The 110,353-nt window shown below is 42.8% G+C and overlaps 10 protein-coding genes across 11 annotated transcripts; 5 read left to right on the top strand and 5 right to left on the bottom strand.

Annotated features, from left to right (window-relative positions):
- Positions 1 to 6,139: 6,139 nt before the first annotated feature.
- slc22a17 (solute carrier family 22 member 17) lies at positions 6,140 to 21,117 on the bottom strand. Its single transcript, XM_053412973.1, has 10 exons — positions 20,695 to 21,117; positions 18,305 to 18,853; positions 13,811 to 13,914; positions 12,282 to 12,436; positions 11,353 to 11,518; positions 10,795 to 10,919; positions 9,408 to 9,513; positions 9,104 to 9,327; positions 8,303 to 8,414; positions 6,140 to 7,762 (listed from the first exon to the last, which is right to left on the bottom strand). Exons 2-10 carry the CDS (start codon positions 18,779 to 18,781, stop codon positions 7,486 to 7,488), a joined length of 1,746 nt encoding a protein of 581 aa, XP_053268948.1. The 5' UTR covers positions 18,782 to 18,853; positions 20,695 to 21,117; the 3' UTR covers positions 6,140 to 7,485.
- Positions 21,118 to 26,460: 5,343 nt separating this feature from the next.
- On the bottom strand, positions 26,461 to 30,709 carry cebp1 (CCAAT/enhancer binding protein (C/EBP) 1). The gene is made up of 3 exons (XM_053412486.1): positions 30,600 to 30,709; positions 28,636 to 28,926; positions 26,461 to 27,983 (listed from the first exon to the last, which is right to left on the bottom strand). Exons 1-3 carry the CDS (start codon positions 30,600 to 30,602, stop codon positions 27,678 to 27,680), a joined length of 600 nt encoding a protein of 199 aa, XP_053268461.1. The 5' UTR covers positions 30,603 to 30,709; the 3' UTR covers positions 26,461 to 27,677.
- Positions 30,710 to 31,214: 505 nt separating this feature from the next.
- ngdn (neuroguidin, EIF4E binding protein) lies at positions 31,215 to 36,485 on the top strand. The gene is made up of 11 exons (XM_053412469.1): positions 31,215 to 31,244; positions 31,459 to 31,518; positions 33,479 to 33,550; positions 33,789 to 33,926; positions 34,030 to 34,114; positions 34,518 to 34,570; positions 34,767 to 34,884; positions 35,336 to 35,510; positions 35,597 to 35,750; positions 35,979 to 36,042; positions 36,323 to 36,485. Exons 1-11 carry the CDS (start codon positions 31,224 to 31,226, stop codon positions 36,340 to 36,342), a joined length of 960 nt encoding a protein of 319 aa, XP_053268444.1. The 5' UTR covers positions 31,215 to 31,223; the 3' UTR covers positions 36,343 to 36,485.
- A 1,459-nt stretch (positions 36,486 to 37,944) lies between these two features.
- Positions 37,945 to 50,150, bottom strand: pabpn1 (poly(A) binding protein, nuclear 1). Of its 2 annotated transcripts, none has more exons than XM_053412900.1 (7): positions 49,701 to 50,150; positions 47,588 to 47,696; positions 47,034 to 47,101; positions 46,238 to 46,344; positions 45,583 to 45,670; positions 44,500 to 44,651; positions 37,945 to 38,632 (listed from the first exon to the last, which is right to left on the bottom strand). In XM_053412900.1, exons 1-7 carry the CDS (start codon positions 49,833 to 49,835, stop codon positions 38,443 to 38,445), a joined length of 849 nt encoding a protein of 282 aa, XP_053268875.1. In that variant the 5' UTR covers positions 49,836 to 50,150; the 3' UTR covers positions 37,945 to 38,442. The 2 variants fall into 2 exon arrangements, with proteins under 2 accessions (XP_053268875.1, XP_053268876.1); XM_053412901.1 differs by lacking the exon at positions 37,945 to 38,632 and adding an exon at positions 39,560 to 39,769.
- A 1,419-nt stretch (positions 50,151 to 51,569) lies between these two features.
- zfhx2 (zinc finger homeobox 2) lies at positions 51,570 to 63,335 on the bottom strand. Its single transcript, XM_053412899.1, has 5 exons — positions 63,000 to 63,335; positions 60,875 to 61,033; positions 59,542 to 59,602; positions 55,136 to 59,289; positions 51,570 to 54,657 (listed from the first exon to the last, which is right to left on the bottom strand). The coding sequence occupies exons 1-5, from the start codon at positions 63,003 to 63,005 to the stop codon at positions 54,220 to 54,222; spliced, it is 4,818 nt and encodes a 1,605-aa protein (XP_053268874.1). The 5' UTR covers positions 63,006 to 63,335; the 3' UTR covers positions 51,570 to 54,219.
- A 113-nt stretch (positions 63,336 to 63,448) lies between these two features.
- On the top strand, positions 63,449 to 66,710 carry thtpa (thiamine triphosphatase). Its single transcript, XM_053412898.1, has 4 exons — positions 63,449 to 63,754; positions 65,250 to 65,319; positions 65,548 to 66,027; positions 66,119 to 66,710. Exons 2-4 carry the CDS (start codon positions 65,250 to 65,252, stop codon positions 66,217 to 66,219), a joined length of 651 nt encoding a protein of 216 aa, XP_053268873.1. The 5' UTR covers positions 63,449 to 63,754; the 3' UTR covers positions 66,220 to 66,710.
- Positions 66,711 to 69,309: 2,599 nt separating this feature from the next.
- On the top strand, positions 69,310 to 77,647 carry dcaf11 (ddb1 and cul4 associated factor 11). Its single transcript, XM_053412280.1, has 15 exons — positions 69,310 to 69,490; positions 69,716 to 69,959; positions 70,721 to 70,848; positions 71,507 to 71,625; positions 71,725 to 71,789; positions 71,952 to 72,052; positions 72,429 to 72,575; positions 72,968 to 73,022; positions 73,337 to 73,405; positions 74,104 to 74,161; positions 75,313 to 75,498; positions 75,644 to 75,797; positions 75,936 to 76,088; positions 76,199 to 76,305; positions 76,538 to 77,647. Exons 2-15 carry the CDS (start codon positions 69,730 to 69,732, stop codon positions 76,607 to 76,609), a joined length of 1,644 nt encoding a protein of 547 aa, XP_053268255.1. The 5' UTR covers positions 69,310 to 69,490; positions 69,716 to 69,729; the 3' UTR covers positions 76,610 to 77,647.
- Positions 77,648 to 77,793: 146 nt separating this feature from the next.
- Positions 77,794 to 82,415, top strand: LOC128425593 (fat storage-inducing transmembrane protein 1). Its single transcript, XM_053412281.1, has 2 exons — positions 77,794 to 79,468; positions 79,943 to 82,415. The coding sequence occupies exons 1-2, from the start codon at positions 79,200 to 79,202 to the stop codon at positions 80,610 to 80,612; spliced, it is 939 nt and encodes a 312-aa protein (XP_053268256.1). The 5' UTR covers positions 77,794 to 79,199; the 3' UTR covers positions 80,613 to 82,415.
- psme1 (proteasome activator subunit 1) lies at positions 80,779 to 86,749 on the bottom strand. The gene is made up of 11 exons (XM_053412282.1): positions 86,547 to 86,749; positions 85,674 to 85,706; positions 85,524 to 85,586; positions 85,166 to 85,270; positions 84,595 to 84,652; positions 84,037 to 84,134; positions 83,789 to 83,857; positions 83,574 to 83,641; positions 82,039 to 82,093; positions 81,536 to 81,622; positions 80,779 to 81,024 (listed from the first exon to the last, which is right to left on the bottom strand). The coding sequence occupies exons 1-11, from the start codon at positions 86,583 to 86,585 to the stop codon at positions 80,944 to 80,946; spliced, it is 756 nt and encodes a 251-aa protein (XP_053268257.1). The 5' UTR covers positions 86,586 to 86,749; the 3' UTR covers positions 80,779 to 80,943.
- Positions 86,750 to 91,821: 5,072 nt separating this feature from the next.
- pck2 (phosphoenolpyruvate carboxykinase 2 (mitochondrial)) lies at positions 91,822 to 101,520 on the top strand. Its single transcript, XM_053412632.1, has 11 exons — positions 91,822 to 92,163; positions 96,038 to 96,250; positions 96,378 to 96,562; positions 97,695 to 97,765; positions 97,908 to 98,043; positions 98,136 to 98,323; positions 98,440 to 98,602; positions 98,695 to 98,910; positions 99,216 to 99,353; positions 99,752 to 99,847; positions 100,074 to 101,520. Exons 1-11 carry the CDS (start codon positions 92,132 to 92,134, stop codon positions 100,538 to 100,540), a joined length of 1,905 nt encoding a protein of 634 aa, XP_053268607.1. The 5' UTR covers positions 91,822 to 92,131; the 3' UTR covers positions 100,541 to 101,520.
- The last annotated feature ends 8,833 nt before the right edge of the window (positions 101,521 to 110,353 follow it).

The following is a 110,353-nucleotide window of genomic DNA, read 5'->3' as shown; positions in this document are numbered from 1 at the left end:
TTGCCTCAGGCTGTTTGTCATAAAGAGGGACAGTGAAACTCACCTAGACAAGTTCCGGTGTGCAGCAAGAGTCTGCCTGAAAGAAACGTACAATACAGCTGTATAATAATAGTGGGCATTTGGAGTACAAGGAAAATGTTTCTTTATATCTACTAATAATACACTGAGGACATTGCTTCACTTCATGTTCATAAATACTCAATTTGTGTGAATGAAAAAAACGCCACATGCTGCCTAACACAATGACTTGAAGCACAGAGGACAGAGAGGTGGGTGTGGAGCATTGTTCCCTCGCTTCTGTCCTTGAGCTGTGACCACATGACGTCCATGGAGCCTCCACAAGTGTCTTTGGCACAGAGAGGCAGATCTCAAAGGCACAGTGACGCATGATATCAAACATACTGACACCGAACATGAAACCACACCCTCGCTATGGATCCCTCTGAACATCCGATTCACACGTTGACCTTGTTCCTAACTCATCGTCAGTAACCAAGGAGAGTGTTGTATTGGAAATCAATATATTCTTTACAATCTTTGCCCTTTGACCTGCACGTCCAAGGACAGGACAAGATAAGATGACCTGAACTGCTTGCCAACACAAAAAAGTCAATAATGTGTGAACCAACTAACGGGTATAAATCACTGATGTTCTTCACTTTGACCATTTTCACATATTATGTACATGACTTGTTGTGAGTCCATCTGCTGAATTAAAACTCAGACATCTCAGTGCTCTTTATTCAACAGAAATAGCCACCACAAACTTTGTGTTGTTGTCAGGATCACTCGTGTGAGAGGACAAACGGGGTGTGCCTTTTTTAGACCATGTTTTTATCAAATTGAATACTTATTCCCTGACAGATGTTTGTAAGTGAAAAATATTTTTCCAGGCTATTGTTAGGACAGATCATTGAAAATTACAACCTTTTATCCTTGATCAAATTTAATTAATTCTTAATAGTTTCATGCGTTTCTTTCTTTGCCAGCATGTGTCGTTGAATTGAATAACACAGTTGAGTGATAAGATCACACTCACAACTGTTGTTGACCAAGGCCACCCCATCACTCTTTGTACATGACCCTGCTAATGCATGTCTGTAACTCCACACTGCATCTTTCCTTCTCTTCACCCTGAGCACAAGATAAAGCTGTGAAATAGTTTCAGGATTCCTTTGGCCGAGTTTAAGTGAGAGGCGGCTCTCACCAGTGTGTCATGTGTTGCACTATAACACTATATCACTGTGACTCTGTGTGTGTCAGTGTGTGTGTGCGTGTGTCTGTGTGTGTGTGTATAAATTTAAAGCAGAAAAATAGTGGTACTTGTGCTGAGTAGTTGATTATTATTATTAGTATTAATTGGAAGAGAACATAAACTGGAGGTTCAATAAAATTAGATATGATAATAATACTAATGACAGCAACTATAATAATAAAATGTTATTGTTATATTAACAATACAACCACTAAGATCTCTTAAAAATAAAAATAAAATACAATAACAATTTTGGAGGGAAAATATTAAAGAAAAGAGAAAAGACAGAGAAAATAAGTTTAATACTTATCCTTATCTTGTAGCTTTTTGTAATATATATATATGTACATATATATATATATATATATATATATATATATATTTGTTTGTATGTGTATTTACTTTTATCATTTTACTTGAGTCAAGAGGTTGAATCAGTACTTAAGTTGTTTTTGACAAAAGTACTGAGTAAGAGTGTTTACTTCCGTGAACGTGCGCCTCTGCAAACAACTAAAGATTTATCAGCTGACTCGCTGAACACTATTTCCTCCTCCTTAAGTGAAGTGAGGAAATTGAAGGCGTCTGCAGTCAACACCGGGATCATTGCAGCTATTTCTGCGCCGTGCTAAGTGTAAGGCCGTCTGGAATGTGATAAGTGCTCTCAGACATTCAGCAGGAGGAGACAGAATCTGCTCCTCCAAGACCTCTTGCCCCTTTCGCCCTCACTAACACATACAGGAGATTATCAGCTGTTATATGGAGAACTGCTCACCTAATTTTCCTGTCTGCTAGATGTGAGCAGCCTGTTGTCACTCATCCTCTACTGACAACAGTCTGACGAGCACATCCATCAGACTGTGTGTAGGACATGACAGCTCTGAAAAAGTGAAGCCTAATACCCTTGATTCCCCCGGTGGCTGGCTGCAGTCATTTTAGAACAAAGGACACAATAGTGAATATCACTTTTGCACTAGTTTGATGATGAATTGCTAACCACCAGCAGATGTTATCCACCACCAGTTGACGTTAGGGACATGTCATCAGTTGTGTACCTTAGCGCCATTGGGTGATTCGGCCTTTATGAGACAGCCTCTGCTAAGGAAGCTCCACCACAGGCTGGTCAGACCTGGGTGCGTGTCCCTCACATCTTGGGGCCCACTTGGGATCCTTCCTCCCGACCTAGAGCTGGTAGCTGCAGCGTTCTGCAGTCCGTCATGTCTTCGGTTTCTTTTATGGTCTGGCGCAGGGCTTTTCCATGGATACCGAGCTTTATGAGCAACTTGATGGTGGTCTCCGCTTACTGCAGCCTCTTCCTGTCATTCACTTCTTCAACACTATCCTCCCACAGTTCTGTGAATTCTAGAAGACATGCAGGGTGTTTGACCAGAGTAGCAGGTCTGGTCTTTATACATAGTCTATGGTCCGGACCAAAGGGAGTTGTGCCAGTGACAGCAGCTGGAATTATAGCCATAGTGTTGTGTTATCGCTTCTACACTATTATTTGAGAAGACTGTAGACGAGCAAGGCATGTAAGATATTTCAAGCTGGCTCCCGAAAGATGACAAACAGTTGCTATGTAAATAACAAGGTGCTGAGCTCAGCTCCACTGTAGTAAAACTCAGCAGAGCGATGTGCCTCAGGGAAAGTGCGACGTCCCACCGCCCAGTAAACACATGACCCGGTGACTGGAGGAAGTATACGACCTGTTTACCGTCTCATATCTCAGCTTCGACAGCTCCACACCTCTTTACCACAGTCATAAAGAGCGACTGGAGCAGGTGGACATGAGGAATGTGAAAGGTGCTTAGATGTATATGTGAGGAGTTGTAAAGATGATTTTACACCCCGCTTTCTGTATGTTTGATAAGAATAACACTTAACTAAGACAACTTGTAATATTCTTAAAACGTGTGCAGTTCTAAACCTGCCTGTTTGTAGTTTGCTGTGTTGATGCTCTGGAGCTACTTCACAATGTTTCCTTGTCTTTAGTGAGTTCTCCTCAAACAGTTCTGCAATATACTGTCACTTTTTATTGTTTCTGCGCAGAGGTTTTTTTATAAACTTTTTATAAAGTCGATGTTGCAGAGCAAAGTTAGAAAACTCTGTGTTTTATCCTACCTGGATTTTCTGTAGTGAAGATTTTAAAGACAATGTTTTTTATCAAATGAAACCGACTTTGCTTAATAACTGTTTGTGGCTTATTGAATCATTTGCTGAACCGCTGTATTTTTTTCAGAGGAAGTTCGCCACTTTTCAAAGTAAAAGCTCTGTTATTCAGCTCAAAGATTAAGTATCACAGCAGCGATTTTGACTCGTGGTTTGAAACTAGTTTGGATTTTTTGGGGTATTCCCCTGTTGTTCCCCTTTGCTCGCCATATCTCTTGATAGTTTTCCTTTACACCAAGTGACCATGTTAAAAAACTAGTTGCTTTCCCTCAAGTGTTAACAGAGGAACCTACGAATAAATGGACACACTCCCTTCTTGCTTTCTACAACCTATACCTCTGGCGCTCTGTGTTTTAAATGAAGGGCTCACATTTTTCTGAACGTGTTTTACATGTTTTTCTGTCTAAGGTGAGTGAAATGTTACAAGCTGTTAATGGTGAACCCTGAGGAGGAATTCTCTTTGGGATCTTGACAACCTCACAAATTCACACCCCGTGTAGAGCTTTGACCTAGGCTGTGTGATGGACTGCTCTCGATAGTGGGTTCTTTAAAGGCTTGGCTATTTCGTGTAGTTCTATTTAATTTAATTTCACCTTGAATGTGCTGAAGCTCAGAGCCCTGAAGAAAGAAAACCTTTTGTCCCTGTGTAAATACTCCTGGAGGAACTGTATGGGTCTTAATACTGTAAGTTCAAGAACTGTCTCACCTCAAAGCAGAGTTACATACTGAGTTTAACATGTGATGCTGGTGTTTCCATTCTTCACTGTGACAGTGAGACATTAGCGGCACCCCTGTCTCTGCTGCTGGGGGCTGTCTCCTTCCTGTCGTCCTTGAGGACAAAGATAACTCACTAACACTGAGCGTCGGTCTTTGATTTAGCTGGTGGAGAGCACGACAGGTATATTTTGATCTGTAGGTTGAATAGAAACACATGATTAGAGATTGTTTATCTGATCACTGCCATGATTCTTTACAGCACAAACATGGAGCATTTATAGTTCTTAATGTAATTTTGGTCTAGAGCAAATTTTTTTAGCCTTATTCATTCCCCTCACATTTGTAAGGTGTCAAACATGTTTTCTATATTTGTATAATTTTATCAGTTTTGCGAATAAAAAACTTTGGAATTATAAATGACAAAACTGTCAAATCAAACTGTTGCATTCACAGCGTGCACATGTCAATGATATTACCATAAACTTGTGAATTATTCACATAACTGTGCAATACTCCTGTTTACATTCTATGTATTATTTGATTTTGCATGTTCTTATTTATAAATTTTACTGCAACACAGCAAATTTCCCCATTATGGGAATAGCAAAGGATTATTTATTTTTTTCTAATAAAAATTAAATATAATTGTTAGCATACTCTTCTGGTGCAGCTGTAGCCTGGCTGCCTTATCCTCAGCTGGTCAATCATCGCCATCTACTGGTTCTTGTCGGCACATTTCCCTCTCCACCTCGCTCCACTTCTCCCCTCCTGTAAAACCACCAGGACCAGGCTGAAAACCACCTCTCTCTATTTGAAGGGAGCAGGTGCAGTTTACTGCAGTTTCTGCTTTGATATGAAAACATATGTAAATATGTAGTTACATTTTATCGGTGTTTATGCAAATGTTTTTCACTTTATGTGGTTTGTGGTCAGCCTCATGGGGATAATCTCCCAGTGATTTCAAGTTACATCCATCCATTCATCCATCCACCCATTATCTTTACCGTTTATCCTTTGAGGGCCGTGAGGAGGAACTGGAGCCATCCCAGCTGACGTTGTGTGAGAGGTGGGGAACCATCTGAACCGGTCGCCAGACCATCACATACACAGACAAACAACCAGTCACACTCACATTCAGTCCGAGTCTCCAGCGAACCTGATCACAATCTACATGTCTTTGGACAGGGAGGCAGCTGGAGTGGATAGAGAAAACCTACGTTAGACATGGAGAGAACAGGCAAACTCCACAGAGAAAGACAAACCGGGATTCAAAAACCCTCCTGCTGCGAGGCCACAGTGCTAACCACCATGCCGCCCTATTGTCAGGTGCTTAGTATCTCAAATGAAGAGCAGAAACATTCATACTCACAGAAACATCTGCATGTATCTGGAATGATATGTGAAATATAGCCAGTGTAAAGTTGGTGATACTGTACATTGCAGTTTGTGATGCCTGAGATATTAAACACATTTGTATCCTCATGGGGACTTTACAAAAGATTCTTACCTCAACATTAAAGTCAGTGTATGCAACACTACAGACAGGCTTCATTAGTGTTTAAGACTGTCTCTCCGATCTGTGACATTCAACCTACAAATACAAATTTTAACTCATCATTTACCATTAGCTTCTATTTTTATCTAAAATGACCCAGTTACACAGAAAAACTGTCAAAGTTTAATTTTTAGATTTGTATGCACTTGCAGCTTTTTCTGACTCATCCCATAACACCACTTCAAAAAAGTCCATGTGTCTTTTATGTAACAAGTTTAATTTGACATGAAATCAGGCTACAGAGTTAACAACATCACACTCGTCGTTGAACAGATCAACAGTGTTGTCACGTATAATAATATTACTCGAGCCAAGTTAACGACAATCAGTGGATAAGTGTTTGGACTCGCTGAGTGCAACATACGGGACATTAAGAAATACTACCAAAGGCTGACAGACGAGGGCGCCAGCTGAGGTTCAGTGTCCTTCAATAGCTCCCCCCCCCCCCCCACCACCACCACCACCCACCTTGTCCTCTTAATGCCAATCCTCCAACCTCAGAAACGTAATTACCCGAGCACATCATCATAAAGACGCTGTCAAGATTTCACACTCAAAACAAAGAACAGCCATCTTTGCCCTATGGCCAAGGAGGAGTAGAGGGGTGGGTCCACTCGGAGCTGCAGGGGCCCTCAGCCGCTCCCACTTAGACCTCACAGAGCGTCTTCATCGGGCCCTTTCTCCAGCATTGATAAAACATTCAGTTCAAACAACAAACAACCTCCATGTCCTGACAAAGAAATGTATGTCTGGTTACACACGAGACACTCTATTCTATTGTAGTTTGTTTGTACCCGTCTATTCTCTTACAGCTGAGACTGGCCATCTAGAGAATTACTGAAGTAAAACAGAGGAAAGAAAACAAGCCCTTCAAGTTCCTCCCAACATGCAGACAGGAATGTTGTGACAGTCACTGGACCGGAGAAAATGTCCTCCATGCCACGTCATCTCAAACCAATTTAACAGTATTTAGCTTAGAACCAAAAGCCTCCAGCTTCTGGATAATTTATTGATTATGCTTATTAACAACATAAGTTATAAATATCGCTGGCTCCAGGCCAGATTCGGCGGTTCGAACATGATGTTATGATTAAAGGCCTTTTTGTTCTGCTTATTTGACTCTGATCTCAATATTGATAAAAGCTAATTTGTGTTCACAAACTCCTCTGCACTGTTTCTCCACTGCATAGCATACAGTTTCCTGAACTCAAGCTTAAGTTAAAGAAACTAAGTCTAGAGTATTTACACGGCATGTATCACCCACAGCCCCTAAAGTGTTACAACAGACGTCAGAGAACAGAGTCCTACTCTGTTTGGAGTGTCAGTTAAAAAGAAGTAGACAAAATCCATCTATGTGTTATTTTCGTACACTTCTGAGCAGATTTTGTCTCGTCATACACAGCAGACATAATAATAATAACACAGTCTACGCAGGTTTAGACAAAGAATAATTTCAGTTCCTTGATGTGTCCTGATGGTCAGTAATAAGCAGCCAACATCTTGCTGTGTGGGGTCTGTCATGAGGCGATGTAGAAAGGATGGTGTGTGTGGGAGTGTATTCAAACACGTTCAAACACGTCTAAATGACAGGAAACAGAAAGATGAAGATGTAGAATATTGTCAGCTGAACCATCAGCCTGTGCCGGGAAGACAGGAAGCCTCGACCTCATTCTGTCTCCATCCATCTTAAGTCTCTGCACCGCTCCATCCTTATTCTCCTCTGCAGGAACATGACATTTGTAAATGTCCTGGCTGCAACGCTACCAGCCTACGCCTCTTGTCTCTGGATCGTTTAGGTCTCTGGGTTGGGCGTCGCCAGCAGCGGCACGTGGTCCCTCCTCCTCCTGCCCAGCGGGGGGCGTCTGTACAGCTCCCCGTCGGCCAGCGTCTGCGGCAGCGGCTTCCTCTTGCTCTCGGGCAGCAGCAGGATGGACAGCACGGCCAGCAGCGCCAGAGACGAGTAGACTACGTGGTGCAGGAAGTAGCCGTAGTGGTTCCTCAGGTCCATGAGCGGGGAGCTGAGGCGGCCCAGGCAGCCCAGAGCGAGAATGATGCCCACGCCAAGGCCCCTGCAGAGATACGCCAATCAGATCTGACATTCATCACACTTTCCAGATTCAGTTTTAAGAGTAAGTATTGTTAATTTGTGAACACACTGTTTGTCAGATTTTCTGGATTTAATAACAGTTATATTAAAGATGCTGTCTTCGTGTGAACAATAGGGTCCAAAGGTCTCAGAGGAGAACATTGAGTTGTAGTTTAGTTTAACATTAAGGTTGGAAACAATCGACCAACCACCAGCACCTCAACAGCTCACCGATTTATTATTCAAATTAGACTGATCCAGGTTAATTGGGAGACGTTTCCAGATGTCAGAAGATGTCTCGTCATTACTGAGAGCCACTGATGGAGATTCCTGCTCTCCTCAGTCATGATTGACTGTATGTTTCATGTAGGCAGCCTGAGCAGGCTCCACAAGCCTTCTACACCTTAGGAGGTTTTTCTGCAGAACTATATGAGTCCACTTTTTTTTTTTAAGTACAGAGAGTTTGTGTGTGTGTTTGTGTCACTGTGTGTCACTGAGTGTGTGTGTATGTGTGCTGTCCTACCTTATAACGGTGGGCATGATTTCTGCAGTAAAGAGGATGCAGAGTGAGGCGGTGGCCTGAGAGGAGAACAGACCCAGCACTGAGAAAACGGTGATGGCCGTCTCACTGAGGTCTGAAAGAAAAAAGGAAGAAGGGGGGGGGGGGGGGGGGGGACACTCCCATTAGTGATGATGTATTACATTGATCAAGTACAGCATTTCTAAGTTTCAGTTGGAGATAATACATCCTGATGCCTGTTGACTTGAACTGAATCAACCTCCCTCAGCTTTTCTTAAACCTCCTTCACTGACTGAGCGTTAAGTAGAAGAGTAACTCACCTAAAACCTCCTCACAGTGACGCCCTCTGCACCCCCCCTCAGCCCACAATAAGTGATTAAAGCACAACCTGACCCAGCTTTGACTTTGCTGCCACTGCAGTGTCCTACATAAACTCAATGTCGTGCTCAGTAATGGCCACATGGGGGAGACAGCATGTTTCTCTATAGAGAGAACGAAGGCACTAAAGATGACAGGTGTGATTTTAATCGTGAAACTCAAGGTCAACATCATGCACAAAGAGTTATGTTAAGAGCAAGGGTCTGAGACCTAACCAACATTTACATTCTTTCCAGTCCCCACTAAGGGGACAAGGATGTGTATCTTCGTTCCCTCAGTCCTAACTGGAATGAAGGTAAAAGCCGAGGGGGGTTCATTAGAGGGGGGGGTCCACCTTGTCGGTTAAGACTATTAATAGCTCCATTCATTTAACTCTAGATGTCCTTGGAGAAAACAACGTCCTGCTGCCGACCAAAGCAAACTCACACTCCATGAGCCCGAGGAGGATCAAAGAGGCCAGCCCCGTCATCGTCATGGAGAGGAGCAGGATGCCGCGGCGACCACACCTGTTCACGGTTGCCCAGAGCAGGAGCCAGGCGGCGCCGCCGGCGCACACCGGCAACAGGTACATCCAATAGAAACCGGGGGCAGTGCCTCTGACGTCACCTCGGAACGAGCTGTAGCAGTGACTAATGCCATGAGAGATGAACCTGAGGGAGGAAGGACACGGAGTGAGCAGCCATGTTTTTCCAGAGGCGTAAATAAATGACAACGGTGCAGGAGGACTTACGAGGTGAAGCCGAGCACACACATGTTCTTCCAGATGTTCCTGCTGTGGAAGAGCTCGGGGAAAGACAGGTGGGGGCGGGAGGAGGAGGACGGCTCTGATTCCATCTCTGCAGAAAACAAACAGGACAACTACAGCATTTCTCTTTTTATTAACAGTCCAGTAACACAGAGAATAATGACGTGAGCCGCTTCCTCATTGAATCAATAGCTCAATGTCAAGAGCACACAAGGTCAATCGATTCACACACAGCCCATGAACAGGTCACTTCATTTGAACACAGTAGAGGAAGAACCAATATTCGCTTTTATAACACACTATCTATAGTAACTCAGAGGAAATGACATTTTATGCGTTTATGGTGCATTGGTCAACAACTGCAACTCCTACGACTGAACTGGAATCATATACAATGTCTAATTACGTTTATTTTCATTTCATTTATTTTTTAATATGCACATTCGTTTAAGAAGTGGTACATAGGTTATTACAGTCAAGTAGGTTCTTGGTTCGAAGGGGGTTAGGGTTGGGATCTGGATCGTTCCCGTCCACTTAAGCCTTTACGTCTTGGCGGTTGAGGTGTCATGTTGTTTGTGGAACGTCAAGACTTTTTTTGTTATGGAAAATTGGTGGTTTATGAATTCTAGTGTAGATTTACCAAATAGAATGTACAATTCAAGTACTGTACGGGTCCTTATAACGTTGAGTGTAGGTGTTTAGTGTCCAAGTGAACAGTGAGCGTAGTTCAGTGGGAAAGTGGAGAGGAAGGACACTCAGGCAGGATACTCAGTACAGTGCAACCAACCTTTGCTTCTGCCCTAGCCCTGGAGCAGCGGCAGCAATCATTTTTAAGTGTTGAGCTGCGTGTAGCAGAAACCCTGGGTCAACCACAATGCATGTCCGTCTGCTTAGTGTCTGTGATTGTATTGACAGCAAATCACTTCCCCTCCCAAATCCCAGGTTACTGGAGCCTTCCAGCAGTCTGATCCCAAATGTGAGTAACATCGCAGAGTAAAGTAAAGTAGTGTCAAGGGAAGAACACAGTGGAAGATTTGTTTGACGCTTTTAGCTACTGTTTAGTTAGGTCGACTCACAACATTTATATGTAAACTGTTGAGTGAAAGTCCAGCTGAGATGGCTATGCAGCGGCTGGTCGGTCATTGTGCTCCAATAAAAGTCCAATGTTATTGAGGAGCCTTAAATAAATAATGGGTTAGAACTGATCATCATTAGGGGCTCTTGGTTGTGATGTGGCCTGTGATAGATACTCGAACATATAAATAATGCACACTAGATAAATTGAACCCGTATTCAGGCCGGCACTGACGAGTCGCTCTCATTTTACGAAGGAGAATGAGGAAGTCGTCGCTGCACACGCACACAAACGCACCTGTGAAGCTCTCGTCATCCCTCGCGTCTCTGTTGGAGTTTCTTCTGTCGCTGAACGAGTTCATGTCTGAAGATCGCTCTGACAGAAGGAGCCAGCGAGGGGACTCTGGAAACACTCCAGGAATGCTGCAGGGGAGCAGAGACAAAATAAAAGCCTCACATACTTTTCGATCTATGCTGACCTTTACCCAGCATCAACAGCATATACACATTTTGTGCCATGACCCAGATTTGCTGCTTCGATGTGGAAAATAACCAGCGTGGGTCTTTAGCTCTTAATCCAGCTTTCTTCCATTATTTTTAATACCTGAAATTCATTGCCAGTAATCTTTCTGTAATCTCTGTTAATTTGATTATTAAACTGAAATGGAAGCTTATCTTGAAACAGAGGCCTTACAGGGAGTGGAGACCTCAAACAAACTGGCCCTGATGCGTTTCGACATGAGCTGAAGGGCTCAGGGTGATGAGGGGACCTGGATCAATACAACCCAGGGAAGCTTCCAACACATCAGTCAAAAGAAAATGCTTCTGATGTAAATCAAAGACTCCAAACTCATACCCGTAGCTGAGGAACAGTGTCAGCGGTGCGGCCCCGGCTCCCAGCAGGCCTCTCCAGGACTGGCAGCCCAGTGCCACGGCCAGCAGCAGCAGCTCTCCAGCTACAGTCATCAGCCCGGCCAGCATCGTCACCACCAGCCTCAGAGAGGGCTCACACAGCTCTAGACCTGACAGACAAACACCTTATATTGGAGGGGGGGGGGGGGGGGAACTCTGAAAGCAAACTGAAGCATACTATATCTGCCATGTGCACAGGCAAAGAGCATGTGGATGGATCGAAAATACACATACCTTATTATTATGCTACAGAAGTTAGATGATATGTGTTTTTGTGCTGCAAAACAATTCTAACCCTTATGAATCCATAATGATTACAGGAGTAAGCGAATCAAAAACGACCTTTGAGTGAACCCACATTGACTTATTTATATTCCAAACAATGGTCTGCTAGTGCTAGTGCTTCAATTACTGTGATGTCATTGCGTCATCTTCAAATGCTTAATACAACTAAACTCTGTACAAGCTAGGTTATTTAAGTCAATAAATCATAATAAATTATTAAAGTCTTGAAATTGATTCCATTTTTATTAATACAATATAAACATGTTTATTACTTTTTGCTCAATAAACATTAAAACATACTTCAGATTCTGAATATCTCTAGATACATAGATTTAAATAGGATCATGCAAACAACTATGTTCTGCAGCTGGTTAAGGTTGGCCAGCAGGATGTTTCCGAAAGAGGTTAAACTGTCCTCTACTTGGAATTAATCACTGTGTCTGGTTGTTAAAGCTCAAAGCTACAACATTTAAGTAAACGGTTATATCCAGATGTATTTATTTCAGTCCCTCTGCGATTTAATAGTTGAAGGTCAAAGATAGTTCCTGAACCAGTGTGTATCAGAGGTGCCTCCTTCAAAATACTCACGGGTGATGTACAGAGTGAGGTAGACTCCCGCACTAGCAGCCGCCAGACAGAAACGCATAACGATGAAGATGGAGGGGTACGGAGAGACACACACCAGCACCCCGAACACCACCGACAGGGTCAGGGAGGTCAGCAGAGTCTTGGACCGGCCCAGCCTGCAGAGACACAAACATGCACACTGAAAAGCCACATGACCCATACACACTTGTGTTATTATACAACAACACGGTGAGTACTGCAGCTTCCTAACGGATATAACCGAGTGATGATTTGCCAGTTTCCAGCTTCGTGCAGGTACAGCAGTTTTGTTTCCAACCTGCAGATTAACACAGTTCCCTTTTCTTCTCTGTGCATCCCAGGAGGCAGCGTTAATTCACCAGTCTTAACAAACAGATGCTATGCTCCGTTGGTCAGCAAATTAATGAAGGCTGTTAGCTGATTAAACTGGCACCATCTCCCTCACAATGCCCCCAGAAATACAGCTTCCCCTGTGTGGCTTTCAATCAACACACACACACACACACAAGATCCATTATATCAATTATCTAAAATACTTGGGGTGATCCAAGGGCGGCTCCCGAGCATGACGTATTAAAATCCAGTATAATGACGCTTAGAAATGTTTTTTTTATCATTTACTTCTATATCATTCATTGCTTATGTGCAGTAAATTGGTTGGTAATATATTCCACAGTGTGTATGTAGCAAACTGTCTGTGATGGAAACCCCAGTGAGATGCCCTGAGGGGCGCATGTTACTAAATCTGTCTTCCTGTCGACTGGGGGCCACCGGCTGCTGACTCACAGTGGAACCACTGGCAGTCACAGTAAATCTACAGCAATTTTATTTGAACATTAACATTAATCAAGAGTAAAAAGAAATCGAATGGCTCAATAAAATAAAATAAATGAATAAAATTGAAAATAATTATTATGCTGAATCACACAATTATATTCAATTTTGAGTTCAAGAACAAATCTGACACGAGGACCTGCAGAATCTGAAATGTCACACTACACCTACTAACATCTGACATTTGTCTGCAATGGGAATTGATATAATAAGCTTTTACTCCCAGATCAAATAACTCTGCAGTAGACACAGGTTCTAATTGACAGCTATGAAAACCAGGTGAATGTGCAAATTTGGCAGGAGAGCTCTATTCGGTCGCTTTTTTTAGCAGGTTTACCCACTTTTTAAAATCTGCGTATACCTGCCAATTGTGGTGTTAAAGAGGTATTACAAAGGATTTCCTGATTTGTTGAACATGAAAATACTGCTGAGTCACTACTAAAGTGGTTGCTGGGAAAACATCCTATTATCTGAGCTGCTCATCCTCATGGGGAAAGTTTGCACCAGTACGTTGGTACAACAGGGGAACTGTCCCAAGTCTCCTAGTCAACATCCAAAGATAACAAGTTGTCTTCCTCTGAAGGCAAAGATGATCTGCCTCTTCTTTACCTGTCTGTGAACACTTATGACTAAATGTCAAATTTTACTGTCTGCATGTGTGTGTTTAGAATTTATACCTGTCTGCAGCATAGCCCAGACCCAGACAGCCAGTGAGGACGCCCAGGATGAAACACACCTCCTCCACAGGGACCAGCCAGTACTGACCACACACCAGATCCCACTGTAGAGCACACACAAGAAAAGGGGGGGGGAGTGAACATTTAAACATCAGGTAGAATCAGGAGCAGCAGGAGAATCATTTTGATTTTTTTAATCAAGTTTTTTTAAAGATAAATCGATGAACCTGTTGAATATCACTCAATTTTTATACGGTACAGAAAGTGGTTAGATTAGATTAAGCAAAACCACCGAATTTACCCAGGTTTTGTGATAATCCATTCAGCCGTGTTTACATAATCCTGCTAGCAAACAAAGCAAACAGACGCTGCTGATGAAACCGGAACAAATGTATGTTTCTGTATAGGGCTTTTCCATGTGGGTTATTTCGGATCACTGGTAAATAATACTGAACATTCATGGAGTCAACAGGCCTGGATTAGATCAGATAAGATCCCAGGCTGAGACAAAGACACGGTTTTAAATCTTCTTTAGACTCATGATACAGGGAAATGTGAGCAAGTGATGTAACGGAGTGTGTGGTCATATTAGTCCAAGTACAGAAGTGTATTACTGTTATTATTAATAGTACAAGCAGCCACAGAGGCAGTAATGGTAGTAACAGTAGTATTAGAGACAGTCTGGTCACATGTATCCTAAAGCAGTGCACACACATGGAAAGTCAGCACATCTGTTAAACAGAACAAACACAGATCTGCTCTCAGATGTGAGTTTTAATCACATTAAGTTGACCCACTGATTTTGCACTAACAGCTGAGCTCTGCTGATGTCGCTGTCTGCTGAAAGCAAAATGATTTTAATGATGTGAAGGGAAAGAGAGAGGGAGAGCAGAGGACCGCTGATTAAAAAAATGAAAAAAAAACTTGTATGGTCGGAGCCCGTGCACAGAAACATAAAATCCTGCCACATGATATCAGGCGTCAGGTCGCTGAGGCACTGAGTCACAGCAGAGCTTCACATGAGTGGCAGCACAACAACCCTTAGCGCTTATGTGGGTGGAATGCTTTGGACAACAGGAGGGAAAATGAACACAAACCAGTCTTGGAAACCCCTCAGACTGGTTTTGAGCCTGAGCACCAATCAGCAGCAACTTCCTCCTTTCACATTTCTGAGTACAGGTCATCTCAAAGGAGTGCTGCCTCGCTGCCACTTGAGAGCAACAGGAGAGATGACGACTAGACACGGACGACATGAATAAAATCTTTGGTATTTTAAGAGGATGGAATGTATGGTTCCTTTGTCCCAATAATTCTGTACATGGTCTTGTACCTTTGCCATTCTTTATCCAAATCAAATGTTTTATGGTCACGACTCCTCTTGTAGCTGGTCAGCCTGCGTCCAGGTTTAAAATACTTATTTTTAAAGGTTTTCTGAACGTCAATGAAGAAATTAATGGAAAATTTACTTCTGGAATCAGAGCAGCTCTAAAAGCGGCAAGGCACTGTTACAGTCTATTAAGAAAATGTAAAACAAATTGTGTTTAGCTGATCTCAAATTAAATTTCAAGCTAATCACTGCACAGTACAATTTATTGATGGAGACCTCGTTTAAAAACAGAGCAGTGTCATCAAATGTTGCCCCTTATGGGGTTGATACCCACAAACACACCAGAGAGATACAACTACCATTGTACAATGCTACCAAAACATATTTGTTGGATGACAAATATCTATCCTGATAATCTGCTGCAAATCCTATTAAATATGAAGAACTAGTAAGAATTATGTTGAGAGTATTAGCTAAGAGATGTTCAGTGGAGTATTTATTGATCAGCAGGAGTGGTGAAACTGATCAGAGAGCTTCCCCGCTTCCTGCTCAGCTCAGCAGTGAGGAGCCAAGCAGGAAGGGAGGAAAAGACAATCAGAACAGTAACAAACGCATGTCTGATGCATGTCAGCATCCTTGTGCTTGTCTGCCTGAGCGATGAAGAAGATGATCATTTTCTTCTTCTTTGTCAGCACAGATGCATTTCCTCCAGATAGATCCTAGGGCTTAATGCTTCCCATGGCAGCGTTTCTGTGTCTTCAGCTGCAGTGGCGTGGGTGGGTTAACAGCAAACTGACCTAATACAGCAGAATTCAGGACTGGGTGTGGTTCCTACGTCAGCATTCGCAGGAAATAAAAACAGACACACTAACCACGGAGCCCCTGCCTTTAGAAGAAAACTGGGAGCAGCTGCCCAGGCTCTGCTGAAGACAGTAATCAGACCAATCCAGTGGTCTCAATTTGAAATCCAGCTCTAAAAAGAAATGAGTGAGCTTCTCTACAATGACCATGCAAGTCAAAATGTCAAGCCCAACACAAGAAGTCTACGAACTGATAATGCTAATCACTAGAAAAGACATGCGAGTCAGACGGAATCGTTAATGTCTTATATAAACAAGAGCTCCATTGTCGGCCTTATTATTATTAATATTATTATTATTATTATACTTCACTCTCTTTACCTCATCCTCTCATAACAGGGATTGTGTATTTATGAGCAAAAACTATATAAGGAGAAACAACAACTATTTACTTACAAAGTAATACTCAACACAAGCTACAGTTAAGAGATGCAAAGTTGGCAGTCAGGTGGCCATGTTAACTAATCCCTTGTTTATAAACAGCTACTGTGGTGCCCTTGAGCAAGGAATTCAAAGCCTCTGCTCCTGTGTTTGTTCCATCCCCATTAAGCACAAACTGTTGTTGATCCAATTCCATAGAATGACTCCTCACTCGATCCTGTACCTCGGAGTCCATTCCTTTTAATGGCTGGACTAGTTTTCCTCAGTGACGTGTTGCAGAAGTGTCGCAGATTACAGTCTCTTTGTGTCAGGTGGACACAGTGACGTCGGCGAAACTGTGAATGAGTCACTGAGCATTATTCAACCTGCTTCACTGGCTTCTTGTCATTGTTTTGCTCTGCACGTGTTTAGCACTATTACACACAGGATGAGTTTTTATCCTCTTCCTTGTTGAAACCTGGTGCCTACATTACCAACAATGCAACTGGACCTCTGACAGTCGGGTGGTGTGTTGTGCTAGTCGGTCCTAATACACCCTGGAGCCTGCAGCAGAGATGGCAACAGGTATTTTACTTTGCCGTCTTCACACACAATCTGGAGACACTAAAACATTTTACTACTGTTAAAACCTATTCAGTTGCACTCCCCAGCAGCTGAAGAGTAAAATCAGCACAGTGTCCCTTCACTGAGCTTTGATATTTCAGACCTGTGTCAGATATCAGTGAAATCTCTCGATCATATCTCTTCACGACCTCACTGACGTAGGTTAGACTCACATTTCTGAATGAGTTGTGCTGCCATCAAAACTCTGACTGCGCCTGTCACTGTTGTGGAGGCATCAACATATCCACTAGTGTGGGGAAGACAATTCAATAATTTTAAAGGCTACAACTACAACCTACCTGACATGTGAAACCGAAATGCAGACAGAGCGTTGGGATGCTTATGTGAGTGGATACTGATAAACTAATCGGAAGCCTGTTTGTTTTATTATATATAATTAAAGCCTGGATACTACACCAATGAGCCTGCTTGTGCGTGTTTCTCCAACTCGCAGATTGGACATCTCACCATTCACAAACGCAAAAAGCTAGTCTGGCAATGCCAAGCCAAGGCCCCTTTTCCACTGATCATAAAAACCCTTCCCACACTAACATAGGGCTTTTATCTGCAATGGGAATGGATACAATCGCCATTCACACCAAGCTAAATCAGTTCTGGCTCTGATTGGCGAGGGAAGAGTTTTTGTTTAGCATGTCACTTTACGGCGACATTGATCGCGATGCACGAGGGGGGGAAACTGAAAAACAAACTCCTCTAAGGGGCAATGGGAAAATAGTCTAAAACCTGTTTAGCGGGTTTAGTCCGATTTAAAAACCAGTGTATACCTACTAATTTAGGTTTGACAGCAGTATAACATAATCATCTGTGATTATTGGTAATTCTGTAATTTAGCAGTGGTGTGTATGGGAAAACAGCAGCAGATTTTACTGGATCACTGTTTGACCACAACAGGAGACAAGTGTAGGGAAATGGGAAAAGGGATATCACACACCTCTTACGAAAAGGAGGAGTTTTCACAACGATCCATGTGCTCAAACAACCACAACAACGCTTTACTCATAAGGCGCTTAATGCAAGATTCAAGATCCAAGGCTGTTACTCTTTACAAAATGGTCAGCACTTATTTAACAGGGAAAGCCAATTAGTAACTTAAAAAACTGCTTTGGTCCTTTACAAGCTGATGAGGAGCCGCTCTGGATCCAGACCTATGTGCAGCCAAATTTAAGTTTAGCAGAGCATCGCAAAAAGAGAGACTGCCCGCTCAGCAGGACAATTAAAAGAGGAACAAACTTAAGTCCAGAAAAACAAAAAGCTGAGACAGCGAACAAGGTCAGGACTGTAATCAAAGAGCTGGAGCTTTACCTCTGTGACAATGTTGTTCCTCAGCCCCTCTGTAACATTGTAGTCCCAGCCAGCCACACAGTCCTCCACTGCTGACTGGCTGCCGTTGACGTACTGCTTACACTGGGATGGGCCCCTTCTGTCCCGAAGCCTGTCCGACTTCTCCCAGGGCAGCGAGGCATTCAGCACCTCCAGCGACGGCAGGGGCCCCGGCAGGTGGCAGTGGTGGGGCGGGGAGAGTGTGATGAGTGGGTCAGAGGAGAGCAGGAAGGCCAGGAAGAGGTTGGGGAGGATGGTGAGAGCAATCAGCACCCTCTGCTTCTTCCTGCCCAGCGCCATCACCATCACCTCCCCCGTGGGAGGCAGCGAGGGTGGGGCAGGCAGGGAGGAGGAAGACGGGGCTGGGGAGGAGGGCACAGGAGATGAGGGGACAGACGGAGGTGGAGCAGGGCATGGAGAAGGGGAAACGAGCGGGGGAGAGTCCGGGGACGTCATCATTGGTCGGAGGGATGAGGTCGGTGTGTCTTAGTGGTTTGTTCCCTCGTAGAATGGGAGAGAGGTAGGAGAGGTCTGTGGAAGAAAGGGAATATTTAATGATCCCATAGAGGAATGATGTGTGTCCCAGGACATATTACCAACCTTCACAGAGGGAAATAATATCGATGGCTGAACTCGACGCCTGAACTGAGCAGCGCCACCTGTTTCCTACTGTTACAAGTCCAAATGTAAAGTTTGGTTTGACGCTATATAATTGGGGTGAAACATCATGATTGGCAGCTAAGACTGACCTCCCATTGGTCAAGCATATTTACTGGCGGTACCTTGATTCTGCAGCCCCATCACTTAACCACTACTGCACAGACCTTGGCTCCAAATAACGTCTTTGGCTCAAGATGGCTGCATTTGCATCTGTGATATTTTGGCTTAATTTCTGGATAGTGGGAGGACATGGAGATTCATTGTCCATCTTTATATAAAGTCTATGAAAAGGACAGACTCCCTTCTTGACGGTTTCACACATACAGCAGCCTCCAAGGATCCAGCATCACATGCTTACAAGTTGTAAAAATCACAATGTCAACTAAAACCAATTGTTCTGTTCATCTACCCGTTTTAGGACAATTAAACATTATAGCATTACACATTTTTCTGCCATATTTATTACATTTACAGCGTCTTATATATCAATACATTTTCTGACAGAATGATGTAACCCGATAGATATAATTCACTGGAAAAAAATCTGAACACTGTATCATACAGCAAGAGCTTGTTTTTGTAATATAATTCTGTCCAAACAGAGTAACTTAAGTACAAGAATTTTATGATCACACCCTAAGTGTCTGTGTGTGAAGACCTGATGTTTTTCTTTGCCTTGTGTGATACTGAAGATTAATATCTTTTGTAATGTTTTTCAGCCGAAAACATGACATCATACTATGTCTGTTAAAATCATGTGGCCAAACTCACCATAAGTTCAGAGCCTCACTGACTGATATGATTGAGTGTCCACGAACAAAGGCAGTGAGGCTTTTTTAATTTATATACAACTTTTTTATATTGAACAGCACGGGATAAAACCTCTCCCACAGATGTTGAACCCTAACATCTGGAGTCTGAAACCTGAAGTCAAACAGTTTCTTGTTGGCAGCTGACTGTGCACAGAAAATTCAGTATTGCCCTTGTGCGGCCCCAGTCTGCCCTAACCCCACCCTAAGAGGTCTAACCCAGTCCTAACCCCACCCTAAGAAGTCTAACCTTATCATTACACTACTTTAAGCAGTGTAACCCTTTTGAGACCCTTTCCTCTGCAGACAAACCTCTCCTGACTGTATCCACAACAACTGCAACTTGCTGCACAGGTTGAACCACATGTCAGGTCAGTGCACATATGATGCAGAGTTCAAGAATGTCTTCCCCTTACCTAAGCAGCTAACGTTTATCAATGCATGCAACCCTGTCCTGTGCAGTCTAACCTGGTTCTGACTCTGTCCTAAGCAGGCTAAACCTGGTCCTCACCCTGTCCTTAGCGGTCTAAATCTGTCCTCAGCAGTCTAACCTGGTCCTCACCCTGTCCCCAGCCGTCTAACTTGGCCCTACCCCGGTCCTCAGGAGCCTCCTATGGACCGGGACACATGGACAAATCCCAGCCAGTGTTTGTGCGTCTCCTCCTCAGGAAGCCTGACAGAAAGGAATCCCATAGGGTTACATAAGAGCTTTGACAAGGGGGTGTGGGAATGTAGCCCACCGGGGCTGGCAGCTCTCTGTGGCGGTACAGACTCTCCAAGCCACCGAATGAAACGGTGATGTAACTCGCAGCTGGGCCAGAACGAGCTGTACCGGGGCGGCGGACCCCCTGGTCCAGACCCACAGCTGCCCTCACAGCTCTGGGGGACACGGACGGTACTCACCGGCTCAAACGTCGTTAAATGTGTGAGGAGATGCCGCCGTTATCCCAACATTGCGGGCGCGGGTACAGCGGAGACTCGAGGGTACTTTCTCCGCAGTCACCGTATCTCCTCCGTCCCTTACACGAAAACACATTTCTGTCCCGCGGACATGTCGTCGTGTCCTCGGACCAACGCCAGCTGCTGCCGACGCAACAAAGGACACCGGGCTGCTGCTGCTGCTGTCGGAGCCGAGACCAGCGAACCCTCCGCCGCCTGGAGATGTGGGGATGCTACGTCGCTCTGCTACAGCCGCTGCGTGAGTCGGAGTCCTGCTGTCCGTCTGCCGACATTACACACGTCCGTGCGACAGCTGGCAGAGTGCGTGTGACTTCAGCCCCGGGAAACGCAGCGTTCCACCCCCCCACCAGTCGAAGAGCCGCTGTGCCACGGTGAGGAGCCCGATCAAAGGTGCGAGGTGCTCCGGCTCACTTCGGCAATGTTCGGCCGAACCCGTCAGAGCGACGTCCCCTCGTGTCACAGCGAAGATCGTCTACGCGCAATGATGAATCACTCATAACAAATGCAAGATAACACTGAATTATTTGTAAATTACATGATTAGTTGTTAGAAAAATAATCAGCTACTACATAAAAACCAGTCTGAGCTGCTGTTTCATTTTCTGAAGTTAATCTAATTTGTTAAATGTTGTTTAAAAAATACTTTTATTAGAGCTCAACATTAGGTTTGCAGACAGTTACAACATAACAGAAAAAGATTGTCCTTCCATGTTTTCATATGTTTTTTTTATTTGCATTGACAGGTGTGGCTGATGCAGAGGTCTGTCAACTCATCATAGCTTGTATTGGTCAACTGTAAGTCAACAGAAGCCAAAACGCTCAACGAGCCACTGGGAAATGTTGCGCTGCTCCCATCAGGCCCGTCTGCCACTTCCGCAGACCCTCATGAAAACCATGACATTTGCACACAGTGGCTGAAAGGAAAAACAAGCCAATAACCTGTGACCACCACCCTTCAGGCGTTCTACAAAGCTTGCAAGGATGTATGTGTATGTGTGTGTGTGTGTGTGTGTGTGTGTGTGTGTGTGTGTGTGTGTGTGTGTGTGTGTGTGTGTGTGTGTGTGTGTGTGTGTGTGTGTGTGTGTGTGTGTGTGTGTGTGTGTGTGTGTGTGTGTGTGTGTGTGTGTACAGCAATATAGAAGACAACGGATGATGTGTGGCAAACTGAATCTCAGTGGACACATATGCCAGCATTGGTGAATCATTTCAGGCAAAGCAGCTGTCTGCCAGTAAATCTGCAATAATGGAAAAATAACAAAAGTCAATCATATCAACTGGCGACCAAATGCATTAGAGGAAATAACCCTCCTACTTTCGTATTCAGGTTTAGGTTGCCCTTCATCCCTACATAAAAGTAAGACAGGTAAGCATATATGGTTCTGTATCGTGGCTCAAACAGAGAATAGGTGACAGTTGGATCTTTTCCTGAACCGAAATGTTATTGTCACATGAGGGATATGTTGAAACAAAAAAACTGAAAAAAACGATCCCTCTTTGTAATGGGACTACAGGGAATACATCAATCTGGACCAGGACAGAGCTACATCGCAACTAGATATACAAGAAACGTTATTATATTTCCCAGAGGACAACAAAAGCCATCTTTCTCTCCAAATCTGCATTGCCTGGAGAAAAACAGCAGTCACACATCTCAGACAATTAAGAAGCTCTACTTGTCCACATCAGTCCTAATAAAGACAGGGAGCTCTCTAATCCCCACTAGCATGGCATCACTCTATACCCAGATGCCAGCCCTTACACAGTTACATTAAACTAAACCTGTGAGATAAATTGATGCACGTGGTATATTGGGAGCAGTACTGGTTTTTACTTTTAATCTATAAAAGGAGCAGTGCAAGTCATACAATGATTAGTGTATCACCCTCTCAAAGATCACTAAGATGGCACTATTTTTTACTGCAGCAGTCGTACAAGTGCCGTTGTAACAATAGTTTTTTACACAGCAGGTTGGTAGTGATGGTAGAGGTGGTTCACAGACTAAGCGACAGAGTGAGACCTCTGTTCTCTGTGAGCTTTCTGCTCCAGAGGGCCTACATGTTATGTAGTCCTCAGCCTCATGGAGAAGCCATAAATCATAGATCACCACCGGGACATGTGGAATACACTGCATCTCCATACATAGGAAGGTACACAATGTTTTTCACATGATTATCAAACAGTTCAAATTGTATCTCTATTTCTCCACTGCACATGCAGTAGCTAAATGTAACTGTTAGATTCACTCCATTTTACATGAACAGCAGTCTGGATTAAAGCAACACCATGTAACTTTTACTGAGCAACAGCGCCCTCTGCAGTCACACGTGGTTATTCATTCTGTTGAGCTCATGCGATTTTATGTAGAGAAAAATCAAAGCTTATCAATTATCACTGAGTTGACAGGAGCTCTGACTGCCTATAGTCCCTGTAAGATCCCTTCATGCATTTGTTTATCCACATTTGTGTTATCTGTTGCTGCGCAAAGTTTTTCCACTGGGTGGCACTACCCTACAAAAGGAACTACATTTAAAATAGGAAGCCAGTTAAGCCGGTAATGTTGCATGTTGCCAAGAAAGTTTATGGTTTTGACCGTGTGGATGGCTTCTTTGGATAAGGGGCAGTGATTAAAACAAGCAAAGTTTACCTCTAGGTTTCTGGACTGTATGCAGGATGTGTTTTATGTCCAGGACAAACAAATCAAGGATTATAGGCTAATGTAACATGTGGAAGTCAGTCAGGGAAGGGAGCGCAGTGAGAAAATCGATACAATAACCTCATACAAATGCAGCGCTGCAAAAATATAAAAAAAATTCTTATTATCTTCAACAGCCAACAACACCATATAGCATATATATGGTATCTACAATTTTACCTGTTTCAGATATGACCGTTTTTTTTATTGATTTAGTTTGTTTTTATTTGCCTTGCTGTTACAGCCTCTTGCCAATAGGAGGTGCTGCAGCCCCTTTAGAACCCCGACTTCCAGAATCCTTGGCTGCAACCTCTTTATATACAGTCACTGGCTGTGAGTGTCTGTCAGATCCACACACACTCTTCACAAGAGATCGAACCCACTCACCAAAGTAACATAAAACAGATGTTCAGAGTGAGGAGTGGGAATGAAAGAGGAATATTCTCCCTCGTTCAAGTCGATGAACCATCAAACACATTTTGAAGCTCCTGTGTAAAAAAGTTGCACAGTGCTGCTTTAATGTTTATTTACCTGATTCTCTATAAGTTTCTTGTTGCTTTTGAAATACACCCATGTTCTCCTGAAGATTGGAGGCCTCTGAAATATTGGCATATGTGTGACCGGGCCCTTAGACCTCAAACAGCCCTTTGAAATTAGGTCAGAAAGTGAAGAATACAAATTATAAAACTTTTCCCAGAAAGTCCTCACTTTGTAGGTTGCAGGCTCAAAACACTCACCATCTCAAAGTACACAAACACACACACACACACACACACACACTGGTACAAGGATAACACACAATTTTGACACATCATCATCATTTAAATCACTTTACCTGTAATAAACAGAAAGAAGTGTGAAGTGAAGAGTGCTCAACAACCTCTGAACAGCACCTCACATCACATCGTTGTTCCTTCTCATTCATTTCTCCTTTACATGAGAGAATTTTATTTGTGCGATGGGAAACTGAAGCTGTGAGAGCTGGTATCTGAGTGATGCTGTTTCTCGTTATGAGGCTTTCAGTGAACGAGTGTTGAAACGAAGGTAAAAGGTTCATATAAAGTTGTTTCTGTTATTTGGACTCTTGATTGATCATAAGATATAATTGATCTTGATCTATTCGATCAGTCTCTGGTCTGCAAACAAAAACAGCTTCACACGGCAGCTGCAAGAGCGGAGCCGCTTCACTGGGGCTGTGGTGGGGTTCGCATGGGTCTGCTGCTGTTGAGTAACCTGGAAGGGATTAGGTGAAACACAGTCTTTCTTCACACTGTGGAGATGTTGCAGTCCCGGGACCACAAATTGCCCCACACGGCGCTGCCGGACATTTCAACAGACACGGTCACACAACAAGTCATTATGTGCCTGTGTGAGTGAGTGCAAGCAGGCCAGACTCACACTTTCACTCTCCCGAGTAAATGAAGAGTTGATCACTGAAGCGACACAAAGTTATAGCTGATTTGTGGGATCATGTATTTGCAGCTCATCACCTCATTACCATGGAAACAGGCTTGAGGATTTGTGTTAACTCTCTTTGAACTTTACAGGTTTAAGTAAAGTGTTGTTTTGTTTTCTGTTCCCTATAAACTCAATATTCTACCCACTGATTCCACAAACATCTCATTTTCTCTCTGTCTGTATGTGAGACGCATAAGTTGTTAACCTTTCATAATTTTGGCTTCACACTTGGTCTGGCTATTGTATATTGCCAGATGAAGTGCATTACCGAGTTTGGTGCAGTTTTCGACACACGAAATTCAATATTCTGATCTCCATCATGGCAGCAACATTAACGGAATCACTTTAAAAGCACAGCGTTTGTTGCTGTAATTCTTCTTATTTGGCTGAATTATTGAGCTTTTATGTTGAAAATCTGCAAACTTGGATCTCAACAAACCTCTGAAATAGTCAACATGCAAATGTATATAAAAATAACAAAAGTTAAGTTCATCTTTGAAAGTTTTATGTAATAAATAAACATGCACAAGTATTAACAAATTCAGAAAAGCTTTGACTTTAAAATCTTCACTGCAGACGAGCCAGGTTGGATGAACACAAAGTTTTCAAAACTCACTCTACGCCATAGACTGTTAATAAAAAGCTCAGCACACAAACGTGTGTTGTAGAACAGTTTGAGGGGGACTCACTAATGAGAAGGAATAATTCTGATGTATACGGATCATTAACACAGGACAAAGTGAACATGCTAGTGCCCGTCAGGTTTAGAGTAGACACTCTAATGAAATGTGAGATGAGGTTTAGCTGCTCTTGGATTGATCAAACCGTCGACTGGGTGAGCTGCTGGGATGTCGTTATTGTCAGTTCAGCTCAGTTTGCATCGGGCGAAAAAAGTACATTTGTATAAAACAGAAGTGAACATCTGTATCCGCGTGCCTTCACTCGGTCTTTGTTGCCCAACAGGCACTAAAACTCAACTTGGATTAAAGGTCAAAAAGCAACAATTCAATTCTAAATTTGACAAAGAACTGTTTGTGAGTCAGTCAATTCCTCCACATCATGAAAATGTTTTACCGAATGTCAAAAACTTGAGTGAAACTTGTTAAAATAACTAAATGTGTCAGTGTGCCCCCCCCCCCCCCCCCCCCCCCCACCACCACTCCAGCCCACCACCCCCTATCTCTCTGTCCCTTCAGTAGCATCACAGCCACAGGAAGGCCCTGGCAGCCCCAAGCACTGATACTATCTCTTTCTCCCCTCTCGTCCTCCCGTCCTCCGCTGTTTCGAAATCTTGCCCATCCCACAAAGGGAAACCGCTGGTGCACAACGGTCCACGGCGTGACGTCCGTTTCTGTGGGTAGACAACTTTTGGTAAATGACGTGACAGGTGCTTGTTCACCCCCCAATGAAGGATGTAGGGGAGAGTTGGCGAGGGGCATTGAAGCATAATCACGCCCTCTTTGAATCAAAGCCACATGGTTGTGAAGGCTGTGAGCTGCATTCTATGTTAAATTAGGATAATCTGTCCAAACATAGAAAAAAACTATGGTTTCATTCAAGCACAAGCAATTATTTATTTATTATTTAAAAACATTCATGGCAAAATATTGCTTTAACAGTGTATTATCATACATTTATAAAACACATTCATGAACATGACAGGGACACCTTTACAGATACAAAAATCATTTCAAGTAACCCTGCACCTACTTAGAGTATTACATATATATATATATATATATATATATATATATATATATATACAGAGAAAGATTTCATTAAATCCTTGACAAACCGCATATCATTGTGAAACTCCTGTTGGGCAACTACACGCAGAATACAGCTGAAGTATCAGGTAGATGGTGATGAGGCAATGTTTGTTAGATTGAACCAAATCTCAGAAGAGTCCGTCCACGGCAAAGTCTCAGTAATCATATAGTCCCGTTTCTCAGGGTGACTGCGTTTACAGTGAATTTAGTTACAGCATCTATATTCAGATCCTCTATATTCAGAATCTCTCTTCATCCAGAAAAAGGGTCAAATGTTCAGGTTTTTTTTTAGACTGTTTTATTGTAATTAAAAAAGATATATAATGCCATCTTTGTTCTCAAACAGCTTCTGTCCAATCACTGTTGAGCATCTGTAATTAGGCAGAGCTGAAACTGTTAATACAATACTCTGGATCTATGGTGTCTTCGTTGTGTCCTGAGTGGTTCTTTTATCAACTTGAAAAAATTACTGTAATTTGTTACAGCTTAAAAAAAAACTGTTCTTCTCAAATAGTATTTACGATTAGTTTGTTGAAACCTTCAATAATGATTTAGTATCTAATGGAATTTATATCTGGATAAAGAAGAAAAAAATCATTGACACAAGCTGAAAGAAGTTGTCATGAAGACCATACAATTTCTTTTTTTGACTTGTTACAACTTTACTTTTTAATTTTGAAAAACCTAATATTAACAATTACATTTAACTCTGAATAAAGTAATTACATTAAAGCAGTTTTAAACTTTCCTCAAAATAAAGTTCTGATTCAGTCCAAACCATAATTTTTATTTATACCTTAATCAATGCATTTTCTTTAGTCTCAAACAAAAAACGTGTTTACTTTTCTTTATGGCTTTTTTTATTTGTTTTTACAGCTACCATGAACATGGGCTACATTTGCCAACAGGAGAAAAACTTAAATATTCTGTTATAGTCCAAGTATATTTACTGTACTGCCAGAGTTATGTGCATTTTCTCGTCTCTAGATGTCGATGAGAAGGAGATGTTCAGATACCAGACCCCCCTGCAGCGCCCTCCTCGGCCCCCTGCGGGTGTCGCTGGGACAGGATGTGTTTGAAAGTGTCCAGCTCCTGCGTCAGCTGCCCTATCCTCAGCTGCAGCTTCTGGTTCTCCTCCTGCAGCTGCATGGCCCTCTGCTGGGTCAGCAGGATCCTCCTGCGGGCCTTGTCCCGGCTCTTTCTCACGGCAATGTTGTTTCTCTCGCGCCTCTGCCGGTACTCAGCGCTGTCCTTGCTGATGCTTCTCTTGTTCTGCGGGGCCCTCAGGGTCGGCAGGAGGAAGGGAGAGAAGTCCTGGGGGTCACAAACACACTTTACGACGCCTGTGGCTGGTGGGTTTCCCTCTCTGAGCATTTATTTTTAACTAAATGTTTCATCATCCTCATTTGCAATTGTGCAGTCAATTAAATTTAATCACATTATCAAAATGATCTGATGCCAAATTGGACCCATAGTTTGACCCAGTTATTGACCACTCCTCTTGGTTATCAGAGGACTTAGAAGAAGTCATGTTAAACTTCAGACAAACTGCCTCAGCCCCAATGACTGCTACAGAGCCACCTGTATATTTAAAGTTCATTTATATTGAATGTATCTCTTGTCCAAATCACACCAAATTCAACACTGCGAGATATGCATTGTATTAACAGACAGGCTGACTGAGGTTTGTAGACTTGGAAGGTAAGTACTACCTGTTCAGTATACATCCCAACATATTATACAGTGGATTCAAAGATAAATAAAAAATGTTAAATAGCTCTTATCTCTTAATTAAAAATTTGGCAATTTTGGACAATCCCCCAAAATGTGGGTATGATCCAAAATCATTCTGCAGCCTCTCAGCAGAATGGCGAAGACCCTAAGGAGCCCTGACAACACTCTTTCCACATGTGATCTCAGAAGTTAGACATTTCTATCAGATGTGCACCAAAAGCCTCTGGGTCACCTGCTGAGTGCTGGCGTGGCTCTGGTGGTGGTTGTTGCTCGCCGCATTTGAGGAGTGGCCCAGGCAGGACGTGGAGTATGGCAGGTAGGACATTCCCATCATCTGCTCGGCCACGCTGTCCTCCCCGCCCTCCCTCAGCATTCCCTGAGCCTGGCCGTACGGCATCATCTCCATGTGAGACAGCTGAGCGGAGGCCTCGGTTTGCCCGGAGGAGGCGACAGCTGGGTTCACCTGACCCGAGTAGGAGCTCGCCCACTCCTGGATGACGGAGGAAACCCTGGCATCAGACATCTGGAGGGGATCAGAAGCAGAGTGAGACAAGAGAATCATCAAAATGATGCTGCTCTGCATGATTTCTGGAAATCAATCGTTGAGATGCTCTCTAGAATATGTGGAGAAACATCAGATCCAGCTCCATTGTGGTATTGCTTTGTGTGGCTCCAGTGGAACCTATTTTCAATAAGGGGCATTTTAATATAATGGCCTTTAACTCTCTGCTGGCCTGAGGGCTTATTTTGATCAAATGGAAAGATGCTCCCCCTCCAACACATTTCATCTGATCATGTGTCATATCCACCTCTGAAAAATTAGATATACCATCAAGGGGTCCACCGGTAAATGTTATACCACTTCATGACAACCATTTATTTCCTTTGTAGAACGTATGGCCCATGTAACTCACTTTTTTTATGACTGTTTTTTCGCTTCATTGTTATTATTGTTTGTATCTGCTGTATGTTTTCGGTTCAACATTTTCATAAATGTATTTTGTTTTATGGATGACTGGCTATAAGAAAATGTTATCACAGCCAAGTTCTTGGGGAAATGGGGGTGGGGGGCATTCTGGAGGGACACACAGGAACTTAACTTAACTGTCTTGAGTTCAACTTGTAGTTCGTATGGTGGATGTTTGAAAAATTCTAAAGAATTTGGTCAAAACACGTCTAAAGGAGTCCTCGCTAACACCTAGAATAGTGAATCATGTCGTTGGAGCTCTCACATCTTTACAGGATCCCTGTCTGTTAAAGACTTAACTTCAAAATCCTGCCGTTGCTTTATAAAGCTCTGAATAGTTTACCGTTAAAATACAGCCATCCTCAGGTCTGCTGTCTGTCCCCAGAGACCAAACTAAACTTGGAAAGGCAGCGTTTAGTTTTCATGCTGAACATATGAGAACTGCCGGTCTGCTGAAACTCGTAGTTATTTTAAATCGATGCTAAAGACTTTCCACAGCCTTCCTCTATATAAAATATAACCCATTTCCTACACTTTACTGTTACTTTTACTCTTTCATATTTTGTGAAAACACTTTAAATTGCCTTTTTTAAAATAAATGTGCTATACTATACATACTATACTTACTTGTTGTCGTTTAAGATAAAAGCAGATTATGAAGTTCAAAAGGATGGAGAAAGAATATCATCAAGAATACCATTTAATTTAATTAACCAATTAAACAGTAACAGTAATAAATCTTAGATCAGATATAAGATTATTTAAGTGCAACAGTAAAGTTGATATAATTGGACCATTAAAGTTTTCAGTCAATTAATGAGCAAACTTTTTTATAATTACTGATAAATTTAAGTTACTTTAGGAGCTGCTTCTAGAATGTAAATTTATCTCGGTTGCCTGTGACAGTAAACCTTTGGATATTCAAATATATAAAACTGGTTTCCATGAAACTTACTCAACATATAAAAATAAAAATATTTTTTTACATACAGCCCTACATTAAACAAAAAAGATACAATGCAAAGAAAAGAAAAAGATATATTGCTATGACTTCTTTGAGCTTTCTCTTTTCAATGTGACTCTATGATCACCTACTGTCATCGTCTCTTTAGTCTACAGCGTTTCTTTTAAATCATGGCAGAAGTTATATTTGCAGGTAGGGATAACTTTGTGAAAAACTAGATTTAGAACCAGTTAGCTTTTAACATGTAAGCTGTGATGGGACTCACCATGACTCTTCCTCAGGCTCCTAAGACTGGAGATTGTCTGAGAGTCAGAGGCAGGTTCTCCTCCACTGATGGTGATGATGATGAGGATGAGGATGTTCACTCCATCACTTCCTCTGTCGCTCTTCCTCTCTGTCACTCACACATGTAAAGGACGGGGGGAAATACAAAAACAACAGGAAAATGTACAAAATAGGTGAAAAAAAGTCTTCAAACAAACAAGTATTATTAATCAGACTATCTTATGACTGGTGACCCTTCAAATTTCTTTCATAAATTCTGCTCAGTTTTAACTCCGTTATGCAAATAGCGAATAATACAGCAATATAGCTGCTGAGCTTTATTGACGCCTTACAGTTATTAGAAGCACTGTAGCCACTGTTATTGTTTTATTTGTCTTATTTAAGTTTTCAATCTAATTTCATTTATCTTCTCGTCTGTATTTAAGCTTTATATATGTATCTACACGGTGCTCTGTTATCTGCGTAGCCTATTAATGAAGCTATTTTATTAACTGTCATATATTGTTGTAAAATGTATTATTTATGCACATTTAAAAGAACGCGATAAACTACACGAACGCCTAACGTCCTCCGCTGCGGCTTCCGTAGAGTAGGGACAGGCAAAATGGCGGCGCCTGTTGACAACGTGAGTAGAGCTGCTGATTCTTAAACACATTAATGTGATTTGTTTATACGTTCTACTGAAGTCTAAAGTCTTAAACGTTTTTACTGAAACCGACCGTCAGTTGTTGGTCCGAGTAGTTTTTAAATGAAGCTAACAGTTAGCCACGAGCTAACTGAGTTTTCCTGCCTCACTTTCCTGTCTCTGTGTTTCTGACTGTGGTTTGACTTCATCACAGGATCTCATTGAAGGTGATTTGCCCAAAGCTGTCGAGCTGCTGCACAGCCTCACGGAACAGGTACGACCTCAACACGCCGTTCTCACGTTTTTTACCACGAGCATTACTGACGGATTACAAGACACCATTAAAACAAGTCATGAATATACTAATACCCGGTTAGTAACAGAGTACTACCGCAGTGGTACTGGATATATCAGTGTAGTACTAGTACATCTGTCAGGGTACTCCTGATAGAGGAGCTGTAGATATGATCATATGAAGCTGATTGAGGAGATGTAGATCTGAGTCTTTGTCGCTGATAGAGGAGCTGTAGATCTGAGTCTTTGTTGCTGATAGAGGAGCTGTAGATGTTAGTCTTTGTCGCTGATAGAGGAGCTGTGGATGTGAGTCTTTGTCGCTGATAGAGGAGCTGTAGATGTTAGTCTTTGTCGCTGATAGAGGAGCTGTAGATGTGAGTCTTTGTTGCTGATAAAGGAGCTGTAGATCTGAGTCTTTGTCGCTGATAGAGGAGCTGTAGATGTTAGTCTTTGTCGCTGATAGAGGAGCTGTAGATGTGAGTCTTTGTTGCTGATAAAGGAGCTGTAGATCTGAGTCTTTGTCGCTGATAGAGGAGCTGTAGATCTGAGTCTTTGTCGCTGATAGAGGAGCTGTAGATGTGAGTCTTTGTTGCTGATAAAGGAGCTGTAGATCTGAGTCTTTGTCGCTGATAGAGGAGCTGTAGATGTTAGTCTTTGTCGCTGATAGAGGAGCTGTAGATGTGAGTCTTTGTTGCTGATAAAGGAGCTGTAGATCTGAGTCTTTGTCGCTGATAGAGGAGCTGTAGATCTGAGTCTTTGTCGCTGATAAAGGAGCTGTAGATGTGAGTCTTTGTCGCTGATAAAGGAGCTGTAGATCTGAGTCTTTGTCGCTGATAGAGGAGCTGTAGATGTGAGTCTTTGTTGCTGATAGAGGAGCTGTAGATGTGAGTCTCTGTTGCTGATAGAGGAGCTGTAGATGTGAGTCTTTGTCGCTGATAGAGGAGCTGTAGATGTGAGTCTTTGTCGCTGATAGAGGAGCTGTAGATGTGAGTCTTTGTTGCTGATAAAGGAGCTGTAGATCTGAGTCTTTGTCGCTGATAGAGGAGCTGTAGATGTCAGTCTTTGTTGCTGATAGAAGAGCTGTAGATGTGAGTCTTTGTCGCTGATAGAGGAGCTGTAGATGTTAGTCTTTGTCACTGTAAGAGGAGCTGTAGATGTGAGTCTTTGTCGCTGATAGAGGAGCTATAGATCTGAGTCTTTGTCGCTGATAGAGGAGCTGTAGATGTGAGTCTTTGTTGCTGATAAAGGAGCTGTAGATCTGAGTCTTTGTCGCTGATAGAGGAGCTGTAGATGTGAGTCTTTGTTGCTGATAGAAGAGCTGTAGATGTGAGTCTTTGTCACTGATAGAAGAGCTGTAGATGTGAGTCTTTGTCGCTGATAGAGGAGCTGTAGATGTGAGTCTTTGTCGCTGATAGAGGAGCTGTAGATGTTAGTCTTTGTTGCTGATAAAGGAGCTGTAGATCTGAGTCTTTGTCGCTGATAGAGGAGCTGTGGATCTGAGTCTTTGTCGCTGATGGAGGAGCTGTGGATCTGAGTCTTTGTCGCTGATGGAGGAGCTGTGGATCTGAGTCTTTGTCGCTGATGGAGGAGCTGTGGATCTGAGTCTTTGTCGCTGATAGAGGAGCTATAGATCTGAGTCTTTGTCGCTGATAGAGGAGCTGTGGATCTGAGTCTTTGTCCCTGATGGAGGAGCTGTGGATCTGAGTCTTTGTCGCTGATGGAGGAGCTGTGGATCTGAGTCTTTGTCGCTGATAGAGGAGCTATAGATCTGAGTCTTTGTCGCTGATAGAGGAGCTGTGGATCTGAGTCTTTGTCCCTGATGGAGGAGCTGTGGATCTGAGTCTTTGTCGCTGATGGAGGAGCTGTAGATCTGAGTCTTTGTCCCTGATGGAGGAGCTGTGGGGTTGGAGCGGCTCTAACTCTCTCTCTTTTCTCTTCAGTTGGCCTCAGTCACAAGTCACGTCCGCGAGCTGCTAACCACAGTCAAAGATGGGAAATGTAATACATCAAAGGTGAGCAGAGACTTCATCACGTCTGTTATTGATCGATGGATGAAAACATCTGCAGGTTCATACAGATGTGCTTCTTTGCTAAGTTAGATTAATATAAGAGTGTGTTAAAGTCTTTTCTTCACCCAGGTATCATCAAAGGTCTGTCTCTCTGTCTACTTTGTTTTAACATGTGTGGATACAGTACTATGTCTTCTGTCCCTGTGAATGTGTCCTCCCTGACTCTGTCCTCTCGCTGCAGGGTTTGTCTTTCCTGGACCTTCGCTATCACCTGATGATGTTCTACCTCCAGGACCTCACTCACCTGATCAGCATCAAGAGCGAAGGAGGCAGAATAAAAGACAGCGAAGCCTTGAACAGAGTGGTCACCATCAGAACGGTGAGATGTCATTATGAAAGTGACAATAACAAGATAATAATAATGATAACCGCTCATTCTCATCTGGTGCAGGTTGTTCCTCATGTTCCCTCTTCTTTTTTAGGTTCTGGAGAAGATGCGACCCCTAGACAACAAACTCAAGTACCAGATTGACAAACTGATTCGAACAGCTAATACTGGAAGTTTAGGTAAGACCTGATGAATGCAGCCATCTGCATTGTCATGTTTTGGGCACAACATAGCCTTCTCTGATTGGTCAGGCTCCCATGGCAATTATAATTAACTCTAATGTAAGAACATTACAAATTCAGTTAGCTACACTAAGACTCCCATTACCCTTGGTCACTACAACATCAGAAACACAGATGTGATTCACTTGAAAGCAGAAAAAAATGGAAGGACAAACTATAAACTATTAAATCTTAAGTCTCCACAACTCTGTCAGATTCTCACACTCACCATAAATAAATTGAAATGCCCAGTTACTGTCTGCTGAGCAGTATGTTGTCGTCTAGTTACACATATGAAACCTGTGAACACTGTGGCGTACGGCTTGCTAACAGCAGCGTCTCGTGTTTTTATTGACTTCAGCTGAAAACGACCCGCTGCAGCTGCGTCCCAATCCGGAGAACTTCACCAGCAAAGTAAGTCCTCAACATTATAACACGTCTGTATTCACCGAATGTCACGTTGTTTCCTCTAGGTGATTAACGCTCATTAAATCCTCAGTCTACCACTACTTAAATAACAACACACACACAGTCTATAAATAGTGAGAGATGTGTATTTGCCTAATGTTTTTTTTTTTTTTTTCCTCTTTGTGCTTGATCCATCCATCAGCTGAATGAATCTGAGGAGTCTGAAGGAGAAGGCGATTCAACAAAAGTCTCCGAGAAGACAGCAGCGGACTCTGGTGGCAGGAAATATATACCACCGAAGATTGCCCCCGTGCACTATGGTAATGTTGTCTGTCTTTTTAAACCGCTTTGTCCTCTTTGCTTCCTTATTCTGTGGAAGTTGGAAATGATTGATGTGAATATTTATCCTCAAATGGATCCTGGCGACATCCTGGTCGTCATGTATCCTCCCTACCCACCCTCCCGCGCTCACTTTGCATGTGAACAAGAAACACTAAACAGAAGTTAGACCTGTACAGTACTTGAAGGAAATACTTTGTGTTATGGTCTAGCATTGGAAATCTCGTCGCTTGCATAACGTCTTTGAAAAACAGTTCGTCTCGGGGAAATGAAGGCTCCAACGGGTTGATCCTTAACTTCTCGGAGATGAAAGGACACATTTAGAGGAGACTGCTGAGTGGGACCGTCTAGTCGCGCCGCTGTGACACAATCGGCCTTTTAATGCAGCCTTTTGAAGGATGCAGCTGTGAATTGGCTGTTTTTTTTCTGCAGACGGTGATTTGACCGAGGCCGACAGGAAGAAGGTTCAGGTGGAGCGACAGAAGCAAGCGGCTCTGAGAAGCTCTGTGATCCAAGAGCTGAGACAGCAGTACAGTGACGCGCCCGAGGAGATCAAGGACCGACGGGACTTCCAAACCGATCGGGAGAGCCGCGATGAGACACACCGGTCAGTCACTTCCTTCAGTGTTTCACAACTTGAATTCCTAAATAATTCAAACAAATTCTGAAACAGGCGTCTTTTCCTCTTTGCAGGAAAAACTATGAGGAGTCGATGATGGTGCGTCTCAACGTATCAAAACAAGAGAAGGGCAACAGGAAGAGAGGCACGATGGGCATGTCCGGTCAGCTGAAGAGTATAACACACTTCAGGGACATCTCTGCGCTGACGGGCGGCGAGGGCAGACAGGTGAGTTCTGACAGGAACTGAGGAGGAGACGTTTAGTCCACACATTGCTCTGATGGTGTAAACTCCATTCATCATGAGCAGCTGACCTACATTTACTCAGGACCTTGTTCCAACCTGAACAGAACAGGACGTTTTAAATTATTCACGCTGACTATTCGCACACGCTTGATGTTTGACACGACGGCTGTGGGTTTGTCTGAGATGGCTGTTTTGTCTTTCTTGATGCAGGGTGAGGAGGGCGCTCGTCCCCAGAAGAAGAAGAAGCTCATGAAGAAGAAAACCAAGAGAAAGGGTAAGGATTCGATATTAGATAAACCAGTTCGTATAAATTCTTCTAAAGACACAGAAATAAACAAACAGCTCTTATTTGGAACTCCATAGCTGGTTCTGCTCCAGCACCAGTGTAGTATCCACTATTTATGTGGTATATAAAAAAAATGTATTATCTCGTCTTCAACATGTTTTAAAAATAAAAGCAGTGACCTCATTGCTTTAAATATTTCATAAGCAAAGATTCTGTTCTTTTATTTGCATTCTATTTCATCATTCTAATCACCCTTTTCTCATTGCAGCGTTCAAGAAGCACAGATAGATTGAAACGTGGCTTCCAGCAGCTCCAGCAGATCTCTCATCATTTTCGTTCACTGTTTGACTGTATCATGTAAAAATGAATTCCCCGACATTTGCGTACATTCAGTGTTATTGACATTGTGAAATAAAATTTACTGCAAGTCATTTTTCTCCATTAGAGGGCAGTCATTTCACCTCCTTATCAGAGGCAACACACAGATCATCGTTGAGACAACAATGCAGGTTTGAGGTCATTTAAGGATTCACACACTTATTTTAAAAACTCTGCTGCTCCAAGAGCTGTGACGATGAGGAAATAAACAGCAGACGACGTTTAGACACTGGAACTGTTCAGTCCAGTTTGATCCTCAATGTCTTCAAGCTGCCAGATGTTGATGTAAAAGGCCTTAATCACAACCTGCTGCTACAGGCACACCAGCCAGCTGACCACAAGGCAAACATGCGGCAAATGCTGTAAATAAAACTGATGGCTGAGTTTCATTTTGCTGTTTGGGTCTCATGGTCCTGGAAACGTGCACGGCTGTCCCGACTTACAGGGACACTCGGAACAGAGCAGCCGTTCTGGTTCATAATGTCAGCTGTCAGCCTTTTCAGTACGTCCTTATGTTTAAATGATTAATATTTTATATATGTTTATATAGTTTTTCTAGTCTTGAACACAGTTTTGCCATTAGCACAGATTCATGCAGTGCGTCTGTGCTTGACTTTTTCTATCAGACATCAATCATACATTTCAAGCAATTTGCAGTATGGGTGGACAGTGATGTGGACAACCCGCTTTCCCTCCCTAACCACAGCCCCTCATCTCAGCCATGACAGAAACCATTCACTGAGCACGGATGAGTATTATTGATTCAAATGGCTCTAGTAATTATTGGCCCTCTGGAATAACAGACCTGCTTCACATTGATTAAATGACCTGTCCAGTCTCCCCCACCTCTCAACTCAATATCAAGTGGGATTGGCTCCAGTCTTCCTTACGTACGCCAATGGTAAACTAAGGGACCAAATCACATTAGTGGAACCAGTGGTCCTCAATTGAGGATCCAATGATAATTTCAAGATTTAGCCAATTTAATGATCAAACATGTCTTACATGTCTTTCACATAATGAAATATTTATCCAGTATTTTACAAATTGTTATTGTAAATGTAAAGGCTGTGGAATTATACAGTGTAAAAAAAAAAAAATTGTGAACCATTGGGTTTTACCATTTAATAGTTCATCATTTTCACAACATACACGGTACACGATGGTCCAATGTCACATGACCACCCCAGCTCTCCTGTGGGATATTTATGTGCAGCCGTGACGACAGTAAATAAGACCATTATTGTTTGGGTCCAGAGGGAAAGTTTAACCAAAGAGGGCAAATGTGCTGTTGTTCAGGCAACTTTTTTACACGTCACATTAATCTTAGTGGCTCCACTGAATTAAAATAGAGGCTCTGCCCTTTATTCACTCATTACCATGGAGAGTCTCAGTATTGGAGGCCATTGATGACAGTTTTCATTCATCAGACACTTTACTGCATTAACTTAGACCAGCACATAGGAGTTCAGGATCAACTCAGCTGCCACAGAGAAACTCACAGACACACACTCATTTTTACACAATTTCTTTATTTTTTTTTATCCTACTTACAGACTCATGGGTTAAAAATAAAAATTAAAAAAAGCAAAACGTTTTTTGAAACCCACTCCCCTTTTTCAAAAAGAAAAAAACGTCGCCACACAAACCCCCACCCCTGACCTTCCCCAGCCTAAAACATCAGCTCCGGCCCACTCAGTTTATTTTTTTATTAAATTAATGATCAATGCCGTTAGCTCATCAGCCTTCCTCGGACAAGCCGTGACTGCACTGCGCCAAGTCAGAGAAAGGGGGCGCTATAAGGTCTGCACTGTACACCCTGGTCTCTGGTCCTGCCCTCCTCACTTTCTCTGCCACTCAGCTGCTGTTGGCTTCAGCTCTCTGGATAGAAATCATGTGTAGGGTTGGCTGCCGGTTACAGGCCGTCTGTACTGCAGTGTGTGGGTGCTTGTGTGTGCAAATGTGTGTGTGTGCGTGTGTGTATTAGTGTGAAAAGCACTAAAAGCATCATCAGCGTTTGCTGTTGTAGTAAATGCCCCCTGCCGCGGGCCTGTGGTCGCTCTGCCCCCCGCCCCCCCACACGGACAGGATGGGGTGAGTGTGCATAGCGGGGGCGGAGAGAGAGAGGGACGCCGCGGAGACAGTGGGTGGGGGTGGCGCCACCTGGTGAGGGGTCGTCAGCCGCCACTGGTCCTGAAACCTGAAACGACAAGAAGTGGTCTAATATACAGAGAGAGGAGGGAGGGTGAGGAGGAGGGGAGGGAGAAGGATCACAGAGGGAAAAGGGATGGTGCATGGAGGGGGTAGGGGGGTTGCACGAAATAATGGAAAAAAAAAAAACACTGATGCCTGTCGAAAGGATAAAATTAGCTGTAGCCATGCCTGAGCTGGAAGGAGGGGACCCCCACCCACAGGAAAGAAAAAAAAAAAACTATGCAAGAAGGACCCCTCTGAACATCGAGGGTCCGACGCTGTGCAGAGAAACACGTAATGAGACAGAGGGTTGAGGAGGAAGGGGGTGGGAGAGTATGAGAAATAAGGTAGGGGTGAGAACGGCGGGCACAGAAGGGGTTGAAGGGGGGAGGGAGGGAAGGGGGGAGTAATAATCATAATACTCCAAACCACAATCTGAAAAAACACAGCAACAACAAATCTGGCTGGTGGAAGGTTCACATATGTACGGTACATTAAAAAAAAAAAAATGAACACACGTTAACCTCGTTATTGATGCCCCCCCCGAAAAAAACCTCACCCGCCCCACCCGCTCCCTCCCACTTTTCTGGTGGTGGTGGAGGGTGAGTGGGTGGGTGGGCTGTGTCAGTGATGGAGGAGTGAAAGCGGGAGGTCACAGCCAGACCGAAGGAGACACATCTGCAGCCTGAGATACCATCACAGCCCCCTCCCCAGAAAAAAAAAAAAAAAGTACAAAAAAAAACACAAAGAATTCAGCCACCATGTTTTTCATCCCAGCGGCCAAACAGCTGATACCTTACCAGGGCTGACCGCATCAACCTCGGCACACGCACGCTCACACACAATCGCACACTGCGGCAGTCAGTCAGTCTCTGTCCACCACAGGGTTTCCTCTTTTTTTTTTCTTTTCTTTTTTTTCTCTCTCTTCTGGGAGTTCTTCTTTTTTTTTTTTTTTTTACTGTTTGGGAGGAGGAGGAGGGGGGAGGATATGGGGGGAATTTTTTTCACTGTGTGTGTTTGTGTATGTGTGTGTGTTTTTTAATGGGAACAGAGAGGGGAGAGGGGCGATAGTAAGGGAGTGTAGGGGAAGGGAGGGGAGGGTGTTTAGTAAGGGGAATACCACGATGATGTTCGCCCTCGGCCCCTGGAAAAGAGAGAGAAAAAGAGGGTGAGTTTTTTTTGTTGGCGACGACACCAATTTCCTGGTGTGATATAATAGGATTGTTATAATATCAAGGTGTGTGTGTGTGTGTCTGTGTGCAGAGAAGGTGAACAGAAGATACTCAGAAATAAAGACATACCATCTTAAAGGTATTGTGTCTTTGTTACATATAATCAATATGCATTATAGTACAGAGCTGAGAGCAGCTGTGTGAGGAGAGGAAAAGTGTTTGGTTTCCAGATACAAGGAGAAAACCATCAAGAGTGTGTTTGTGTGTGAGTGTGTATGTGTGCTGGGGGGCGAGGGGACAGCAAAGCCCCTCTCTCTCCCTCTCTTTCTCTCTCTCTCTCTCTCTAAGTCTCTCTGTGCGAGAGCCTCCTCTGGGGGTCACTGTGGGGAAACACTGTGAGGACAAACAGCACCACACATAAACCCCAGCAGGATGCCATGTACACACGTACACACGTACACACATACACACAACTGGCAAGGTGGGTGACGGGACTCACAATTGTGCAACTTTTCTTTGTCCACAACACCTGACATACACAAACAAGACGATCAGTAGCAGACCCTCAATACATCCTGAGAGAAACGCACACACACACACATCTCTTAAGTGGTAAACATGTCACACTGGGACTTAAACCAGTGGTCAGTAGCTTGATGCTGAGGTCAGGCTGCAGTAATGAACCCTCGTTTCTGGGTGTGAACGTTGTAAGGGTGAATCTGAGTAGGCGTGTGTGTGTGTGTGTGTGTAGGATTGTGTACATGCAAAAGACACACACTCCACATAAGCACAGGCAGAACAAAAAAGCTTCTTCCACATCACAAATCTACGAGTCTTCTGGGTCACATTAAAATCTTTCCTTTTCACTGTGCCAACTTGGGAAGATCATTGACGAGGTTGAAGAATGTGAAAGCAGAGAAACATACTTTAATACGTAAAGTGCTAAACAAGTGCCACCCAGAGGCTCTCCATCAGCCTGCGTAGAAAACACTGTTAAATATTACAAAACAAAGCCAATCAACACGTTGATACCTTTATCAATATCACTGAAATCCTCCCAAGCTCACAACAGGTCAAAACAAAGATTGTGAACACTAGTTTTGTTCCCACAACAAGACAAGGCACCAGTGAAGTGTCATTAAGTTTCACACCAGTCTGCCGCTCAGTCTTGGACTGGTGATGAATTCCTGATGTAACAACCAACAAAGGAATCAAGGCCAGTTCCAGTGGAAGGCTGCGCTTTCCTACACACTCTTATCCGTGGCTGATGATTACCAAGTAACCAGTGTTGTTACATTCACAATGTAACGGACCTGCCAACCTTGAAAAAACATCTTTGACTACGAGTTAATGCCAAGAATTACTCATGTAGGTCTGTTTGCGGGGGGTAGAGGTGTTCATTATATCTATATTAATACTATTTTCATATTAACACATATTAAAATATATATTAAGTCTATCTTGTTTTAGTAAAAATATGAACTCCATTGGCTAAAAACATGTTTGTGAGATCACAGTGACCTTTACTTTTGACAACTATTTTCAGTTAGTTAGTTCTTATCATACTGATGTTTGTCAAAATGTTCATGTTTCTGATAAGTGGGTTCTTAATTATCAATTATCATAATCCATCTCAAATCATCACACATTTGGGCCACACTGTCATAGATATTAATGAACTTGAATTAGTAAGCCAAAGCTTTTTGACTGGACATCTCTTTTAGTTAAGAAATGACCGTGATCTTTGTCTAATTTAATAGTTAGTTTATCATTGAATTAATGTAAATCTTTGAACCAAATTTGAAAAAATCCCCTCACAGTGTTCCTGAGATAAGTTATGAGTGGGATAGACGGAAAAATTTAAAACTTGATGCCTCAGACTGCAGCTGTAATGCAAAATCATTCGATCTTCCCTTATCTGCTAATCCTTGATGACTCTAAATCAATATCAGTATTGAGGATTGTGAAAAATTAACTTTCGTTGGCTGGGCAGTCTGTCAATGGCCATCTCTCCTGTTAACTATAAGAACCCAACTCAACCTTTCACCCATCAAACTCTTCTTTTGCGCTCGTTGGTGTATCACTAAAAACTGCAAAATTATTCAAAACAAAACAGTTTAAGTTCAAATTCTACTGACAAATTGTATCTGTGTATTTTGATGTCCTGTGTATGGGTTGGCAGGTCTACTATGCATTTTTAAACAATATCCTACGCAAGGAGCATGATCATAACAGTCACCTGGTTTAGTTTGATATCACTGTTTAAAGAGCCCGAGCCTTCAACCTTCAACTGAAATTTTAGAATATCCTTTTTAAACGAATGCCCTTTTTTATGCTGTTCTGCGGTGTCGGATGCCAACTGGTATATTTATTATCACAATGAAATTTTAAGTTCAACAAGCACAATAAGTCTTAGTTAAGCCTATAAACTAACACTATTAAGAGCTTTTAAAGTCGAGACAGTAAGTTAACTACTCATTAACAGTAGCACTTCCTGGTTCCTGGAGACGCGGGTTAATAACAAATCAACTGAGTGCCTTGTCTTGCACCTCAGCCAAATGCCAGTGAGTGAAGCGGCAGGGTTAGGGTCTGTTGGTATGTGTGGGAGTACACTGAGTGATTAGAGAGATTCTGACCTTGGCCTTCAGACTCGTTCTCACAAAGAAATGAACAGACATGTAACCTTTCCGGGCAGCTACTTAGGGCAGTTTTGCAGAATGGGAATTCCTTGCAAATACGCCAGTCAAGAGTAAGGTCACAAGATAAAACAGGCTAAATAGGGGCTTATCAGAACAACTTGACAAACTGGTCATCATTATAATAGCAACCTCGGCACAATTAACCGCTAAAATGTTTTTCTAATCATTTAAACATCACCCTATTCTCTATTTAATCTCACAAGAAGAACCAAGGCCAAAATGACCGAGGTGACATTCAAATCAGAACCTCTCTGTTTCTCAGCTCAGTGCATGTGTGAGGGAGCTGGCATGCTGATCAACATGACGGACACCACACTGCCTCTCAGTCTCAACAGAAAAAAATATATAAACAAGATGGCTCCACAGACAGAGCTCCACCATTGGGCCTATATGGAGTGAGATTATTAGTAGCCTTGATTACTCACTGCCTACATCCGTTTACATAAAAGGGGCAGTGGGTTAGCTTGTTCGTTCCACCCACACATTCTCAAATTACTTTTTACATCATCTCACCAACAGAAACTGCAGCTCCAGTTTGAAGTCAACTCCTGTGATTTAATCACATGCTGTAAACACCAGATTTGCAGTGACAAACCCCACATGGCCCTCTAATAGAAACAGGGCCCCACAGCAGAGCTCTGAAGCAGAGCCCTTTAAAACAAAGTAATCCCGGTGTCTTCTCAAACGCTGTGTGTAGAACCCCTCCAGGAACCCAGTGCACAACACTCTGATCGAAGTTCAGGCCCGCTTTGTGTTTCACTATGGATCACAGTACTGGAAGACCATACTGCAGCTTTAACAGGTAAATATAAATAAAACACCAGCTGTAGCATTGTGTTTTCTACCTGCATGAGGTTCTGAGAAACCTGGAGCATCGGTGCTGTAGCTGAGCGAGTTAATGTCATCAGGTCAGACAGCTCAAACCCCAGTAATGTGAAATGTTTTGCACTCGACCATTAATAGTCCAATTATAAATGGAACCACAGTCTTTCCAATAGACACAAAACCAACAAGCCCAGCTTGGTACCAGTACCTTTCAGGAGACTGAGGGGGTACTGGCACAAAAAAAAACTTAGACTTGGGCTACGTCCACATCTGCTACGTTTACGCCCACTGTCCACGCAACTCCAGAGGTTTCCAGCCCATAAAACAGAGCCATTTGGAAAACCAGTTGCATTTTAATTTCAGGAAGCATTTTAGTGCGGACGGGCAGAAAAGACTTTTAGAAATGATAAAAGTCAACGGTACACTACACCATTGCTTTTTCCTCATTTTCAGTATTTTCTGCGACCAATCAACCAAAGCAGAGAAGACAATATTTCTGATACAGAGCTGAAATGCTCATCTCGGATGGCCATCATGTGGACGTAGCCTTATTGAGTGCATTAGAGCCTGGGAAGAACAAAGTGATGTGCACTGTGTAAGTTTGCCTCCAATGAAATGGTTTCATGTGATGTGGCATGCAATGACCCCCTTAAACCCACAACTAATGTGATACTGTTTCTAACCAAAGTTCTAATGCAATCTGTCTGCCAGAAAAATAGTCCCTCAAGTTAAACAATGATAAAAATATTTTGGATCATGAAGAATCCATAAATTATTAACAATAAAATAAATAGGCACCATCAGTAAATTTGACTTAATTCTAACAAATCTCAGACTCATTATACGAAAACGTAATATTAATTGTATATTTAGACTTTAAATGTGTAGAAATGTTTACTTCTTTGAAAGTGCTTAGATTGTACTTACCTCCTCTATGATACCTTATCAGGAAGTACTTTTTTCTCCTTGTCTCAATTAAAATTGCAATTGCCTATCCAGTCCTTCATATGTGAACATATTTTGCAAGCCCAAACTGTTCAATTCCTTCCTTTCTCCATATCTGCATCCCTATTCTAGAATTAACTTTTGTACCCTGTCCTCCCTTTCTGTAAGTGCCAACATGCAGGTGCAGGTTTGTCCCAGGTGTGAAAGTGGAGGAGCCTCAGCTTCGGGCTCACCTGAAGGCCCGTCCTCTGCCTCTGGGTGGTGTGTAACCACTGTAGTAGCGTGCGCGCGATGAGAAGCTCCCTCCCCGTGATCGAAAGCGAGCCCGAGGAAAACCACGGTCTGTGGTGCTGATACCTGGTCTGTTTGTTCTTTTAGCGCCCACCTGAGGAGAGAGGAGGTTACAGAAACATAATACATATAAGGCATAAACTAAAACAGTCACTAAAATTCTCAGAATTAGGGGGGTAGTCAAAAGGGGACATTATGCTCATATCCAGCTTCATGATTATAATTTGTGTCATTACTTTAAAAATGTTGACATCCTGAAATATTCAGAAAACATCACTTTTCCCAGACTGTCCATTGCCACATCTCCTCTTTTCAGCCTCTGTCTGAAACGTCCTTAAAGGCCCTCTTCTAAATAAAGCCCAGTCTGCTCTGATTGGTCAGCTGAAACTGTTGTAATGGGCCAGCCGCTTCCAATGTGTGTAGGAATGTTAGCCTCAGCGTCACCTGGCTTTGTTAGGGGGTGTAGCAGACTAACCACTAGGCTCGGTCATGCAAATGTGGGTCATATGACATCACAATACCACAGAGTGATTCAGGAGCTTCAGAAGATCACTTTACTGCGCATGTTGTTGTTTTTTACTTTGCAGAACTCTTACAAACAGAATTATGGAAATAATAGCTTGAGGGGCATAACATGCCGCCTTAGAAAGACAAAGCAAAGACAAATGAAATTAAGAAACACTCTCCGATAAGACTTATTAACTAGGGAAATTACTGAGTCAGAAGGTAAGACCTTTAAAAACACAGTATAACTCCCACCAACCTGACACAGAATCGGCAGGGTGATCTAATTTGTTTATGTGCCGTTGCTCCAAACATGTAACCAACAGTGTTTACTACTTTACATTCAGTTCATTGTGTGAACACACAAGCATTCACACTTTGACAAGTCCTACTGATTTAAGTTTTTCTCATCATTTAAACTTCACATCCCCCTATTTGCCATTTGATCTCACAACGGCGTCACTTCTCTTTGCCTTCTGAACCTGTCAGTTGTTTTGATTTAACACTTTAAAATCTCTTACCTTTATCTGCCTTCCTCTGAAAAGGGACTCATCCAAAGCCATGGCTGTCCTAACAGACTCCTTGTCTGAAAACTCGATGTAGGCAAACCTGCAGAATGAAAATAGAGTTACTCCACTGCAGCATCACTCACAGGTAAACAAGAAGCAACATGCAGATAATATCATGGTTTATAATAGGCATAACAATGCTATATTTTGATACCCAATCCACGTTTCTTTTGGGAGCTACTGTGACTTTTCAGCCCAGCCACTAAACCGAGGATTCTACACAGACAGCCAGGGCCTGTTCCTGAAAGTAGGTTAAACATAATCTGACTCGAAATGAACTCTGACTTAATGATGGAAAGTGTTTGGTTCTTGATCGGCTGCTCTAAGTTAGTTCAGAGACAGAGACAAACTAAGTTTGTTGTAGAAAAGCTGCCGGCGAGCACGTTGGAGTCACAGAGACAGAAACCATGGTAATTGAAAACTCAGTCTTTTCCTCATCTACTAATCAAACCTTCTGGAATACACCCTGGTGATGTTTTTGTTTTTTTTAATTTTCAAAATTGTGGAACAATAGTCTAAAGACAATTCATTCAAACATCCAGCAGTGAGCGTTGTCATCCACACATAATCCGCCACAAAGTGAAAAGGTTAGAATGGTAGTTTTTACCCCTTGGGATGCCCTGTGTATTTGTCACACAGGATGGTGACTCTGTTTACTGAACCGCAGCCATGAAAATGAGCCTCGAGCTCTTCTGCAGTGGCACCATAGTCCACCTGTAGAAACAAAGGGTAGAGGTCAGACATCAGGATTAAGTCTTTAGCATTTGCCTTTAAGAAACAACTATACAGACAGCGGAGTAATTACAACTCAAGTAGAGCGGCTATAAAGAGTCAATAGCTTTCTTGAAGTTGTAAGATTCACATTAAATCTTTTAAAAATGCGACACTGAACCAACAAAATTGTCTAAAATTGAAAAATAATTCTTTAAAAAAAAAGAGAAGAAAAAGTCCAATAGAAATTACATTTATACGGTGCAACAATGTCAATTGTCAGTTCCCAAACAAACACTTCAATGTGAAGACAAAGTTACATCTAGAAATTAAAATGTCAGTGACAGCGTGTTATTGTTCCACCGGGAGGCTACAAAACCACTCTGAAGAAAAATCAGGTCTCTGTGGCTGAGACTGGAAACAAAACCTGTTGGTCGTGTTTGATTACCACTTCACTACCTAATAGGATTGTTTGCCAGAAGAAAAACAGGAAATTTGCATTGCCTCAAAAGCAAAGGGGTTTGTCAAGATAAGTGTCTTTAAAATAGAAATAATAAAGTCCTGGTATACAGGGGTTGATAACTGTTCTTTCACAGTGTTACTTCAAATAGAGAGTGATGTGGTGTCATCTTAAAAAAAGACAAATGTGGCCCAAAATAACATCTGTATGAGACAAAGAGACAGTTACTCACATTTCCTACATAAATAGATCTGCCATCTGCTTCCATCTTCTCTTCGATGGACATGATGACAGGGCCGACTGCAGGGGTGTGCACAAGAGACAAAATATTTCAATTAAACAAGGACATTTAAGTGTTGTTCCTGACTTAATGTTATAAAAACAAGCATCTACAATGTGTCTTGCTTTAGTACAAGATGAACTGGTTTTGGGGTATTTGGGTATTCTCTCCATCTTGTATCTGAGCTTAATAAAACACCAGTACTTAAAATGTTGCTGTATATTAAAGTCTAAATTTAATGTAAATTTCCTATGATGTAAACCGTGATGTATAGGTGGAGCATTAAGTAATAGACCTATATTTTTCATGTAGCAAACTGCCTTTTAATAGGACAGTGCAGTTACAGTTCACAGCCATTTCTCTGTTACTACATCAAGTATGCAGCTATAAACCATCTATGTTTAACAGATCAGACTTGTGTGCCAGTCACAGATTGACTGAGGGCAGAGAAGGACACATAGATGTTTAACTAACAGCAGTGATCTACCTCTAAAGCACATACACACCTGGTGGGGGGCTCAGGTTCATCTGTTTCTCCACCTCGTTCTGCAGCTCCTTTAGCTTCTCTGCCTCTTCCTCCATCTCTCGGACCCGAGCTTTGATTGCCTCCAGCTCCTGCAAAGCAGACACCGTTTTGTTTAGAGCTCATACACAGAAACATTTTAGTTTCACAGTGATACAATTGCTGCACTAACAAGTTCTGGCCAAGTACAACCATGAAAATGCTGCCATGAGCAAAGGGCACAATAACTACGCATCATAACACAGCAGTGAGGATTCTGCATCAAGATGTTGTGCTTGTGAGTGTTGGCGCTGTTATAACATACCTTAAATCTAACACTGTAAGCATTTCACACAATGATCCACTCTGTTTTTACAGTGGTTGCACAGTTTCATACAGTTGTTTTCACTATCCAGCCTAAATTTGGAAGTCGCTGCCTCTGGCAACTTGACCTTAAGGCAATGAAGTAAAAGTGCCTCATCCGGCCATAACATTGTCCTGCTGCATCCAAAACATAATGGATACTGATGAATACATGAGCGTCACAGTTTTATGTTTACAGGCACTTTATAATGAGCTGTAAGCTAACGCTCAGGAAAAACATTTATGACACAACACAGGACCCATATGAGGAGGACACATTGCTTTGGGCTCATGCACCTGACCATGGGCATTTGCTACTCATCTCTAGATATCAATCAGTAAATCTACCATGTGGCAGTGGAAACCCAATTAAACCCGGTTTTGGAAACACAATCAGAAAAGTATTTCGGGGGGTAATGGGGTCAGAGGACAAGCGTGAATGCAACAAAACGCCGACTGGCACCACATTAAATATTCCTGTAGTGAGCACAGAGATGGGAGACGACCCTCCTTGTCTGACAGTGCTGCACTGCAGCACAGAGGAGTCACTCTAGCTGCATCCACAGCTGCTGCATGTGCTGGCGGTTTATAATGTAAAGCTGTGGGGGACACAGACGGACCATGACTTGATAAAATGAGTCAATCTGCACGATGGTTTCGTGGTATCATGATGTGCACGATATAACCTGACACATCACATGTCAACATCGCGGAGAGAAAAGGAATCCACACACGCATTCTGAGCAGGGCTGCTGGAATGATACACTCGACCACGATGTTAGTCGCGTTTTTGTCGCATATTCCGTTACCCCATGTCCTACCTCCATCAAAACAGTGTAGGATGCAATAACCCAGCCCATGAAATACCGCAGACCGCTGCATCCTCCCTGCAGCCAACCTGCACAAGACCACGACTTAAATTAAATCCAGCATCCCCGACTGTGCCTCCCTCCACCATCTCCACACAGTTCTCAAATCCAGCTGATGCCTGACACCAGATGTGGTCCAACATGACCGACGGAGATGTTCAGGTGCATGGGAGCCATCTCCACCCCAGCTTTGTTAGAGGCGTCTGGCATGTTAGCTAGCCGGAGCCCCGGTTATCCGGTGGTAAGGGCTGTAGCGACCCTTCTTACAGCAGCTCCATATTCAAATGTTGCATTCTATCTTGTGGCTGGAGAGAATGGCAAACGGTTCGCTGATCATTTCAATTGCAGGACATGATACCTCGGTGGGCTAATGATAGCCCACCCCGGCGCTGGGTCATTAGCACGAGCCCACCCCGGCGCTTGAGACGCAGCCCCGGGCTGAAGAAAGGTGTCGGGGAGCTGGATAAAAGCATTCCATTACCGTAAGCAGGTCGCTTTCCCGAGGAGATGGACTCGCACCGCGGCGTCTGTCCTACCTTCGCCCCGGACGCTCTCCTGCTTCTCCGTCTCGCATGTTTCTCGCGACGAGGATTTTTTTTCTCCCCCAACTGCTCCCTGGCGCAGAGAAACTGGTGCCGCTGTTGCGCCAAGATGGCTGCCAGCACCACGCATGTCACCACCCATTTTTACTGCACTGCGTGAACCACAATGGCGCTTAATGTCGACCAAGCAACTGCTAGTAACCCACACGGCATGTGACCCTCGATTAGTGAAAGAAAGAAAAAGCAACCGTCCACCTGTTTCCACAAACTGATCGGACCCGACCACAGCGTGCCCCGGTCCTCCATGTGGGCTCACGGGGCTCAGACAATGCCCTTCACTTACCGGGTCCTCGATCGCGGCCTCTCCCTCTTCTAACCCCGGTTCTTCATCTCCGACACTCGGGTCTTCCAACTCGTGATGTCCGGGGTCCGAATCTAGTAGGGATTCCTCCGTCAGTCCGTTACCGAACTCCGCCATCGCCCTGTTCCAGCTGTTCCGACGCTCCTCGTGGCCAAACCGACGCTGCAGGCCCCGACTCTCACGCGGCGGTAACGTTTGAGTGAGCGGGGCGACGAGGAGAAAAAAAACGGCGGAAAACGCCGCTCGGTAAAGTTAAAATGCGGAATAAACTGCGGGCGAGAGTTGCAGCCACTTCTTGAACAGCACACTACGAAGGCCGGGGGCTACCGTCTGACCCGCTGCCTCCAGGTTCTGGTCCGGGTTCCCGGTTTATTTACTAAAAGTGTGAACGCGGAAAGACGAGGACGCGGTACCGTCCCTCTACTCCAGACATGGAAGCTGGGGGCGGTGCTACACGGCACTGCGGCCGTAAAAACTTTCAATCCCATTGGTCCGCGCACGATTCGTCAAATAAATCTCTGGCGTCTGCTGCGTTCCCATTGGCTGGCCCAGCAGGACGTTCCGGTTCCCCTACGTATCATGCGTGGCTTTGATTGGACTAGATGGCTGTCGATCAAACCCTGACAGCTGTAAATCATTTGGTCGAGCCAATTGTTGATTCGATCGATGGCGAGTTTATAATATTTGTTCTGAGAGAAAGAAGCCGGGAAATCTAATCTGAAGAACTCTGTTTTCAAAGGATCTACAGGTATAAGGGAGTAAAAAAAATATATATAAGAAAAATGGAAACAGCAACATTGTAATCAGTAAAAAAAACTTCTCAGAACACAATATACAGAGATTTGGTTAACAGATTTTAGAAATGAATTTGGAATTACTTTACAGTGGGTCAGATTAATGCAAGTTGATAGACACTCCTATCTTTGTTGAATACACTGACAATTTTGCTTCATGCTCGATTATTCTTCATTTTTAATTGCTCTTTTTCTTTCCTTTTGTTTTGTACATTAAATGGCTGACTTAGTTTTTGGTCCTTTGTAAGGTACCTGGTACATTTGCTTTTTTAATGCTTTTTCATGTCATGACAGTTAAGGTAAACTGCACATAACTGGCGCTTGTCTACAAATATAGTGAAATGGGGAAACCCTGAGATTCCTACAATCATCTTAAAGCTGAGAGGGCTGTTTGTCAGTGTGACACAGCTGCTTATATTCTGATATAGTCCATCAACTAGATTCCTACATTTTACTTCAGAATGTTCTATGTACCAGAAATAACCCTGCAGACGCCCTACACAGTCAAAGGTTTTATAGTAAAACAATTACATTTCTGTATTCAGCAATGTCCATTACCAGGCTTATATTATTGTGGCTTTATCCACTAATCTGGGCTCTTTGTTCGGCTTTAAGGAAAGTGATCCCTTTTTCATTGTGGGTGGAGGTATACAGGTTTCAAATATTTCTATACAAACTTGATACAGTGGTTTTTTATTTCTTTCCAGACATGCTTGTAAAGATCTCCTGAGACCCGTCTGTTCCAGAGCCTTTATCAGGGGAGAGGAAACCAATTACAGCACAGAGTTCTATTGACAAATTTTCTAGAACTGTATAGAATTTGGAGATTCAGGCTTTAAATTACATCTTTAATCAGGGATTCCTTTTGACTGCAATCAAGGATCTGATGTTCTCCTTTTCAAAACCACAAATATCAAGCCCCTATTTCATGTTGTCATAGAAACCATGTGACCAGGTGATCACACACTGCTTACATGATGAATTTAAACCTGCGGTGAACCCAAAATCAAGAGCAAATAATACATTTCCCTGCGGCACTGCAATTACACAGGTATACTTTGTTGTTCAACTGATTTTATTTCTTTTTCTGTATATCAAAGAAAGCATAATGGAGACCAAACACAAAAAGGCAGGTACAAGTGAGGAGGAAAAAATAAGCTTAATCAAAAATCTAACAATTCATAACAACACTGCCACTATTATTGTTCAATATTCAAAGGAATACCATGCTCTTGATGAGCAAAGGTGGCATTTAAACCATTATGGATCAATAATAATCAAAAAACAGTGATGAGTAGTAATGATAAATCGTATAAGTAGTAGTACAGTTATAACAATAGTGATAATCAAAGTGACAAAACATAAGATAATAAAAAGCAGATCTCCATAAAAACCTATCTAGTTTGGACAGTGCAACACCGTGTGTTTGAGTGTGTGTGTTTGTGTGTGAGATCCCAGTCTTGAGGTCCAAGCACTGCAGTCCTTGCTTTACAGACAAGATACAGTTTGCAACAGGAGTACAGGTTATTATTTTAAAAGCGCATTGTTACCCTCCTCCTCATTTCGAAAAACCACACCGAGTGACTCTTAACTGTTGTGTTAATGGCTGTGTTCTTTTTAAAATGTCTGTAGCTTGTGCAAAAAAATTGTGGACTAGTGCAAGTGTCAAGCCGTGGGATGTCCTTTACAGTTTGCATTTATGAACACCTCTCCCGCTCTCTGTCGACCTCAAGATAGCTTTTTGGTTTTTGAATGACAGAAAAGCAAAGGGGAGGATTACTTTGGAATATCAGTTATTTTTTTAATATATTTCTTTACAAAAGTTCACGTTTTCATTTTGCATTTTTTGTTAAAACTATCAATAGTAACATTAATATACAACTTAAATTGAAGGAAAACATCTCTAGTATGTTATGTGTCCTTCAACACAGCACCATCTTATTAGCTCTCAGTCAACACATTTAATTTTTCCCAATTTGCTTCCAAGACTGAAGTATCCATTAGTCCCTTAAGGACACTGGTAAAAACCCAAATTTCTACCGCGTCACTCACTGTTTCAGGTCTCTTCACAGCACGTGCTTTACCAGGATTAGCAAAGTCCGAAAAACGGGGACAGAAAAAAATGTGGTAAGCAGCCCATTTCAAGCCCCATTCTTTTAACAATAGAGGTTTGGGTTTGACCTAAATAAAAATCGGTTAAACTGATTTTTTAATTGCTTGTATTGTCATTTGTATAAATACTGAATTGAATAGAACGGAGACCATAACTTTGTCTTATGCACAGAACTCATGGAAAACAACTGTAAAACTTTGTGGAATCAATCCGACCCTTCCAGATGTGGATGAAATTCACTAACATTACACAATGATCACCTGGGCTTAGGCTGATGTACCTGGTGGTGTTTCCTCTTAAGGCCGTCATATTTCTACATCCACACTAGGTGAAGACAACATCTTCCAACAGGTTTGAAGAGCTGTATTCCAACATAACATCTAAACATTTGGGTGAAAAGTAAAAAATCCACAGGATCAAACCAATTTGTTGTAAAAGCAATAGAGTTGGTAGTTCTAGTCCTTGGCCACAAGGATAATGAGAACTTTACAGGCAGGATTCCTTATGTCCCAGATAAAGAATACGACATTCAGAGACTTTCCCCCAGAAATGCATTTGAAGACATTTTGGAACAGAGCTCTTCACCATCTTTCCCCAGGTTTTTTTATCTTCCACATATCATTCTCACACCTAAAGCATGTTTCGTTACACTAGAAAAACAAATTTATTTCACGTGATTTATATTAAAATCATCCAAAATGCGTTAGTGTCTTTCTATAAAAAGACACTTGCATTAGAATGCTTAAAAACATTTTCAAACTATGTAAAATGTGTCAAAGTGCCGTATGCCAGGATTCTAGGTTCCTCAGCCTCTTTTTGCCCTGTCTATTTGGATTGTCGTGAAAACTGCAAACAGGTAAAAGGGGACAATTAAACAGCCCTATTCTCTCTTAAGTACCTCTTTTTTATATATCCCAAGTCAGTAGACACAACACTTGTCTGATCACACTGCCATAGCAAATTAAAAGGTGACAGTCAATACCAGTTAATCCTCTTTCAATGGTTCAGTCCAGTCCCGTTTTCTCCAAAAAAATCTTTGCTCTAGAGGTGAAAGGAGGTGTAAGAAAAGCAATTCCACAGGAGCAAACTGGGAGTTACTGATGTGACTATCTCGAGTTATTATCCCAAAAAGTGTTTCTGGGCCCACCATTAAATGGCCACTTCCAAAGAGGAAATACTTTTGCATCAGTCTTTAGAGTAGGACAGTTCAAGCATGGCAAGTTGAGTGCCTTTACAAATTATGGGAAGGTCACCGAAGGAAAGTTTTATATAACCACAGGGTTAGGACCAAAAAAGTTTGGATAAAGTGTGCGTTAGGATCAAGGGGAAACTTGAGACGCATTCATCACTAATCAGACAATAGCTGATTAGGTGGGAAGCAGCATGGAAATAGTCTGCTGTTGTGTTGAATTTCCAGGTGTAGATTATGTTGAGACAGTGAAGGTTGAGCAAATGATAACGGGTGCAGCGGAGCCAACTTCAAAAACTAAACAATATTAGCTTTTGATTAGTGCTCAATTTTGTTTATTAAAATCTGAGGAGCCCAAATGGGTCCGAGAAAGTCAGTGTGCAGACCAATTGTGATCTGAGTCTTTTAACTGTTGCTGGTGGCCGGTGGTGGAGGCGACTCAATAACCATCTCCCCTCCAGAACCAGTGCCCGAACTGGTAACCGGAGTGGAATGAGAGACCTGCGAACCCGGCGCAGCACTTCCGGGTCCGCCATTACCGGTGCCGTTCTTGTTGACGGTTGTCGCTGGTTGGCCAAAGTTAGTGGTTCTCAGGGTTGCCAGATGCCGTGGGGAGAAGACGTGGGCCCTTGCTGCAGCTCGGGATTCAAAGCAGACGTTGCAGGCATCGCAGCGGCCTGTCAGGGTTTCCTTTGGCACCGGCTGGCCGGCCACTGGAGAAGCTTCGGGTTCGGTTATTGTGAGATGAACGGGCTTGGGAAGGATGGGACGATTAGCTTTGAGAGCGTTGTACTGCAAGTAGGTTCCTGAGCTCATGTCCACCTTTCCACCTGACAGAGGAGACTGGGAATTGGAGGGTGGGGTGGAAAGACAAGAACAGAGGGAGCAAGTTTAATGCCATGACTGTTTAAAGCCAAATAGGTTGCAGTTTTGATTGAATGAGAAAAAATTCTCCATTGTCTACAGTATATATTTTTCTCTTTATGGATAACAAAGTGTGACTACTTGAAAATTTGTGATAATTAGGTCTCTGTATAATTATATGACACCAAGGCTACATTAATACCAAATATTATGATTTAAATAAGATTATATTTTCAGAAGTCAAACATTTTTCTGTCAAAGAAAATTAGACATAAAATTAAAATTAGGGATGGGCAGTATATGATAAATGGTTTGTTTGAAATGAAAGCAGGTGGAAAATATAGCAAATTAAATGAAAATCAATATCCAATGTGAAATAATTGCATAGTAATGGTAATAGGCATAAAGGCCTGTAGTTTGTGTGTACTAAACTTAATTAAGCTTCAATTCCACTTACCAATTTTTCCTGCTGTAACCGCCATCGCTTCTCCTTGGCTCTTGTGTTTTGGAACCAGATCTGCACCACTTTGAGCGGCAGACTGAGCTCAGAGCCAATCGCCTCACACTCCATGGCATTAGGATGAGCACAGGTCTCGTAACAGGACTGCAGGATGGACAGCTGTAGGCAGGACAAGTGTGTTCGTGGCCTACGGCTGGATGAGTGAGACAGAAAGCCGCTCTCTGTTGGACTCGATTTAGCCACGACTGGGGTGGAGGGGCTGGCTACTTTGGCAGAGCTGGGGGTGTTCGGGCTAACTGGTGCAATGCTGGGGGTGGGGGGCGGGGGGATGGTGCGAGGAGGCGTATGTGTGGGAAGAGCCAGCTGTTCTCTTGATAGAGTGTTGATCTTTATGGGGACCTTGGGGGTCCAGTAGTTCAGCCCATTCTGTTTCTGCGGCACAACCGTCGAGGAAGGAAGCCTGTTGTTGATGGGAGTCAACTTGGGCACCATGCGGTTAATGCTCCCTGGCCCCGGACCAATCTCATCCTCATTGTCTCTATCTTCATCAGTCTTTTCCTCGTCACTCTCCTCTAGTTTTCGTTTCTGGGCTGGTCGTGGGGCAATGGGGATTGGATCCTTGGGTGGGGCTAAAGGGCCAGGAGTGTTGACTTTGGGTGCAACTTTGACCATAGTAACATTGCTGGTGGTTTCAAGCTTGATCTTTGGCACTGCAGATATGCTGCTGCTGCTCAAAGGAGAGACCACAGTAGAAGAAACAACCTCTTTAGGCTTTATGGGAACTGGGATGAATTTTTTCACCACAGTTGGTTTGCCGAGCTCTTTTACAGGGTCCCGCTCAGTCTTGATAAGCGTGCGCACAATGGGAGAAGTTCCTAATGACACAGTATTGTTTAAAGCAGGCTTGTTGGAGAAAATGGGTTTGGAGAGAGGCCAGGTAAACTTGATGAGAGGCTTGCCAACCGCAGCCAGAGTGCCATCACTGATAAACCTGACCTCCCCCTTCCGTTCCCTTGCCCTCATGTTCTGGAACCAAATCTGAACCACCTTCTTTGGAAGGTGGACCCACTCTGAAATCTGTTCAAACTCGTGCTTCCCAGGATTTGGGTCTTTGAAATAGCAGCCATAGAGAATGTCAAGTTGTTCAGCTTGAATGATGGTTCTTGAACGACGCATGTCCCGATACCTTTTTCCTTTAGCCTTTCTTTGCTGCTGGTCTTGGTCCCTCTCCTTGTCCTTCACGTGTTCCCTTTCCAATAATGTTGCATTCATTTTCTCTGATGCCCTCATGTAAATACTAGACTTTGTCATGTTATTGCAGTTGACCAGACTCATGCTGCTGTTGGAGGAGGGCATGGCACTAACAGATTCAGGCTTAACTTGGACGACTACCAGACCTTTGGATGTGGGCCTCAGGCCAAGCCCATCCAACAGCTGTCCCTTCTGTGCTGCAATTTTATCAGCCAGGGAGGAAGAAGCCGATTTTGAACTGTTTTTCCCCATGCTGAGATCCAGGGCAGACTCACAGTCCCCGCCGTTTGACAGATAATGAGAGTTTTGGTTGTGGGAGGAGAGGGACTGCGAGAGAATGGAGCTTGAGAAGCGTGTGATGGTTGGTGGATTAGTAAAGACTGGTACTTTGTTCCCATCTCCAATCATTGAGGGAGCAAGAGAGAGGACATATGGGCTGAGGAACTGAGTAGAAAAGTGAGCGAGGGACAAGGGAAGTGAATGCAGAGCACTGGTGGCAATCCCAGGATGATCCAATGAGTGGGACTGTGAACTTGGAGGATCCCCTTGGGCCTCCAGCTCGAGATCCACATCTGAGTCCAGTCTCTCCTTCTTGACCTTCACCTCATTGCGCTCAAACTCCCCCTTTCGTTTTTTCCTTCGGGCCCTCTGACCTCCTCCACCCTCCTCATCTTCATACTCCTCCTCGGCATCAGAGAGAAACACAGTTGTGGAGCGCAAGACCTTTCCTCCAACTGATCCTTTATCACCATGGACCTCCCGCTGTGCTTCACCTTTAGCAGGGCTCTCAGTATCCTCTCTCACAGACCCACTCTGACTTTCCTCATCAGACACAATGACAGAGGTGTAGACCTCATTTTCCGAATCAGAAGTGAGACAGGAATCTCTCCGACCCTCCATTGTCATATCCCTCTGTCTGCGTTTCCCTCTTGTACGAGACAAATCTATTGCCTGACTCCCTGAAGCTTCAGCATCCTCGCCTTCCGCTATAATCAGTGAGTTTTCCTCCTCATCATAATCATTGTCAGAACTCTGGGAGTGCCTTGTAAATCCTGCCAAATCTTGCAGGTGGTCAGCCTCTGTTGCCCTTTGCCTCTGTCTGGCATGTCGCGCTTGTCTCATCCACCTACGTACTTCATCCTCGGAGAGCCCAACCTCTCTGCCCAGCGCCTCACAGTCTTCATGGGGAGGACTTGCAGCATCAGCCTCGCTACGTGACTCAAAGAACGCCATGAGAACCTCAGACTGGAACTCTGACAGCACTGGAAGGTCTTTATAAATTGATCCTATTATATTACAATGGGATCGAATTTGGTTGTTAGTTAAGGCATTTGTACTTGGACTGGATTTTGGGGTGCCAAGGGAACAACAAGGGCTAGTCCCAGATTGTGATTTTTGAGGGGTAGAATCAGGACTAAGCGTAAGGTTTAAATTAACAGGACTGAGGGTTGCGTTGCTGGGCACAGATGCAGAAGGCGAGAAGCTGTTATTGCGGAGGCTTTTCTCTGTGCCCGCTGGGGAGAGATTCAGGCTAGTTGCTTTATCACCTTCCAGGTCCAACTGATTAGTAGAGCGGTCTCCATCTGTTGTGCTATCTCTATGTGCCTTCCCACTGTCTTCACTATTCTCAGCGGCCACTTTTCTTTCTATATCAGGACACTGTACTTCTTTGGTGTCCTTTTCCTTAACTTTCTCTGTTTCCAAGTCATCTGTCATCCTGCTATCCCTGTCCTTAATCTGAGCTGAGACCTTCTCCTCACTCTCTTGTTCTCTCTCACACTTTATTGTCTGTTTTTGCTCTTCTGGGCAGAGCATTATGTTTGTTGGAAGTCCTGCAGAGGGCCATTGGCTCTGTAAGCTGTTAAGTCTTTGGGTTAGGAGGGCTTGCTGGGCTGTGCTGAGACCTACAAATGGCACACACTGGGTTAAGAGCTGGCCTTGCTGGTTCTCTTGGTGCTGCTGAGTTTGGGCTTGCAGCCCGTTCAAGATCAAGGGCATGACCATTTGTGGCTGAGGCACGAGCTGATGTGCGGCTGCACCAGGAGCAGCACCGGCAGCAAACAGGGAGGGGAGGAGGGAGTGAGAGAGGGCGAGGAAGGCTGAGACTGCCTGAGCTGAGGCCACAGGGGAGGTGAGGAGGGAGGGAGATACTTGTGCAGTCTGAATTTGCTCTCCGTCTTTTGTAGTAGTCACCATCACTGTTCCAGGAGCCGTACAGTTTGTGGTGGTCACTAGCTGAGTGGACGCACTTCCAGATGTGCTCAGTCCAGCATTTGGAGCAGCTGAGGTGCTGCCTCCTAAACCAGCAGTGGCCACTGCGTTATTTGCAGCTTGTGCAACAATTCCAGCATTCCGGCTGCGAGTCTGGTGCAAGACAGATTTCATATGGCTCTCAAGGGTGATGGCATGATTGTAAGAGACTCTACATACAGCACACTGGTAGGGTTTGTTTGATAAAAATGGCCGAGACAGAACAGGAACTGCGGGAGGTTGGGGATCGCTTTCCCCACTTTGTTTTGCAGGGCCTGTTGTCATCCTCTGAATGTGGGATGTAGAGTTGTAATGAACGCTCAAAGCAGTTTTGCTAGGAAAACTTTCCAAACAGGCATTGCATTTGAACGACCGAGTGTTATTTTCAGCTGGCACACCATTTTTACCAACTGACTTTTCGCTGGCGTCTGGGATTTCTGTGTTTTCAGTTGCATTTAGCTGTTTGGCTCCTGTCAATTGATTTCCCTCCTCTTCTGGCTCGGGCTCAGCTTCACATCCCTCCTTCTCCATTATTTTCTCTTCCTCCATCTCTTTGTCTCCAACTGTCGGGGTAGCGTCTGAATTCTCACTTGATTGGCAGGGCTCTGAACCGCCGTCTACAGCAGGCTTTGATTGTGAGGCTTCAGAATCTGATAAAGGAGAATAAAAGGTTTAATTTTTATGTTTTAGTAAATGGGGCACTAACTAAACTCAGAGGTACAAATTTACATAGTTAATTATTATATCAACACACATTGTTGAAATAATTCCCCTGTAAATAAATGTCTTAAATTCCTCAGAATCTTTCCAGTCTTTGCAGAATTTCTAAAGTACAACTAACAATTTTAGAAAGGTCCACATTCTACAAACCCATCCAATAATTATTAGTGGTCAATGCTTACCTGAAGACTTTTTAGCCCCTTTGTGCTCCGCTCTTCCACTGGCACTTTGTTTCAGAACAGCCTGTAAAAACAATAAAGGAGACAGTCAGCAAAATCCCCACAGAAAACTTTGTTCTCAACCGGTTCCTTTCAGATGAGTTTAAATCTACCAACTCTTTGAGCAGCCTGAAATTTGATGTTATACACAGCTTGCTTGGCTAGTCTATGATTTACAAATTATCCTAAAGGAATGTCATAAACTGTCTGATCAATTCAATCACTGCATTAGTTCCATATTAAACACTTATGCACATAATAAACTGTCATTGACCCAATACAATCATGAGTTCACCGACATGTTTATTTTTGTGATATTTACTCAGCCTTTTAAGCACTAATCCAATCATTACAATAATAAACATTAAGTGTTGACTGCCTTAAATTAACCTGCACAAATAAATCATGAAAACATTTCCCTCAGTCACAACTCAAACTTCTTACTTTTAATGTATCAAGAGATTATGCCAGAATAAGTGAAAATTTATGTTTTCATTTTATTTCGATTTCATTACGTTCACATCCCAATGTCAACACGCAACCATCAAATAATGACGCAACGCTGAGGTTGTTGGATAATTTTAGTCAAATCTGCTTATTGTCATTAGGTTGGACATAAATCCTTGTATTTTGATAAAATATAAATTAAATAAAAAAATTGTTGATAAGACCTTAACTATGTTCTTGCACTGATTATATATTATAAACAAGTACTAGACAAAGAAACTTTCCAGTGCATCTATTATTTGTAACCTGTGTAATATAGTGTATGTGTGACCATAAAAAGGGATTAATAAAGCTTTGGGATGGTTTCAAATAGATACGGCAGATTTTAGACAAGATAACAGTAAAAGAACAGTTAGACAAGTCACTTCTCTTTGGTGAGGCTAATGTGTGAAAAGTTACCTCAAAACGTTGAGTCTATTTATGACCATTGTTTAAATTTTGTCACAGAGATTTCTGGTCTTTCTTTACAACTCTCCACAAAACACTTTGTTTTTGTATTGTTTGTTTCTGATGGCCCAAAGTTGATATATCTATTCTAAAGCTTAATTTACATAAACTGCCTCAAATGAAGCTGAAATCAACCCCTAACAAAAAGGAGAACTTCAATTTAACCACAGAGCTACAAATTATGACGCGTTTGCAGACACTTGTTCATCAACCAGCAACAAGGGGACTCATTAAACAATATGTACAAAAGTCATGTATGACCCGGAGTAACCATGTCGCACCCTTCAGGGTGTATACTATGTGTAGGATATATACATTGGACATATCACCCAGCCATACTTACAATGTCCAGCAGTCTGTTGACACAAGATGGAAGTACACTGTGTTGCTCGGTTAGATGCAGAGACAGGAAGGATCTGTCTGTTTGGCCTTTTTGGCAGAGGGGGCACAGCCACTCTGCCACCCCATTGCTTTCACTGCTCAGTGTCTCTCCAGACTCCTCCTGACAGATACAAGAGCATGTTAGAGAATCCTTCTCAATTCTGGAGAAGCAAATGTTGATCACAAAAAGACTATATAAAAAGGAGTTCACAAGGCGGCCATATGGGATGCAAGAGAGTCATTTCATGTGACCAATTTTAAGACAAAAGCATATTTGTGACCAGCAATTATCATGCGCAGCCCCGAACTGCAAGTCCCTTCTTCAATTAGCATGTAACAGTCAAACTAACCCTCGCTCAGTATCTCAATCCTGCAGGCTTTTAAAGTTTCATTTGTGGTTTCTCTAAACATTAACCACGCTTTGTAGGGAGGTTCCCAACATTTTGTCTGGAATGAGTGTCTCAGATCACACAATAAAGCACTTGTCTTTGAAAAGTAGTGGAGGATCCATCTAATGATTGCCGCGGGTTTTATGATGCACCATAATAAACTGGGCTCCAGATTTAACAAATACCATTGTGTCAGACGCCTTCGCATTCAATCTCACTGCGCACAATGAGCCAATATCACGTGAGTCCATCAATTTAACAAATGCAGAACAGACTGGGGGACAAGCAGCAAATGATAACATGTGCCGCTTGACAATTCACAATCACTTCAGTGCCCCCTCCCACTCGGTTTGACCGATACGAGGAGCATGTGGTCAACATGTTAACTGGGATCCCAGATCATACTTGGCTCCAGTTCGGAGCAGTGAAGTCGAGAGCAGACCTCGCAGCTCTGGTGGTTTTCTTCACCCTGCTGCAAACATCCATAATCCGCGATGCAGCCGGACAGCAGTTGAACGCCACCACAGCTACAGTCCCCTCACTTCCTCCTCATGCCAATTAGCAGGCTAGCGAGGGGTAATACGACCATATAATGTCCCGACGCGGCTGCATCTGCACACTGTACCATCTTTATAACCCACGCTTAATCACCATTTCATAATTAAAAGCCGAGACAGCGCTAGACTGACGCCTCTTCGAGCGTAGTTGGCTAATTAACGAGAAGTCTAATTAGCTATGCCGAGCGGAGATGAATCAATTAGCTAGCAGCTAGGCTTGATCGGCGGCTGAAACGTCGCATTACAGCGGTGTTTCTGTGGGAGCTGGTACCGTAGTGGAGAGGTGATAATCCCCGCAGTGAGAGCCGCTCACTTCTGCGTGACAGGCGTCGGATCGGGCTGGCGGCCGTTCCTCTCCGCTGAAACACTCGTAAGCCCGAAATGAACCAGGAGCTCGGGAACAGTCGTGTGACTTTGCTAGCTAGCCTGTTAGCAGACAGATAATTAACTGCACCCCCCCTCCCTCCGGAAAAACTCTGCCCGGTCCAGGTGGGAACTGCAGCTCCAGCAACAACCGACTGGTTCAGCAGGGTAGAGGAGGGAGAAAAGCACAAACGAGCACCGACTTCGGGTCACAAACCTCGGCCTCGAGTTAGCTCCGTGCCCCGCTGGTTGAGGACGTGTAGCGCCGCTCCAACGCCGCCGCCGAGCGCAGACCGAGGCCTACACCGCCGTCTAATTAACGAACGTGGCTCCGCTCACAGATGTGTTAGAAAACACTGCCTCCCCCCGTCCCTCACACACATACCCCCCGCCCAGCAGACCCTCTCTAGCCGCGTCCTAGCGCTGGAATCCACACCTTAAAAACACTTCGGTGCAACACATGTCCATGTAAACTATGATTTCACCCGTAACTGGCTCCGAAGAAGAAGCACACACACCAGCTCCGAACGCGGAGGCACGGGCCCCGACGGTGGGGGTGGTGTCGGGAGGGAGCAGGGCGAAGGAGACGGAGGAGGGGGAAAAAAAGTTTGGGTTTAACGTTGGATTCGTGCGGGGGATCGGGTCAGCGGCAGGCTCGCCGCCGTCGCCCCTCGGTGCCCCGGCGGTCGCAGGCCACTCTCCCGCACGAAGCAGCGCGATCGATCGATCGGGGGAGCGCGTTTAATTAAGTTGAGAGCAATTAGCTAATGCGTTTTACCTGCATGGTCTCCGCTCCAGCACGCACACACGCACACGCTTCCTCCGTGGCTCCTCAGAAGTGAAAAGTTTTCTTTCCTGCCCTCCCCTCCGCTCTCCTCCTCCTCCTCCCTCCTCCTCTCCTCTCCGGCGCTCCCCCTCCCTCTCCCCTGTAGTAAACAGAGCACAGCTCCCCCCGAGGCTCGCTGCTGACATTCAGAGAGGGGACACGGAGATAAAGCTTTATATAATCCAAATATCACTCTTATAGCGGTATAATATAAGCGCTGAACGGCGATCATCGATCCCTGATCAGTGCCTGGATCCGCTAGAGTCCGCGGATTACGCTGATCCCACCCTCCTATCTCCGCCCCTCTCTTTAATATTAAACCTTCCTCATTCTCACGTTAAAGGTGAACAGGAGTGAAGTCCCCCGTCCCGCCCGCCCGCCTGCACCGTGGCGCGGTGGCGACCCTTATGACAGCTGGATGATGGGCCTGGCCTCTCGTGTTTTCCTCGCCACACCGTCCCGTGTGAAGGAGGGTCCAGCGGGGTAAATATTGACGGAGCAGGGCGGATTAAATCGGCTCCATTTCTGCCCCCGCTGCCTGCGTTACTGGGGCAGCAGAGGTGATGCTCCTAAACACTCCCCTTAGCTGTCCGCCAATGCGCCTGTGCAGAATTATATTTTCGCTGACGTGTTGCAGCTGCCCGATTTGGTCCATCGCTCCGTTTTTGACGCCGAATCACACGGATCTCAGAACCTGACCTGCGAAGGTGCGTGAGGGCGCAGTGCACGCTGTTTCACGGGCTTTTTAAAACGCCCCGCGGTTGAGTTTGTGGATTTGCGACTCGGAGTTCGTGGCATAACCCTGCATTAGCTGCGTGGGCTGAATAAGTCAAGCCTGATTAGAAAGAAATATCACTTTACACCAACGTGCAACTGTGCACTTAATATTAACAAAGCAGTGACGAACAGGTTATAGTAGTAAAGGGTTCTGAAATAAGAATTAATAGCTCACAGAATATCTGTGAATGCACGTTTTGGAAATCTAGGTTAAATACCAAGGTAAGGCTATAAGTAACAGTAGTAATGTAAATAGTTTCCATTACAAGTAAGGGGTCACAGAAAAGAGGAAGAAACAGAGAGTTTATTATTATTATTATTGCATAGTTGAGTTATTGTTTAAATGCTTCATACGGCTGGTAATTGTATCCATAATGAGTGATTTATATCTCACATTTTTACATTTTACATTAGTAATAAATTACTGCCCAGTAACTGTTGCTGTTTCAGGGTAATAAACTAAAATGTCTCTTCCTGAAAATACTTAATTGCTCAAAACTAAAGAAAATTAAAGTACATTCCAGGTCCGTAAAGCTGTACTTACTGTATAGTGATTAATAAATTAGCATAGTTATTTCCACTAGTTTATGTATAATGCATTCAAATTAGTATTGTGGTAAATGTTGTAGTCTATTGCAAAAAATGTTGTTAATATTATCATTATTATTATCATTAAAACATAAAAAACTATACACTTTCAGCAGAAGAATAAAACAACATAACCTGGTTATATAGTATTATTATGTTGGTGCATAACTGTCTTTGTGTATTATTTTGGTAGTTACTAGTAATTGAAACTGTAGGGGGTATAAAGTGCACTATCCCTCAGTGAAACAACTTAGTTGTTTAAAACAAAAAAATGCACTAGAGTTAAGATAAGACAAGAAGTGTTTTATTAGTCCCGCAATGGGGAAATTTGAAATGTTACAGCAGCAGAAGACATCACATAAGTAGCATGAAGTACATGGGTGAAGGATTATAAAGAAATAGAAATATACCACAATATATAGAAACAATGTAAATGTGACTAAACCAGTATATACAGTGTAAAGAAAAATATGCTCAGGTTCAACAAAATTGTACTTTCCATACTATGCATTGTTAATTTCCTCCGCTGGTTACTGTTTTATACATTCAAGTTAGTGTCGGGGTAAATGTTGTTGGAGAGGTAAATTATTTCCTAAAAAACTTGGGAAAAACTATAATATAGCATATATTGCAGTCTAGTCTTATTTGTATTGTTCTTTTGTTATTATCATGATAAAAAGTTGAAAAATGTATACCTTTCAGTACAGAGAAAAAAAATATCTTTACACCTGCCTGTTAGGTTACTGACTGTTAAGGCTTGAAGCAGGTTAGAGGTAATTTAGCCGGACTCATGATCCTACAGTGACATCGGTGTTGATGACGCTGTGTCCATTTCAGATGAGCCTGGAAGTGGAGAGAAAGTTTATATGCGACGCTGACACTCTGAAGACTCTGGAGGAGCTCGGGGGTATGTGTTAAATTTGTCTACCACACATTTAACAGATGGGTAATTTTAGAGTGCAGTTATTTATCCGTTGCAGTGATCCCTGTCAGCTTACAAATGTTCACAGAAATTATTTTCCAACCTCTAACGGTGTTAGTCTCTGTGGTTGGTTGATGTGTAACTGCAGAAACACTTCATGGCCATCTGGGTATTTATTTAACTATCTCTCTTCCCCATCTTTTCTTTCCTCAGCCGTCTGTGTTGGTCAGCAACAGTTTCAAGACCAGTATTTTGACAACCCCCAGTTTGATTTGACATTGAGAGACATGTGGCTGCGTAAACGTAAAGGATGCTGGGAGCTCAAGTGTCCAGCAGAGGAGACAAATGGGGAGCAAAGTAGAGCGGCAGCCCTGTGCACTCGCTACAAGGAGATAACCACCCTGCATGAAATTCAGCTGAGAGTGGCAGAGGTCATCCCAGACGTTTGTGAGGACAGAGACGCAGAGAAGGCCTCCTCACACCAGGATGACTCATGGCTGAGCAGAAGGAATCTGGCATGCTTTGCCGATTTTACGACGGCGAGGCAGTCATTCAAGCTAGAGGAGGGCGTGCAGATAGATCTGGACCAGGCGGATTTTGGCTACCATGTGGGGGAGCTAGAGGTGGTCGTACCTGAGGGAGGAGATGTGCAGGCCGCTCTGGAGAAGATTGAAAGAACGGCTCAAAAGCTGGGTGGGCTCAAAGCTGTCATCCCGCTCAGCCATTTAAAAGCATACAGCACCATGTATCATGATATTAAAGTTTTATTTCTCATCCTTTACAGGTCTGACCGGAGATCGTCGAGTTGAGGCAAAAATGAGCATTTTCCTCAAAAGATATCACCCAGAGCACTATGCGAAATTGCTAAATGCGCACATTTTATGAGAGACCACTGATTATTTTAACATGTGTATAAAGTGAGATATTATTTATTAGAAAAACATTAACTTAAATGTGCCAGTAACTTTAGGGATGCTCAAAGTTTACGTACATCTCCAAGACATTTCCTGTACATTCAAGTATGGTAAAGCAACAGACCCTTTCCTCTCAACCTGAACATTATCGTCCAATGTACTGCAAGCAACAGTTGTGTGAGAGTAACTGTAAATACTGAGAGTAAACAGGGTGACATACTCTCCATTTACCATCAATGATGATTGTTTTGTACTGCGATGTTATGATTAGACAGACAGCTCCAGATAAAGAGCTGGTGACTGTGTTTATTCTCAAACCACAATCTGATGGTCTCAGACTTGTTCTTCTGTCAGAATTTACGGCTTCGTGTGCTTGAATCAACAACTCCAACATTCCTCTTGTCTTTTAACAACAGTTCCAACTCACGTCAAGTTTTTCACAATTAAAAATCTTTAAATCCATGTTTATGCCTCAATAATTACCTGAGTTTTTGCCCCTGTACGTTGGTATCTTTTTTTTCAGGATTTTCACGAAAATTGGTGGAACGATGGGACATGTGCAGAGAAAGAACTTGTTAAACTTTATTCCTGTTCTCTTTCACTTTCTTTAATGTTGCCAGATGAGGGCGTTTTTGTTTACACTTTCACCAATTTCCCAGGGAATACCGCCTTAAAACAACATTATGAAATACCACTTTAGAGTTGACACAAAATTAAGATAAAAAAGACAAGTAGGAATAAAAAGGGTAAGGGGTCGGGGAGGGAGGGGGGCATTGTATTCATGAAAGGGACCTCGGTCTCAAAATAAGACGAAAAACTTTGCCAGATCTTATAATAGTTCTGGGTGGAGCTATGGGGTGTGTATTTAATACGTTCAAGGTTAAGATGGGACAGACCCCCTGGCAACCCTTTGTGGTGTTTACATGACTTTAAGATAAATCAGGTAATAACACATATCTTTAGAATTTTAGGTTAAAATAAGAGGAGGCCTGTTAAATAAACTTTTAAAGTTTTTTTTAATAATCTCTACTGAAAATAAAATAATATTCTGTCTAGATACATCAAGTTTACCAAAGAATTCCTCCGGCATGTTGATGCTGAATCAATATGTTTTTAGTTTCAACATGAATAAAATTACTTTCCTATTGTAAGTAACAAGGGGGAGCTGGAGCCAATCACAGCTGACGTACAGACAGAGGCATTTGCCTCTCAGATCTGAGCCCAGACGGTGCTAACCACAGCATCACCATGCCACACCACTACAACAGGTCCTATGCAAAAACATGTTTGCATATTTAACTGTGACTTTATGTCAAATGGCAATGAAATCTGAAAAGGTTTGTAACGAGCGAAACCTGATTCTTCCCGTCAGCAATCATGTAGGCTTATTAATACATGAATGCTATAAACATAGAGTCAGACATCCAGAGGGGGGACACGTTTAAGGGCAGAGGCTTTTAGAAGATGTGTAGAGCTGCAGTTGTCAATCATCACTGCTCAATAGTTTCAGTTGTAATAAACATATAATACACTGTTTGGTAGAATTTGTAGTATTAACAGTAGATGGTTGTCTATGATTGGCTATATGAGAGAAATATCTCTTTGTACTCAGAAACTACTGCATCAGCTACATTAGAAGGAACAAATTAAACTGTAATGAAGACAAAACACAGCAGAACGCAGTGCCTCTTGCAGAACAAACATGGTGTGATTATGTGTCACTTTGTCACAGGCACAATCAGCACAATCATGAGTAAAAGAGATATGTATAATACAGTGGCATGCCCTAATGTGTACACATGTCTAACCCAAAGCCAGGTTCGATAGTCAATATGCATGCATAAAAATGCTGCTCCCCACTCACCTCCACTAACCCTGACAGTCACACCAGGAAAATGACGAGCGGCATCAACTGGTGGTGAAACCAGCTTCTAAAGACAACAGCCTGACGTCACAACAAGTGAGCCAAAAAACAACATGATCATTCCATTCCTGTATCTATAAATATGCTCTCCGTATGTGATTTATGTGATTTATGTATGTATGTCAGTGATGTGTTAAATGTACAAGCTACTGGATGATCTGAATTTCCCTGGGGATTAATAAAGTATCCATCTATCTATCTATCTATCATAAATGGGCCACCTCCGAGATAAGGAGAAGGGGGGGAGGTAAAGCGTCCACTTTGTTAACGCCTAACTCAAGTTAAAACAACAGTATATATGGTTTACGTACATATACTCTTAGGTCCATCACAGCATAAAAATAAAATAAAAAGGAGCTAAGTACAAAATATAGTACAAAAGGATACAATGCAATAAAATACAATCATTAAACACATGCAGACTTTTGTCTGAGTGTTTCTAAAAACAATAGCTTTTTACCTTTAGCTCTTACGATCCCATTTTCTGAGTCAGTTAATTGAAACGTAAAAGGATCAATAACATTTCTCAGCAGAGCCTGACAGGTGGGCCTCTTCAGAGGGAAGACGTGTTCCACAGATTTGTTGTGAATCGTCCACGTTGTCGGATAAAATAAACACAGCGCCGTGGTCGTCCCTGTGTGTGGATGAGCAGGAGAGATGCTGTTCTTCGTAAACACTTTCCCTCATCGTTGTCCACATTCATCTGATAAGTTAACTATTTTCAGTGTGTTGCACGTTTTAATCTCTGTGCCTTGTTTATGCAATTTCCCTGTATTTCAAGTGTAAACAGAATCTGAATCGGACTGGTTTTATTGTCAAGCAAGTTTACAAAGACAAGGAATTTGCTGTGGCGTATTTGGGCAAGTATACATATAATAAAATTAAGCAAATATAAAGATTAAATGAGAAAAATACTATAAGCACCAGGGGAGAGGTTGTGTAAGTACTTTGTATCATTGGTATTACACAACAATTACCTTTGGGGTTTTTCTCGGTGTCATTATTTAGTGAGATCATATTGTTATTGTTCATAGCAGCGGGGGGTTACTCCTCGTTTCATTCGTGAAACCGAGTGTGTGTCACATGACAGTGAACGGGCACGCGCAGTTTTTTTTTTTCTCACACTTTTGTAAACAACATGGCGGCTGTCGGAGTGGCCCAGCGAGCGGACTGATCCCACAACGAGCTGTCAAACCCGCAGCTCTCGGGGGCGATCACCTCGTCGCTGTCGGAGTCGCACCAGACACAAGCTGTTCTCCCGGTACCGACCCACGACGAGCTGGACCGACGTGCTGCCGAGAGGACAGACAGACACACGGTGAGGTTAACGCGTTAGCATCTGGAGCTAGCTCCACCAAGACCACCAGCGGGCGGGCGGACGCGGTGCAAAACAACAACCGGGGAGGAGGCGGAACACTCCGGGACACTTTGTTCTGACAACTCCCCGTGATGTCCGCTCAGCCCGTGCACACGTGTGTCGCCCTGCCATTGTTAGCTAACTTGTGTTTGTGTCCGATCGTCTCACCCCACTGTCTCTCACCAGGCCCTCCTCAGTCTATGGGCTCTCAGTCCAGTTCTGGGATGTCTGGTGGAAGGAGCTCCTCCAGTGACAACCCAGCGGAGCGGTCTGAAGCAGCAGAGCCGAACCGGAGCCGCAGGACGGCGGACAGACAGTCATCAGCAGCAGCACCATCATCAGAAGCAGCACCATCATCAGCAGCAGCAGCAGCAGGAGCACCAGAGGAGGACGTCGACCTAGCTGAAGTGCTGGCTTACCTACTGAGGAGGTGACATGACCCGGACCCTGATCTAAACACCCTGATGGGTCGTTCCACACCGTGTCAGATCATCACACTGTGGGGCCACGGATCGTAATGTCATTTGTCATGCTGATTTGGTCACATGAGGAACCTATGGAACTGAAATTCCACCTGTCTGGCATCTAATTTAGATAAGAATAAGATAAGATGTACTTGTATTGAACGTCCGTGGAGGAAATGTAAAGTTCATACAGCGGCACAAGTAGCAGCAGAAGGGGAAACATATACATTATAAAAGATAAGAATATGACAAGAAATACTTTATATACAATAAAAATGAAACGGTCTAATGGTCGGGTGGCAAAATGAGCCCCTAAGCAGTTTGACGCTCAGAGCGAGATGTGGGCTTCCAACGTTTGTTTTACTAATCATATTTGCCTTAATGTAAACCACAGAGAAATCCTTGTTATTACACTGTAAAGCTCCTTTCCAGTTCCATATTCAATCTGAAAAAACATCAACCGTTTTATGACTGATCATTACAGTTAAAATGTAATTGCATAAAAGAACAATATTTCAACATTTTCACCAAAGTTAGCTGTCATCAAAGCCTGCAGAAAGTTTGGTCTCTGTGGTTTTTGAGTTGATGCTGGTATATTGTTAAATTATTCGAGCGGTTGTTGTGATGCATGATTATTTAATTTCTGATTTCTTGCCGATGAATGTACTCACGTATGTTCCTCTTTAACATGGGGTTGAACTGGTGTGTTGTTTGTGTGTGTGTGCAGGGGCCAGGTCAGACTGGTCCATGGCAGTGGAGCCACAGGGCTTCAGCTGGTCCAGTCGTACTCTGACTCTGACGAGGACAGCGATGGAGCCTGGGAGGGTCGGCTGGGAGACCGCTACAACCCACCAGGTAAGTCCCCCCCCCCCACTGCTGACAGATTTCACTGCCCAGGCTGTTGGACTGTATCACCAGTTGCTCTCCAATCTCATTGTCTTTCTAAGCGTCTAATATGTGTTTGGCTCCTCTGTATTCTTTTCGTATCTTTTCCCATCGAATATTAGAAACCTAATCAATGCGCCCATTCACTTGCTCACAGTGAATCCAAATCCTCCAGATAAGCTCCTGCTGTAGTCTCTCATGAGCCGACTAGGACAGTCTACAGAGTTTTTACTCAGTGGGGGGTCTGCCGTTAAAAATTCTCAAGATTGTCGGCAGAATCTGTCTCTGACAATTGCATTGACACATGCAGTCCCTCCGGTTCAGTGCATGTCTGAAAGCAGCTGTATACTTTGGAGGGCCAGTGAATATTATTTAAAGCAAAAGCTCTGTTTCCCAGTATTAAATAGCAGTGTGTTGGTACAGTATGTTACTGACTGTGTAATTGGAATCCACCCAATTCCCAGTATCACATGCAGGATGAGCTCATACCAGTAATGTATAAGATTTCAGTTTAAGATACAAGTAGCTTCAGCAGTTTGGTGTTCTAAATACATAGGACCATTGAATCACTATGAACGTTACGTAGCAAGTCCAGAAAGTTTGTTTACTGTTTGTGTTCCTTTGCCAGTGGACACCCAGCCGGACACACACGAAGTGGACCTTAGCGAGATCCGAACTCAGATCCTGCTGGCCACAGCCTCGTCCACCCAGAAAGGCCGCCAAGGCTTCACACACATGCTAGCAGAGGTCAGACTGGCAAATTTCTAGCACTTTGAAAATAAAGATGTTTCAATTCTCACAAGTTTCACGTTGTTGACTTAATGTGATGTTTTCTTTACATTTTAGAGGGAAAAAGGCAGATGTAAAGGCTCCAGTTTTTCTCATGGGGAGTGCAGTCGTATCCGCACACAGTAAGCGCTTCAAACAATCACACACGTCTAATGTTTCTCAACAACCTACTTGAGAATGGCACTGAGAAAAAACATCAGTTCAGAAAAGCAGCACATTAAAAAACCTGATTAAGTATTAACTTCTGTCTGTTAATTTATGTTAACCCTTGTTTTCCCTCACAGTTTCTTGCCAAACCATGTGTCCCACAAGGACACATACCAGCAGAAAGCTTTCTGTGGAGTGTACAGCGAGGAGGGCAACATGTTCCTCTCGGCCTGCCAAGGTAAATAAGCCCAGATCCAACATGAGAACCCAGAGGAACCGATTCAGATCTGATCAGGATTCTTTGTGGTTGTTTAAAACTGCTTAGAAATCAGAGGAAAACATGTTGTGTTATGTAAAGTAGTCAGTCCCAGAAAAACACTGTTTTACTTCTGTGTAAAAAATCGGACAACACAACTACCAAATCTAGTGGCAATATGTTTATTTTCACGATTTAATACATCTTTACTTTTTTTAGCAGTTGCTGTTTTGCTGTCAGTTTTTCTTTTCTCATCCAGATCCAGATGTTTTTATCCTGCAAACGCTGAATTAGAAGCCAAATGCTGTTTACAGGATTGTTAAATATAACGATTTGTATTTTCTGATGCTCTGTGCAGACCAGAACATCCGCTTGTACGACACCACCAAGGGGCGTTTTAAACTGCTGCGGACGGTGAGGGCTCGAGATGTAGGCTGGAGCGTGCTCGACGTCTGCTTCACCCCCGACGCGCAACATGTGCTCTACTCCAGCTGGTCTGATTACAGTAAGGCTCCTGTCTTTCACCGTGTGATACAATGAGCCACTCATTACAGAGTTTCGGTAATGCAGGAGTTCCCTCCCCCCCCCCCCACCCCCAAACCAATTCAAAACATGAGCTAAATGTGATTTTGTGTTTCTACCTTCCACAACATGTGAGAAGTTTTCTCTCCAATTCACCTGTACCACAAGTTTCTTAAAAATTGACACAGTTTTTTTTTGTGTGTAATCCTGCTTAAAATAAACACAAACCAGGTAAAGAACAAATAATTTCCGCTCACTAATTGAAAAACGTTTCAGAAAACAGAGAGAATCAATTTTTTTGTAAATTCCATTATCATGACTTTCAACATGCGGTTTTGTTAATATCTGTTTTATCCGTCTCTGTCTTCCCCACAGTTCATTTGTGCAGTATAGATGGCGACAGTGAAAACCACACCTCCCTGGACCTCAAGTTAGTGTTTCCCTCATAGTATCTTATAACATAACAGAGAAGGTAATCCATCATTCCCTCCGTTCATTACCACCTGGATGAATGATCCTGTCACCACCTCAACCCCCACCCTCTCGTTCTGTGTCTTCTGTTCATTGATTCACACAAAGCACTGCTATTAAAACTCATGCGCTCCTAACACTAGCATTGTTTAATGTGTGCCTTCATCAAGCTTTTTGCTGTGGCATGATGCAGTACACAGTGTAGTTATGATTCAGTGATTGTGCCACTGCTGCTTTGTCAACCTGCTTTTGTGTGTGTTTGTGTGTTTTTAGTCCAGATGAGAGGAGGTTCTGTGTGTTCTCCCTAGCAGCCTCCACAGATGGCAAAGAGATCCTGGGAGGGTGAGTACACATCACGTTTAGGATTCAAGGGGGCGTGGAAACCAGGACTGAGGCTGCTTCCATACTACTACGTTTTTGTTTGAAAACAGTGTTTTATTTTTAATACCCGTCCACACAAACAGTACCGTCATTGTAAAATGCCGAATTCAACTGCACAACAGCGGTTAGCAAAGACAACAGGGTCAGCAACACATCTAGTTAAATATCCATGTTGCGTTCTACATTAGTACATTAGTTGTTTTCTACCGGAAGAGGGTCATGTGATAGGAGCCTGAGGAATCAGCAAAAGCTACATTGTAACTGAAAAGAACCAATCAGCAAGCAGTTGTGTGTGTCTAGGCAATGTTTTTCCAAACATCTCATGCAGCCCTGGAGTTTAAAAAGCTAAACGGGGACAGCAGCATTCCAAACCTCTCCGTTTTAGCGCCAGGAGATATATCTGTAGCAGAGCATGCGTTTTCAAACAAAGACTTAGTAATGTGGCTGCAGTGCGAAATGTAAATCCACACATCTCTTCTTTTTCTGACAGACGTTCGAGCGAGGTGGAAGTTGAATACATCTTTTCAACTTGTAGCTAGTGCTGTTAGTTCTTGAACTTTTTTTTACAGAAAACAGACCAACATTTAATACATACATGCAAACATTCACTTTAAACTACTACTTTTAATCCATTCAGTCTACCGCTCCTCTCCTTTCAGAGCAAACGATGGCTGCCTGTATGTTTTTGACCTTGAGCAGAATAAACGAACGTTGAAGGTGAGTGTGTTTGTATTTACTTTGTACTTGTATTATATGTGTTATGCTTTGCTGGCATTGGTGCGTCTTTACATGTACCTGTAAAATCCACCACTGTTAAAGCTCTCTCCTCCTCCTCATGCGGTCAAGGTGAGCAGAATAGTAACTTTCAAGCCCGCATCAAGTTTGACACCACCTTGCCGCCTGTAAAGCCCCTTTTCCACTGGTCAAAAAAAAACACCGACACCCAGTATCATCTGGCTTTTGGCTGCAATGGTAATGAATTCAATCAGCTTTTACACCCAGGTCATATAACATCTTCAGTAGACCCTGCTCCGATCAGCAGTAATGGAAACAGGACTAATTTGGCAAGACAGTGAGGGGAGAGCTGCTCAGTTGTCGGTGCATTTCTGATGTCAAACATGACTTACCAGGTGGGAAAAAACTGAATGGCCAAGTCCTGCTCTGGCAGTGGGAAAGAAATCATTCGCCCTTTTTTTGCTAATTTTGGTGTATCTGAGGTGTGATGTAGAATAACAGAAGGCTGCTGCCTTCAGAGGGACTAAGGGGGTTAAATCCACCTCCCTCCTCCCACAACCTCCCCCCGTGCAGAAGTCAGTGGCTGACCTCTACCATCTGCTTCAGCATGATCCTACTCTCTGTCAGTCCGTCCCTAATTACCCCTGCATTACTGTGTCTATGATCTATTTGGAACTTTTGCCCTTCTCTGCTTTCCTTTATCTTCATTGTGTATGTGGCTGCATGGAAAAGGATTATTCTTTGAATTTTCTTAATTTTAACAAATCCCATGAAAAGACTTAACCTACACCTGCTGTCTCCGACTAACAAGCACTGATATATATTTTACTGAGGGAGAGCTCCCTTGTTTCCATAGACTATTAAAACATGCCGCACATTCATCACCATGAACACACACCCTGTGTGTCCAACACTCGCCAAACTCCTACTACCTGTACACACTCCAGCCCTACATAAGGATTAATCTGCCGCTGAAAGTAGTCCTCCAACATGCTCTGTTTCCTCCAGGTTAAACACTACAGCGTGCAGGACAGTCAGGGAATGGCACACTGTCCGTGTTCTACAAACACATTGTCTTGTACACCCTGGACTCTTAAACACACTGAATGCTTCTGACGTGTCTCTGGTCACAGATTGATGCCCATGAGGATGACGTGAACGCAGTTGCATTCGCTGACGGCTCGTCCCAGCTGCTCTTCTCTGGCAGCGACGACGCACTATGCAAGGTGTGGGACAGACGGACGCTGCGGGAGGACAGACCGCAGCCTGTCGGAGAGCTGGCCGGACACCGGGACGGCATCACCTTCATCCACAGCAAGGTGGGGAACACCTGATTAATTAAATGCCAAAATTAGCTCGGTAGACCCACATTAGGTCCATTATATTGGTCTCAGAGCGTCTGAGGGTTGTTTTGTTTTGTTTTTTTAAAATCTGGTTCTTCCACTTGTGTCTCGGTTGTGCCAGGGTGATGCACGCTATCTGATCAGCAACTCCAAGGACCAGTCCATCAAGCTCTGGGACGTCAGGAAGTTCTCACCCAAAGAGGGCTTGGCAGCGTCCCGCCTGGCTGTCACCCAACAAAACTGGGATTACCGCTGGCAGCAGGTTCCCCAGAGAGGTGAGGAGGGGGGGTCATATGAAAGAAAAACAGAGGAGGAGGTAAAGATTAATGACCGCACCAATGGGAGGTCCGTGATTAGTGAACAAAAATAGTTAGCAGTGTTTATTCACCTACTGGCCCTGTTGTCCCTTTCAGCCCTGAGGAGACACAAGCTGACAGGCGACACATCGGTGATGACCTATCGTGGTCATGGCGTGCTGCACACCCTCATCCGTAGCCGCTTCTCACCGGAGTTCACCACCGGGCAGAGGTTCATCTACTCCGGCTGCTCAACCGGAAAGATCGTCAGTGAGTGTCACCCCGTAGGAGCATATGTCATTTTTTTTGTGTGCGTTGTTAATACGCACATCTACAGGAAGCTGCATTGGTTGAAATGTTTGTGTATGCGTGTTTTGCAGTTTATGACGTCCTGACGGGCACCGTGGTCTCCAGGCTGTCGGGTCATGACGCCTGCGTGAGGGACGTCAGCTGGCATCCATACGAGGACACCATCATCAGCAGCTCGGTGAGTAAAACAACTCCCATGATTCCAGACAGCTTCACAACATCATCAAACTAGAGCTTTTGTTATTGTTTTTATTGACAGACCCCTAGCGACCAAAGTTACATATTGTACGCTTTGACGTAAATATTTCAGCGTGACTAAATCCAGAAGAAAGTTTTCAAATATGTCACCTAAGTCACAGAGGCATTTGAGTTGTGACAACCTGTCCTCGTCCTTCTCTGTCTGTCCACAGTGGGACGGAGCGGTGCGAATGTGGGAGCACAGACAAACGCATCCTCTAGAGGAGGAGAGAGAGCGGGACTGACGGCGAGAGAAAAGAGACAAAAAGGAAAAGATGTCGGGGGAAGAGACGTCACCACAGACGGAGAGACTGGCCCGAACAGAGGCCGACGATAAACCCAGAGGGACTGGGAGAGACTTTAAATATCTTCTAAAGTTAATGCTGGATATTAATGATTCCAATTATAGCGCGGATGTGAAGTGATCAGTTGGAAAGCACCATAGCCTTGACATTGTAACGGTCAGGTTAGAGGGACACTGAGGACAGCCTGCTTCTGTTTGTCTGGTTTTCTTATGTTTTTTGCCTCACTTGTTGTGAACAGAGTAAACAGGCCAAACATTTTTCATTTGGCCTGAAACTCTGAAAAATGTGCTGAAGCTGGAAAAAAAAGCTACACAGCACTTATTAATAATGATCTGTTGAAAAGTAATGGTAAGCTAGTTCAATGTCAAATCAATGTTGGATTTTGCAGGGAGCAACCGAGGAGGATGATTCTGTATAAATGTAAAGTACTTTAATGGTATGTGCATTCAGGGAGTGTATTTAGATTGTCGTTAGTGCTGATTTGACTTTGCTTCAGAGATTCCACATGTAAACATATTGTATATGAAAATATGGAAACAATCCAGTACCGTACTTGCCCTACAATAAACCTATCATGTCATTTTGTAAACCCGGTGGTCACCAGGCCCGCCCTAACACACTGATAGTTTACAGTCGACCTCACGGTAATGTTAGTCCTCTTTAAAGATGTCTTAAAGGGGAAAGCAGCTCCTGTATTTACACACAGCACTGGTCTTGAGCACTCAACTCTGTAAACACCAGCCCTGAGCCAATAAAAACAAATTGTTGGCCAATGTAAGCCTGTGATCTGCTCAGAAAAGGTTTGAATGTGTGTAATAATGTGTTGAAGACAGAAATAGGGGACGGGGGATATGAGTGTGTGGATTAAAATATACACACTCATCTGTTTATGCAATTTTCAGGTGTTTATATCAAAGCCCATATTTCTCTCTCTGACCGTTGTTTTACATTAACAATAAAATCTTTATTTAAATGTTATTGGTGAAATTACACTTTCATGCAATAAATGCTAAAGTTTCATAGATTTTTACAGGAAAATGTGAAGCTTACACGATTAAACACGGGAAACACATTTTTACATTATTCAGACTTTTATATTTCATTTTACTATTTTCCTAAACTAATTTGTCCATTTAACTTGGTTCGAATGCCTCTGACAATTATGTGTTAACCCGCAGCACATAGCAGACAGCTGACTCTCAGCTGCTGCAGGAACCAGAGCGAAGTCGCCTTTATGTCGTCGTAACGACCAGTGCAGTAAGTGCTCTAAAATTAGACTGAGGTTCTTTTTATGACATGTCTGCTTTCAGTTAGACTTATTGTTCCCACTTGAGTCCAATGTGTTTCTTATAAAACCTCAACGACACAGTTGTGGTAATAATTGAGTCTCAGCTACTGTTTTGATGAAAAGTAGTTTATTTGATTATTTGGTAAGAAAAGTAGTTGTGGATCCATGTCTTGAAAATCATCATAATGCCATTTTGCTATCAAAGTATAACACTGTTATGCCTCTTGGGATTTAGCAGTTACATAAAAGAAATGAGAAGAAATGATGTGAAAGCTACTCCCACACTACAATTTAATTTTACATTTGTCAGAACATAAGATCACGATTTTGGAGCCATTTTTTGGGGGGTGGGCCTTCAGCCAATCAGACGTAAGACGTTGAGTGGGCTGTTTAAACCGAAATCAAAAATATAAATGAAAACTCAGATTTTTTTATTTAATCTTTCCATGGTAGGAAATTGGAAATAATTTTTTTTTTTTTCATTTTGACAAATGTAAACCGGCTTCACCCATACAGGCTATTTCTTACTTTTCTTTTACTTTGCAGATGAGGTTATGTTTTTGTTTCTGTTTGTTTATTATTAAGTTGGATTACGAAACAACTCTCCAAGCTCTTTTTACTAAATAATTCATATATTATTCATATATCTGTAAATGGATTGTGGTCGTCTGTATTAGTAGTGCGGCTTCATGTCCCCACCAGTGGGTTTTACTCAGCATGAATCCCATGAATGCAGAGACCAATTTACTCCATTTAGCTAAAGAGGTTGTGGATGACTCAGAACCGGGCCTAGAAATAAAAAGTGCTGGATGCAACCATGTGCGGCACCAAATGTGGAAGCAGTTAACAAATTAAATTAAGTGTTGAGTATTAAATGTGTGGCTCCAGCAGATGAGTGTAAGAATGTGGGAGAGGGGGAATAAAGACGAGCCAAAAAAGGAGGGCCACATGTGAGGCTGGTGTCGGATTGTTGTGGAGGAGAATGGGGTCAGCGGCGTGCCATGTTTCCACTTTAAGTCTGTGCTGGACGGGGGGGAGGGGGCATTAGAGGGTAAAGGGGCAGAGGGGTTGTATTTTTATAAAACATTTGCTCTCCTGCACGCCTGACACTGTTGAAGCAGAAAGGGCCCACAGAAGGACTGCTGTGCCTTTCACTCAGACAGACAGCGAGGCACACTCCGGCCTGGAGCTGCGATTTGGACACAAAGAGAAAAGAAAAGTGTCTAAAAGAACGAGAAGAAGATGGACGTAAAGACTAAAAACTCGGACATCAGCCTGGAGAAGTTAGGCAGGATGGCCGAGGAGCTGATGCTGCCGGGAAGGTTTATTCTCCGAGTTCTAAACGCTGCTCTGGAGTCTGTCACAAACGTCCTGGCTACGATTTTTGGAAGTCAAGTGTTCAGGAGACACTTCCACCTGATGCTGTCTGGTCTGGTTCTGTTCGGGCCTCTGCTGAATCTGTGGGTGTCCAAGTTCAGCATCTTCACAAACAGCCACCATTACCTTTACAGGTAAGAATCCCTTTAAATAGACAGCGTCATTTATCTTAAACCGAAAGGATCCTCTCTTAAATCTCTCATATTTTTAAAGTGTACCTTTCCTGGAATTTGAAGTCACCCTGAACTTTTTAACCTTTTACTTAAGTTTTTTTTAAATTAATTTTGTTACTTTGTTTTCTCATGAATGTTAGAAGTTGTTATATTACCATGTGGTTTGGCAACGGATCGCTGATGTGAGCTAGTTCTTCACTCATTACTCAACACTCACAGTTGTTGAGTTAAACTCACTTGGTTTAATAATGTGGGACCTATAATAATAATTGTAGTAATAATATCAATAATTTGACGCCTGCTGCACTGCAGCTACCTGAACATGACACATTATTAAATATGCATCCTGTCAATCCAAATTGAAAAATTGATAAAGCATGAACAAATGTGACTGTGAATTATTCTGATAACATTGATGACGTTTCTCCTTTACAGGAAGTTTCTGAAGTCCACTTGGGGTTGGACCTGGATCTTCAGCGGCTCCTTCATCCTCCTCCTCTCCCTCTCTGCCCGTCACTCCCTCTCTCTCTCCCTCCGCCACCTCTCTCGGCTCGGGGTGGTGGGCTTGCTCTGGTGGGGGTGTCGCCGCCTTCTGACCCTGCTGGAGGACGCGACAGGGACCTGCTACGAGCCGATTGCCCAGGAAACCCAGAGTTCTGCCTCCCTGGGACTTCCACCGCCCCTGCTGCTGCTGCATGAGGGCCGGAGCAAGGCCTCCTGCCTGAGGGACAACATGGTGTGGAGGGGCTACGAGGTTTCCCAGGACGTCCTCATCCTCTGCTTGTGCTGCCTGCTGCTGGTGGAGGAACTGTCCGTCTTTGGCCCTCACATGGTCCGAGCGAGGAGGAGTGGTCCCCCCGGGGCCCCGTTGAGATTCGTCTTCCTCCTGTGTGTCGCTCTGCTCGCCGTGTGGATGTTCCTGCTGCTGTGTGTGCTCGCATACTTCCCAAAGTTCCCCTCGCAGCAGCTGGGGGGAGCCCTGGGCTACCTGGGGTGGAAAGGACTCTATCAGGGATGGTACACACTCGGGCCGAGCTGGTGCTTCCCTGGTTTGCCAGGAGACGGACCATTAACAACCACGGAAACCGGAAAACAAGACGAGTAGAATATATTTAGGGGATGAGAGTGTGAGAGGATTTCCCATTAGGTCTTATGAAGCAGTCTAGGTATTCAGCACTGTGTGTAAACGACACCACGAGTCTGGCATCGCGTGAATATGCAGGTTAATTTCACTGTTTGTCACATTAGATAAGTAAGTAAGTTCAGACAGATTTATTGGAATCATGTTGCTTTATTTTGTAATCTGAACAAAATGCATGATATGAGATGACACAAGACGTTTTTTGTCGGAGCGTTTTTTTTTGTTGCTTGATGGCAGCGTCACACGAGACGAGCTGCATCTTGTCTGAGAGCCCGTGAGCTTGCTGATGCCCGTCTCAGTAGATGAGAGCCTTCCCGTCCCCTCGGGGCTTCTTGATCTTGTCGTAGTTCTTGGTGATGACGTCGTACAGCACGGCCTGTAGAGAGAGAAACGAGGGCGAGAGTCAGACAGACACAGGGAACAGCACGGATGTGAGATGGAGCGTGAATAAGACAGAGACACATAGAACGCTTTCTGAATAATCGCGTCCTTTCATCGGCACCTGCACGGCCGCATTCATAAACTGCCATCAAACGCCGCAGGACAACATCCAGAGGAAGTAAAGATTAATGGACAAGAGAGGGAGCACGAATCACTTCAACACAAGCACAGCAATTAGTTTAATTAGCGTCCTATTAAGAAGGAAGTGATTCCATTTAGCCTCCGTCCCTGCTGCGGAGACACGGCTTGAATATTTAACAGATGTGAGGGGAGTTATATTCACAATTCAGTGTTTGATTACCACAGATGAGATACTGGGTTCAATAAATAAGTTTTCAAACATTATCAATCGACGCAATACCAATTGGGTTTTTCTATAATAAGGTTTTTATCAAGTTAAAGATGTCAGAGGCCTGAGAGGGAAGATCAAAGAATCTGTGTCTTACATATGTGTTGCAGATGTCCTGGAGCACGAGGCGGAGCTCGGAGTACTGATACAGGTCCAGCTCGTGAACCAGCTGTCTGTAGTCTCCCTGCGCCACACAAACATAAAATAAATGATGGGTTAGGGTCACGATATTACTCAAATGAAAACCAAACTTTTCACGAGAAACTTAAGTCATAATTAAAAGTCAGAATATTACTTACTACTACTTAACTGAAGCCTTTTTTCTCGTCATGTTTCGATTTTTCTTGTAGTATGACCACTTTTTCTTGTAATATTTTTAATTCTTTCCTTAAAATACTACAACTTCGTTATTGTAAGATTATAAGCACAGTTCTCGTAGTATAAAAAAAAAAAAGAGTATCGAAGTGGCTCTCATACTCAATTACTTACTTGTATATTATTTTTTCTGAATTCATTCTATCACTGGCTGTGTGAGCGGTATCACACAGAAACACACGGACACGTATGAAAATAAAGATCTAGAAAACATTGGGTACTGACCACGTGGGGTAGTTTGGAGGCTTTGGTCACAGCATCACCTCTCTCACTGTAATATCTAAGAAAAACAGGGAAAGAGAAGTTTATTTTTGAACAGACACCATTTAACACACTTTAAAATCCCTCCGAGGTCCTCACTAAATGTTTAAAAAATGTCTGATTCCGACATGATGTCTCTGAAACCTCCATTAAACTTCTGTTTAGAGCGAGATATGGGCTAAAATATTCACAGCTCAAGAAGATTCAGAAGATTCTTCTGGATTATTTTTTTAGATGCACGGCCTGCTCTTTTTTTCCCATGAATCTTAATGAATTGGGTTTTTGCACCTCCTCCTTTGGTTCATGCTGGCTGAATAAAGTGTGCACTCTGTCACAGTTAACCTTTGCAGCACCTCTTTTTTCTCTCTGCATAGCACGACACTCTGATTAGGTGGTAAACATAAAACTCAAATTGGTTTGGCTTTTAAAAGTCAGTTGTGAAAATTGATTAAATAATTGTGATCGCACACATTTCTGAGACTGACCTGTGAATGATCCAATTCTCTGACCAGTTCTTTGGTAAGAATACAGATAACTGAGTCTTAAGCTAATTGAGCTTTTCCTTCTATAATTGGGCCCAACTCTTGCAGCCCTACACGAGATTGAGAGGGGACTTCTCCGCCCTCATTCACTACAGTGATAGGGAATCAAATCCACACATGCATAAAAAAATTGGTGGGAACTTTGAATCAGATCTAAAATCTCAAAAAAGAATCAATGGCTCTCTGAAAGAAATGGCGCCAAAAGATCTGTATCACTTCAAAGAACATTATTATCACTAGTTAGTTCAAAGCACAAACCCATTTCACAAATGAAAAAGTGGTAAATTAGAAAAAAGCACTGTATGTCCCCATAGGTTCAGTTATTACCTGGCAGGTTCAGGTTTTGTTTGCATTTGTTTGTTTGACAGTTTGCAGGGTTACGCAAAAACAACCAAACCAATTTCCTTAAAATCTTGTGAAGTGGTGGGGCATGACCTATAGGCATGACCCACAGAACAACATGTGCAATTGTGGTAAGATTTTCCCTGATTTCTCAGAAAATAACTCGTGGACTTTGCTGGAAAAATCCATCATGATTAAGGTACTGATATTTATGAGTGGGTGCAATTTTATGCAGAATAAAAATCCAGATTTAGTGAATTTAAATGTAGTTTCATGAGGAGACTGTTGGACCTTAGCAGAGGTATGAACTATACACACTGCACCTTCAGTAATTATAGTTAGTAGTATTATTACAAGCAACGCCTCTTAGCATTGCGTGGGCCTTTGTTCAGGATTGACTAACAGCTCAGACCTGTTGGGACATGACAACAGGGACACGAAGGCACTAAGTTATGACTCTATTAAGTAAATTGTGTCTGGATGATCTCAGCAAACTCCCTAGCATCACATCTCAAAAGAGCTCCGTTCAGCTCAGAAACACAGACGACACCAGTGTGTGGATGAGGAAAATGCTGCTATAAAATCGCTGTTTTAATGTGGCAGGGGCGCTCTTACTTTGAAATCTGAGTTTGGAATCCCTCGATCTTGGTGCGGGTGCTGGTGAGCAGCTCGAACACTTTCTCCTGTTGGATTAAAAAGCCACACCGTTATTACATAAGCCAAAGAGGCTTCTTCTCTCTAAAGAGATCAACGTCAATTATGAAAATGCACAAACACACAAGACGTGACGTCGCTCTACTGCGTCACTATAATGATCAGCAATTACTGACCTGCACCGCCACTCCAAAGTTGTTCCCATCTTCAATTTTAGGGATTTGGATTTGCATCCACATTGACACCTTCCAGAGATAAAAAACATGAATCTATTAACCTGTCTGTCCATTTTAATCTCTTTATACCACTGCAACATGGGGTCTGAGCTCCTAATGCCTGAAATCATACACAGTCCTTCCTTTTTTAAAGCCAACTATGATTCTCTTTGTTGAAAATGATCCAGAAGACTAATCCAGAGACTGACCAGGTTGAGCTTCTCCTTCAGTGTGTGGATCTGAGGCTTCACCTCCTGCAGGAGACTCTGCACTGTCCCATTGATGCAGATGGGACCACAGGGAGGCCCTGAAGGAAAAAAAAAAAACATCCCATAACATCATTCACATTACCTGCTTTCAGACATGCACTGAACTGTTTCCAAAACTTTTCCCACGGGCCCCCTGCAGGGATGTCTAGGAAATGTCCAAGTGAATCTCTGAGATGTTAAACTGAAAAAAAGTCATTTTATGAAATGACCACAGTTATTAGGTCATTTTATTATCGGTACAGTTTGCATTGTGCATCATAGATTTATAAAATAACATTACACATCTTCCGGCAATTTTTCTTCAGACTTGAAAAATAGTAGCAACTCCTCAGAATAATCTGATAACAATAACGGAAAAACGGTTATCACACAGAGCCTTTTAACCATGTGACAATGACAGGTGACTTTTAAATATTATACTAATCTTATACATATCCTATTTTATTTATAAATACTCAACTAGCAGTTTTTCTTTATCAGCTCTCTCTCCCCATTTACCTGAATCTTCGTCATCGCTGTCCTTATCTTTCTTGCCCTCCTTCGCCCTCGCCTTCGCCTGTGATAAAAGAACAAACAGCATCAGGTCATCGCTCCTGCTGTCTCCTGATCTCTCACAGAGCTCATACACAATGTTGGTGGCTGGCTAACTTTAGTTTTGAACAACAAAAGTATCCCAGACTGAGAAGCTCCTGCTCTGAGCACACAACGTCTGAAAGCTGCTGCTTCATGAGCAATAATGTTCTTCCAACTAATTTTCAAATTGTAAAAACCAGGACTGCGAAAATCATTAGGACAAACATTTATACAATCGGATATTTTATCTGTGATAATGATTATGATTTGGATTTTGTGAATGTTAATAAATATTTCATTCAGTTACTTTACATTAACAAATACTATGATATTAGCCTGTGTCTGATGTGAACAATTTCTATCTACATAGTTCAATTTGGTGATAGAGTGGCCTCGGAGGAAGTTATCCTCTCTCTAAGGGCCCTTATACTTTAATCTATTATTACATAGTTGATTCAGACAGCAGAGCCTCAACATTACACCGTGTGGGACCTACCGCCTCCTTCTGCTTCTTGCGTCTGGCCTCCTCTTTCACAGGGTCAGGCATCGGGATGTCCAGCGGAGCCTTTAAGGACTCCAGGTCGGCACAGCAGGGAGGCGACTGGCAGCAAAAACACAAGAGATAAATGTCTTTGAATAGAGCTACAACAGACTTATCACAACAGGGGCTTTCTCAATGTATGTTAACGCGGACACAGTCACACTGCAGGTTTCCTGTTTCCTTATTAATCGAATTCTTCCGCCCTCTTTTGGTCACAATTTGTGGGTACAGGTCGCCTACAACACCTGAAAACTTCCACTGATTTTAACCCTAGCCCCCTCATCCCCAAAGACCTCTTTCAACACACGGATACCTTCAGCAGCGTCTGCAGCTCTTCAATCTTCTGAGGGAAAAAAACTGTAACCAGCTGCTCGGCCTGCAGGAAAAACACAATATATAACTTTTATGTAACACAGTTGAAGGTGAAAGGATTGATTTAATGAAATAGTTGTATTTTATTTACCTCTTTGGTGAGTTTCTGGCAGAAACCATCCACCTGCAAATCAAGAGATAGGTTGAGACTTTTAATCTAGATATAAAACATCCCCTTGTCATCTTGAGGAATGACATTTTTTTATTTTTGGACTCCTCTGTGTCATTGTCCATTTAAATGTTTTATTTTTAAAACAGTGAAACTGTGTTGACAAACTTAGGGGCTTAGAATTCAGCATATTAATAAATATATGAAAATTTATAACAATGACTGAATTAGGTCAATGGAAGTGTAGTTTTGGGTAGGAACATTTTTGTAAAATAGAATTTGATGTTTACAATAATAATAACTTTATTTGCATAGAGCACTTTTCAATACAAGTAACAAAGTGCTTTACAACAAAAAAGGTGAAATTCACGGAGTCAAAAACAAGGAAGATACAGATAATAAAAGACATCAGGCCATAAAAGCTGAATCTGCCGTCTCATCTCATCTGCTTCCATTTTGTCCTGAACATCCCCTGAGAAAGTGTTTTTAAACGTGGTGCATCTTTGATTTGTAATAAAAACGATTCCGTCATTCACACTGTGAATACGAGATCTAGTCTTCCCTCTGTTATACTAATATATGTCCAATTCTGTGTCTGATAGTAATAAATACCCTTACACACAAAAAAAAGCAGAAACATTCGATTTTGTAACCAACTCTTCGGCCTGTTGATAAAACAATGGAGGTGTTATGTAATGTGACACATATCAGATCAGTTATAAGGGTTGAGCTCCGGTTAGAAACGAGTGTGACACAGGATCAGAGAGCTGATCTCTAACCTGATCACCAGCTACGGAGTCACAAGGACACATGGATTTAAAGGAATCGGTGTGACTCAGGTTCAACTCTTCTCACCTGTTTCTTTGACGCCTGTGGAATATCCTTAGCAGCCATGTTGTGTCTCCAAGTGAACACTCAAGTTTAAATAAAGTTTTGAAGCGTTAAATCCGATCTGAAGTTAACAATATTAACGTCTTTACTCGTCTTGATACGAAGAAGCTGCTGCGCAATAAAAGCGAAAATGAAAGTAAAAGCGCATATTCAGACAGTTCCGTACTTTCCCGTTTGGAAAGAGGCGACTCCTGTTGCATTGTGGGACTTGTAGTTTTTTATTTTCCATTCCTATAACCAGAGCCACTGATGATAAATACTGATGGATGAACTTCAAATGTCAACAGTCTGCTTCATCTGTTTTTAACGTGTACATGTATAAATATGCTGAACATGTTTGAAATGTTGTACATATGTGCATCATATTAACTGCATCTTGTTATTTGTATAATTATTATTATTATAATTAGTAGTAGTATTAGTATTAGTATTAATAGTAGTAGTACTAGTAGTAGTAGTTTCTTTGTATGTATGCAGTACAAGCACACCTTTTTGTTTGTGAATGTAGAAAAAACATATGTTATTGATAGCCTTATCCTAAAATTATGTAACTATATTCCAAAGATCATAATCAACAGCTTACAACCATTTGCATATCAATTAATTCTCACATGTAATGATCAAATATAAATATTGTAGATTCTTCTGTAGTTTCTAAGATTGTCCACTAGATGGGGCTGCTGCTATGTATGAAATATAGCAAACTGTCCTGTGGCAAATTACAGGAACTAGATAATGATTGACAGCAGCTGAGTAAACTTGTTAAAACTGTGTTTTGAGAGAAGATGTAGATGTAGATTAAAAGGTGCAGAATAAAAATAAATCTCATGGAAAAACAGTCTGAATGGGTATTGTTGAGTTAAAAACAGACTAAGTAGTTCATCTATCTCGGGGAATAATTGTTTTTACAATTTTCTCAGGGTCAGACACTGATAAAGGCTTTAGGACAAATCTTATTATGTATTTGGGGCAGACTGATGTTATATCGAACAGCAACAATAGGCCTGCTCAGTTGTCATGGGATCAAATAACATAATTGTGATGACACTGGCGCCAGGTAAACCACGGTCACTCCAGATGCCTTTTTGCGAGCTTTGTCTCACGGGACGATCACACAACCTCTGCTTTAGGTGACTATTGATCAAAGCTGGAGGCCAAAGTGCGTCTGCTCTTATGCTCCAGCTTTTCAAGGACCTGCCGTCGCACATCTGATGTCACACAAGGCCTTTAATCAGGAGCCGTGTGGACAGAGCCGGTCTGACACAGTCGGGTTGAAGCCTTGAATAAATACAAGATCGTGACAGGACAAGAAGGACGTCAGATGCTCCCAATGTCAACACAGCACTGATCATCTCACTGTTACACATAATCATTATACCAACATTAACTGTTCAATCCCATCAGATATACATTTAATCACTGGGCTGATATTTACTCAATATTTCGGCCTGATTATCCTTAAAACATTCTGTGTAAATTCTAGTTCCTTTTCTTTTTAACCTTTTAAAATCTGACCTTCTCATGCCCCAAATTAATAGAGTTTATTTTTGCAACTACAGGGTCTATATGAATATGCTTGGTCTCTGCAAGGCTACACTTGTGAGGTTTCTTCAAAGGTGTAAGCATCAGTATATGTTACTAGGTCAGAGTAAATTAAGACGGAAAACAACAAAAAAATTCTATTTCATGTATTCCTAAAAATGATTGTGAAATTAAAAAAATATGTTCAGTCTGAAATTGTGCAGGTGAGGCCGAAAAATCCTCAACTAATCCATATCACAACATTGTGAACACTTTGTGTAATCTGCAGCAGAGCAGTCTGAACATCTGCAGCTTTTTACCACCACGATAATACGACACCTGGGTCGATACCAGGTTGGACCCAAAGGGCAGAGGCCGCGCTCATTTACAATGCGAGCGCCATTAGTTATTGATTCTGTGATTTGATTGCGTGAGCGATTAAAAAACTCTGCCCTGTTATTCAGTTCAGGGGCGTTGAGAAACATGGAGGACAAAGGTCAGGTGTGTGAGGCCAACTGGGGCGGAGAGAGGACAACAACAAGTTTAGGATTCGTGAGCACGTCAGTAAATTATCTTGTTGTTTGGGTTTTAACAGGATTTCATCACAACCCTCCCACTGTTGCACACTAACCATATTAACTGAATAAATCAACAGTATATTGATATTTGATGCTCAAACGTAAACAAATAACTCTCTCTTGTAAACTTGTCTAGACGTTACAGTCTTTATGCGTCTATACCACCGTTTTTTATCATTGAAATACATATTTACACCAAAACAATATTTAGTTTCATAACTTGTCATTTCCTTGTGATGTTCAGACTAGACGTGTTTGGCTCTGACTATACAATATTCACACTTTGACTCTTAATTTTCGATTCTGCACAGTCTGAGAGAAAAGAGTTGCTTCATCTTCAGTAAAGAAGCTTTGCTCGTTGTCCTTGGTTGGGAATTTGCCTGCAGCGTTAGATTTATCATGTGACAACAAATGTAGCATTGTATTTCTAAGTGTCTGATACTCCCATCAATGTTCCATCGGATGTTAGGATCATTCTACCTAATTAATATATATTTTTTAATGTTTTGTTATAATAACATCTTTGCTCAAGTCACATTCACACAGGGAAGCTGTCAGGGCCAATCTGGGGGTTCAGTGACTTGCCCAAGGACACTATGGCAAACAGACTGAAGGATGCGAAGGATCGAACCACAGACCGTCTGGTAATGGACGACCCGCTCCACCTCCTGAGCCACAGCCGCCTATTTTAGACTCCACTGATTCAACAGAACTACTTAGATGTACTGGTCCCTCTAAATGACAACCAGGGATTAGTCGTGCAAACCACATCGACAATAAACAAGGCACTTTTAAACATGTTGGATGAACTGACACAGTGAATGGTAGATATTTGGATTTGGAGCCGTTATCTCTATAATGTGTCATACGTCACAAGATGCTGAACCAGCACCTGGGTCACACAAAAACACCCAACTCCCTGTAGGTAACCCAGAAAAACGGTCCGACAGCCTCAACCCTGCCTTTGGAAGGATAGAATAACCCAGTATTTTCTTTCTCTGATATGTATACAATACATTATAGGGAATTAACAATAAGTAGTATGGGCAATTGTGGCATTTACCAGACAAATAAGATTCCTGTAAAAGCCACTAACCACAGCTGTGTTCGCTGAAACTGAGATGACAGGACACAGTTAAATGATTAAAGATGTCTCCTTCCCTTCCCTCTTTGCTGCATTCTTGACTGTTTGAACGTCACCTGCATGTGTGTGTGTACGTGCACAGAGTCTGCTTGGTGGACTGCTGAGTGTGCAGGGCCTATCATCAGAGACCATGGGCTGAAGTTTAACCAGACATGTTGGACTGTGGCATTTCTCCTTATCTCCTATCTACAGCATATTCCTCTGTCCAACTCACATGCCTCTACTTCCCCTCGCTGTCACTGCAGTGTGTGTGTGTGTGTGTGTGTGTGTGTGTGTGTGTGTGTGTGTGAACCTCCCTAATTTCCCAGAGAGAAACATTAACAGGAAATCCACCATTTAAAACCATGTACAGACACACTTGTTTGCCCTGTGCAGCTAGAAGAAAATGTTAAACCTCCTGTTGGCTGAAAATCAAACTATTCCACTTATGCAACAGGTCAATCAGTTAAAGGCTTATAAATAAATAACTACATTAAATAATTAACTATAAATCATTGGAGAGAAACACTGCAGCCTCCAGGATCCTGAACCGAGCTCTTACCCAAGAGGGAACCGCTGTAAATCTGAGCTCTGGTAATCAAACACTGCAACTTTCTGAGAAAGATAATATTTAGCAGCTAGTTTTCAAGTTTTCATTCTTCAACATTTCCTTTTGCCATTATAGTATGCAGACAAAGTGAAGAGGGAAAACTGTGGCATTTCTCACTATAGTCATTTAATCATGAATGAATTAATCAAGAAAATAATCAAGTCAATAGACATGAAAACAACTGTTACATCTTCCCTGTAACGCAGGTCAGATTGTACCATTACATGGCTTTTTGATCAAAGTAATCTATTCAGTGAACACACACACTTTTTGTGGAAATACAACAAATGGGAAATATTTTGAAACTTTAGTGCTGTTGAACTTCAAAGTCAAGACAGATATAATAATGTAACCCATTAAAAATACATTTATTCTGCACTCTGCCACTAGAAAAACCTTTTATTCTCCTGTTTATTTTCCTGGTTTTATTTTGGTAACTTTATTGAAAAGATCAGTCAGATACACGAAAAGAGGAGAAGGAAGAAAGAGGGTGAAATGATACATTACACAAATAAACATTTAGTATAAGTAAGTATAATGCATGGAGCCATATAGTTTCAGCACACAAATTATAGAACTAATAAATGAATAAATTATGTAATCTTCGGGATGTCCTCAGGGGCCATCTCATATTCTCTGAAACATAAAATTTAATTATTATTTTTTAATAAATTAGCATAAAGCTTGAGTTAGGCTGCATCACTTCCCACTGTCAAGATCTTAAAATGTATACATATACACTATTTATAAAAATGGACGCCACGTCTTGACCTCTTCCCACTATCCAGAAGTGAGGGTTTTGAAAGAGGAGTGAAGGAAGTCATCTACATCAAAGTCGAGGAACCATCTTTGACCAGAGGAGTAGGTCGAAGACACCTGTCCGCCACACACAATACAGTGTTGACCTCCATCTACAGGAAGTTTCACAAAATAAAATAATGAATGTGAATAAAACATGTGAGAAATATATGAATAACATAAAAACACATAGTGATGGTGAATAAGAAAGCTACAGGACAGTGAGGAGAAGTGAATTTAATAATTTTCTTAAAAACAACGAATGAATGAACAAGTCAAAGTACGTGAAGTTCTCTTCTGCTTGTGTGTATTCCTGTAATTATTTCTTTATGAGGACAATTTTAAGCATAGACCCTACAGAGTGAGGACCTTTTGACTGGTCCTCACTATTTCAATGGGGGTTTATACTTGGTTTTAGGATTAGAATTAGGTTTAGGTTAGGGTTAGACATTTAGTTTGAATGGTTATGTTTAGGGTAAGGGGCTAAGGACATGTTTTATTTCAATCTGTGTCCTCACCCAGAAAAATAAGTACAAACATGTGTGTGTTCATGTGTGCAGCAGCAGCCGGTTTCCGTCGTGCTCGTGTTTCCGGGTTGGGTCTCCTCCTCCTCCCGGTAGAACTTGCATCAGCCCGCAGGTTCCACGGCGACATGAGCGAGCATCGTCGGCGGTGCAGGAGCAGAGGACCGGAGTGGACATGTTGTGCTAGAGCCGGGGAGCAGTAAACATCTGCGGAGGACTGTGTGCTCATCCAGGTGTTTGACTGTGGACAAAGTACAAGGTCCCGTCTGAACACACAAACACACACACACACACACTAACACACACTCGGCTGCTCTCCACATCTCTCACATGAGCCTTTTTCACGCTCGCCGAGTTTTCTAAGCTAGTTTTGTGTTTCTATTTTTGCACCGAACATGTCGTCTCTTCTGCTGGGAGTCATCCTGAGGTGAGTAACTCTGACTTTCTTCTCTTTTATTGTGTCTTCAGCTGAAGTAGCTTCGTCAACTGAACTTTATTTCATTTAAAACGGCGCCTCACTGCAAACCAGCTAATGCTAAGAGCTTCTTTACGCGACAGCTCAATCTTTGTACTTGTGTTCTTAATCAACCCCATGCGATTTAACATGCATTGTTAATGATGTCTTATTTTTAAACTTTACACACACAAATACGTTTCAGATGTGTATCTATGTTCTAACTTGTTTTGTGAGCCGAACACAAAATGTCATCCACGTTCTACCATCAGTCAATTAATATATACAGATAAATAATATGCACCCACTGAAAGAACAAGATGTGACTTTTGGTTGCAGTCCTCAGTCAGATGTATGCTTTTATTTTGAAAGAGACACTTTTTTTCAAAAGGTTTTATTTTGACAATTTAGTTGATTCAGAAAGACATGGGGGTGTCTTTGCATTAAAAGACACGTAAGCAGAGAGGTGTGTAATCTTAATAGTGAACCCCCTCAAACTCCTTCCTCCTGCCCCTCCTATTTTTATAAGAAGCCTTAGAAATGAGCATTGGGTATATATATGTGTGTGTGCTTTTTTCATTAAAGCCACATGTGTGTGACTGACCGACACCGTGGTGGGACATGTGAGTTACAGTCAGGATGTTCCTGTGCATTGTGTGTGCACTTCTGCCTGAGAGATTAATGACCGGAGTCATCACTCCTGTTTGTGTGAATACCCCTGAGCATGTTTTCTATGTGTCTTTATTTTGTAACTCCTCCTCCCCCTGTACTGGCTCTGTGAGGTGAACGCATGCAGCACGTGTGCATGCACTCCAGCTTGTATCTGCTCCATGTGTAGACTCTGCACCTAAAGGGGCTTTTGACCGGGATCCATAAGGGCGCTGGAGGATGGTGGGGAGAGTGTAGGCGTGTCGGCCTGCGGTGTGTTAGGATTGGCTTTCCCACTGGGAGGTGTGTGTTGAAGGATAACCCGTTTAACAGGAGCAAAGAGACAGTCATGGGAATGGAAAACAGATCAGGCCCATGTGTTACAAGTCGTTCCTTGCCCCCTGCTCTGGATCATGTATCCTCTTCGAAAGAGAAAATGACGCCTTTAAAAAACATTAGAAGTTGGTTGATACATGTATTAGTGCTGCAAACGCTTTCTTGAAAGTGTGCGCTCATCATGTGTGGGGGATGGGGTGAGGAATGGGGAGACATTGACAAAAGGCTGGAGGGGATGAATAACTGCAGGGGTGATCAGAGGCATTTCAGGATTTCCCCAAAAAAATTCAAAGAAGAGAGAAGAAGGCTAACTTCAACCTGTTGCTTCTTCCTCCAGCATCTGGCCCAAGTCAGCTGCTGCCTGAGACGTGGCTACATCCACACTTCTACGTTTTTGATCACACGCATATTTTGGCTCCTTATAAGGAAATGCAATGTGGAAACACCCATCACATGACCAATGGCCTAGTCTGTGCGTTTGTGTGCCGGTGTGAACAGGAATTGCTTGAGAAATATCTCGTCTCCTAAACATGTAATCAGTTGTATCGTTGTAAAAATGCCAAAATGTAACTGCTGTTTAGCAAAGTAAACATGGTCATCAACTCTTGTAATATAAGAGTTGACAGGTAGCATAGGCTAATGCCGGTTGCTTTCTTCCGGAAGGGGGTCATGTGATAGGAGCCCGATGAATCAACGAAGGCTACTTTGTTACCTAAAGATCCAATCAGCAAGCAGTTGTCAGTGTCCACGTCATGGTTTCAAAACATTTCTGTTCCTGCCCATTCAGACCAAACCAGTTTTAAAACTAAAACGATGCTAGCAGCAAGTTTCAAACTTCTCAGTTTAAGTGTCTCTAAAACTCCAGAGTAGTGTAGACACCAGGCAGAGTTGATGCGTTTTCAAATGAAAATGAGAACAGTTCACTTCTGTTGATTTAATTCAAATTCAGTCCAGCTTGTCTCTTTTCCTAATCCCAATCACACTGGAGATCATTCTCAGGATGACGTTAATGGATACAGTAACTGGTTGCAGGACAGGCTGGATGATCAGGGGCATAGGTAATTGATTTAGTGTGAAGGAGAATAGAACTAAAGGGCCGTAGAGATTATTTTAATCAGACTGCTTCTTTTAATACCCCCCTGCGGGATGTGAAGTAATGAAAAGGGAAAGAAAAGTACAGCAGTAGATGGCAGTAATGCCCCTTGACGTCTGTTTCCATCCGCCAATAAACCAAACAAAGACGAAGAAGATGTGACACAGTAACTCTACTGTTCACTTCCAATGAATGTCAATGAAGGATGTTTGATGGGTGCAGAGACACAACTGTCCCCTGAACTTTGCTCTATATTCATGTGTTTGACATTTGTTGTTTTTAGTTAAATATCTCAACTACTGTCGGACGAACTGGGATGATATGGTTCAGATCTTCATGTTGCTTTTTTAATCCAGCCTCAGCTGGACACAGTGTTTACTGCTAGCTACAAAATGTTAGTGATGCTAACATGCAGATAGAAAACTTGGTAAAACACCTGCTAAACATCAGCATATCAGCATTATTTCATAGTACTACTGTGTTCAAGTACAGCCTCACAGAGCAGCCAGCATGGCGGAGAGTCTTCTGGGGTGACCTGATCACAAATGGTTAGTGTATATACCATACACTGTGTGCTCCCATACAGAAAGCCAAACCACTTTGATCGCCAATCTTTCTACACAATATATGGTGTGTATTCCACACTGGTGTTTAAGCCTTGAGCAGCAGGTTTCTGGTTTGACTCCTGGCTGTTCGGATCATTGAGTGCAAGTCATCCTCTCTCATCCAGTTTCTCTGTCTGTCCTTCACTGACTATCACAAAAGCCACAAAACACTTTTATCCATCCATTTACCAGCACTGCTTCCCAGGCTACAGCCATGTCCCAGCTATGGTCCAAATCACAAAATATAAGAGTAGATCAGATTTGATCAGAGAAAACAAATGACTCAGCTTCCAGTGTCTGTCCCTGTACTCTGAGTCAGCATTTTTGACACAACTGCAGTGTGCTCCCTCATCAATGGTTAAACTCCTGGTGAGAGAGAGGGAGATGAGTTTGAACCCTTAACCTGGCATTAGACTGTTACACGTTATCTTCCCTCCGTGCATGAGTAGAAATCTGTGTGTGTGTGTGCAAGTGAGCACTTTGCACATATGATGTCACACTCAGTGCTAGCTAACCAGGAGGTGTGTGCCTGCACTTGATTGGCCGATTGATTTATGGTTGAAACTAAAAGAAAATTATTTACAGTTCCTGTAGATTTGTGTATATATATATATATATAGATCTAGATATACTTAATCAGTATAGATTCTGGATGGATGGCTGGAAACATGCACACATTCGTTTTTTCTGAAGCTGTCATCTGAGGTCAGCCAGGCACCCATAGACAGATACACAAAGGAACAAAGGATCACATACACACACTGATTTTTCCATTGTCAGAACATTGTTGAGGACAGACAGAGCACACACACCCTAAAACAGGCTTGTGTTTTATCAGCTTCCAAAGCAGTGGCCCTCTCAATGGCATGTTTTGTGTATATCATGCTGCTGACACACAATAGATGCTCACCCCCCAACGTGCCTCTCTGAATGAAGAGAAGTCAGTTTGAGGGTCTCTGTTTCACTAATAACACCCACAGGAACTAGCTCAACGATTTAAGATTTAATTAGATGATTATGGTTTTGTGTATAATGGGTGTGTCTCCCCTGTGTTTGTGTTATGAGGCAGCCACAGTGACTGTTTCTCTTGTGCTTGTCATTAACTCATCAGCGCACTGTTCTCCAGAATCAAAAGACTAACTTTGTTTTTCCTTTATTTCCACAGACAGGGTGGTGTCGGGGCAAATGTCACAGTTCGGTCCCTGTCCTCACTTAACTCGCTGCCCCCGGCGGTGGCTGAGTTTGTCAAGGGGGCAGCGGAGGAGTGTAAGCCCACCGGTGTTCATGTAGTAACAGGGACACCGGAGGAGGCGGCCAACATCCTCGCAGGTCTGGAGAAGGAGGGGATGGTCAAGAAGCTTTCCAAATACGACAACTGGTAGGAGCTTTGTAAACAGAGTCAGTGGCTCATTGATATTAGGCCTTGTGCATTCTATTGTATTCATATTTTATCCTGCTTAGTTTGATTTTGCATCACACCAACATTTTAACCCTCTGTCCCTCAGCTGGTTGGCACGAACAGACCCAAAAGATGTTGCTCGAGTGGAGAGCAAGACTGTGATTGTGACCAAGAACCAGAGGGACACCATCCCCATCCCTGCTAACGGTGTGAAGAGCCAGCTCGGCAGCTGGATGTGTGAGTCGGACTGGCAGAAAGCCAGAGAGGAAAGATTCCCCGGCTGCATGACAGGTATGTCGTTGGATAGTGGATCTGACTTTCAGTTTGGTCCTTGAATTTAAACATGATCAGACTATTTAAAAAATAAATGAGAATAAAATGGGATGATTTAACTTTAATGTCTTTAACTAAAATGTAACACCAGACAGAGCAGCCGTTTTCAGTTCACACACTGATGGGTGTGGTTAGCAGCGTTCTCTGTTCCACCTGTTACCCCATCCAGTGCTGGTGTAATGGGTTACTGGAGTACACTTGGGGTACACTAAAGTCAAAACGGTTTCCCGGTTGAGATGCGAGAAATAAACCTCCATATTAAAGAGGCCATGCACACAATTGTAATCTTAAGTTCTTTATTTGTTTTGTTTAATACATCTTGAACTATATAACGGAACAAAAAACAGATTATTTTCAGGAGCCTCGAATCTTTTCATATTACAGCCAAACATCTTGAACTGAACAGAGTAAACAAACTGGTTACACTGGATTTGCTTTGTCTGGTCTGTGACGTGAACGCTGAGGATTTACGATTTTTCTATTTTCCTCGACAAAATCAGGATGCAGGAGCTGCATCTTTTTCTCTTGAATTGAAGATGACAAAAAAAAAAGACCACAAAAGCAGATTGTAAAACTTGCATTTGTAAACTTCCTATTCCTTGACCTGCATTGCTGCACTTCTTTTATACTTTTGCGCACCACCAACTGTTGCACAGTGGGACTGCGTGAAACTCAGCTGGAACGTGTTTAATCATACGTTCTGAAGACAACAAGATGCATCATGGGCATAATGTTCACATACTTGCTGGGAACTACGCTTGTTACTGTTCCACTAGAGGGCAGCAGGGTACGCCACATAACTCAATCCATGTAGAGCGGGGATGCAGAACGTCCGGCTTAATAAAAAAAGGTTCCCCTGTGTGTTTTGCATCTTGCAGACACATAGTATTAATTTCTGACTTGCACAAACGATAGTGATATCTCGAACCTGACATACTAATCCTGGATCTGGATTCCATAAAGAAAATGCTGAGATGTCTTCAGCCCAAAATGACCTAAATTTCAACACCTGTCTGTGTTGAAACAATGTGTCTTGTAGTGCAAAGATAACCTGTATTCTGTTGTATAAACTTCTCCTTTCCCTCTGCAGGTCGGACCATGTATGTGATTCCCTTCAGCATGGGTCCTGTTGGCTCCGCTCTGAGTAAATATGGCGTCCAGGTACAGTGACTGTGCTCCTGTCCAGGCTTCATACGAATCAATGCTTTGTTTCATCGATGTACTTTATCTTATATACTCTAATAGACGATTACAGTAAAGTCTCAGGGTGTAAACATTCTTCTTCACTTTCCGCTTCTTCAAGGTGACAGACTCGCCGTATGTCGTGGCCAGTATGGGGATCATGACACGCATGGGGACACCAGTCCTGAACAAATTGGCAGAAGGAGAGGAGTTTGTCCGCTGCCAGCACTCTCTAGGACGACCTTTACCACTCAAAGGTACAAAAAGAGCCTGAAACAAGTTCTAGACCTTTGTTTAAACTTGATACGATTTTTTCAAATTCCCCTCTCTTCCTCTTTTCCTGTTCCAGCCCCTCTGGTCAACTCATGGCCCTGTAACCCGGAGCAGGTGCTGATATCTCACCTGCCGGACACCAGGCAGATTATGTCCTTTGGCAGCGGCTACGGAGGAAACTCTCTCTTGGGAAAGAAGTGCTTCGCCCTCCGCATTGCCTCCTGCATCGCCAAGGACGAGGGCTGGCTGGCAGAGCACATGCTGGTGAGGATGAAGGATGTGATATTGTAACAGAAGGAAATTTACTGTGAAATTCTGGCGATGCTCAAGTAAACAGGATAATTTAAAGGTTTTTACTCTCCGCTCCATCCTCTCCTCAGATCCTGGGTATTACCAACCCCCAGGGAGTGAAGCGCTACGTAGCGGCGGCCTTCCCCAGCGCCTGCGGTAAAACCAACCTGGCCATGATGAAACCAACTTTGCCAGGCTGGAAGGTTGAGTGTGTGGGAGACGACATTGCGTGGATGAAGTTCGACAGCCAAGGTGAGAAAGAGGGGACATGCTCTGTTGCTCCATGTGCAAAAATGTATCAAATCCTAAATGTCACTCCGATGAACAATCTGTAATCTTTGCAGGTAAACTGAGGGCCATCAACCCAGAGAACGGTTTCTTCGGCGTGGCTCCAGGCACCTCGGACAAGACCAACCCCTACGCCATGGCCACCATCGCCAAAAACACAGTGTTCACCAACGTCGGTGAGACCAGCGATGGAGGAGTGTGGTGGGAAGGACTGGCCCCCCCTCCCGCCGGCGTCACACTCACAGACTGGCACGGCAAAACCTGGAAGCAAGGTATTATCAGTTAGAGGAAGGTCATTAAGTTTAAGTATCCTGGTTTATAGTGCAGCTTTACTGACAGAGATATCCTTCCACCACTTATGATTATTAATAGACTTATCTGCAGACGAAAGAAAATGGATCTGGTTCGTTTAAAGCTGGAGGAGTGGGAATCAGTTTTTCTTTAATGGCAGATTTTCTCATTGCTCATTAACTTAACATCTGACAGAGTTTGCACCTTGATATTCAGATGTACAGTTGGTGTAATTAGATATTGTCAAGAACACATCCCAATCTCTTAATTTCCTTTTTGTAAACAGGAAGCTCGACCCTTTGCTCCCACCCCAACTCCCGCTTCTGCGCCCCAGCGGCTCAGTGTCCCATCATCGACCCCCAGTGGGAGAGCGAGGAGGGGGTCCCCATCGATGCCATCATCTTCGGAGGCAGGAGGCCAGAAGGTTAGTGCCACTTCTATACACATGTTAAATAGTTTTTAATTTTCACTTTTAACAATGACATTTTGGCTTTGTGCTTCTGTTTCACAGGGGAAAGAAACATGCCCATTAAGTCTTTAAGTTGACAATTAGTGTAGAGGTTGAAGAGATGATCAATGGGTATTAAATAGTGAATGCCCCAATGATCTTTTATATATTATATATAGTTATTATGTTTTATCGGTACAGTGAAATTACTACATTTAGTCCTTCTTGCCTATATTTTGTATCTATTCACTTACTTAACGTGACTTAACCTTTACTGTGTGTGTGTTTTGTAATTAAGTTTTTAAATGGTGCTTAATTTGAGTTGTTTTTAAAAGACATTATTAGCGGTGTATTGATATAATGTTTTTGTGTAGGAGTCCCTCTGGTCTACGAGTCTTTCAACTGGCAACACGGTGTCTTTGTTGGAGCTGCGATGAGATCTGAGGCCACGGCAGCTGCTGAACACAAAGGTACAGACTCAACCACCTCTGACTTTTTAATCGTGTTTTCCCGATTTAAAGCTATGAGAAAAGACTTGTGGTTTAGGGTTCATTTTCTTCAAGTAATTACGTTATTGTAGAAATCAATTGCGACACTACAGAGTTAAGATATTGGGATGATAAGGAAGTGGAAATCTTTCAATTACTAAAGTTATTTCTTGATCAGAATTACAAGGCCTTTCATGTCTTCCTTCAGGTAAATCTATTATGCACGACCCCTTCGCCATGCGACCATTCTTCGGCTACAACTTTGGCGACTACCTCGCTCACTGGCTGAGCATGCAGAACCGCAAGGCCCCCACCCAGCTGCCCAAGATCTTCCACGTCAACTGGTTCAGAAAGACCCCCAGCGGTTCTTTCCTCTGGCCCGGCTTTGGCGAGAATGCCCGCGTGCTGGAGTGGATCTTCAAGCGCTGCAGTCGGGAGAGGGAGGACGAGGTGGCCAAGAAGAGCATCATCGGCTGGCTGCCGGTAGAGGGCGCCATCAACACTGAAGGCCTGGGCAGCAGCGTCGATATGGGAGCCCTGTTTGATGTGCCCAAGGCTTTCTGGCAGAATGAGACCAAAGAGCTGAGATCGTACTTCACGCAGCAGGTCGGTGCTGATCTGCCGGCTCAGATTGGGGCTGAGCTGAAGGCGCTGGAGGACAGGGTGCACAAGTAAAACCACAGTGACGCCACAAACAAGGTGGTCGTCCCTGGTGACACAGGATCACATCATAATGGTGCAATCAGAGTCACTGCCTGGGTTTATATACACACAGAGAACGAAGCTGTGAAAAAGATTAGCTTGGCAGCTCTGGTTTAATGTATATGAACATGAAATAAGAATTTGTTTGACGTGCTCGACTTAAAGATAAGATAAGACAAGATACTAAATTCTGACTTTTTTCGACCTCTTTCTTGACTTAGGATTGTAAAGGTTGACGTGTTTAGTCACTGGTTGACAATGAAGGTACTCTTCAGAAAGACCAACCCTCAGGCCAGTATCTATATTTCTCTGTGTTTAAAAAAACACAGTCAGTGACTCTTCTTGTCGGGGGAGAAATCAGTGAAGAATGAATGAAATCGGGGGGGGGGGGGGGGGGGGTGAAGTTAATCTACAATGCAAAACCTACGTCACACTGCGACACTGACAGACTGGTGCTAGGTCAGTGGTGGCAGGGAGGTTTGACTCAACATGAGGGATTCTATTCCCGACGGTCAGATAAGCTAATGTCCCTCCCTGCATCCACTCACACTACCTGTCGCAGTACTGGAGCAAAGTCATCATGGCCAACTTGTGCCTTTTTAGACTTAACAATAGATTCCAGGCTGCTAATGTTTACAGGCTGAAGCACGAAGATCTTTTCAGACCAATATTTGACCAAAAAGTTGAAAAATGTTTATCATAGAGGTTTTGAATGCTTTAAAATGTCCTTAAGGGGTCAAAACGTTCATTAACTGCTCAGCACCATTCCACTGGGCTGAGATTAACTATGTATCACTCATCTGGACGCTTATGTAATGTTTTATGATTAAATTGTTTGATTCCGGGTGACATGTGAAATGTTGGACCAATAAATGCAACTGATATGATATTTGTCAAAGGTGTATGCCGAGGTTGTTATTACAGTGCAATGAATAAATATTTTCACACACGCAGATGACGTCTCCTATTCATTTTTTCCCGTTGACTTTGATTGTATTGGATTTGGCTGCTCATTGTTTACCCCTGAGACTGTTTTGTGGACTCAAACACTTAACCCATACAATTAATCAATCAGTTCCCACAAGTCATTAATCATCACATACAAATACTCACTTCTTGTGTTCCAGACACAGACCTAAAGCAAAAGGTGGTTTGGTGTGATTCCTGCTATTCACTAAAAAGCTGTAATGCTATCGCGTAACTTTGTCATCTGCCTCGACTGGTTTGATTGGGGGGAGAGAAGAGAGAGATCAGGAACATGTATTTATAATTATCAGTAGGGATCAGGAATACTTTTTCCTCTTATCAATACTTATCTCCACCAATTGAAAATGTATTCTTATACCAATTTTGCATATATACTTATTTAAACAACCATGACAGAAAAGTCAGAAGTCCGGCAACTAATATTCAAATCTTGCCAGACAACTAAGACAAAAAATATTAAAATACAATAAACAACACAACAAAACAAAAACATACATCAAACTCCTAGGTATTATACTTAGTTATCTTAAGAGATCACATGGTCAAAGTCCCAACATATTTTAAGGCCCTCCAACTATGGAAATTGTATATAAATATAATCATAGAATTTAGATGCTCCCTTATTTTTGTGATCCATCTTAAGTGAGAGATCTTCAATTCCAGTTGTACCTTGAAAATGAGTTTATTTGAAATACAGCAATGCCTAATTTAATAACCAATGCGTAGGTACACTGAGTGGAACTAATGCAGTCCCATACAAATGCCATTTATTATATAAGAAGAAATTTTACTCCAAAATTGAAAAAGTTGAGATATCAAATTTCCTTCAAATTTAAGACAAACACAATCAAGTAACACTGTATCCATTTACGCTGATAGTCAGCAGCAAGTGTGACTCTTATTCTGAAAATATCTGAAAGTTAGATGCTTACTATTGCTATTTGATCACCAGCCATAATGAGGTTACTCTCCTCCGCCTTACATAGCTTTTGGGAGCTAAGTTCAGGTGAAGGTGCCGATGGCTGACGAATTACAGGAAGAAACTTGTACCTGAGAAACAGTGAATTTTCAGCTTGTAAAACAGCAAAACTTTAGTCTGAGTGGAAAAAATACTGACAACAAATAATTCCATTAAAACAATTTTATTCATTTTTATAAATGTGGGGATAACAGGAGCACCCTGAGAAAACCCATTGCAAAACTTTAGACTTAGTAAAAGCTAGGTCAGGCCGAATAAATCCCTGGCCTGAAAATGATTAAGGATCAATCAGTGCAGGTGAGAGCTGTTAGCTGATTGGTCCTCACACTGAAAAGCGAGTCCCTTTGTGTTTGTGTTAAGTTTGTGTGTTCACGTGTGTGGTGTACAATAAATCATTATTCTTCTAGGGATGAAAGTTGAGTCAATGTCTTTGACCTCGGCCCTTATTCTCTCCAGCAGATGACGCCTTTGCCTTTCTGTAGATGTGTGTGACGAGCTTGTCCGAGAGAACACCGATACATTTTATATCTGTCCTCTGCCTGGATCTTTTCAATCTTCTCCCTGGCCCTCCTGTCTGATGATGCTGCGTTCTCACGTTCTTTGCTGACCACTGCTGGTGTTGACAGCTTCAGTCTTTCATTCCCTCTGCTGGGGACCACTGCTGGTGTTGACTGCTTAGCTATTTTATTCCCTCTGCTGGGGACCACTGCTGGTGTTGACGGCTTAGCTATTTTATTCCCTCTGCTGGGGACCACTGCTGGTGTTGACTGCTTAGCTATTTTATTCCCTCTGCTGGGGACCACTGCTGGTGTTGACGGCTTAGCTATTTTATTCCCTCTGCTGGGGGCCACTGCTGGTGTTGACTGCTTAGCTATTTTATTTCCGCTGCTGGGGACCACTGCTGGTGTTGACGGCTTAGCTATTTTATTCCCTCTGCTGGGGACCACTGCTGGTGTTGACTGCTTAGCTATTTTATTCCCTCTGCTGGGGACCACTGCTGGTGTTGACGGCTTAGCTATTTTATTCCCTCTGCTGGGGACCACTGCTGGTGTTGACTGCTTAGCTATTTTATTCCCTCTGCTGGGGACCACTGCTGGTGTTGACTGCTTAGCTATTTTATTCCCTCTGCTGGGGACCTCTGCTGGTGTTGACGGCTTAGCTATTTTATTCCCTCTGCTGGGGGCCACTGCTGGTGTTGACGGCTTAGCTATTTTATTCCCTCTGCTGGGGACCACTGCTGGTGTTGTCTGCTTAGATATTTTCTTCCCTCTGCAGATGACCTCTTCTGATGATGACTGCGATGAGTCGATGGTCATTAAAGCGTCTGACACTCTGGTTGTGTGGCGGTTAACTTGGTTGTTCAGCCACCAGCTTATCAAGGACAGAAAACAAAACACCCTGGTCTGAATGTCTGCATATATGCCCCTGTGTGAAGTAGGAACACAAACCTTTTTCACTAGACCTGAACCCATGTCAGAATTCTTGCCAGGTGCGATGTGCAAATAGATAAGATCTGAAAGCTGTTTTGTGAAAACAATAACCTTTTCAGATGGAGGCTTTTCCAGTGTTTGGAATTCAGAACTTTCATTTCCACCTCCTGGATTCTCCTTCTCCAGAAGCACAGCGTCAATACTAGCAATCAATGACTGTATCACTTTCCTGCTAGTGACTTTGGGTTTTTCATCGAATTTTGTCGTGACCTGTGACATTATTTGGAGCATCCCTGCTGCAGCAAAAGTCTTTATGAATACCCTATTGATCTTTCTCATTCCATTACCGATTGAGAAGTTTGGCTCTGGAGATTCCTTTCCATTTGTGCTTTCCTCACTGATTGACTCAATTATTTCATCTAAAGCCAAATCAATCTCTGGAGAAAACGATGAATTAGGAGAGAGGTTGTCATTGAACTTTTTAAAGCAGTCTGTGATGTCAGTCAAACTATCGTTGATTGTTTCCTGGACAAGCCTCTTCACACTGTCCGTACTGCTTGCTGTTGAACCTCCCTCTGAGGAACTAACTGACTTGGAGTTTTCTCGTGAAGAGTAGGAGTTTGACCAAATGGGATCATCTGAAGAGTACTGCTCTGAGGAGATGGACCATCTCCTCAGAGGACTTTGCTTGCGCGATTGAAACTCGACAAATCGTTTGCTTCGTCCGTCTGTCTTTAACGACTCGCAGGCGTAACCGATCATCTTCTGGACTTTAGCAGGGTTAATGAGGCGGGTTGGTATAGGCTTCTCAGAGCTCACACAGATGGCGCTTGCAGACAAGGTGGAGTTGACAGTCTCCGTCACCTCCTCTACAACCAAGTCTGTGAGCTTATCCAAACTCTCAGACGTTGTTGTGCTGCCTGGTGAAAGACTGTCGTTGAGAGTGTCGCCCAGAATGGACCGAACTTTATCCTCAGACACGGGTGAACTGGGACGTCGCTTTACAATGGCATTTGAAACAGACGTCATTAAGTTCAGCAGAAGTTCTGCCAACATAAATGTTGTAGCTTCATCCGGATTGCATGTCTTCAACCTCTCCCACTGCTCTGGAGTGAGCTTCGTAAAAAAGTTTTCAAAGTACGGGCGGATAGTCTCTGCATTTATGTCCATTTCTTTGACTTTATCAGCGAACTCCATTGCGACTGTTATTTTTGCTGTTCGAAGTGTGTTTTCCATGAAAATCTCTTGTTCTTCGTTGTTCTACCAATTGGCTGGCTGCTGCAGACTGATTCTTCAATGAAGCGAAGTGGACACTAGGAATTGAGGCAAAGGGGATTAAAGGAATTGTAGCAAAGGGGGATTAAAGGAATTGTAGCAAAGGAGGATAAAGGAATTGTAGCAAAGGGGGATTAAAGGAATTGAAGCAAAGGGGGTTAGAGGAATTGAAGCAAAGGAGTTTAAAGGAATTGAAGCAAAGAGGGTTAGAGGAATTGAAGCAAAGGAGTTTAAAGGAATTGAAGCAAAGAGGGTTAAAGGAATATAATTGGACTAATAGATCAATGGAAACTCTTATGTGACAATAAGCCACACCCCTCAACTTTGACAGTAACACAAAAATAACTCTAACTCTAATTGAACTATTATACCCATTAGTCTGGTATTAGGCTTTTGTTTCAAAGACAATACGTGTGCTTGCGCTTTCCACTTGGATCGACATTGTATTGCAGTACCTCTAGAAAGTATGTGCTTAATGCTATCTGAATCCCAGTGTAGAGATTTCTTTCATCTTTATGCAGAAATAAGAGCAGAGATGTTGTTAAAATGGTTAAAAAGAAATTTAACGAGACTTTGAACATATAAGATTTACTGTTATTACAGTGCAATGAATAAATATTTTCACACACGCAGATGACGTCTCCTATTCATTTTTTCCCGTTGACTTTGATTGTATTGGATTTGGCTGCTCAATACCCCTGAGACTGTTTTGTGGACTCAAACACTTCACCCATACAATTAATCAATCAGTTCCCACAAGTCATTAATCATCACATACAAATACTCACTTCTTGTGTTCCAGACACAGACCTAAAGCAAAAGGTGGTTTGGTGTGATTCCTGCTATTCACTAAAAAGCTGTAATGCTATCGCGTAACTTTGTCATCTGCCTCGACTGGTTTGATTGGGGGGAGAGAAGAGAGAGATCAGGAACATGTATTTATAATTATCAGTAGGGATCAGGAATACTTTTTCCTCTTATCAATACTTATCTCCACCAATTGAAAATGTATTCTTATACCAATTTTGCATATACACTTCTTTAAACAACCATGACAGAAAAGTCAGAAGTCCGGCAACTAATATTCAAATCTTGCCAGACAACTAAGACAAAAAATATTAAAATACAAAACACAATAAACAACACAACAAAACAAAAACATACATCAAACTCCTAGGTATTATACTTAGTTATCTTAAGAGATCACATGGTCAAAGTCCCAACATATTTTAAGGCCCTCCAACTATGGAAATTGTATATAAATATAATCATAGAATTTAGATGCTCCCTTATTTTTGTGCTCCATCTTAAGTGAGAGATCTTCAATTCCAGTTGTACCTTGAAAATGAGTTTATTTGAAATACAGCAATGCCTAATTTAATAACCAATGCGTAGGTACACTGAGTGGAACTAATGCAGTCCCATACAAATGCCATTTATTATATAAGAAGAAATTTTACTCCAAAATTGAAAAAGTTGAGATCTCAAATTTCCTTCAAATTTAAGACAAACACAATCAAGTAACACTGTATCCATTTACGCTGATAGTCAGCAGCAAGTGTGACTCTTATTCTGAAAATATCTGAAAGTTAGATGCTTACTATTGCTATTTGATCACCAGCCATAATGAGGTTACTCTCCTCCGCCTTACATAGCTTTTGGGAGCTAAGTTCAGGTGAAGGTGCCGATGGCTGACGAATTACAGGAAGAAACTTGTACCTGAGAAACAGTGAATTTTCAGCTTGTAAAACAGCAAAACTTTAGTCTGAGTGGAAAAAATACTGACAACAAATAATTCCATTAAATTTTTTTTATTCATTTTTATAAATGTGGGGATAACAGGAGCACCCTGAGAAAGCCCATTGCAAAACTTTAGACTTAGTAAAATCTAGGTCAGGCCGAATAAATCCCTGGCCTGAAAATGATTAAGGATCAATCAGTGCAGGTGAGAGCTGTTAGCTGATTGGTCCTCACACTGAAAAGCGAGTCCCTTTGTGTTTGTGTTAAGTTTGTGTGTTCACGTGTGTGGTGTACAATAAATCATTATTCTTCTAGGGATGAAAGTTGAGTCAATGTCTTTGACCTCGGCCCTAATTCTCTCCAGCAGATGACGCCTTTGCCTTTCTGTAGATGTGTGTGACGAACTTGTCCGAGAGAACACAGATACATTTTATATCTTTCCTCTGCTGGTGTTGACGGCTTAGCTATTTTATTCCCTCTGCTGGGGACCACTGCTGGTGTAGACGGCTTAGCTATTTTATTCCCTCTGCTGGGGACCACTGCTGGTGTTGACGGCTTAGCTATTTTATTCCCTCTGCTGGGGACCACTGCTGGTGTAGACGGCTTAGCTATTTTATTCCCTCTGCTGGGGACCACTGCTGGTGTTGTCTGCTTAGCTATTTTATTCCCTCTGCTGGGGACCACTGCTGGTGTTGACTGCTTAGCTATTTTATTCCCTCTGCTGGGGACCACTGCTGGTGTTGACGGCTTAGCTATTTTATTCCCTCTGCTGGGGACCACTGCTGGTGTTGACGGCTTAGCTATTTTATTACCTCTGCTGGGGACCACTGCTGGTGTTGTCTGCTTAGCTTTTTTATTCCCTCTGCTGGGGACCACTGCTGGTGTTGTCTGCTTAGCTTTTTTATTCCCTCTGCTGGGGACCACTGCTGGTGTTGTCTGCTTAGCTTTTTTATTCCCTCTGCTGGGGACCACTGCTGGTGTTGACGGCTTAGCTATTTTATTCCCTCTGCTGGGGACCTCTGCTGGTGTTGACTGGTTAGCTATTTTATTCCCTCTGCTGGGGGCCACTGCTGGTGTTGACGGCTTAGCTATTTTATTCCCTCTGCTGGGGACCACTGCTGGTGTTGACGGCTTAGCTATTTTATTCCCTCTGCTGGGGACCACTGCTGGTGTTGACGGCTTAGCTATTTTATTCCCTCTGCTGGGGACCACTGCTGGTGTTGACGGCTTAGCTATTTTATTCCCTCTGCTGGGGACCACTGCTGGTGTTGTCTGCTTAGATATTTTCTTCCCTCTGCAGATGACCTCTTCTGATGATGACTGCGATGAGTCGATGGTCATTAAAGCGTCTGACACTCTGGTTGTGTGGCGGTTAACTTGGTTGTTCAGCCACCAGCTTATCAAGGACAGAAAACAAAACACCCTGGTCTGAATGTCTGCATATATGCCCCTGTGTGAAGTAGGAACACAAACCTTTTTCACTAGACCTGAACCCATGTCAGAATTCTTGCCAGGTGCGATGTGCAAATAGATTAGATCTGAAAGCTGTTTTGTGAAAACAATAACCTTTTCAGATGGAGGCTTTTCCAGTGTTTGGAATTCAGAACTTTCATTTCCACCTCCTGGATTCTCCTTCTCCAGAAGCACAGCGTCAATACTAGCAATCAATGACTGTATCACTTTCCTGCTAGTGTCTTTGGGTTTTTCATCGAATTTTGTCGTGACCTGTGACATTATTTGGAGCATCCCTGCTGCAGCAAAAGTCTTTATGAATACCCTATTGATCTTTCTCATTCCATTACCGATTGAGAAGTTTGGCTCTGGAGATTGCTTTCCATTTGTGCTTTCCTCACTGATTGACTCAATTATTTCATCTAAAGCCAAATCAATCTCTGGAGAAAACGATGAATTAGGAGAGAGGCTGTCATTGAACTTTTTAAAGCAGTCTGTGATGTCAGTCAAACTATCGTTGATTGTTTCCTGGACAAGCCTCTTCACACTGTCCGTACTGCTTGCTGTTGAACCTCCCTCTGAGGAACTAACTGACTTGGAGTTTTCTCGTGAAGAGTAGGAGTTTGAACAAATGGGATCATCTGAAGAGTCCTGCTCTGAGATGGACCATCTCCTCAGAAGACTTTGCTTGCGCGATTGAAACTCGACAAATCGTTTGCTTCGTCCGTCTGTCTTTAACGACTCGCAGGCGTAACCGATCATCTTCTGGACTTTAGCGGGGTTAATGAGGCGGGTTGGTATAGGCTTCTCAGAGCTCACACAGATGGAGCCTGCAGACAAGGTGGAGTTGACAGTCTCCGTCACCTCCTCTACAACCAAGTCTGTGAGCTTATCCAAACTCTCAGACGTTGTTGTGCTGCCTGGTGAAAGACTGTCGTTGAGAGTGTCGCCCAGAATGGACCGAACTTTATCCTCAGACACGGGTGAACTGGGACGTCGCTTTACAATGGCATTTGAAACCGACGTCATTAAGTTCAGCAGAAGTTCTGCCAACATAAATGTTGTAGCTTCATCCGGATTGCATGTCTTCAACCTCTCCCACTGCTCTGGAGTGAGCTTCGTAAAAAAGTTTTCAAAGTACGGGCGGATAGTCTCTGCATTTATGTCCATTTGTTTGACTTTATCAGCGAACTCCATTGCGACTGTTATTTTTGCTGTTCGAAGTGTGTTTTCCATGAAAATCTCTTGTTCTTCGTTGTTCTACCAATTGGCTGGCTGCTGCAGACTGATTCTTCAATGAAGCGAAGTGGACACTAGGAATTGAGGCAAAGGGGATTAAAGGAATTGTAGCAAAGGGGGATAAAGGAATTGTAGCAAAGGGGGATTAAAGGAATTGAAGCAAAGAGGGTTAGAGGAATTGAAGCAAAGGGGGTTAAAGGAATTGAAGCAAAGAGGGTTAGAGGAATTGAAGCAAAGGAGTTTAAAGGATTTGAAGCAAAGAGGGTTAGAGGAATTGAAGCAAAGGAGTTTAAAGGAATTGAAGCAAAGAGGGTTAAAGGAATATAATGGGACTAATAGATCAATGGAAACTCTGATGTGACAATAAGCCACACCCCTCAACTTTGACAGTAACACAAAAATAACTCTAACTCTAATTGAACTATTATACCCATTAGTCTGGTATTAGGCTTTTGTTTCAAAGACAATACGTGTGCTTGCGCTTTCCACTTGGATCGACCTTGTATTGCAGTACCTCTAGAAACGGTGCACCAATTCAGTAGATGGAGTTACCTGATCCTTAACACAGATTTGTAAATGACTAATTTACATTTCTTTTTTTTTTAAGACCTGAATGTGAGTATGTGCTTAATGCTATCTGAATCCCAGTGTAGAGATGTCTTTCATCTTTATGCAGAAATAAGA

Source organism: Pleuronectes platessa, chromosome 20 (genome assembly GCF_947347685.1).
Source record: "Pleuronectes platessa chromosome 20, fPlePla1.1, whole genome shotgun sequence".
Lineage (NCBI taxonomy): Eukaryota > Metazoa > Chordata > Actinopteri > Pleuronectiformes > Pleuronectidae > Pleuronectes > Pleuronectes platessa.
Note: the sequence above shows the minus strand (reverse complement) of the source record. Positions and strands in the feature narration are given on the sequence as shown.

Excerpts from the sequence above, each read along its gene's own strand:
- slc22a17 (XM_053412973.1), bottom strand. The coding sequence starts at position 18,781 with ATGATGACGTCCCCGGACTCTCCCCCGCTCGTTTCCCCTTCTCCATGC. Across the intron at positions 10,920-11,352 it reads ACACTGTTCCTCAGCTACGG|CATTCCTGGAGTGTTTCCAG; the intron begins GTATGAGTTTGG and ends GCTCCCCTGCAG. Across the intron at positions 9,514-10,794 it reads GGATGACGAGAGCTTCACAG|AGATGGAATCAGAGCCGTCC; the intron begins GTGCGTTTGTGT and ends TGTTTTCTGCAG.
- cebp1 (XM_053412486.1), bottom strand. Across the intron at positions 27,984-28,635 it reads GCCACGCCAGCACTCAGCAG|GACTTCTCTCCCTTCCTCCT; the intron begins GTGACCCAGAGG and ends TGTGACCCCCAG.
- ngdn (XM_053412469.1), top strand. The coding sequence starts at position 31,224 with ATGGCGGCGCCTGTTGACAAC. Across the intron at positions 31,245-31,458 it reads TGGCGGCGCCTGTTGACAAC|GATCTCATTGAAGGTGATTT; the intron begins GTGAGTAGAGCT and ends ACTTCATCACAG. Across the intron at positions 31,519-33,478 it reads TGCACAGCCTCACGGAACAG|TTGGCCTCAGTCACAAGTCA; the intron begins GTACGACCTCAA and ends TTTTCTCTTCAG.
- pabpn1 (XM_053412900.1), bottom strand. The coding sequence starts at position 49,835 with ATGGCGGAGTTCGGTAACGGACTGACGGAGGAATCCCTACTAGATTCG. Across the intron at positions 47,102-47,587 it reads GAACCTGAGCCCCCCACCAG|TCGGCCCTGTCATCATGTCC; the intron begins GTGTGTATGTGC and ends ACACCCCTGCAG. Across the intron at positions 45,671-46,237 it reads TACACAGGGCATCCCAAGGG|GTTTGCCTACATCGAGTTTT; the intron begins GTAAAAACTACC and ends TTCATTCTGCAG.
- zfhx2 (XM_053412899.1), bottom strand. Across the intron at positions 59,603-60,874 it reads TCAACAGACTGCTGGACATT|GCTGTTCTGAAACAAAGTGC; the intron begins GTAAGTATGGCT and ends TTGTTTTTACAG. Across the intron at positions 59,290-59,541 it reads AGGGGCTAAAAAGTCTTCAG|ATTCTGAAGCCTCACAATCA; the intron begins GTAAGCATTGAC and ends CTCCTTTATCAG.
- thtpa (XM_053412898.1), top strand. The coding sequence starts at position 65,250 with ATGAGCCTGGAAGTGGAGAGAAAGTTTATATGCGACGCTGACACTCTG. Across the intron at positions 65,320-65,547 it reads GACTCTGGAGGAGCTCGGGG|CCGTCTGTGTTGGTCAGCAA; the intron begins GTATGTGTTAAA and ends TTCTTTCCTCAG. Across the intron at positions 66,028-66,118 it reads AAGAACGGCTCAAAAGCTGG|GTCTGACCGGAGATCGTCGA; the intron begins GTGGGCTCAAAG and ends CATCCTTTACAG.
- dcaf11 (XM_053412280.1), top strand. The coding sequence starts at position 69,730 with ATGGGCTCTCAGTCCAGTTCTGGGATGTCTGGTGGAAGGAGCTCCTCC. Across the intron at positions 70,849-71,506 it reads AGACCGCTACAACCCACCAG|TGGACACCCAGCCGGACACA; the intron begins GTAAGTCCCCCC and ends TTCCTTTGCCAG. Across the intron at positions 76,306-76,537 it reads ACACCATCATCAGCAGCTCG|TGGGACGGAGCGGTGCGAAT; the intron begins GTGAGTAAAACA and ends GTCTGTCCACAG.
- LOC128425593 (XM_053412281.1), top strand. The coding sequence starts at position 79,200 with ATGGACGTAAAGACTAAAAACTCGGACATCAGCCTGGAGAAGTTAGGC. Across the intron at positions 79,469-79,942 it reads AGCCACCATTACCTTTACAG|GAAGTTTCTGAAGTCCACTT; the intron begins GTAAGAATCCCT and ends TCTCCTTTACAG.
- psme1 (XM_053412282.1), bottom strand. The coding sequence starts at position 86,585 with ATGGCTGCTAAGGATATTCCACAGGCGTCAAAGAAACAG. Across the intron at positions 81,623-82,038 it reads CCTCCAAACTACCCCACGTG|GGAGACTACAGACAGCTGGT; the intron begins GTCAGTACCCAA and ends TGTGTGGCGCAG. Across the intron at positions 81,025-81,535 it reads AGGACATCTGCAACACATAT|GCCGTGCTGTACGACGTCAT; the intron begins GTAAGACACAGA and ends CTCTCTCTACAG.
- pck2 (XM_053412632.1), top strand. The coding sequence starts at position 92,132 with ATGTCGTCTCTTCTGCTGGGAGTCATCCTGAG. Across the intron at positions 96,251-96,377 it reads CTTTCCAAATACGACAACTG|CTGGTTGGCACGAACAGACC; the intron begins GTAGGAGCTTTG and ends TCTGTCCCTCAG. Across the intron at positions 98,911-99,215 it reads CGGCAAAACCTGGAAGCAAG|GAAGCTCGACCCTTTGCTCC; the intron begins GTATTATCAGTT and ends TTTTGTAAACAG.